This window comes from Rattus norvegicus, chromosome 13, assembly GCF_036323735.1.
Source record: "Rattus norvegicus strain BN/NHsdMcwi chromosome 13, GRCr8, whole genome shotgun sequence".
Taxonomy (NCBI): domain Eukaryota; kingdom Metazoa; phylum Chordata; class Mammalia; order Rodentia; family Muridae; genus Rattus; species Rattus norvegicus.
The window spans coordinates 87,401,593-87,520,121 of record NC_086031.1 but is presented as its reverse complement, the minus strand read 5'-3'; the positions used below and the strand labels follow the sequence as shown (position 1 = coordinate 87,520,121).

The 118,529-nt window shown below is 47.3% G+C and overlaps 3 protein-coding genes and 4 long non-coding RNA genes across 19 annotated transcripts; 2 read left to right on the top strand and 5 right to left on the bottom strand.

Moving 5' to 3' along the window:
• The first annotated feature begins 6,830 nt into the window (after nt 1-6,830).
• LOC134481593 (uncharacterized) lies at nt 6,831-7,478 on the top strand. The gene is made up of 2 exons (XR_010057291.1): nt 6,831-7,110; nt 7,339-7,478. It is a non-coding gene; the product is annotated as an uncharacterized LOC134481593 (long non-coding RNA).
• Nucleotides 7,479-13,793: 6,315 nt separating this feature from the next.
• Tagln2 (transgelin 2) lies at nt 13,794-20,772 on the bottom strand. Of its 4 annotated transcripts, none has more exons than XM_039090801.2 (6): nt 20,680-20,772; nt 17,917-18,023; nt 15,849-16,047; nt 15,283-15,457; nt 14,880-14,982; nt 13,798-14,578 (listed from the first exon to the last, which is right to left on the bottom strand). In XM_039090801.2, exons 3-6 carry the CDS (start codon nt 16,026-16,028, stop codon nt 14,437-14,439), a joined length of 600 nt encoding a protein of 199 aa, XP_038946729.1. In that variant the 5' UTR covers nt 16,029-16,047; nt 17,917-18,023; nt 20,680-20,772; the 3' UTR covers nt 13,798-14,436. The 4 variants fall into 4 exon arrangements, with proteins under 4 accessions (NP_001013145.1, XP_038946729.1, XP_063128445.1 ...); XM_063272375.1 differs by lacking the exon at nt 20,680-20,772 and adding an exon at nt 18,827-18,946; NM_001013127.1 differs by lacking the exon at nt 17,917-18,023 and having other exon boundaries at nt 13,794-14,578; nt 20,680-20,714.
• Nucleotides 20,773-22,147: 1,375 nt separating this feature from the next.
• On the bottom strand, nt 22,148-39,143 carry Igsf9 (immunoglobulin superfamily, member 9). Of its 7 annotated transcripts, none has more exons than NM_001107197.1 (21): nt 38,621-38,733; nt 36,518-36,767; nt 36,097-36,285; nt 31,426-31,578; nt 30,613-30,767; nt 30,288-30,405; nt 29,351-29,492; nt 29,098-29,243; nt 28,854-28,996; nt 27,310-27,450; nt 26,734-26,850; nt 26,393-26,543; nt 26,053-26,176; nt 25,702-25,877; nt 25,161-25,411; nt 24,878-24,962; nt 24,599-24,775; nt 24,324-24,366; nt 23,221-24,081; nt 22,838-22,965; nt 22,148-22,610 (listed from the first exon to the last, which is right to left on the bottom strand). In NM_001107197.1, exons 2-21 carry the CDS (start codon nt 36,573-36,575, stop codon nt 22,429-22,431), a joined length of 3,540 nt encoding a protein of 1,179 aa, NP_001100667.1. In that variant the 5' UTR covers nt 36,576-36,767; nt 38,621-38,733; the 3' UTR covers nt 22,148-22,428. The 7 variants fall into 7 exon arrangements, with proteins under 7 accessions (NP_001100667.1, XP_006250352.1, XP_063128443.1 ...); XM_006250290.5 differs by lacking the exon at nt 38,621-38,733 and adding an exon at nt 38,789-39,143 and having other exon boundaries at nt 22,150-22,610; XM_063272373.1 differs by lacking the exon at nt 38,621-38,733 and adding an exon at nt 38,789-38,924 and having other exon boundaries at nt 22,150-22,610; nt 31,512-31,578.
• A 3,870-nt stretch (nt 39,144-43,013) lies between these two features.
• On the bottom strand, nt 43,014-45,832 carry Slamf9 (SLAM family member 9). 2 transcript variants are annotated; one of them, XM_039090519.2, is made up of 5 exons: nt 45,633-45,832; nt 44,748-45,089; nt 43,984-44,034; nt 43,762-43,823; nt 43,014-43,361 (listed from the first exon to the last, which is right to left on the bottom strand). In XM_039090519.2, the coding sequence occupies exons 1-5, from the start codon at nt 45,673-45,675 to the stop codon at nt 43,287-43,289; spliced, it is 573 nt and encodes a 190-aa protein (XP_038946447.1). In that variant the 5' UTR covers nt 45,676-45,832; the 3' UTR covers nt 43,014-43,286. The 2 variants fall into 2 exon arrangements, with proteins under 2 accessions (XP_038946447.1, NP_001099441.1); NM_001105971.1 differs by having other exon boundaries at nt 43,015-43,361; nt 43,762-44,034; nt 45,633-45,795.
• A 15,906-nt stretch (nt 45,833-61,738) lies between these two features.
• LOC108353436 (uncharacterized) lies at nt 61,739-63,510 on the bottom strand. Its single transcript, XR_005492645.2, has 3 exons — nt 63,434-63,510; nt 63,100-63,154; nt 61,739-62,269 (listed from the first exon to the last, which is right to left on the bottom strand). It is a non-coding gene; the product is annotated as an uncharacterized LOC108353436 (long non-coding RNA).
• Nucleotides 63,511-63,557: 47 nt separating this feature from the next.
• LOC108352575 (uncharacterized) lies at nt 63,558-88,296 on the top strand. 3 transcript variants are annotated; one of them, XR_005492643.2, is made up of 6 exons: nt 63,558-69,099; nt 72,088-72,192; nt 73,149-80,375; nt 81,040-81,169; nt 83,930-84,005; nt 87,192-88,296. It is a non-coding gene; the product is annotated as an uncharacterized LOC108352575 (long non-coding RNA). The 3 variants fall into 3 exon arrangements; XR_005492642.2 differs by lacking the exon at nt 87,192-88,296 and having other exon boundaries at nt 63,558-63,857; nt 83,930-85,899; XR_010057290.1 differs by lacking the exon at nt 87,192-88,296 and having other exon boundaries at nt 83,930-85,899.
• A 25,031-nt stretch (nt 88,297-113,327) lies between these two features.
• On the bottom strand, nt 113,328-116,614 carry LOC103692291 (uncharacterized). Its single transcript, XR_595565.4, has 2 exons — nt 116,392-116,614; nt 113,328-115,430 (listed from the first exon to the last, which is right to left on the bottom strand). It is a non-coding gene; the product is annotated as an uncharacterized LOC103692291 (long non-coding RNA).
• Between the last annotated feature and the right edge of the window lie 1,915 nt (nt 116,615-118,529).

Genomic DNA, 118,529 nt, shown 5'->3' with positions numbered 1-118,529 from the left:
GTACAACCATTCTGGAAATCAGTCTGGAGGTTCCTCAGAAAATTGGACATTGAACTGCCTGAGGATCCAACTATACCTCTCTTGGGCATATACCCAAAAGATGCCCCAACATATAAAAAAGACACGTGCTCCACTATGTTCATCGCAGCCTTATTTATAATAGCCAGAAGCTGGAAAGAACCCAGATGCCCTTCAACAGAGGAATGGATACAGAAAATGTGGTACACTTACACAATGGAATATTACTCAGCTATCAAAAACAATGACTTTATGAAATTCATAGGCAAATGGTCGGAACTGGAAAATATCATCCTGAGTGAGGTAACCCAATCACAGAAAAACACACATGGTATGCACTCATTGATAAGTGGCTATTAGCCCAAATGCTTGAATTACCCTAGATGCCTAGAACAAATGAAACTCAAGACAGATGATCAAAATGTGAATGCTTCACTCCTTCTTTAAAAGGGGAACAAGAATACCCTTTGCAGGGAATAGAGAGGCAAAGATTAAAACACACAGAAGGAACACCCATTCAGAGCCTGCCCCACATGTGGCCCATACATATACAGCCACCCAATTAGACAAGATGGATGAAGCAAAGAAGTGCAGGCCGACAGGAGCCGGATGTAGATCTCTCCCGAGAGACACAGCCAGAATACAGCAAACACAGAGGCGTATGCCAGCAGCAAACCACTGAATTGAGAACAGGACCCCCGTTGAAGGAATCAGAGAAAGAACTGGAAGAGCTTGAAGGGACTCGAGACCCCATAGGTACAACAATGCCAAGCAACCAGAGCTTCCAGGGACTAAACCACTACCTAAAGACTAAACATGGACTGACCCTGGACTCTGACCTCATAGGTAGCAATAAATATCCTAGTAAGAGCACCAGTGGAAGGGGAAGCCCTGGGTCCTGCTAAGACTGAACCCCCAGTGAACTAGATTGTTGGGGGGAGGGCGGCAAGGGGGGGAGGAGGGGGAGGGGAATGCCCATAAAGAAGGGGAGGGGGGAGGGGGATGTTTGTCCTGAAACCGGGAAAGGAAATAACACTCGAAATGTATATAAGAAATACTCAAGTTAATAAATAAATATATATATATATATATATATATAAAGAAAAAAAAGAAAAAAAAAAAAGAAATCACTCCCCAGTGTTCTGCCTGAAGGTGTCTCAGTTAGCAGTGCCGTGCTCCAGGCCTGCCGTTTGGTGTGAGCCACTCTAAGGCTCATAGCAAAGCCCTGAGCAATACGTCTGCTTACTCATGTATTTGTGCAATGTAAGTTGATTTAAAGAAACATTTATTCTGAATTTAGTGACACATGCTGGTGTGGTTTCCATCACTTGCATGTACAGTTAAGACTCTCCCAGGATAGGAAAACTTCCTGAAACGCTCCCTTCACCGGGCTACTAAGTCAACTCGTTGGACATCCAGGCCACAACTTATCAGCCATACTCTCCACATAGCTGTGCTGTGACGCCTGCTGCCTGGAAATGGAAAGGAAACGTGGTTGGGAAACAAAGCCAGAAGCCAGTCCATGAAAAAAATATTCCTCCAACCACTGATGCTGTAAAGTTCTAAGTGGGCTTGGGGAGCTGGCTCATCAGGTAAAATGCTTGCCACACAAGCCCGAAGACCAGAGTTCAGATCCCACAAACCCACATAAATGCCTGATGGGTATGGCAGGTATGACAGTCCCTCCCATAAGCCCTAGAAACAGAAACAGTCCCAGAGCAGTGTGGCTTCCTACATAACCAGAATCAGCAAGCTCTGGGTTCAGGTGAGAGATCTTGCTTCAACGTAAAAGGTGGAAAACAATTGAAAAGGACACCCAGCACCAACCTCCATTCTCCACATGCACACTCATGCAATGAACATATATGTAAGTACACATATACACACATGCATGCACACTCATGCAGTGAACACATATGTAAGCACACATATACACACATGCATGCACACCATGAAGTGAACACATATACATGCATGCATTCACACTCATGCAGTGAACACATATGTAGGCACACATAAACACCATGCATGCACATCATACATACACATACAAATAAGAATAGAAAACAAAATATTAAGTGGGGATTCCATTTATATTAATGCTTAGTAAAGCCTGAAGTTTTCTGTGTCCAGAGACACAGCAATTCAACACACATAGTTTTTCTACATGTCAGACCTCCTATCAGAGAACAACTGGGCACCCAAACCGGTTGACCACTTGTATTCCTCCTTTGCTTTCTCTTTGAATCTCTATGTCACCCGAATTTTCCCAAACATGATGAGGCAGTCTTCTCATTTTAAAACTATTTAAGTCCTGTGCATTAGCTTTCCAGTGCTGCTATGACAAACCACCATGGATGTAGTAGCTTAAATAAAAACAAATTTATTCAAATTTTATTTAGAGTTTGATGCGTTTCACTGAGCTAACATTGAAGCATCGACAAGGCTGCATTCTCCCTAGAGCTTTCTGTTGCTTTGAAGGCTGCCCCTTTTCCTTGGCTCACGACCCCTTCCCCTGTCCCCAAAGCCCATCAACTCCACCTGAACAGTCACAATCATCTCCCACCTCAGGCTCCCTAAGTTAATCATTTCTCTAAAACCTCTCTTGCCATGTAAGGAAAGTATTCACAAGTTCTGGGGAGGAAGAGGCAGACATTTGACAAGTACATCAGGACAGTGGGCTACAAATACACTGTGAAGCATAACAAGAATATTTTAACATTTTTGAACGCTTTTCTTACAATTTTTATGTGGATGAGTATGAAGACTGAATGTTTGTACACCATGTGTCTGCAGTACCACTGGTGGCCAGAAGGTGGCATTGGATCACCTGAAACTGGAATCCCAGATGGTTATGATCTGCCATGTGGGTGCTGAACCTTGGTCCTCTGGAAGAGCAGTCAGTGCTTTTAACCACAGATCCATCTCTCCATACCCTGTAATGTATTTCCAAAGATTTGAAAAAATGAAATAAAAAAGTATTTAAAATGATGAAACAATTGAATACGCTGCTTTAAATCCGTTTTGTTTTATTTATGTTATTTATGTTTTTATTTATGTTTTTATTTCCCCTCCCTCATCTCCATCCAGATTATCCCCACTTCCCCACCCTTCCAACTTCAGACCTTCCTCCTCTCTCCCTTTAGAAAGCAAACAGGGAAACATTTTAAAGGGAGAAAGAAAATGCATGATAAACATCTTCAGAGAGATACACACCAAAATGTAAGCTCATAAAAACACAAAATTCAGAAAACATAATATACAAGCAAAAGACCAAAAAAGTCCACGCAAAGCAATATAATACAAAAATAGCATTGAGTTCATCTTGTATTGGGCATCTCCTGCTGGGAATGGGACCTGCCCTTACCTGTGATCTGTACACCCAGCGAGACTCCATTAGAGAGACCAGCTTTTCCTTTGTGAGACATTGCCAGCTGGAGAGAGCTTCTCAGTTAGGGATAGGGGTTCATGTTCACTCCCCCCATTTGGCTTGGACCTGTACAGGCCCTGTGTTTACTGCCACATCTTCATGAGTTTGAATGTGTGTCCACCCTATTGTGTCTGGAAGATACTGTTTCCCTGGTGTGAGCTCACAAGTGCATCAGCCCTGTCGCGTCTGGAAGACACTTGTTTCTTTGGCGTCTTCCATCCATTGGCTCTTGCAATATTTTACCTCATTTTCTGCATAGGTCTCTGTACCCTGAGGGGAGGGAGTTGATGAGGTTATTCTATTTTATTTTTATTTATTTATATATCTGTGGCATTCGCTCGCACTCACATGCACACACGCGCGCGCGCACACACACACACACACACACACACACACACACAGGCAGGGATGAGGTGGGGTAGCATGATTCTCCTGTCTCTACCTTCCATCCCCACATAAGAGTGCCATGCAGACAGATGCAAGCTACCAGGTAAATACAGATGTGGGCTACCACATCCAGGCATCAGGCTCGGGTCAGTCACGCTTTTGCAGCAAGCACTTTTGCAATCTCCTTAAACCGAGGGTCGAATTCGGGGCCTTAGGCACTGACTCTACCACGGAGCTAAATCAGAGGATGAATTTAAAAGATTTCTGATTCGGACACGGATGGACATTCTTCTTCTGACGTCTTTAACGTGTGTATGTATTAACGCGCCTTAGATGAGCTTAAGACGGATAGCTCATGGAGTGGAAACAGCAAAAGCGTGCCACGAACTCGGTGGGAATTACTCTGAAATTGAGAGGCAAATTAAATCAATTTTTAAATTATACCACAGAGAAAGGCAATTCCGGAAGAGGAGCAGATGAGATCTGAAGGAGTAAGATGGAGTTTCTGTTGCACAGTGATCCACTTAACAAGAAGGGAGTGACGCGAACATCTGGGAGAAGACCACTGAAGTCCTTGTTGATTTAACAGAAAGCGTTGGCCTTGATAGAGAATCCATGAAACCCATACTAGCCGGGCAAGAGCTGGACCAGCGACAAGCTAATTACTGAGTGCCCTCAATTCAAAAGACACATAAGATTAATTACTGAACGATGCTCCGAAATCCTACAGCTCCTATAAGAAAGAAATGAAATACAATTTCCCCCAAATTTGACAAGAACAATAAAAACTGACGTGATTTTTCTCCCCACAGCAGCTGAGAAGAGAAACATCCTAATCTATCAATAATAACAAGAGTGTCGTTCAGTCCACATCCCGGGAAAGACTGGGTTGTTATACAAGTTATAAAATCATTATTATTCAAAGAGACTGAGAGGCGGGGGTGGAATTACCGCCATTCACAAAGCATATTATTCCTCCTGGGGTGGCAATCTTGGTGACATATAAGAGTGCTTACAGCTTGTAATTATTCTGGCTTTATTATTCCAAGTGTTTGTCTCTGTATTTAATTTTGCATTAATAATTTCATATTGCCTTTCTCAAGTGGAGCTTCCAAAACTACATAAGATTCAGGCCTCCCATAACCAGGTCCCAGCACTGATACAGAGCTTTCTCAGCAAAATATGGCTCAAAAGTACAGCAATATCCCTACCCAAACTTCAAGCAGTTACCTCTAGCCGTCCTACCATGGCATCGCTCCCAGAAATGCCCAGAATAAGGCCTAGATTGCTACCCAAGGGTCAGGATCCAGGAGAGGAGTAGAGGGGGCCAAACATCAGTAGCCCACCCTGTCCATTCTGGTTTGGACTTGACCCTGAAACGGCCTTTTCATCCCAATCGCCCTGCTGGCCCTAGAGATGCCGTCACAGTAGCTGAGGCAGGAGACATAGGAAGCTTGACTCTATGATGAAGAAGCCTACTTGGCAGGAGGAGCCTGGGAGACATGGTTCAGCAGAGCTGTTAAAATAAAGTCTGGCTTCTCACTTAAGCATGTCTCCTAAGAGCAATGCAGAGGGACACTAGTTCTCTACCACTCCCTGTCCTCCCCTTCCCCCGCCCCTCTGAAGTGCATGGAGGAACCCAGCCACCCAGCACTAGGGGGAAAGACACATTCCGTGGGTAGGTGAGGAAAGAAGCAGGATGACGTGGCTGGGCCTGGACAGAGAACGGGATGAGATCTACATTCCTGTGGAGGAATTTGTGTTGCTCCAATGTGGCAACGCTTCTTCCTCAGGATCTCTCTGAACCTCTATACTCGTCCTCAGAGTTCCTGAGGCAAGGAGTCACCTCCTTCTCCTCAGCCTTCCATAGCCTCTGCTTCCATTTTCGGGGTATCCATTTTGATCCTCAGTAAAGCTGCTTCTGCTGCGTCTGGTTCCTAGCCAAAATCCCATCTTGGAGGGCTGGGAGGAAGCTCTCCCATGCTGTGTTCCCTGGAGGAACAGAACGGAAAAGGACAGCTATGATTTATAAGTCTCCCAAGGCTTGACCCTGGCCTGAGCCTGGTTTCCTCCTGGGAGGGGATAATAGCCCCCATCCCTGGGGGACGGAAGGGAATGAAGATAAGACCTCACCTGAGAATCAGTTTGCTGTGTTTTCTTCCCCTCAGCCATGCAGGGGTCTTGTCCTTAGTGTAGTGCAAACATCAGGACTCAGGAATGGGTCTTTTTCTTTTGTTTCTAAATTGCATGAAGCTTGAGAGTTGCATCACCCCGCTGCCTTTCCTGGAACACTTAAATTCTCCAAACCACCCTAAATTCTTCTCAAATCAAAGGCCCAAAACATAAATAAATACTTAAATGCACGAATTACTTTACTTACACTGCTAGCAGCATTCCATCTGTCTTCAAAACCCCATTCCCCTTTCCTGCTCTTAATGACTGCCCACGAGACTGAGCTGCAGCAGGGAGAGCCCAAAACACAGAAAGTAATCTTGACCCGAGCAGAAAGAGCAGACATGCATAGAACTTTGGAAGCAGGGTTGTTGGTGTTGGGGTAGGGACCACTGGGGGATCCTGGGGCTGGAGAGTAGGTCTGGAGAAGAACATTCGTTCAGGTGATGCCGGGATCCGGCTGTGAAAAGAACTGAGCGATAAGGCAGAGAGAGCCCCTAGTTAGCCATAATTCTCCAACATCCTCATTTGGCAGGTACCTCCCAAGCCATAGAGAAAGACATTAACGAACTCATGGCCCTGCCCACTCTCCTGGACTTCTTGAATTTCGCAGCACCACCCTCTGGCCCTTCCAATACTTGGGCAGTGTTCCCTTGGTGTCCTCGACACGCCTGGCACCAGCTTCCCCTCTACGTGACCAGCACGCAGCCCTGGACTGGGTGGCGGATGCCGAGATAAGGCCAACGAGGGGGAAAAACGCCAAAGCCAGGAAGTTGCACAGCCCGGTTCCCCTGGCAACCCCACCACAGTCACCAAACAGAGCTAGGGTTGAGGGGGTAGGGACAACTGTTCCTGGCTCAGGCCAGGGCCCTTCCAAGACCTCAGTTTTCTTGCTAAAGAAACGTTTTTCCAGTCTTCTGGGACATACTGCCTAAAGATTAAGGAAGAGTCAGCTTGAGGTGCAATCCCGGCCAGGATCTGTGTCTACAGATCTATTAAGTCTCCTGGAATCTGCATTTCTCACTCTCATGCTGGAGTCCCATGCTGAAGGATATCACTTAGAGAACAGCCGTGTTTAGCACGTTGGAACTTCTGGTGGTCAGGTTAGGAGAATTTACCATCCTGTGCTCCCTGAGGTCTAAAGCCAGCCCCATGCCCAAGGGCACCTGACTTTCAATATTGACTGATTGGTGACCCGAGTCTAGAAACCTGGGTTTTAGTTCATGCAGAGCCAGTTCAAACTCCTGAGTTCTGAGCTCCTGGCTGTACCACGTTTGGTTCTGAGAGCCAGAGCCAACGGGAAATATGTCATGCATGTTTTCTGTTCCCAGGAACCCGAGGACTCCAGGCAAATCACACGTATGCCCTATGGTTCGGTCTTTCTGTTCTCTCCAAAGGATATGACATACTAAAGCCTTACCAGGAGGTTACAAGCCTCTCCGGGATCAATAAATGTCCAAGTGTCTTGAAAGCACATCTCTCGGGTATTGCCTTGGTGGTCATAGTAGCTTCTGTTGCTGGAGGTAAAAATGGGGCTATCTGAGAGAGGTCTGAGAAGGTCAGGCTGCTTTGAGCACAGAAACCTGCAGAAGCAGGATCCAGGGGCAGTGCCTCAGGCTCTCTGTCAGCTCCCATCCAGAGCAGCCAGATCTCCATTTAACTAGAGTTCTGCTACAGAGATGAATTTCCTGTACCTCTTGCCAAGCCTGACCTCTCCCTTCCTCCACAGCGGCCCTGGCCTCCACTCACAGGAAAACCGCAGCCCAAGTCAGCTGCAGGCTGAACCCCTTCCTCGGGGCCAGTCACTTCACAGGGGAACCCCAAAATAGGATGAGTGGTAGTTCAGACTCATGCCATCTAGAGATTAGATTTCAGTCGCTCCGTTATTCTGGCTGGGCTAGGTTACTGTTACTGTACAGTTTTCAGTCTCCTCCTCTGCAAAATGGGAAGCATTCGTATTTTGGGCGAGTGCCCTCTCTGTTGATTTCTCATCCTGGCAATAGCTAACGTGTGAGTTACTGAAGCTAGACCTTTCCTAATCCCTTTCTCTCTCCTTCATGTTCTGCTAGCAACAAGAGAGTCACAAACAATTCGGAACTCCCGCTCTCCTTTCAGTCCTTTGTGCCCTCCCCTTAACCCTGACTTCTGTCACTTCAGCCTGAAAGACTGGCAATCCTGACCCAATTTCAGGCCATTTACCTGGAAGCCTCACGGAGCTTTCGAACAAAACACAGTCTGCAACTGTGTTGTCTGGCTTAGAATCATTCAGTCATCATCACCATGGCAAGCCCCTGTAATCCCAGCATGCCATAGGCAGAGGTAGGAAGGCTGCCACAAGTCCAAGGTCAACCACACAAGACCCTGTCTTTATTTCCCTTTGGGAATTTCTCACGGTATTTATTTCTCTTTGAAGCTCCTTTGACAATCTGATCCTTACCTCTGTTCTCAGTCATGTTCCTGAGCGTCATCCCAAAATTCAAAGATCTACAACCCGGTTCTGCATAACCTCATCTCGCAAAGGCACTTAGCGCATCCTGCCTGGGAAACTGCACCATCCCTGGCCTCCTTTTATGCCTCTAGTCATCCTTGAATCCCCAGATGTCATCCTCTTCCACACACCTTAGAAGGTGTATGGCAGAATCCAATTTTTAAAATTCACTTTTTCTAGTAGGGAAATATGGCTCAGTATATGGTAGAAGTATGAAGATGATGATGGTGAAGATGGTGATGGTGATGGTGGTAGTGATGATGATGATGGAGATGGTGGTGGTGATGATGGTGATGGTGATGATGGTGATGGTGATGATGGTGATGGTGATGGTGATGATGGTGGTGGTGATGGTGGTAGTGATGATGATGATGATGGCAATGATGATGGTGGTGATGATGGTGATGATGGTGATGGTGATGATGGTGATGATGATGGTGGTGGTGATGGTGATGATGGTGATGGTGATGATGGTGATGATGATGGTGGTGGTGATGGTGATGATGGTAATGGTGATGGTGATGATGATGGTGATGATGGTGATGATGATGATGTGTGATGGTGATGATGATGATGATGATGATGGTAATGGTGATGGTGATGATGATGGTGGTGGTGGTGGTGGTGGTGATGATGACAATGGTGGTGATGATGATGGGTCATGGCATTCATCCTAGAGATCGCCCTAAGACCTAGACCTTCTTATTATACCACAAGTCATGCTGTTTTAAAATTGGCTCCTCACTCTTACATGAAAAGTGGAAGAAAGCAGAGATTGCCTGTCTGGATAATTGCAGGCACCACACCCCCACACCCCAAAAGACCCAGCAGGTTCCTCACCTGTTCAAGGGTCACTTTTTGAAATAATGAAAGAACAAATCCAAAACGTGCAGTCCCCAGCATAGCATGAAGCAAAACCTGAGAGTGAATAGCAAGCACCGCCATCTGGCTTCTATCACACACTGAGCCACATTTCCCTTCTAGAAAACCACCTAAAACGTCATATTCTACCAAAGATTGGGGGTAAAGCAGAGAGACAGCCCCGGGGTCTGACAGAATGCTTCTGTCATCTCTCCACACACACTTCAGGTTCTAGCCATGTGACCTGTATGCCCTTGCCGATCGATCCTAGTTCTCACCCTTACTCACAACTCTTTGATCGTGTCCACCCAGAAAAGACTACCCTCTCTCTACCCACAGACACTTGGCCTCTGACCACAAAGCCAGTGACTGCTCCTTAACCCAAAACTCTCCCTGGCAGGCCCTCATAATCCCTTGGGCAGATGGAGACCAGATCATCCCTGATGTAGGTGATCTCTGATCCCTACGGTCTTCTAGAAGTCACCAGGGTACTGAGGAGTTGACGAGAGAGTCCTTCCACAGAGCCCTGCCTGTCTTCGTCACAGCAGGCAGGCGGTGTCTCACTGGCTTCAAGAGTCATCACTGCGCACATCCATGTTAGTTCCCTTCAGGACCACAGAGTCTTTGAGCAGAGGTCATGTATCAATCACTCACCCTGTAGGGTCTGGCATCGAACCCTGGTAAGTGTTGAAAGGGTGGAAAGGGGTGTATGTGGGCATTTCCAGGCAGAACTTCCTCCATTAGGAAATGACATCTGTCCTATTTACTGAAGACATTCCTTCTGACCCCTGAGAGAGATTCCAGAGGTTAATAACCTTTAGGGGCAAGAGGATCATTTTTCCTTGTCTAACCAAAATTTCTCTAGATGCAACTTCAGGGCATTTTCCTGGAACCCCTGGCTACTGGGACAGAAACCTACTTCTTTGAGAAGAGACGGTTAGTTACTAATTCATTCTTTCAGCCTTTTCTCCTACAAATCTAATCCCAGACCCTTTGTTGTTTCCCTCACCCAGCCCTCTCCAGCTTCCACTGTGCCTTGGGCCCTTTGCCAGGTTCTCAAACAGCTATGGGGGCAGGAATGGTGTCTATTGTTCTCCTGGGCAAACACACAGAGGTCTACATACACAGAACCTACACCTCTACCCTCCCATTATCCTGTCTCCACCCTGAGCAGACAGACACTCGAGGGCAGTCTCTTCACAGACTCATCTCTCCCACCAGGGGCCCCAGAGCCTTCCTCCAGTCAGTCCTCAAACACCAGGTAAACACTCCTCACACAGACCTCCGCTTTTTCTCACAGGTAAGCTAAACTGGGCGGAGCTTCTGAACTCCTCTCCTTCCTCCTGGCTCCAGCCCTTCTCTAACTCTATCTTCTATTGGCCACCATAGGCCACGACTTCTTTCTCACCCCTCCACATGGTTCACTTCAGGGCCGAGGGCAAATTAAATGAACCAAAGTTGACTTTGTCCTCCTCCTCCTGGGCTCGCCACCCCCCCTTGCCCTCCCCCTCCCCCATCTCAAATCGTCAGTCGTCTTTCTCTTCTCCCAGAGCATGCATCCACTACCTTCTGTCTACTTTGCAGCTCAGGGCTTTTGCTTTGTGAAAATTAACACGCAGAAAGTGTGGGCGCTGCCAAAAGAGCTTCTTTCCGTCTCAGATGGGATGACAAGGCTGAGTTGCTGTGACTCTGGTCAGGCTGGACACTATCTTACTAGGCCAGGGGATTTGAGAGCAAGTACGTGGTTCGCTCCATTCAACAAATATTTACCCAGCATCTGTAGCACCACTCTCCAGGAGCAAAACCAACAAACCCCTGCTTCTGTGTGGTGTAGATTCTATGGGCGGAGACAGAACCTAAGTCAAACATTGGCTCTAGGGCCGCGCATAAATGGCACCAGGGAAGGACGGGTGGGATGCAGGCTGAAGTGGTGGTGTGTGGTTTGAAGGAGGATGGTCAGGGAAGGTGATATTTGGACAAAGCTTTGAGGAGATGAAACAGCAAACCAGGGAGAGGCCTCGAAGGAGATTGTTTTCGGTAGCTCCAGGATCGGCTACAAAATACATACAGAGAATGGGACCAGAGCGATGATAAGCAAAGGGGACATTGTACAAAGGAGCTGGCCTCGGGGTCGCGACCCAGCTGGGTTCCAGGGGTCGAAAAGTTAGAAGAGTCAAATCCGGACTGAAATGGACCTCGGCAGCGACCAAGAGCTAAAAAGCAAGAAACAGAAAACTATCTAAAACCTAAGATGCCAGGCCCCAGAGCGGTTTTGTCGTCGTTTTCTCTGTTGATGTGACATCAGGACCAAAAAGCAACTTGACGAGAAAAGGATTTATTTGCCTTACACATCCTAAGCCCCGGTCCACTGAGGGGAGTCAAGGCAGGGGGCCAGGAGGCAGCGACTGAAGCCAAAGCCGTGAGGGGAACACGACTCACTAGCTTCATGGCTTGCTCAGCCTGCTTCCTTACGTCACCAGGACCATTTGCCTAGGGGTGGCACTGCCCACCGTGGGCTGGGCCCTCCCACATCAATTATTAATCAAGAAAATGCCCTATTAACAGACTTGCCTCCAGGCCAATCTGAGGGAGGCGTTTTCTCCATAGATTCCTCTTCCCAGATGACTTCAGTTTGTGTCAAGTTGACAAAAACAAACTAACTAACTAACTAGGACAGAGTTGAACACCTACTGAAATGGATTAAGAAACTGAGACTCCTAAGCTCGGCACTTGGAGATCATAGCCGGAAGGAAAATGAGCATCTTTTGGACCCCACTGATGTCTTTGAAATGTCCCTCTAGAGTAGGATAGGGGCAGCTGGAGCTTCTTTGATCATATTCAGCTGTGCAGGGGTGGAGGGGTGTAGCCCTGATGGACAGCAGCAATCTCCCAGGGGCACATAAAGCCTACCTTCTATCCCCTCACTTCCGTTTCTTGGGCCCTATGAGCATGCGCCATGGCAGCCCTTTCCGCTCTGGGCTTACCCGGTTGCCCCAGGAGCCTTTGAAGCAATCGTTCTCTGTAGCTTACAGAACGGGGGACAGCATTACATCCCCCAGTCTCTCCACATCCTGACTTGTGGCTGTAACAGCACGGGATGGACTAGACCATCAGCCAGGCTGACTTAGGGCTCAAATACAAGCTCCTTCATGTAATCCCTAGGTGGCTGACTTTCTTGCCATTTGGGAGAGCCAGTGAATAGAATGTGGGCAATAGTGAGGTATATCAGCCTCCTGAACTTCTGTAAAAATTGTCTGGGACCAGGCAGTGACAGTAATGAGGCACATCACATCTCAGAAGATGGCAGTGTGTTGACAATAGTGGTAACTCGAAATAGTTAAATCAGGAAAAGGATGTTTAAAAAAAAAATCTGTGAATTCAGTGCTTTCTCTGCAATGACATCACTCTCTCACACTGGCAGTCCACAAAGCCTTCCTGAAGGAGAGATAAAGGACTGACGGCTAACCCCCTGGAGATTTATACAGAGGCTTGCAGCCTGTCTTATCTGTGCCACAGCCCCTGGGAGTACAGCAAGAAAATGCTATCTCCTCCATAGAGTGGCACCAGGATTAGGCTGAAAGCCACGGGGCTGATAGCTATGAACTACAGCCTGGTGCCTGGCACACAGTAGGTGTTCTAGGAAGAGAATGCCACGGTGAGGTAGGGAGGGATGGGAGACAAGAGCTCTTGGGTCACAAACTGCTGTATCATGAATCTCGGGCACAGTATTGTGGGGGAGAGGAACATTGGAGATCATGGCTGGTTTGAGAGGGCAGGGGTGGGACGCTAGCTGACCTAGAGTTGCCCAAGTCTCCATGGGAAGACATGGAGACAGCATAGGACAGGTCACCGTCCTCAGCCCAACCCATGAATGAATGCTTGCAGCCTGGAGGTCTCCCGAGTTGATTATCTTGTCTAAGGCCAAAACCTAGGGGAAAACTGCTGGGAGGCTCTCCCTGGAATGCAGCCCACAGGTGCCTGGGATCTGTGGACAAGGCGTCTCCATAGCCACCGACTCATTCTTGCTCATTTCCCAGCTTTTGGCTCCAGCCAGCCACTGTGACCCCCCCACCCACACCCCCTTCAGCAACCCAAGTTGGAATAGCCTGCTTCAACAAGGGGGCCATCTTGCCCCAACTCCCTTAATGCTCTCCTGTTAGACCAGGCTTCTCCTTGTCAGGCTGGGAACAGCAGGTCACCTGCCCAAACTGAGAAGGAAAGCTCTCCCATCCTGCAGACACAGGCCACACAATCTGCATAAAGGATCCTACCTCACAACAGCTGCGAGGTCCTGTCCCATGTCAAATCCACCCTGTCCTCCCCTAAACCAACTGACAGAGAAAGGACCAGAAGGAAAACGAAGACAGGGCTTAGCCTTCCACTGTGCCTTCTCTTCCTTCCCTCGAAATGGGTGCAAGAAACAGCCAGAATCCATCCAAAAGAGAATGAGATTTTTTATTACTTAAAATCAGCAAACTCATGTTCCTCAAGCCCCAGACCACGGTGGGCAGCTCTTTTACCTCTGTCTCCTCCACTCCACCCCTTAGCCACAAGTGAGAGGAATGGAAAGTAAGAAGCCAAAGGGCCTCTGCTAGGAGAAGCTGCCCGGATGTGTGGTAAGTATGGTCCAGCTGTGGCTGGAGTGACAGCCACAGGCCCCTCCCTATAAATGAAGTGCCTGCAGCCACAGCTGAGGGAGAGGCCTACTTGTAGAAGGAAGGGTCAGTTCAGCACCGGGCCACAGGGCAGGATCTCTGACTCCTAGCCAAGGAATGGACTAAAAACAGAGGTCAGGAAGGCAGAAACATGCTGGAAGAAGGAGGCTTTGGTCCCAGGGTTTTTGTTGGTCCAGTTTTGATGGTTGTGGGGGAAGGAATGCATTAGTAAGCCCAGAGAGAGAGAGAGAGAGACAGAGAGAGAGAGGCAATTATCAGGCACTGCCAGAGGTAACAAGATAGGTTGGACCCACCCTGGCAGAGGGGAGCTTAGCAAGCCAGGGGCTCTCAGGGAATGTCTGCTAAAACATATATATACATATATATTAACCATTCATAGAGGGCAGGGGAAGAGGAGGGTCTGATCAGAGGATCTGCCTGGGCATCCCATAGCCAGTCATGCCAGCCTGAGAGGCTCCACGGTTGGTGCCCATCTGTAACCCAATCACATTCTTGCCCTCTTGCAACTGGTTGTCCGAGAAGTTCCGAGGGTTCTCCTTGGATTTCCTGAGTAGAAGGGGGAGTACAAGTTAGGAGGTGGTCGGAGGCTAGCTACCCCAGTAAATTCTTCCCTGGAGTGTGTACAGTGACACCCACTCTGCCTTTGAGACTCCTGGGTGCCCAGAAGCACTTCTTTGTCTCTCCATAAGGACAGTCATTGCTACCACCACCACCACCACCACCACCACCACCTGCCACCTTCTGGAATTGTAAAGGTGCTTTGTAATGACTGGTTCTACTATCTGCAGGCAGGAAAGGCAGGAGTGCTGTACCAGCAAGGCCCTATGGCTATCCCACAGATACTTACTTAGGAAACCAGTTGGGGTCCCCAGAGAAGAGCCCATCGTCCCTGGCTACTGCCAGCCCACCCAGGTTCATTAGTGTCCGCTGCACACAAGCCATGTTCTTTCCTGGAAGAAAACAGTGACATCATCTCAGCAGAAGTACTGGATGCCAGCATCCTACCTGCTACTAGGTCTGCAAGCCTGATATCTAAACTTTTAATTCATTGTTTGAAACTCAACCTGCAGTTTGGCTCATCCTTGATCAAATATACATGCATGTGCGCGCACACACACACACACACACACACACACACACACACACACACACTTGTCCCCAGGAAAACCATCAGCTATCCTTTTTCTTTGGTAAAGATTGCCTGGCCCAGCTCCTGCTCTCCTGGGTAAGAGCCCTGGCCCCTGGCTCACCTTCCCAGAGATCCACAGTCTGGAAGATGTCCGTGGTGTTAATGCCATAACGCTCGGCTGCTTGCAGGAACTGAGAGATCTGCTCCATCTGCTTGAAGGCCATCGTAGAGGCCTGGATCTTCTTTACTGGGGCCTGCCCCTCAGGATATAGTGAATTAATGAGCTCGCACAGCACCTGGAAGAGGCAGTGGGCAGAGGTGAGGATGGGACAACTGAAGAACAGAGAACCAGAGAGAGACGCCTTTCCTGTGGCGACCTCAAGGTGCCTACTGCCTCTGAACCCAGATAGAGGGCCAGTCTTGAGTCTTTCTTCACTACTCCAGAACCACTGCCTGGGGCTCACCTTCTCACCCTCTTTCCAAAGAGCTACTCTACCAGCACCTACCAGGTCCTGATGCAACAGGCACATCTACCTGACCTTTCCTCCTCGGAAACAGAAGACATGGAAACTCTTTCAGCCCCAGGAAGAAGCTCAGGCTGACAAGCTTGCATTTGCATGCTCTTTTTCTTCTTTTCTTTGTGTAAAACAGTCCCTGCTCGCCCTGCTCTCCCCGCCCAGCCCTCACCGTGCCATCCTTGAGCCAGTTCTGGAAGTTCTCCCGCCCTGGCTGGGGCTGGCTCACACCCTTCCGGCACTGAGTGGTAATCCACTGGATCAGGATCTGCTCCAGATCTGGGTCGTACTGCTTCTCAATCTTCTGCTGCACCTCTCGGCTCAGGCCATACGAAGGTCCCCTGTTGGCCATTCTGAACAGTGGTGAAGAACTGTGGAGAGGACAGAACCAGGCCCACTGTCAGCATTCTACAGTACAAGGCACTGGGGGGCCCCTGAAGACCAGGGAGGGAACTGGCCAGGAGCTAGCACTGCCAGGGCTCTGAACTCTGGCTGGTAAGGAAGCCACACAGATACTAAAATTCCATTTGAATGAATGGCTCTATGTATAGAATGAAGCCTGGGACCCACTGGAATGCAGTTTGAGGGAATGATTTCTGTTCAGCTCCTCATCTGGAGTAATGAAGCTTGACAGAGGCCAATCGATCAGTCTAGCCCCCAACCCTACTCTTTGAAGCCTTAAAAATGATTCGGGAAACAAGAGTACAGAATCCAAGATCTGTACTAGGGGCTGCAGAAGAGAATGAAGTCTTTAGTTCTCCACTATCCATAGTGTTATCAAGAGGATGCACGGAGTAGTGGTGACAGTGGGAACAGTGCACACCACAAATATTAAGCAGCACCATTCAGATCATCTTACAGGAATTAATAGGAGGAGAGGGACAGAAGCAGTCTGGGTGGGCTTGCTGGGAAAGGTAGGCCCACACATCAGCAGGCAGAGGGAATTTCCAGAGAGAAACCTAGCAGACAAAACAAATTCCTTCCTTTCCCTTCTAGGAACGGTGATTAGCAGACCAACCCCTCTTGCCTACTCTCCCACCGAAGGCGACCCTATTGTAATTCCCAAAACTGGGAGATACATCATCTTACATAGTTGTAAAGGTAGGGTGTGCCTTTGCAGATGGCGTGATTAGCCTGTCTCAGCCAGGTGGGCCCAGTTCTCTTTCTCAGTAAGTGAAAGGGGAAGGCAGCAAGGGAGAAGTGAAGGCAGGGAGGGTGTCAGGCAGGGTCATGAACCAAGTAATACCCCGAGGCCAGAAAGAAAAGGAAATGGATCCTCCCCTAGCTCCTCAGCCCCAGTGAGTTTGGCCCGGCCAGCACCTCCCACTGAGTTTCTAGAACTATCTATCAGAGCATCCAGTGTGTGGCTAGGTTCATAGCTTGTTACAGCAGAAAGGGGAAACTAATCCAGAGCCTTGGGTGTGATTATCAAGGAAACCTGGGAAGAGAAAGAAGAGTGGCAAACTGCATAGCTGGGTTTAATGTTCCTAGAGGACCCTGGTTAGGAAGGACTGACGGCTTCTGACCACAGCCTGAATTGGCCGGCATTTCACTGTGGGCTGCCTGCCACACCCACCACTTTACTGACAGGTGCCACACCCAGGAACCTGGAGAGAAAGTACTGCTACTGAACAGGGGAGCCGGGGACAGAGGAGGGACACTGTCCTTCATTTGCTAATCCCAAGCCATTGCTTAGGGGTCCTTCTCTCTATTCAGAAATAGAGCCAGCTGTTTCCGACTGCTCACAAAATGGTATCCACAGGACAAGCGCCTCCATTCAGAGAGAGGAAGGGAGCCCACATCTGGCTCCAAGCCAGGTCAGTCTTAAGGGATGAAGTCATTCTGGCTCCCTCTCTCATGCACCCCAGGTTAAACACTCCCACCACCCCCTCAAAGGGCTCTGGTGCTCTGCCAAAGAAACCAGGCTGTCTGTCGCTAATAATGTCATATGTCTGGGCAGAGGTTGTGTGTCGGGTCAGTCTCCTCCCCCACCCTGCAACATGGCTGCTCCTTTCTACACTGGGTTATCCAGCTGCACATTTCTGGCAGGATCCTTCCCACGATTCAGTTATTTTTAAACTTCACTAGGAGACTTCCCCCTGCCAGACCAGATAAATGTCAGACTGGGTCCTGACCTGGGCCACACCACAGGCCACACACACACACACACACACACACACACACACACACACACACACTTAGCTTGATGAACGCAGGTAGTCAAGTGGAGTGGCTGAGACCTGGGCCGAAGGAGGAGCCTGCGTCCTTGCCCTCACTTGTCCAGCCGCAGCTACTCAGCTCTCGGGCTAAGGCGGGGGTGTTGTAACCTCCGACTACAATGGAATGGCTAGAAACCAGGATAAGAAAAGGAAGGGGCTAGAGGCTACTATCACACGCAAGCCTCTTTTCCCTGCACAGTATCTAGACCTCTCTTCTGGAAACAACTTTCCTCTTGTTGCTTGGGGCTATTTCCAAGGAGCTGGTGTGCCTGGAGCCCAGGCACAGGTAAAGAAAGGGCAAGAGAATGATTAACCAGAGACCAGGGTTGAGTGGAAGAAGAGAGTCCTGAGACAGACCCTTCCAGTAGCTCCCTACCCAGCTCTGCAGCCTGGACGCAGCTGGCTGGGCTGTTAAGTCTCCAGCTGCAGTGTCTCCGTTCCACTCTGAGGCCATGACCCTAGAACCCCAAAGTGGCAGAGCCACGGGGCGGGATTCTCAGACCAGCCTCTCCCAGATGGCCCTGCCTGGCCAGCAGCTGTCTCTCTCCCAATCCCCGCAGGCAGGCAGGCAGGCAGGCAACTGATGGGTGTCGGCTGCTGCAGCTGGAGAGACCCACCCTAGTTCCACCCAGGAGACCCACCCCAGCCCTCCCTCAGAGAAGGAGAAAATGGCCAAGTCTCTTTCTAGTGTGGGCTACAGAGATCCTTCCAGCTGGAACACAGGTGTGGGAGACGCCTACAACTGGGTATCCTAAGTGAAGACAACTGGGTAGCTTGCATGGTGGGCTGGCAGTGACAACACTAAAGCTGACTGGAGCCCTGGGAACCATCCTCAGCCAGACCCACAAGGTTACAGTAACTGGGATAGGAGGAGGAGCCATAAAAGGCCTTCCAACCGGGTGCTCCACCCAAACCATGGCTGGCAGTTTACCTCATCCCATCAACGTCAACGCTGAAGGCAAGGGAGACAAGTAGGAGGATTCTTCACTATGTATTGGGAAGACAATGGGATTCTCCTCTCACCGAGTGAGTGGAATGTAGGGAACTTCCCAACTTCTACAACAGAAATGCCGTATGGGTAGGCTGAAGGCCAGTAGGGGCACTGTGGTTAAAGGGATGACTTAGGGAAGACCCTCCCCCACCAGGGGGCAGTCCCCTAACCACCTAGAGTCCTGAGCAGAAGAGAAAGCTAAACTCCACAAACAGGAAGCCACAGGGCTGCGCAAGGAGGAGAGGAGGGGTGGAGGCCGTTGCTATGGCTTCTGTGTACCAAACATAGGAATGGAGGCAGGGTGGGGCCCCCCCCCGGGGCAGGAACACCCACTCCACACGGACCTGGGTGGAGGCTCTAGGCGAAGGGGCATAGAGTACAACCGGAATGGGGGCGGCGGGGAATGGAGGGGCAACTCTGGAGGGCCTGGAGGGCATATGCATTTTGTGGGTAGAAAAACAGAAAAGACATATCCAGAATAGGAAAGACATTTTCTGAGCTAAAAAGCCCACACCTGACAATGTGGAGGGGCAAAACCATGGGGTGAACACAGACTAGGGGCCAATACCCTGGGGACCAGCATAGACAGCAAAGTCATGAGTGTGCAAGGGGATCGCAAGGACAAAGATTATTTGCCGCTATGGAACGTTAGCACCTTGCTCACCCCTCCCAACCTTGGACCGCAGTCTGAGACGTATCCTGAGCTTCAGGAAGGAGAAACTGGAAGGAGCTTAGAGATGAGCTATCCTGACTACTTGCTCTAGAGAACAAGGGGACCCGTCCAGCCACAGGTCTTCTACCCAGCACCTCCACTTTTCCATCACCGCTGCTTTTGCTCCACAAATACCACATCTCCCTTAACCTCTCGGATGCAAACACAGGTAGGCCTGCAGAGCCCGATACTTCCGGTCTGCAGGTCCAGCCCCTTCAGCCGCCGCCACCCCCACGGCCACACCCTGGGCCGTTACTGTGGATGAGTCACCCACCGCCCTCCCGCCACTGGGGTGACGCAGGTCTGGGCAGCCCGCCCGCCCGCCCGCGGCCACCACCGGCTTTCCCAGCAGCAGGGGGCACGGGAGGGGGCAGCGGGTCTCAGGCTAGGGTAAGGGAGCTTGGACAGCAGCCAAGCCCTACAGACAGGACATATCCGAGTGCAGTCAGGGCTGCAGCCTCGAAATATCCGAGGTCAAAGGCATTCCAGAAGAAGGGGGTTTCACAGAAGACGAGGCTACTGTGCAAATAACTCACCGAGAGCCGTGACCCCAGCTGGTGACCCCGAGTACCCAGACAACGAACTAGCAGGAGGGGACCAAAAGGGCGGTCTCGGGGTCACAGAAGGCAGGCAGTGCCCACACGTGCTCCTGGACCAGGAAGTGAATGGGTCGCGCGGTAAGTTCAGGGACCGCGGAGACGCACCGGGGCGCGCGCCAGAACCCAGTTCTTGCGGCCACTCAGCAGCCTGCGGACGTCCGACGCCCTCGTTCCTTCTCCTTTAAGGAGAACTCGACGCTGGAGCGAACTGCTGGGGCTTTGAACCCGACCTTTTTGGGTCGGGATGGACGCCCCGTCTGTGCGCCCGTAAAGCTTGCCTTACTTAATTGTTGAACAATGCAAAGATGTCCTGGGAACCGGACCTGACAGCACGGGGCGGGGCACCCAGTTCGGACCCTTGTGATCTTCAACCCCCAGGCTCCCTAAAGCAAGTCTCAAGTGTTCGCTTCTTGCTTTCTACAGACCACACACATACCCTCCCAACCCCACCCCGCTGCCTCGATCCCCCAAGTTCTGCTCACCGTCCAAGCCGGCTAGATGAGAGCGCACACACGGCAGGGGCTGCAGTGGCGAGTGGGGCTCAAGACCCGGCCGAGCTTGGAGTTTTCTGGAGGGTCCCGCCTCAGACGGGGCGGACCGGGGGCGGGGCAAGGGCCAAGAAGGTTTAAAGGCGCAGCCGCGTGGAATGCTGGAGCGCTTAAGATAGATGGTCAGTAGGCGGGAATGAGCCCTATAGGACCTACTGAGTCCCTGGCACCGCTGCAAAAGATCTCCATCCCGGAGCTCCTCAACCTCCACTCAACAGCCATAGACTTGTTTCCTAGTAGGAAACTTTCTGCCTAGATTAGCTCACGATCTCAGACCTGTTTCTGCGAGGAGCCTACTGTTACAAAAAGGTTGGCCTTTTGTAAATGGAGGTACAGGAAGAGCCCTAAGGATCGAGGAAAGGGCTCGATCAGGACTGGGGCTTGCAGGTTGGGACAGCATCCCCGTGTGGTTCTGCTTGCCATTTAACTTCAAGTCCGGGCAAAAAAAAAAAAAAAGAAAAATAACGAACAGTGAGGTCATTCCTTGCCCAGGGCCTTAAGGGTGTGGTAGGTCTTGGGACCTGGGGTTCAGTTTCTCTCTCCATTCCATCTCCCATTTAATAAGTTGACATTTCTTCATAGATCTTGGAGGGCTGTGGGGGGCTTAGTGGAGGAAGTTGGCAGGCACTTTTCTGCCCCTTAAGAGTGGGTAGCAATAAGGTAGGCATGTCCAGAACACCATTTACTTTTTCAGGCTTCAATTAGTGGAGTTCCCCACTTAAAAGCCACCAGTGTTTTTCTCTCTTCGAATTATGGTGGAGTCCCCTGTTGAGCCTGATATTACCAAAACAACAGCCAGTTCTACCCTGACCTAGCATTCTCTATTCCCCAAAAGTCCTGCTCAGACCCACAGAAGGTCAAGTTTCAGTCCTCTGCACCTTTAGGGTGTTGCTCTGCCTGTAAGCTGGGGTTTTCCTTCGTTGCCATGTCACCTGCTTGTGTGGTTTTCTGGTCAATTTCAGCTTTAGTTGCTGTGCTCAGACTCCCAAAATAAACTCCACTCGGTGGAGACTTAGACGGCACAGGGAAAGAACTGAGCGGTATTTGGCACACAGGGAGTGTTGTCAATCTCCCTGAGTGTCCCAGGAATCCCCACATGTTGTAAGTATTTACTAAATACTGACTCAAACTGAACTCTCTGTGCCAATGTGATAACCAGCTAACAGCTTTATCACAGAAGGTAGTCGACCTCACCGACTAGAAAGAACTTCCCAAGGACAAAGGCATTATCTCGGTGACTTCTCTCTTTTCTCAGGCTTCCAGCCCAACAGCACAGCAGATCTCCACCAGGCACTCCACCACTATTTTCTTGAATGATTGCTGAATGTGTCCCATTCAAAACCCTCTGTACATATCAAGGGACTTCCTCAACTCTCTTAAACACAAAGAGAAGTAACAGAGAAACATTTTTGCAGACTTTTATTCACCTGTTTTTAAAAAAAAAAAAACCTGCACCCACACCATAAACCACACACACACACACACACACACACACACACACACAGACTCAATTAAAGAGTCAGTATATCCTCTCTATACCAAGCTCACACAAGCCTACCACCAGGCCACCATCAGGGTCTATCACTGGACACAAAGAGGTAGGGGCAGTGCCCCAGCTTGGAGCCCAGGTCTTGGCCTCCTTGGCAGATCCATATGCCTTTCTTAGTTTCACACTAAGTGTGCTCATAGCAGAGTAGCCTGTTCAGGGTAAGAGATGGACTGCTGACAGACTGGTAACCGGGCCCTGGTAGCGTCCCTGCGTCGTCGGAAAGCCAGGAATTCCTCCCGAAGAGCAGCACAGCGGGCCTCGGGGCCGGGAGCGTGGGTGGTGTTCAGGAGACAGCTCTTCTCTGGAGTCTTGACACCTTCAAAGGGAAGACAGGACAGTGTATGAAGAGATACTGTGACTCACTGGCTGAAGGGCTTGGGCCTGAGGCTCCAAAGGGCCCTTGCGCAGAGTGGGCCTAGGGAGCAAGAGACATTCCAGGGCAGGGAGCCTGAGACTCAGGAATTGCCTGGGAAACAGACAGGGCAGCTCACAGCACAGGAGGGTGGGTGTGGGAGAGTGCAGCCTGCTTAGAGGGTCACATACCTAACTCTGGCTCAAGCTCAGGGTGGGCCCGAGAACTGGCCAAGCCTGGGTGCCAAGTCTCCAGCAGCTCCATGTCCCCCGGGAATTCCGAGTCCCATTCATAGTTCTCATCCACAGAGGTGTTCCTCCTGTTAGGAAGGACAGGAGGGAAAGTGTGGGCGGAGGAGTAGAGGGTAACCAGAAAAGGATGGACCTAGGGTCCTCTACAGGAAGGATTGCGCTTCCTGGACCTCAGCAGAGCTTCCAAGATAAGGGGTCTTCTGGTCTCAGGGTGGGAGTGGACCGTGGAAGGTGACGACTATGGGGGATTGGGGGTGGAGTCGATCTAAAATGACAGGACAGGGTGGAGAGCCTGGGCAAGAATGAGAAGTTACTGACTTTACCTTTTGCTGACTGTCACCACGTGCTCCCTTCGGGGCCACCTTTCAGGGCCACTGGCCCAGCTGCTTGTGTCTCCTGGAGCTGGACTGAGGTAGCTTCCCCCTGCAGAGGGGGCTGTGGAGGGAGGGCGCAGGAAGGAAGCACTGCCCCGCCCACTGCTCTGGCTGGTGAGGCTGCCACGAGGGGCAGCAGAGAGAAGGCCTGGCAACACCCGCTCCCTCAGTGTCCAGTCAGCCAAAGCTGTGTAAGGGGGCTCTGAGGAGACCCCGACCCCCATCAGTGTCCCAGGAAGCACTGCCCTGAGGTTTGTAGGAGGTGAGTCGGGTGGAGGAAGGAAAGATGAGGTGGGGCAGGGATGACTACCCATGAAATCTGGAGGTGAGGCAGGTGTGGGCTCCTCAAGAGGTGGCCAGTCCCCATCCACATTCATCTCTCGGAAGAAAGGCAGGCTCAGGTACTGGAGCAGCGGTCCCGGACCTGGTAGGGGGCTAGGCATGGCTGCAGGAGGCTGCCCCACAGGGCTGATGTCTGTGATGCAGAGGGGCTGTGGGACCCCACTGGGGCTGCTACTGCTACAGTCAAGGGATTGGGCCAAGCGTTTAGCTGAGGTCCGAGGTTCTGACCGCTCCAGGCATAACTTTTCTTGTGGGGGTGCCACAGTGGGTCCCATCACAAAGCGCCCATCTGGGCCCCTGCAAATGGGCTCTAATGGTAAAGGTCCCCGACCAAGTGGAGAATCCGGGTGAGGGCTAGGTGGTCGGGCAGGCTCCCCCCAAAGCAGACTCTGGCGTAGGCTGGGGACTGGGGAGCCTTGAAGCTTGAACTTGGTCACGCTGTCAGGGCTGTCTGAGCCAGGAGCAGAGCTAAGGAAGGACAGAAGACTGGGGTCTGGCCTTGCCAGGTTTGTTGCACAACAGAGCAGAGCTAGGGAGAGCAAGCAAGGGCAGGGCCAGGCGGTGGGAGTGGAAGATGAACGATGTAGAACTAGTCTCCGAGCTGGGGCCAACACACGCCTATTCTCACTTCCCTTAAATTTCCTATTCCTTCTGAAAGTAACAACATAGGAAGCAGTGGGAAGGCAGGAGGAAGCCAAAAAAGGACTTACTGTGGGCCTGACCTCCCACGTGGAGAGAAGATCAGAGGTGGATCTGTGAGGACGGGAGAGCAGCAAGTGATTCTCCCGAGTCCCGGGGACTGAAACCCTCAGCCCCATTCCATCCGACTGGGGAAAGGGTATGCAGAGCCAGGTACCAGAATGCTGCCCCAGGGCCATGCAAAGGGGACGGGCATCCTTTCAAGTGGCCTATGAGTACTTCAGGACCCCAGTGATGAGAGTGGGGGAGAAAGAGCAGCCTAGGGGAGGCGAGTGATGGCACCCACCCTGGCGTAGACGTTTCCTGTGGCGGCGAGCAGCCCTTCGCCGATTCATGAGGCAGGCAGCCAGGATGCTCACAAGGACGGCCACGCCCAAGAAGCAGACTCCACCCACAACACCAGCCAATACAGGCTGGGGCAGGAGACCCGGTAGCTGTGTGCGGGATGGGTACACCTCCAGGCCTGGGCAAAGAACAAGAGAGAGGATCAGTGAGCAGAGAAGCTCCATATAACCTCCAGCAACTTTCACCACCACACCCTCACCCCCACACACCGGGTTCTCACCGGAAGTGGAGATGTTGGCTATGTTACTGGGGTCACTGACGTAGCTATCAGCAAAGGCCACGAGGCGAAACTCATAGAGAACGTCCTGGGGAATTAGAGGTGGAGGGCCATGGAGCAGGTCGGGACCAGTACTGCCCTCCATAGTCCCCTTTGTGAAGACTGCAGTTAGGAGGTAAGAATGAGGTAGGACAGGAGGTGAAAATGGCCAAGTCAAGATGAGAAGGCGGAATTAGGAAAGAAGAGGACATTGACCCTTCCCTGATATGTTGCCTCCAGCACACACCTTGATGAGGCCAGGGACCAGCAGCTGAATTTCCGTGCCAGCCACACCTTGGTCCAGGATCTCCCAGCCTTGGGAGCCTTGCCGTCCCTCCAGGATGTAGCCATCCAGTCTCTCAGGGATGAGTTCTGGGGGATCCCAATGCAAAAGGACCCCCCGGGGTGTCCTCACTGCCACCAAACCTCTAGGAGGGGACAGGGGAGGTGGCATCTCTGTCGGAGGAAGCCTAGGGACAGCCGGTGTGGTAGGAAGCCCTAAATAGAACAGGCAGACAGACAAGTGAGGGATAGGAGGGTTAGGAGTTTCAGAGTCCTTCATCCTGTCCCTCCACCCTGCCCTTCCCCAACCCCAAATGCCCACATAGTCTGCTTTAGCATTTCTGTTACCCCCACACTGCTCAGTGTCTGCCCCATCTCCACCCCAGGTCTTCCTATCCACACTGCCCTCCCCACCCACCATATCCACACTGCCCTTCCCTACCCACCCCACCAATCCTGCCTTTCCCCATCCTCTTCTGTGTAGTATAGAGCTGGGGAACTCTTACCCTCAGGTATAGACAGGACGATCTCGCTGAAAGGCCCACTGCCCAGCTTGTTCTGAGCAAGGACACTGAACTGATACTGCGTGTAGGCCTGCAGCCCTGGCACTAGGAGGTGTGTAGCCCCCATAGGCACAGCCAGAGATACCCAGTCATGGTGAGCTCGGTCAGGACGCTTGGCTCTGGGGGGGTATAGGAAGATCTCATCAGCAACCACCAAAGCCTCAGAACCTCAGCCCTGACTGTTATGAACATGAGACAGCAGAGCCAGCATGTGGCTAGGCAAAGAGAGGGATGGGCAGTGAAAGGGCAGAGGGCCAGATAGGGCCAGGGTGAAGCCAGGAACGGGTCACTCACAGTGGGGTATACCAGACACTGAATCTCTGGAGATAGCCACCGTCAAAGCCAGGCTCCCAAGAGACATTGGCACCCTTGGGTAAAGGTACCACAGACACATTGGTGACGACATGGGGACTGGTGCCTGGGTAGGGGGAAATGGAAGGAAGGGAGGGAGATCAGGACCCTGAAGTAGGGTAAAGGAAGAGTAAGTCGGAGATTCTACTCTCCACCCCATTACCTCGGGGGAATCCCATACACGCAAACCCCGTCTATACACCTCCCTAAAACAATACTCCCATCTCCTGCTTCACGTGGCTCTCCCCCCCACCCCGCCCCAGTTCACTCCTGGGCCACTAACCTAGCACGTATACGTTGGTAGAAATGGTCACGTGGGCTACAGCATTTCTGGCGCTGCATTCCCATCGTCCATGGGCCTCCTTGGTCAGGGGTCGAAGGATGAGGCTGTTGTTGCTGTCCACCTGGGCCTGGCCCTGCAGCCCCCGTCCCACCTACAGAACCACTGGTCAGCCCTGAAGACACACGCAGCCACCCCTCACCAAGGGGGCCGCTCATTTCTCCAAGCAACCTGTGCCCTCCCGGTGTTGCCTCTGGCAGCCTAAACCTCCTTTCCGAGAGCACAGCCAGGGAAACAGTGGGCATGGACCCAGGTAGAGCTGAGTCAGGAGTGGGGAGCCTTACCTTGGCCCAAGAGACAATAGGAGGAGGGTCTCCCCGGGCGGAGCAAGGGATGAGTAGGTCCCGCCCTACTTCTTGGAAATACTCTTCCTTGGGCTGGTCTATAAAAGCCGGGGGAGCCTGCAGGCCAGATCTGTATTGGGAGGGGCCTCTTTCACAGCCTCTCTTCCACCTCTAAGCTTTGGTGTCCCCCATTCCCAGGTCCCTGTCATACTGTCCCGTTCTCCATCTCTCAGACCTGTGTCTTTGCTCCCAGCAGGTAGGACTGCGTGGGTAATGGGCCGGGGCAGGACTCTGAGATAGACGAATCTCTACAGGTCACCCCCTCTCTCCCCTTTGCTCTATTCCCTATGGGATTAAAACCAGACAGATACCTCATTTCGTGAATGCGTACGTGACCGACGTCCTACTGCCCGGTATCTTTTCTGTGTAGTCTGATGGCTGTTGCTATGACCACCATACGAAACAGACGTAGGAGCCCCTCCCACCGCTCTCTGACTTACTCCACCCTGCCGACATGGTTCAGAACACACATCCAGCCACCTGGCCTTACCACAGCAGGTTTGCTGCAAGCCTCACCTTGAGCAGCACTCGGGTCACAGGGGAGGATCCAGCCGTACCAAGACTGTTGTAGGGCGTGCAGGAGTATTCTCCCAAGGCATCCTCATTTCCCAGGGCAATGACGAGGGAGCCTTCTGGACCCAGGGACCAGCCAGGGAACTAGAGGGCAGAGAAAATGACAAATCGAGAAAGAAACTCAACAGAGGCAAAGCTGGGGTGAGGAGGGACAACTCAAGAGAGGAGACGACAGAGCAAACTGTTCAGGAGATAAACTCATCAGCTCTGGGTCTGAGCCTGACCCTCTCTCTGCACTCTGGTCCTCCACTTCTGTCTGTGCTGTCAAGGGGTGCAAGACCGTGACAACACAGCTTGGCACCAGTCACAGAGAATATAGCATGAATGGCATCCCTCTGGTTGAGACACTTGGGTTGTCTGCCTGCCCCACCCAGCACTCTCCATTACTAAATTCTTCATCTCCCAATCCATTTCTCTAAGAAAGTCTCCCATTCTCCTGGATGAAGTGTGGTCCCCTGATCTCTGCACCTAACTTCTTGTCTGTCATTCTGGGCTGAGCAGGAGAGCTTTTGTTTCGCTCTGTCTTGTTTTCAGGCCCTTGCTGGTTCAGACTGAGTAACCCCTCACCTGAACTGTCTCCGCTGCTTCGAAGCCTTCGGGATCTGCTCCTAAAAACTCCAAACCACAGCCCTGACACAACAACACCACTGCCAAAATTCACTGCTGCTGGAGAGATGGCTCAGCAGTTACGAGCACTGACTGCTCTTCCGGAGGTCCTGAGTTCAAATCCCAGCAACCACATGGTGGCTCATAACCATCTGTAATGGGATCTGATGCCCTCTTCTGGTGTGTCTGAAGACTGTGACCGTGTACTTATATATAAAATAAATATCTTTTAAAAAAAAAGAGTTTTGGAAACTTCCAACGAAAATTTACCAAATGCTACAACTGTAAAAGACACTCGGTTGGAAAGACGTGATGCCTCAAGGAATTTACAGTCTCCTCAGACAAACAAAAGATTCCAATCAGCTCCGAATGAGGTCATATTAAGCTGGCATGCAGTTCTTCCTCTCAGACCCAACCTGTCATTCCAGCCTTTTCTACACCTCTCAAGTCCTTACAGGTGCTCCCTGTAGCTCCCCCTCACTGCCCGGTTTATCATTCCATCAGCACACTGTACTGTATGCCCTGCCTCGGCCAAGGGGTTTCTGCATGGAATGACTGCCCACTCTTCAAGGCCTATTACCTCACCGAAGGCCCAGAATCTGTTACAGGTCTATCCTCCACCAGACCTAAAAACAAAAGCCGTGGCCTTTCCCTGGCCTGACAAGAGTCTCTGTGGCAGTTCTGCCCTCAAGGCAACGTTCCAGGGATGGATACTTCTTCGCCTCCCCTCCACAGCCACAGCCTGACATTGGCATCTGGTAAGAAACACGTTTCCCAGCCACGGTGCTGAATTAAACTCAGCTACCTGCTGGGCTGCAGCTGGCCCTCTGACAAGAATAAAACCTAGCCAAGACCTTCCTTCCCCCATCACAAGCCTGTACCTTGTCCAGCTGTAAGGCCTGTCCGTCTTTGGTCCAGGTGACAAACAGTAGTGGGGGATTAGCACGAACCGGACACCGTATCACCCCACGCATGCCAATGGGCAGGGGTGTCTCGGGAGGCATGACTGTCACCTGGGCTGGGTCTGGAGGAATGCAGAGACCAGTTAAGAGAATAAGGTCATTGGTCTGTCTCAGGGGGAGGAGCAGGCTGTGGAAGGAGTATAGGGTTGGGGCTCAGACTTACAGAGCACAGTGAGATAGGCAGAAGCTGAGGGTGGATGCGGAAAGCCATTGCTGGGAACACAGGTATAGTGGCCGGCGTCATCAGGCTGAGTGGCCTGTAGCCACAGGCTTCCATCTACCAGGATCCGCACTCGAGACTGTAAGCGGCTGCAATGTGGCACGTGTGAAGAGGAACCTAGTCCTCAGACTAGGAGCCCCTCAGAGACTACTCATCAATCCCCTGCCTCCACTACCCAAGAGATAGGCTCCCCTACCTGATGTGGAAGACATTGATACGATCCTGGAACCAGCTATAGGTGAGGTTTGCAGGGTATGCCTCAGCCCGGCAAGCCAAAGAGACATCCTGGGAGGCATTGACTGTGTTGTTGTTGGGGGGCACCACAATGACAGGGGGTCCTGTGGGAAGTACAAAAAGGCAGGAAAGTGTCCTCAGCCCATGACCTTCCCAGAACCCTCGGGGCCCTTCTACACCTCTTCCTGGTTCTGCCCTTTGTACTAACGGGCCAAGTTGCTACAGGGCCTTGAGGACTCAAATCGGAATGTGTGATAAAAAACCCGTCCTATTCCAGAGGCGACTCCCTTTCCCAAGTCCGCCTTGTTTCACGAGGAACGACAAGTGAAACAGCCTGTTTCCTTCTGCTTAGAAACTGTATGTGGAGGAGGGTCCAGGGAGGCCAGAAAGAAAGGCAAGGTTTCCTGGCGGGCCTTCCTCATAACTATATCACCCAGTGCTTCTCTTCTCAAGTACCAAGGAGACGGATACTCCAGCAGATCATACATTAATCGGTTCTCCCCACAGTGCTAACATGGATACCTCACATGCCCCATTTGCCTTTCCTTCCAAATGAGCACAGCATACATGGGCTATATGTCACTTCCTGTGATTGTCAAAGTCCTGTGAGAACCTCTTTTTTCTTTCTTTCTTTTTTTTTTTTTTTTTTTTTTTTTTGTTGAGATCTGTGAGGACTCAGGAGGGTCCCACGATTCATGACCTAACACCAACACCCATATCCTTTCCACTGCAATGCACTGTTGGGCACTAAACTGACTGTTTCTTTACCCTTTCTCTCACCCTACAGGGCCCCTTGCTCAAACATGAGCGTCCTCCCAATCTTCCATGTGCTTCCCCGGTATAGGTCATGTTTTCTACTCTAAGTGGCCCGGTTGCCCTGCCCTTCCACCAAAGAGCACCTAGCACCAGCAGCTGAGTAGTGTGGGTGACGCTGCCCTCAGTGCTGGAGGCTTGGCAGGTGTAGTCTCCAGCGCTGCCTCGCTCCACCCGACGGATCCACAGTGTTCCATTCCGCACCTAGGTAAGGAGTCTTTAAGGAAAAGCCCTTCCTGTTTGGTCAGCCTTACACCCTGCGCTTCCAGAACTGGCCAGCAGAGGGAGGCAGCACCTCAACCTCAGGGAAGCCGATGGCATGCCCCTCCTCCGACCCATCTCCGGGCTTGGCTTCGGTCCCACTCCTGCCTTCCCGTTTTTTGTCCTCGCAGTCCAGCTGACCCCACTCACTTGCACCTGACCCTGGCCTTTGCCAAGGTCTTGTCCTCGGAATTTCCAAGTCACATAAGGCTGAGGGCTGCCAAGGGCCACACAGCGCAAGGTAACAGCCTCCAGTTCCTTCACTTCCAACACTAAGGGAGGCGTCTCCTGGAACTGAGGGGGCGCTGTAAGAGAAAGAGGCATCAGGGGCTGCCAGAAAGGCTATCATCCCACAAAGCAGAGTTCAAAAGCCAGCGAGAACTCTCAGAGCTGGAGCCTGCCCGCAGTACACGGGAATACTAGCCCAGGGTCACCTGCCTGTTGGGACCATCCTAACAAGACACACGCTGAACACAGGCTGCATGCCCGGAACTAGGGGGAGAGCCAAGTGCCCAGGGAAGTCTGGAAATCAGGAGGGGCGGGAATCAAGCTGCCTCTATCTGATTCTCCACCTCAGTATCGCCTATGAAATGTGGTTACTACTGCTTCCCCTTTGGTGGAGAGGGAGAAACAAAGGCCCTAAATAATAAAAAAAAAAAAAAAAAAAAAAAATACTATGCAAGGTGAACTGAATCATTCAGGGCCCGATAGACCTTATCCATGACCTTGGCCAAGTAGTGAAAGTTCCTGACTCAGAGTCTATGGGCTGATTGGATTTTATCTGAAGAACTGAGGGCGTGAGGGAGGGCCGAGGTAAGTGGCAAGCCTTAAATGAGCAAGTATGGTGAACAATGCCAGGATGGGTAGGGCATCGGTACTGCACCGAACTCTCTCATGCCCCTTACTACCAGGGTCCCCAACATTCTCCTCCCTCCCGTCACCACGGGCTTCCCCGCTTCATACAATTGACTGTCAGGTGCACCCAGGAGCCATTGGCAAAATCCTGCTCAGGGCTGTGTTGGTCCAGGAAGAGCACGCGGCACTCGTACCAACCCTGGTCTTCCACCCGGAGCCCCTCAATCTGGAGAGATGCTCCTGTCTGCAGACGGACTCGTCCTGTGAGGAGGGAAGTCCTGAATCAAGGGCGCTGAATGAGGGGATTCTGCCAAAGCCTCCCAGTTCTGGTCACACTGGCCGTTCCCAGAGGGTGAGAATAGCCTAGGTCTGTCATCCACGAGTGAGGGTCACCAGAGGAACAGAAGAGATTGAGGTCATTGAGGGCACACTGCTACGTTCGATCCTTCTGACTGCTCCTGCCTCTCAAGAGCCGAGACCCAAACCAGACCAGAAAAGCTCAAGGCTTTGAGTGGACCGAATGTTGTGCTGAAATACACTGGACTTCCCAAACTATTAGAGGAAGGCGTCTCCTACAGGATTCACCATCCCTGAGGGACTTTATAAGACCAAGACATAAGTTCTCTGGGAATACTCCCGCTTTTGCAGGACTCTGCCCCTGAAATCTCTAGCAGTGTTTGGGGCCCTCCCAGGGACCCAAACCTCATCCACCAAAGCCTGTAATCCCTCAGAGCTATTATCAGCGGCCTAAGCGCCTTAGAGTGGCCAGAGTCCAACCCAGGCGGGCAGCAGCGTCAGCAGCCTCCAGAGCCCAGCCAGCCCCTCTACGCCCCAGCTGACTGACCACACGCAGCCCCACAAAACCACACACCACAGCACAAAAAAAAAAGACCCTTGGTTCCCACCAACTCAGCACCCACAGCACACCACTAGGCTGAGACGTGCTCGCCTGGTCCCCTCAGGACCCTCCTCTGAGGGAACCCGGCACCCTGATGGCCTGAAATATCTCTAGCAATGCAGTCTCCCTGAGAAAGGCATATGCTTGGCAGCCCCGAGTACCCAGGCACACGTCCAGTTCGGCCCCACTCTCCTTTGCAAGTTACTCCACCTGTCCATTTCAGTTTCCTCAGTCAGAATGAGAGAGGGAGAAACCGGAATACGGGCGGAAGGCAAGAGATGATGCAGGGGAAGTGCATAGCGTCTGCCATTACTGGAGGCTCCCAAAAAGGCCGTTACACGAGTAAGTGAAGATGCATCTTTGAAATCAGAAGCCTGCACTCAACCTGGGCCCCACCCCTCATCTGATAACGTGGCACCTCTGTTTCTTCTTCTACATCAGCGAACTGTACCAACCGCCATGCACCAGGCTGCCCTACGTGGAGCCTGGCACAACCCGGATTCCTATCGCTGTCTGCCATTTACTTACTTATTCCATCGTTCAAATCCTACCTCCTAAATGTTAGTATTTCCCTCACTGTCATCTTCCACCCTGAAGGCCCGCAGTGTCTCTCACCTACGTCATTCAGGGGCTCTGTACCCCCTACTCTTAGCAGTCGCCCATCCTCACTTTGACCTCTGGTGCGAACGAATGGTATTTTCTAAAATGCACAGGACAGACAAATGGAGCTCCCAGATGACACCCTGCCTATCCCAGTCCTCCCTGGTAGTGGCGGTCGCACTCCTAAAGCTGCCGGAGTGCCACCCACTCCTCCAAGCTGTTTCCACTCCACTTCTAGGGTGGCCTATCTGAAGGAGAAACTCAGCCCGCGTGCTCCTTGATGGCCCTGGAAAGATGAGAGTGGGAGAGAGATCTAGGGCAGCTACTGATCTTAGTGGCCCTTTTTAATTCTTAACCGTTGGTCCCTGTGGCTTCTTCAGAATGGGTGGGCCTGCTTATAGGTCTAGGTGTATAACCCCCCACCCGGGAGATAAAACCACTTACCATGCAGGTAAATATTTAACGTAATACCCTTCCTCAAACCTGCAGGATTCCTCGTTCACCCTGCTCTGCCAGGCCACTGAGCCAAGCAGACCCCAGACGGCAGCCTCCTCAAGCCCCACAAGATGGAAGCTTTCATCATGGTGATGTGTGAGCTCCAGAGTGAAGACAGAAAGGCTGAGCCCTGAATATGAGCTTATGTAATATTAGACACTGTCGCCCTACCTAATCCTCCCAAAACATCCATCACCGATGAAGGACCTAATGCTAAACTTCCTTCCAAACTTTCATAGCTATTAGGAGACCTAGCCGGGTCTACCAAGTCAGAGCGCTTTCTGCTGACCGCTGTCATTAGAATAGAGTGGTGTTCAGGGCACTGCGCACAATCTGATTTCACTCAAGAAACGTCGCCAGCTGATGCCTCACACTGCTCACGTCTGGTAACCAGAACATTCGGAGCAGCGTGTTGTACAAACTAACTTCCCTAGGAGGTCCAGAGAGGCTGCAGTGTTTCAAAACAAGGTGACCGGAGTGGCACTTCCTGTGTCCCGACCACACCTCCCACAAACCCGCCCTCCCCCCCCCCGTGGGACCAAACCTAAGGGACTTCAGATCTGCCTACACGCATCGTCTGAAAAGGAAAGAGTCTGCTCTCTTGGGCTCTGAAAAGGCAAGAAGCCCACACTAAATTTAACCATGAACACAGACAAGTGAGCATTCACACAGAAGTTCAAATCATGACTGTGACAGTGCCCACGTACTGCACGATGAAGCCAGGGGCACGAGGAGGCATTTTGGGACGATGTAGGGAGGCAGACAGCTCGGAAGGATCAAAGGCAGAAAGGTGAGATTATTAGGTGCTCTGGACGGACAATCGGAATTGATTCATCAAGCAACTAAGCGACTTAGGTCAGTCACAAAGCACAAGTCCAGCTGCTCTGTTGAGGCATCTCTGAAACTCCCAAGAAATCCAGCACAAAAGTCAAGGGCCAAGAGCCAGCCTCACAAATTCAAACACCGCCCTTCCCCCTTTCACAACACCCAGGTGCTGCTATGTTTAAATACTTTAAACACAGTAGTTTACTTAATCGATTAGTCCTAGACCATTTTCTATTGCTTTTTGCCACTCCTGTACTGGTTTACACATCTAGGATCCTGTACCCCACAGCTTCTAGAACCCCTAAAACCAGCTTTCCTTTCAGTGTGGTCCCCAGAGCTACTCTCACTCATGATTCTAGGCCACCAGCCTCATGGCGGTCCCAGGCCATCTCCTCCCTCACTTGCCCACAGGGTTTATGACAGAACAGCATTGTCCTCAGCAACCTCCACCTCCTGTTGCTTAGCAACTGCAATTGTGAGTCCCCTGAACAAAGGCGGAGAGGCCCCTCCTGAACCGTGAAGCAGTAAAGGGTTAATGGGCTCAGAGGCCTCCCTCTGGGGTCTTCACCAGAGCAGGACCCAAGTGGCTGAACTCAGGGGCAAGAGTGGGGACAAAGGCTAGAAGTAGGGGGTAAAACACAAAGACTTGCAGGCTGGAGAAAATCCACAGGTAGACGGGGGAGCTCTAGCCATCTCTTGGCTCATCTGCCCAGAGCCCAAGAGAAAAGCCCAAGACGGATGCTGGGGCAAAGGCAGAGTCCCACATCCCCCAGGTGGAGTCTGAAGGAAGGAAGCTCTTCCCACCTCCCCACCACCACCCCCTGCCTTGCCTCAGCCTGGCAATCATTTGAATTTGTCCGTCCTTAGCCCCCGAAACCAAAGACCCCTGGGCACAGGCAGGCACAGACAGGAAGGCCGCTCTGCCTGTACCATTTCTCTCCACTCGCGCTAATTGGGGCCCACTTTCATCAAGTCCCCAGGGCTTGTATAGACAGACACGCACACTCCCAACTAGGCTGTTTGCCAATAACTGCCCCCAGTTTGAAAATAAACTCTCTCCTGCCGGCACCTGCCAGCACCACCACCTCCCTCAGTTCACCAGCCTGTGACAAGGGCCCAGCCAATCCCAGGATTTCCCTCAGGATTCAAACCAAAGGCAGACAAGGCACCCCAACAACATCTTCCCAGGCAACCTTTCCCTCCTGAAAACAGAGTACCAAGGCTCTTTCTTACCCAGCAGTCCAAATCTACCCTTAGGGCCTCCCTCAGGCCCTCTGAGGCCTTATAGTAAGCCACTCAGATTAGGGCTCCATCCAGGATGCAAGCTAGGGTGCTGTAGAAGACTCCAGGGAGACCTATACCGTATGCCTCTACTGTAGCCTCTAGAAGCACAGACCCAGCCAATCCCATCTATGCCCAGACCTTTGGGGGAAACTGATCGGGGAGCCTCCTCCAGTAACCCGTCTGCGTCCATGCTCTCTGCAACTGACAATCAGACTGTGCACCTCATACCCAAAGAGCCCACATCCGTACCCACTCTGCTGTCCCTTTACCCCACTCCCTAAAAGCTTGGACCCTCCAAACTGGCATTCTGAACGGCAGGGAAGGGGATGACACAGAGCAGCAGATAGAAGACCCAGAGACCCAGAGATAAAGCGGGGATCAAGACGAGTCTGGAAGGTTGCATGAGATGAGAACAATTAGCAAGTCAGGATGGATCCTCGGGATACAGCATCTCCCATGCAACACGCCATCCACAGCGAAGACAGCAACGCTCTAATGTGTGCATGCATCGCGTGCAGATAAATGAATCCCTCGACGGAGGAGCACAACTGGGGAGGAGCAGGGCCATGCTGGCTAAGCGGTCGGAGCAGGGGAGCAGGAGATGAGATTGGAGAGAGCGAGGAGCAGCCTACCTTTTGCTGGTGACACTCCCCCTCCCGCCTAAGGACAACTCTTACCCACGTAATCAGGGTCAATTCGGGGAGAGTAGAGGCCGAACTGGATGAAGATGGGAAGCAGGAATCCAAAGCGCAGCCACTCGATGACATGCAGAGGGGGGCGGCCAGCTGGAGGCAGCAAGTCACAGCCCAGCACTGCACTCTCCCCAGCCCGGCCCACCACAGAGACCACCTCAGGCTTCCTTCGACCTATGAGGTGGGTAGCATGGGGAACAGCAAGGGATCAAAATGAGATGCGGGAGGGGGAGGCTTCGTCAACAGCTCTCAAGTTGCCTTAAGATTGCGTGATTGGGGGGGAACCCCAACCTCTCCAAACCAGCCCTAGCCCTCTCCTACTCTCCAATTCTCACAGATAACCCCTTACTGAACAGTCACATCCCAGGGTGACACGGAGCTGTTGGTTCCCTGGGGTCTGGCTCACCGTCAGCCCCTTGGCTGAGGATCAGGCTGAGGATGGTCAGACGGAGACACCAAATCATAGCCCAGCTGGCCTGCTCGCCCGGCCCCTCCTATCCACAGGAGCCCAGATGGAGGGGCCGGAGGAATGTCCACTGCCCGGCAATCCCAGAGAGCACCAGTCACGTTCTGATCCGCCTCAGGCAACCAGTTTCAGCTCTCACTCTTCCAGTTGGTGCCTAGCTCACTCAACACCCGAGGGAGAACCACCAGACCTAAATGCAAAATATAAGGCAACATACAGAGTCGGTCAGAGGAGGAGTACAGAGGAAAGCCCTGTCAGAACAAGGCACAGGGAAGAAAAGAGCTATAGAGGTAAGGAAGGGACCTGCACAGAGACAGGAAGGACCCTTGGGTTGCTCTGCTGGGGTTTCATTACCGCCAGACTCTACCACAACCAAGCTCCTAGCTCCTAAAGCAGAGATCTTAATCCCTGAGATTGAGCTAGGATGGGAACGCTAGGGTACTTGAGGATGCTGTCTGGTGGAGGCTGCACAGGTAAGGAAACGGATCCAGGAAAAAGCAAAGGAATTTTGGGAATGCCTGGCAATTGATACAATATTCTTAGCAAAGTGAGCAAAGAAAACTAGGGGGTTCTCATACAAAAGGAAAGGATTTATCAGGAAAGCCCTGGAGATGAAGACCATTGTGGAGTAGCTAGCTCCCCAAGCACCCCCACTCTTCTTTCCTTCCTCCTGATGTCAACAAGGCAACAGATAACATTCATTCATATTCTCTCCTCCCTCTCTCTCTCTCTCTCTCTCTCTCTCTCTCTTTCTCTCTCCTGGTCTGATCAATAAGGATCCTAAGGATCTTGCTCAGAAACAGATAGCTAGTCTAGAGCAAATTTAAGATAATCTAGCCCCTTACTCAATAGCAAGCACCCACACCCAATTCTTCACCCTATTCCCCATGCTCTGTGGGGAGCCCTGGAGCCTAGAGACAGTCTCCACTCCATCCACACTGCTTTTGGCAGTGAGTGAGTCAGGGGCTTGAGAGAGGAGGAGCTGGGGGTGGGAGAGGGAGGCAGCATCCTCCAGGTCTGGACAGATCCAGGGCTGGCAGCTGTAGCCACTTTCTTCGTGATGTTGCCAGAGAACCCTCCCTCTGCCAGACACCCTGACTTAGTGCTTCACCCTAATTACTCCTACACACTCCTCTCTAGTATCCTGGGGGTGCCAGGATTTGCCAGGCCCTTCCTTCCCCCTAACCCTAAAGGCATGATCTGGAAGAAACAAAAAATGCTTTTAAGTCCCTATGATACACAAAAAGAACCCTAGAGCATGGGAGGTAGGCACCCCTGCCAGCACCACCCTCTCAGCCTCTAAGGCAGTCACCAAGAAGCAAAGGGCCCTGACCTGGGCCTGGCAAACCCAAGTGGACTCTGCTCTGTGGCCTCCACCCTCTTCTTGGCCTCCCACAATTCAGCACTGTCAGCAAAATACCCTTCCCAGGGCAGTATCGTCCCTGCCTCTCTGCATAATGTCCCTGTATGCCTGACTCCTGATAATCCCCTGGCCTTCTGTTGCACAGCCAGCTCTCCTGGATTTCCCCAGAAAACCTTCAAATTGTAGCACATAGAAGCCATTCTCTTCCAGCTCCACCAAGAATCTTGGTGATTCTACCAAGAATGCCTGATGACCAAAGCATCCCCAGAATTTACCCCAACTCCTACTCCCCATCCGTCTTCGGTCCTTTCGGTCTTTCCATCCAACACTCCTCCTTTCTTCCAGGACTCCCATCCCAGCCACACACTTTTCAGTGTCTGCAAAATTCCAGCGTCTCACACCTAATCTCCAGTTGCAGCAGGTCTCCCCTCAAAAGCACTCCTGGCTGGCCTCCTTCTGAATTCCCATTTGCCCTCCCCCCCACCCCACCCCACCCCCGCTTTCCCGGGAATCCCCCACCTCCCCAATTCTCCCCGGCTCAGCCCACAATACACTTCTGATAGTCTACCACAACAATTCTCTTTTCCCTCGCATTCTCTGGCTCCTGGAACGCCTTTCTTTTGGAACCCGCCAAGAACTCCCCTACATTACCTCTAAGACTCTTCCAGATCTCGGGGAACCTATCAGTAATTCCACTTCGCTTCCAAAACTACCCTAGTTCTGCTCCCCCAGATAATTTCACTTCTCTCTAGAGCCCTCCCGCTTCCCTCTGTCCCCCACAACTACACGCTGTTCCCCTTGTCCCCGCTGGCACCCCATTTCTACCCCCAGGACACCCCCACCCTCACCTGCTCTGCACCGCACAGCTCTGCTCTCGCAGCCACACAATAGGGGGCGGACCCGCCTCCCCGCCTTAGATGCCCCGAGCGCCTCCCGTCGCCCTGGAGACCGCCAATCCCCCTCCCGCGGCGGCCAATTGGAGCCAACAGAGGCCGAACAAGGCGGGCGGGACCCCCGAGCCGCCTGGGAGTTGTAGTTTAGAGAGAGAAGGACGCGGTCGCACGTGGGCTCTGGTCGCCCCCTCGTGGAGCTCTGTACAACTAAGCGAGGGAAGGCTGATCGCCGCTTCCCGCCTCGAGTCAGAGGGGCTACTAGGTCAAACAGATCGGTGCACCTAGGACCGCAAGAGCCTACCCACTTTGCAGGCTGCTTGCAGGCCCTCCTTCCCTTATAACCTACCTGTGGCCTCCCTCCCCCCCACCCCGCCCCTTTCTGAACAAGCGTGCTACAAAGGAGGCATCGGAGGTTGAAATCTGAGCTAGGGGCAAGAGCACTAGGAGGAAAGCACGACTCCCCGCCCCCTCCCTGGGGATCCACCCAAGTCTGGGGCCCATCTGATCTCTTCTATCTTTATCCCCACCCCCACCCATTTCCTCTCGCTGGACTGGAAATACCTGTCTGTCTTGGCGAGCTCCCAGCTTTTACCCAGGCCCCTCCCTTGTGCTGAGCTCTTAGATTGGGACTGCTAGAGCTTTTAGCACCACCAACCTAGAGAAATAAGCCCCGGAGGAGGAAATGACAGGCACCCAGACAGCCTGCCACTGAAAGAGAATGGATGAAGTACCTGATCACGCACTGAACCCTTGCAGGGTGCCAGACCCTGGGATAGGCACGGTTTACTTTATTGCTCGTGTAATCTGCGCTGAAACTCCGCAGAGTGAGCGCAGCTCTCTGTATTAGTGAGAAAACAGCGGCCAGACCAGATGAAGGACCTTGCCCAAGATTTCCCACCTAGACACATACAGGGTCCGAATTCAGATCCAGCAGAAGTCACTGTTAGAAAAGAGGTGCGCCCTAAGCCCTCCTCAGCTCCAGCAACCACGTCATCACCTCTTGGACATTTTATCCACAGGCAGAACTAAAGCTGCCCTCAGAAACCTGTACTAGTCTTGGCTCTCCTGTGCGGGTGTGTGCCATTTGCTTTCCCACCAGGCTCAAGCCACATTGTCCAGATATGTCCCAGTGAGCTCCTTCAGAAGACCTCCATGGTAGCAACTTACTGTCCTCCCCACAGTCTGGCTCTGGTAAAACATTGAAATCATGGTCGGGAACCCTTAGGGAAGATTTTAAGCACACCTATGCCACTGTCTCACCACCCCCTATAGTGGCCATCCAGATCAGATCTCATTGCTGTGGTTGGCCTTCCATCTCTAGTAAGGCCTGAGAGTGGAACATTCTTCTAGGTATAAGTGCCTGGGTGCTTTGAGCCACGGTAAGAACTTGGACTGGGGGAAGGAGGTGGGAGCACAAGCACACACAGTCTTTTCAGTGCTGTGAAGAGGTGCCATGATCACAGCAACTCTTGGGGCTGGCTAACTGTTCAAAGGTTTAGTCCATTGTCATCATGGTGGGAAGCATGGTGGCAGTTGGCATTAACCTATTTCAAATGGCAAGTAAGAGTGTCCTACCACATACTGCCACATTACTATCCCAGCTTCCAGAGGTACACTCGCTTCCAGGTTTCAGCCTGTTTTTCCAGGCTGTTTTGGGCTTTCTCTCTTCAGAGACTGGCTATGAGAAGAAGGGATTCTGCCAACTGCAGGGAGATCCCTGGACCAACCACAAAGGGACTATTTGTTTCTCTATGTATGCCAGCTCCTAAAAGACATGAGATATGGGCCATCCCTGTCTGGGAAAAAAAAAATGAGCACCAGCTGTTTTTCCCAGGCAGACCCTCACCTTGCAGTGGCACCAGTTATGACGGAAGTTGAAGCTATAGACCTTTGTTTAAGACAGAACTGTTCGACCTAATGGAGGCCCAGATGACCAGCCTCAGGCCAAGAACTGCTTTCTAGAGTCCTAGCTCTTAGAATATCAGTTTACAGTTTTAGGGGTGAATTGGGAGCTAGTTTTTCAACCTCCACACATTCTACCTAAGCTCTAAGATAGCCCATCTCCTTCACAGAAACTCAGGGAAGGTGTTCTCTGTGCACATGGACTTGGCTTCTGAATCTGTCCCCCACTCCTCGAAGAGCCTCTTCCTAGTTTGCCCTAGTAGTCAGATCATGTGCCCTGCTTTTCTTGGTCTCCATGGTCCCCCGATGCATCTTCCTATACCGTAGACTTCATATTCTTATTCTTGGAAGACACTTTCGAAATCAGCGTCCTCCGCAAAGACAGGAAAGGCGTCACACCACATGGCTCTTTTCCTACCCTTCAGGTTCCTCTTCCAAGGCTCTGCAGGGATCCCAGCCCATACCAACTTGGTGGGAACATAAGGACTCCAAGAAGCTACACCTATGACTTCCTTTCAATTATGCGTTCTTTGTGGAACTGAACTGTGGCTCAATGGATGTTGGATAAACACAGTATCCCAGACCAGGGGAAAGGGACAGAGCAAAACCAAAATCTCCCGAGATCTCACCCAGTTCCCTCCTTGGTGTATCTTAGATCAGTCACCTCCACTGATTTATTACTCACCCTGTCCTACTGACTGAGTAGCTTCTCTTATACCTGCTCCTCCCCCAAACCCTGGCAGCTGCCTAAGTAAAATACACAAGATCTGATTTGGGGAAAATTATATGATAAGCATGTCAGACCTAGAGCTATGGAAAAAGCAAAAGCAAAGAGTTCCACACTGATACAGAAGGCCCATCAACTTAGACAGGGTTTCTCCATGTAGCCCCCTGACTATCCTGGAATTCAATTTGTAGGCCAGGCTGGCCTTGAACTCAGAGATCTGCCTGTATCGGCCTCCCAAATGCCGAGATTAAAGGTGTGCACCACCACCACACCCACCTGAACAGTATCAATCTTAAGTGAAAGTCAAGAACGCAAGATCTTGGCAGTTGATCCAGCAAGTTGTCACTTCTACCAGGTGAGCAGCAGGGCTCAGAGCAGCTGGCATCAGGAAGATAACAGAGGTCACCAAGCTCAACTATAAACCAGAGAGGTCCTTCTGCAGGGGCCCCTCCCACCTTCTTGTGGGACAGGTTCTATGTAGACTTGGTATACTGGGTAGGAGGTAAAGTTGCAGCCAGAATAAAGACAGAGCAGGAAAGCAAAGAGTCTTAGACATAACACTTACTCAGAATTCTAAATGAACTGCCATCATTTACAACTCACAAGTTCAATTAGCTGAGAAAGCCTCTCGGTGTAGTTTAAAGTATATAAGACTTAGGATGGTGGAGAACAGGATGCATATAGCAAAAACAAATATTTCACTCTAATGGGGTCTTTGGACTAATTTTCCCATGCAGAGGCAAGTCTGAAAGGGGGCATGGATTTCAATAAAGATGCCCAGACAGGTAGTTGAAAGAATAAAGATTTTAAACTATGCCCCACTGACCCTGCTGTGAGGACAAGTGCACCTCACAGCAAAGAATAACATAACATGTTTTGGGGATGTAGCCTGGCTATAGCCACCACAAACCATCTGGCCTCGATAAGGCCTGACTCAACAGTCCTGAGAAAAACGAAAATTAGGGTCAGCTTGCCCCAGAAGCAGGGTGGCCTAGAGTTGAACTGAGCCCAAGTTACAAACCAATGAAATTGCTTTGTGTGGGGCTGGAGAGATGGCTCAGCGGTTAAGAGCACCCGACTACTCTTCCAGAGGTCCTGAGTTCAATTCCCAGCAACCACATGGTGGCTCACAACCATCTGTAAAGAGATCCCACGCCCTCTTCTGGTGTATCTGAAGACAGCTACAGTGTACCTATATATAATGAATATATAATGAATAAATCTTAAAAAAAAGAAAAAGAAATTGCTTTGTGTGACTGTTGCCAACTACCTATGTAATTTTCCCTATAAATACCTTCCCCTAATTGGGCTCGGGGTCGACTCCTCTATCTCCTGTGTGAGATACGTGTCGTCCCCAGAGCTCTGGTTCCTCAAATACACCTCTTGTTTATTACATCAAGATCGGTTTCTCATGAGTTCTTGGGGGTTGCGTCGTCTCGAGATTTGAGTGGGGGTCTTCCCCACCCCGGTGGTCTTTCAGTAGTGAGAGTGGGAAACAGATTTTTCCTGGACTTTCCAGTGCAAACAGAAGCACCAGGCACAGCTCCCCCATACTGGTAGAGACTTGATTTTATTGCTAGATGGTGTCTCTTAGGAAATATGGCCCTTTTCGGTGTTCAGCTCTGATCTCTCCCACCTATTCCCCAGATAATTTCTCTAAAGACTGAAACGAAACTCAGAAGAGGACCTCAAAGGCCAATCAGACTGGAGTAGAGCTAGACTTCCCCTTCTTCCTCAGTGTAATTCGGTTTCTCTCGAGCTTCCTCTCCCTTGGCCTCTCAGAGTCTTTCCAGGCTTGGGAGATGCAGACTCCCACAACTAGAATTACCAAGAGTAAGAGAAGGACCAAGCTCTTGACCAGGAAGCAGAACGTCGAAGGCTTCTCCGGATATCCAGGATCTGGGATAGGGAGAAAAGAAAGTAGTTCAGTAGAAGACTGGTAATTTTAGTGGGCAGACATCTATCTAGGGTTTCTCAGAAAGGCTCTTGGGTTAATAATCAGCTCACATCTTGTGGCAAATCTCTCTAGAAATACCTATTCTGTGCACACAAGTTCAGGGACTAAAATCTAGCTATCAATCTCAAGTCACGTGCAGAAGACTCCTCTGGAAATCCAGAGCAATTGACAAATTGGAGCCACTCCCCGATCCGGTGGCAAGCACCTGCAGGAGAGGGTTATGTTCTAGAGTCCTGATATGTGCCTTAAAAAAGAGTCACAGGCAGGGTGGGGGAAAGAGGCAGCATCCCAAGGCACAGAATTTGCATTCAGGCTCAGGAATAGTGTCTTGGGCTCTGGTACCTGCACAGAAGGACCCGACAGAGATGGGACGGGAACTGATGTTGCTGACGGGGTTGCTGACCCTGCAAGTATAGGAAAGGGCTTTGTCGACAGGCCTCCAGGATGTACTGAGAACAGAACCTTCATGGGATGTGTTAGCGCTGTCCTGTGATGAAAGCCAGATGTAGGTCACGTCCCTGCCTGCTCTCTCTGTGGAGCACGTCAGAGATATGTTGCAAGTACCTTCCTCTGAGATGTTAGAGTTCACAGTGATGTGGGGCTTTGACAGCCGCCCTAAAAGAGAAGAAAACAGACCCAGTGAACATTCTGGAGTTGGCTCTGTTTTCCAAGTTTCTCAAGCCTTGGGCATTCCTGCTGTCTGGAGAGGCCCTTTACTCAAACAATAACTAAGCAAAAACCAAATAAAACAACTGGATAACTGTGGTTACAGGGTCCCAGAGGATATGCTGAAACAGATGCCCAGCCCCCTGTACCTTCTAACATCACTCTCTTAGTTTTATACCCTCTTACCTCCAAATCCTCTTCTACCTCATTGATTGCACAGAATAGTATCACCCCTCCCCCTCCTAAAGACATTTACATTGTAATCATCTCTCCAAGTCCCAAAGTAGATTCAATGTGGCAGGTGGAGAAGAAATTGTGTTTCAAGTGGGGGAACAAATGTTTATTAATCCTCAAACCACTCGGGGGGATAAAGGCCTCGAGAGCTGTTTATCTAGAGCAATTTCCTTGGTGAGAAAGGGCTCTTGGATGCTCTATACTCGGTCTTTATCTTTCTCACTGCTTTGGGCACCTCCATGGAAACAGCCGCAGTGCCCAGTGCCTCCTTGTTCCTATTCATTCTCCCTGTGACTAAAGCTCAGGCACTGGAACAGACCACACCACAGGCGGTCTGCCTTCCAGTTTCAGCCTCTTATAGCTTACCACAGCTCCCAAGTTTCCACGACAAGCCCAGGAAAGCCAGAATAAAGAGGTTCTAAACTCACGGTAGACATGGAGAGAGTAAGACTTCGTGATAAGGAGCTGGGACGTCTTCAGGTTGACTTGGGCTTGGTAAAGCCCTGAGTCCTCCCAGGTCAGATTGCTAATACACAGGGAGTAGCTGGACTCTGGGATGCTCACTCTGCCCTGGTATCGAGGATCCACTGACATGAGGATGACTCGCTGCCCCTCTTTGCCTGGCATCACGGTGGCAAGGTTTTTTTGAGAGAACCAGATAATGTTGTCAATTTCTTCATTGGATGGTATTTCCAGAGAGAGGTTGACAGACTCTTGAAGGACAGCAACCACTTCCTCAGGGTCCTCATCATCTCCAGAAAACCCTTTGGCTGAAAAAGAGATGCTCTCAGCCTGGCTGATATCCCTTGGCGGCTGCAACTAGTTAACAGGGTGGCTATGATTCACCCTCATCTGAGCACCTTCTGTAGCTCCATGTATTGTACGACTCTCTAGCCACCTCTTGTAGTTCTGGATTTCCACAGCACCTGAGTTGATTGGGGATGGTCCCCATGTATCTCTAAACCATTTTCCTTCTTTCTTGTCCTTCTGGAACTGCAACCCAATGCATGTCTCCCAGATATCCTCTCTCGTCCTCTCATTCCTTGGAGATCAGAGTACAAGCTCCCCCAAACTAGCCTAAGATCCAGGTATATCACTCATAGGTACGGCGTACTCAGCACGATCCATATCAACATACAACAGTAATACATGCGCACCCACGTTTATTGCAGAGCGAGTCACAATCAACTTTGGTGCCCATCAACAGAAGGGCTGACACATTCATCCCCAAAGGAAGGGTCTTGGTAGCCTAAGGCCAAGTAGAACAGTGGGGGTATAAAGACAGTCTTATATAGGAGCAGGTAGCCACTCACCTTCATGAAGCAGCAGCAGGAGTGACCACAGAAGGGCCCCCATATCTGCAGCTCCTACCTGGGAAGAGTGACTTGGTCAGCTCCCTAGAAAACACAAGCTGGTGAGGAGTCCATAGAAGCAGACTGACTGTCTCTGTCAGAAAGCAGAGAGAAAAATAGTTCTCGCTCCAACTTCCTCTGTACACATTAAGCTCCTCCCTGGCCCTCATGGAAAACCATCTCTCTTCAGTCTAACAGTCAGATGATGTATCCACTGTCTCAGATGGCCCATCCCCCAAACTCAACCCAAATCTCACTTCCTAATACAGACTTTGACTTTCTAGTTCCCGCCATCTGCATGCCCAGACCCCATAGAAATCACATATGCATGCGCTAGCCAGCTGTCGGCCCTCAAAACACTCTCTCCAACCCCTCAGGATTTTCTATGCTGTTGTGATCTTTATCTCCCCTGAGAGAATCAATCTTTTATTTCCTCTGTATGTTTCACTGTTCCTGGATGCTGCTAGACCCGTCTTCATAACATTAGAAAAGATGAGTGCGGGAAGTATTTCTGTTTAAAGCTAGGTGTATTTCCATTTGTGATGCATTTGAGAATGGGGGATTGATCTCTTAAAAAAACAAACAAACAAACAAACAAACGAGCCTGTCTTCCACCTATCTTTCTGCTTTGCCCAATGTCTGCAGAACAGCTTCGCCTGCTCAGTGGCAGTGCCATCTGATTCAGTGGCCTGGGCAATGAATGGAGCAGACTAGGCCCCAGGAATGTCTGAACACTGAGTCTTCACTAGGAACTGCTGGTTGGCCACAGAAGACACCTGCAAACCTACAGACTAGGCTGCCACCTCCACCAGGGAGCAGTGAACTCAGAAGCAGGTAAAGTGCTTTCACCCTGACCGGTCTTAGTCACAGACTTTTTGGCTACTCTTGTTTTCCCTTCTCCATCTCTTCAGGCTCCCTTTAGGAGTAGAGATTAGGCATGACCAGGTGAGAACCATGGGTGTTCCCCAGAGGTGGTGTCGCATGTGTGCTGAACTTCCCAAGCCAGCATTCATCCCATCAAGTAGGATTCAGTGGGCGATTACCCTTGTTGCATGGAATGGCGATTTCAACAATACAGAGGAGAATCTATGTCACACAGAGCAATGGTAGGCAGGTTGACATAAGTCACCTTTGTGAGAGGCTGGGGGGTCAGCTCTGGGATTGGTGACCAGCAGAAGCCATCACTCCCAGAAGTCCTCTTAGACCTGAGTAATGAAAGTCCACTGTCTCCAGAGGCAGCTGCAAATGTCAGCACAGCTAACTGGCCCGGGGAAGTCCTAGAGGAGACGAGGTTCTCGATGCCCCGCCTCACATTTTTTATGTAAATATCACCACTTTGAAGATGTACTGCTCCATCTGGAAGACAAGGTTGGTGCCTTGGGTTCCTACTGCAAGGAATTTGAGGACTTCCCCCCTTCTCCACTGGCAGGATATTAAGGACTGGCAGGATATTAACACTTGTGAGTTTCTTTTTAAATTGTGGTGTGAGTTGAGAAGGGACATCATAGAGACCCCTCACTGGGCAGCAAGAAAAGGCCATTCTCACTTAAAATACTGTTTCAGGTCAAGAATAGTGGCACACACCTTTTAATACCAACACTCAGAAGGCAGAGGCAGGAGGATTGCTCTGAGTTCCAGGCCAAACAGGGCTACCTAGTGAGGCTCTGTCTCAAAAAGGAAACAACAATAATAACAACGACAATAATTTAAAGAGTTTAAGTTAGAGTTGTTAATATCACGGAAAGATTTTTAAATCATTCAGAGTATCAATGTTGATCAATGATCTAGAGAAAATCAGATTTGAGAAGAGATTATATAGAATTAAGGTAAATAAAACATTCCCCAGAAAAGGAGCCCTTAACTTATGTACACTCTCGGTAGTGTGATGATAGTTAGCTTTGTATGCCTACTTGATACACTGCAGAATCACTTAGAAAAGAATCTCAGTGAGGAATGGTCTAGACTGAGTTAGCTTGTGGGTATGTCTCTGAGGTTGATTGACATATGAAAATCCAGCCCACTGTAGGCGGCACCATTCCCTAGGCAGAGGTCCGGAACTGTATAAGAAGAAAGCACAGGCAAAGAAGCAAGCATGCATGGACATTTCTCTCTGCTCTTGACTGTATGTCTGATATGACTAGCCTTCTACGTACTCATTTCTCTATGTTCTTGTTAGTCTGATGTGGCCTTCTCAGGCTCCTGATACTGTGTTCCCTGCTTTGATAGACTATAACCTGGAATTGTGAGCCAAAATAAACTGTGTCTCCAATAACTTGCTTTTTTGTTCAGATATTTTATCACAACAACAGAAATAAAACTAGAAGTAGAACTGAAACTAGTGGGGATGTAAACTAATTTGAGTCACTAGGGAAATCAGTATGGTGGTTCTTTCAAAAAAAAACTAAAAATAGAACTATCATATGGTCTAGCTATACCATTCCTGAGCAGTAAGAATCTAAGTCACAAAACTACAGTCACTCTGCACAATCAAGTTTACTGCAACTGTATTCACAGTAGCTGTTCTCCGTGAGCGCCTAACAAGTAAATGGATAAAGCAGATATGATGTATATTCACTATAAATTTTATTCTGCCATAAACAATGAAGTTATGTCATTGTTAGGGACAGAGCTAATCCCGTCAAACAAAATAACCCATTTTTTTCTCATATGCAGAGTCTAGATTTTGGAAAACAAGCAAGTTAAAGGAAGAGTACATAAGAATAGAAAAGAGAGACTGGGGGCGGAGACAAGAAAAGATGATAGAGAGTAAATACAGCGTTATGTGTCACAAAACCCAGTATTTCGTAGAACATATATTAATTTTAAAAAAGTTTAAAAAGAGAAGGGACCTTGGGTAGGAGAGATGGCTCAGTGTTTAAGAGCACATACTGTTCTTGCAGAGAACCCAAATGTGATTCCTAGAACCCACATCGGGCAGCTTCCAACAGCCTGTAACTCCAGCTTTAGGTGATATGATATCCCTCCAACCTTCTGCTTGTGTACACGCACGCACACGCATGCACAAGTGCACAAGCACACACGCACACACACAAGCACACATGCACACATAGTAACTGAAAATTTAAAAGAAAGTGGTAAGAAAGGGAAAAAAGGAAGGAAGGAAGGGAGGGAGGGAGGAAGGAAGGCAAGGGAAAAAACCCTAAGCTTTGTCTGTAAGGATGCAATGGATTGTAGTAAATAGTTTTCATCCCCTGTATTCAAGCTAAGACTGGACAGACATTGGTTTGAATGTTCTATAGAATTTACGATACCAGATGGATCCTCAAACTGGATAGTCTTTTTTTTTTTTCAGATTTATTTATTTATTTTATGTATATGTATACACTGTAGCTGTCATCAGACACACCAGAAGAGGGCATCAGATCCCATTACAGATGGTTGTGAGCCACCATGTGGTTGCTGGGAATTGAACTCATGACCTCTGGAAGAGCAGTCAGTGCTCTTAACCACTGAGCCATCTCTCCACCTCCCTGGATCATCTTTAAGTTTCTATAAATGTTCCATTCAACAATTCCTATGCTGTATCAAGGAAGCAAGAATGGTATTTTATAACCAAAAAAGAAAGAAAGAAAAAGAAAATAAAAGAGCCTCCAACCAACAAAGTTGAAGGCAGGAGGAATGAGGAAAACTCTCAAAGAAAGAAGACATTGAGGCTAAATCCTCAAGGGTGAGAGAAGTCCACTGAGGTAAGAAGAGAAAGTGATGCTCCTTCCACTTCAAATTTTGAGTACTAAGCCTCTTTGACTGGGATTTTCTATAAATATAGGTCAGGTTTTGACTTGAACGTGAAAGTTTTAAAAAATTGGTCTCCCTGTCTGTGTGAGAAGAAATTAAATCCAGCAACTCCGTCACTTCATCCGCATCCAAAGGAAATGAAACCAATATGTTGAAGCTCTGCCGAGGTCCCCTGTGTAATAGAGCATTAGTCATGATCACCACGAGACAGAAACAACCCGAGATCCATCGGTGGATGGATGGATGAAGCAAATGTGGGACATAGACCCGATGGACTATTTGACCTCGATAATAAAAAGAAACCCATTTGCAGGAACAGAGATGGACCTGGATGTATTATGCTAACTAGAACAAATCAGACACAGAAAGTCAAATGCCACAGGATGCAGGACCTTTAAAAACAGGACCTGTGGGGTTGGGGATTTAGCTCAGTGGTAGAGCGCTTGCCTAGCAAGCACAAGGCCCTGGGTTCGGTCCCCAGCTCCAAAAAAAAGAAAAAAAAAGAAAAAGAAAAAAAAAAAAAACAGGACCTGTGGAAGTGGACAGTAGAGTGGTTGCTTCCAGAAGTTGGGGATGGGGTCCGATGGGGAGATGGTGGTCATAGGACACAAAGTTTAGTTGGACAGAAGGAACAAATTCAACAGATCTACTGTACAATATGGTGATTATAGTTAATGACAACATTGAGTATTCTCGGAAAGTGCCGATAATAGATTTTAAGTGTTTGTAGCACAAAAACAAAATGATTTTTGAGGCAGTTAATACACGTGTTAATTTAACTTAATTTAGTTATTCCACTACATACACACAAATACACATACCTCTTTTCTTTTAAAAAATGGTATTTATTTTTATTTTATGTGCATTGGTGTCCTGCCTGCATGTATAAACGTGTCGAATCCCCTGGAACAGGAGTTACAGACAGTTGTGAGCCGCCATGTGGGTGTTAGGAATTGAACCTGGTTCCTCTGGAAGAGCAGCCAGTGCCCTTAACAGCTGAACTATCTCCTCAGACCCCATATACACACATTTCAGTGCAACATGCTGCCCATGAAAAGCGTATACAAAATTTTAACCAGCTTCTGAAAATTAACTACCCAAAATTACAAATAAAATTAAAGCAAGACTAGAAAGTAAACAAGGTCATGTGTGCAATGTTTAGGGCTTAAAGAATGCAAATGTTGATGGCTTCCTGGGGCAAAAGATCCCCACGAGGTAACAGAGAAGAAAGAAAGCAGGACCAAGTTAGAGTGCGGTACCATGACATAGGTGTCTCAGTTGACTAGCTAACAGGAGCTGGCAGTGGAGTGCCCAGTAAAGGACCCTCTGTTAGGCAGGATGGCCCAAGAGCTAGGTCTTCTGCAAGAGTGGCCAAAGCCACAATGTGTGCAACTGTTGGCTGGAGCCGCCCTAGAAGTGGTGAATCACGGAGGGATGCAGCTAGAGGCTGTCAGCTCATCCTTGCAGATGAAGAAAGTTATCTCCTAAAGGGATAGAGAGCAAGAGGCTGCCTCCATTGCTGCTACGGTGAGTGTGCTGACGGCCAGAGATGTCTGGGCTCACATTGATCGAGCCTGTCCCCATAAAGATAAACAGTCAGTTACATCTTCAGAAAGAGAAAAAAATAATTGCTGCCCCCATTCCTCACTGAGCTCTTCCGGTCCAGTGTGGAGAAGAGTTACCCATCAATGTGATTTTCAAAGAATGGTCGCTTTGGTTCGTGGACTGTGATCCGAACCCAGCTCCCTTTCTCTCTCTCACTGCCCCTTTAATCTTGTTCCCATCGGCAGCCTGCTACTGCCCTGGGTGAGAAAGTTGTCCTTGGTCTCTGGCCTCATCTCAGAAATGAGAGGTTCTTATCTCATGTGAAAATTAAAACTCCACACCTGACTTACAAAGAAATATTCTCTCCCCACTAGCATGGGTACCGAATGGGACAGGGAGGTCTCCGTACCACTCGTCCCTCAGCTCGCCACCATCCCTGACTTTTCCTCTTTGCTGCTCCCAGCAATGTCTCTCCCACAGCTCATACTTGCCGCTCCAGAAAGACGGGGGAGTGTGTGTGTGTGTGTGTGTGTGTGTGTGTGTGTGTGTGTGTGTGTGACAAATTGTTCTTATCTGGCTGAGTGACTTTGTATTCTGTGTCCTGGGAGATGGCTAAAAGGAACTATTTTCTGTTGAGGTTTGTGGGTTAAGGCGTCTCTATTCTGGATGGTTCTTTACAATTCCTTCCTCCGTTCCTAGACATCTGGAACATACCTCCTTCACAAATAGAGAAAACAGAGAACACACACACACACACACACACACACCTTCACGTGCCCCTATTATCGTGGTCTCTGGGTAACCAAGCAGGTCATGTCTAATTGATTGGCTACTGTCAATGTCACCTCCCTGACAGATTCGAGGATCTACAGCACAACTTCCTGCTCTTGGCTCTCTAGGTGGGACTCAGACCTTAGTCCATAATCAACTGTAACTTCCCTGAGCCTGTCTTAGGTTGCTGTCCCCTCAGACTGTCTTCTGCACGGCAAACTTCCAAAGTGATGGTTATATCCAATTTTTCTCAATTGCCCTCTCAGCCCTCTGTCCACGGATGAGGGATTCTAAGAGCAATGACGCAGGTTCTTAATTTCCACTGCAAGGGGCGATCTGATCTCCGTCACGCTGACTTTGATCGTCTGGCATCTGTCACATGGTCAGCTCCGCCTAGCCAAGAGATCCATTCCAACATCTTGTTTATACCATGTACTTAAGGCTTTCTGCGGTGTGCCCGTTTGACACTGGTTTCTATCCTAGACAGTGTTTATGATTACGTCATCATCCTCACTGTCTTACTTGCTTAAGTTCTCATCGTAGATGTGTTTTAATTTTCTATTGCTTTGATCTTACTGCAGCAAAGAGAAACTAACTCAGCCCAAGCACAGGTACAGCTTAGGAGCAGGGGTTGGGTATAAGTCAGTCAGGGGAGTGAGGGTAGATGAGTGGGTGAGTGGGTAAATGCCTCAGTCTCGACCTTCCATGAGAGAATTCTGAGGCACCTTCCCTGTGATTCTTAAAAGTGATGGAACCCTAGCTATCCACGCCAACACTCTCTCGACTATCTAGGTCTTTAAAAGAAAAGTGAGACAATGAGAAATGAATCTCTTCATTCTAATTATTGTATACGGCCTAGGGAAGAGGGAGTAATGAAAAGTTCCTCAGATCTAGAAAGTTCTCTTTAGATCTGGAAAGATGAGGAACAGCACGGCAGAGCGGGTCCTGACCATGCTATTAGCAAGTAAATTCTAAGTCTTCCTCCTCGGAAAGAGGAAAAGATGTTGGCTTGCAAGCATCCTCCCATTGTGGGGTGGGCCTGTGCATTTCATAAATGCTTTCCTTTTTTTCCCCATTCCCCTTTAAATGTCCGTGTTAAAGGGGTGATTATCCGATTGAACCATGAAGGTGGCTGGAGCGAAACAAAATGATCTTCCAGTTGTTGAAGGGCACCCTAAGGGGCGATTGGGGATTAGGATGTGACATCATCGAAGTGGGGGAGAGGTCAGAGCACACTGGGGCACAGAGAGAGTCTAGAGCAGGAGAACCAAGAACTGCAGACAGGAAAGAGGTTAAGATGAGGCTAAGGGTACAGAAACAGCTCCACACGGGGCCTGAGGGATGCTCTTAATCCTTAGAGACTCCATTGGCCGCTGTATTAGGGTTCTGTAGAGTTACAAAACTCATGGAATGTCTCTATATATTAAGGGAAATTATTGGAATGACTTACAGCCAGCACAACTAACCCAACAATAGGCAGCTGTGAATGGGAAGTCCGAGAACCAAAGAGTTGCCCAGTCCCATGAGGCTGGGTGTTTCAGCCGGTCTTCTGTAGAAGCCGGAATCCTGAAGAAGTAGGTTCCAACAGCTATGCTGGCAAGAAAGTGCAAGCAGGCATAGAAGAAGGAAACCTTCTTTCTCCCATTTTCCTTATATAGGCCTCCAGCAGAAGGTGTGACTCAGATTAAAGTGACCACCTGCCTGGAACTAAGCTGCTCTTTACTTGGAACTTGCTCTGTCCCAGGCTGGCCTTGAACTCAGAGATGGGCTTGCTTCTGTCTCCTGGGATTAAAGGTATGTACCAGCTAGCCTGGGCCTAAGCTTTTCATGGCCACTATGCCTCAAGATCCAGATCAAAAGCCTCAAGATCTGGATCACAGGTGTGCCCTCCCTTTCTGCATGGTAGTTCACTCCAGATGTAGTCAAGCTGACAACTGGGAATAGTCAGTGTCACAGTCACTCTGACACTGGAAAGAATTTCAGGGGGAGGCAGCGTGGTAAAACAGAGTTGGCAATGGTAGTAAAGATATTGTGATATAGTGGTACAGCCTTAGTCGTGAAGGTTAAGAGGAAGAGAGAGGCTAAAAAAAGGAAGACAAAGGACGAGAAAGAATATGGGCATGTGTTTTCTCATGCAGAGTGACAAGAAGCTTGTGCACACAAGGGTATGGGCTTCTGCTAGAGACCTTTCTCAGATATGACCGAGATATTGTGAGCTTACCCTTGGCGAGGAAAAGAAACGAGAGATGAGAAGAGGGGAGGCAGAGCATATCAGGAAAGCTTATTAGGGGTGACGAGAGAAAGGTGACTGTGTACACATCTCGGGGAAAGGAACCGATAGGGGGAGACAGCAAAAATAGAGATGAGAAATGATGTTAAGGCTTCTCCCTCACCCACTCCTCACCCAGAGGTTGTATGCTGATAATGTCCAGAGCATATGGAGTAAACGGGAGATTGTCCTCCCTTAAAATCAGAAAGAATAAGGGGTTGGGGATTTAGCTCAGTGGTAGAGCGCTTGCCTAGCAAGCGCAAGGCCCTGGGTTCGGTCCCCAGCTCCGAAAAAAAAAAAAAATCAGAAAGAATAGGCAGATGTGTGGAAAGATTTACATGTGTCAAGAAAGAATGGCTTGTCCTTGGCTTCCATGGGCAACAAATTGCTCTGGGACAGACAATAGGGAAAGCCACAGAACTGAAACTAGGCTGGCTCTTCCACTTAGAGAACAAGTCTCTCTCTCTCTCTCTCTCTCTCTCTCTCTCTCTCTCTCTCTCTCTCTCTCTCTCTCTCTCTCTCTCTCTCCCTCCTCCCCGCCCTCGCGCATGCGCTTTAGGGGTGAAAACCAAGAGGCCTTAATACCCAGAAAGCACTTAGCATAGAGCGGCCCATGCCGAGGTCTCAATGAATGTGAGCTGTGCTGGTTACTGAAGGCACGGCATGGAGGCCAAGGGCCGCTCATTCATCAACAGGTGTCTGTGTCTGTGTTGAAAAGAAGACGGCAAAAATCGCTAACACAAGGAAGATAAGCCAAAAGCACCCATCAGCCTGAAGAGCATTGACGCTGGGATACAGAGCCGAGCTCCTTGTTTCCCTTGTCAGCAGCAACCTGTGCAGCGCACTGACCTTTAAGCTTATAGCGATGTCACACCTAAGGTGTCCCCCAACTACACCTCTGAACGACTAAGTCCTCATCTCACTGGCATCACATATCCCAGAATCCCAAAGTGGCCTCCCCGACTTATCTATGTCCTCCGTCCTCCTACGCAGACTTGGGGCTGGGGATTTAGCTCAGTGGTAGAGCGCTTACCTAGGAAGCGCAAGGCCCTGGGTTCGGTCCCCAGCTCCGAAAAAAAGAACCAAAAAAAAAAAAAAAAAAAAAAAGCGCAGACTTTGTCCCACCTGCTTTAGAGTCACACAGAACGATGGTTAAAATGCTGGTGCCATTGGCCCCACTTCCTACCCACTGAATTAGGATGGCGGTGTGGAGGACGGAGCTGAGGAACACCCTGCTCATGATACAAGATCTCCAAGTGATTCTGTGTCAACTGGGAAGCTGCAGCCTGCTCTTCAGTTCTGTGAGCTCTCAGAGGAAGCTCCCTAGCCAAGCGATATCTTTTGTCTTCAGTCACAAAAGGTTTGTTTCCCCAGGGCAAAGCCATGAAATGACACTGTCTGTTTTCTTCTCCGACTGAGCTCCGGGGAACAGGAGAGGGGCTCTACCAGCTTTTAACCTGTCCTCCTGGGCTTTGCACAGACTGGACTCAAACTACAGCAGGGTGACAGGTATCAGTCCTGAGAGCTTCCTCCTGACAGTCTTGCTTTTATCTCTTCAGACCGGAGGTTGGGAGGATTGGGGGTTGGGTTGGGATCGGGGGAGAGGTTCAGAGGCATGGCTTCTCTGAAAGTAGGTTGTTTCAGAGAATATTAAAAAAATAGAATCTTCTGAGCTCATCCAACCACTTGTCTTACAAATTAAAAACACAAAAATCCACAGGTCCAGGATGTAGAACAACTTCAAAACCCGCAAAATTTAATGCAAAGTTGGGTTGGGTTTTTGTTTTTTTTTGGGGGGGGGTTGATTTTTTGGGGGGGTTGTTTTCAGTTTTTTAGTGTTACTTGTTTTGTTTTATTGGTGTTTGGTGAGCATACAGAGTAATGGCTCCCATCATGGTGTCTTAAATGTACCTGAGCCATCTTACTTTGCTTTCAGTCATTCCCCTCCCACATGGCCCTCCCTCCCCCTCCGGTTTCCCCCGCTTTGCTTTCCAACTACATATATCATTACTCTGTTTCCCACCTCACTTAAAGTCTTCCTCCCCTCTCATGGCACCCTTTCCAGTTCTGTAGCATGTACACACACACACACACACACACACACACACACACACACAGAGAGAGAGAGAGAGAGAGAGAGAAGAGAGAGAGAGAGAGAGAGAGAGAGAGAGAGAGAGAGGAGAGAGAGAGAAAGAGAGTTCTAAATTTAGATTGTACATATAAGAAAAAAAAGAATTTTTATCTTTCTGAATCTGGCTTATTTTGCTTAACGATTTCCAACTTTTGTCCATTTTCCTGCAAATGTCATGATTTCAGTTGTATAAAATCCCACTCTGTATACAAACCACACTCTCTTTCTGCTCATCTGTTGATGAACTGCTAGGCTGCTCCCGCTTCCTGACTGGCCATTGTGAATAGTGTGACAACAAATGCATACAGGCAAGCATTTCTGAGATGTGCTGGCTTCGGTTCCTTTGAATACACACACAAGAATGCTAGTACAGTAGTCCCATGTTTGGTTTTTTGAGGAACCACCATACTGATTTCCATAGGCCATAGGCGCTGGAATGGTTTACGTTCCTGTCAGCAGAAAGAGTGCCGCCTCTTCTCCCACATCTTCCCCAGCATCTGTTGTTATTTGTTTTCTTGATGATAGCCAATCATTCTGATTCAGGTGATATGGAATGTCTTCTGGAATCTTGGTGGCGGGGTATTACTTGATTAATGGTTTTGCAGCATAGTAGCACCAAATCTGGAGATGTTCTCCCACATAGAAAGTACTTAGTGACTGTCATTGCTATAGTTGGTGTCTTTATTATAGTTTGTAGTCATTTGTTGTTACTGATGTATACTTGAGACTGGAGGTGTTCTCAGCGAGCACTAGGAAACAGAAAGGAATGCCTAGGAGAGCCGGCTGGCAGCTTGGCCTGTCTTGGCATTTTTCTTAGTTAATTCAGTACTGTTCAGGCTCCAAGTCTTTGCAGTAAACTCTGTCAATATCCCAGAATGGATCAGAACCTGTGATCATTCTTCCTTTCATCAGAATGGTCATCAACTGACATGAGATCGACTACTCGTCCTACAAACATTTATTAACCTTCTGCTAAATGCGAGGCCCCATTCCAGATGTGGGATACAGGGAATGGCAAGGGAAACATGGGCCTCTCATGGTCATTATGGTAGAGGTCGTGGAAAGATGAGTTATACTCATTAAATATCTGTCATCAAGTCATGGGGTACTGTGCGGGAAAATGAAGCAAAATTAAGGGGCAGAAGCACAAGACAAGAAACGCCCTTTGGTTGGTGTTCAGGTCAGGTTACCAGCTGGGGTCACCTACCATGACATTTTCTCCCTGCAGGGTCGGCATGGGGAGTTATCAACAGAAGCCCATCTAGGAGCAAAGTGCTGTCAGAGGAAAGGAAATGAGCTTTCTTTTTCTTTTTTTGTGGGGTAGAAAATCCCCAAGGCATCCTCTACTTCTTAAATATTTCCATCGATTGGGAGAAAGAAGGGCAACCTCTGAGATCCAGGTTCTCTGAGATCCTGTCTCATGATCTCACAGTGGTTGGTCTAGACCGGGTTTGCTACTCAACAACCCAGCAATAGTCTTTCACACTCATCTCCGTAATGTGGCTTCCCCTTGAATACCACGGTCTGCCTAATGGGGTGTGTCTGTCCTTCTGTGGCTCTCATGCCTCAGTATGTCCACTGCTCCTGTTCTTCATTTTTTTAATAAACCTTTATTATTCACTTATTTACAGGTAATTTCTATGTCTCATCTTGGATGACCTAGGTCTGGACTTCATACTTTGGTCCGGGAGGGCAACCTCATTTATTCCCCTTCTAGGGGCACCCTCTCCCATTCCCTTCGTGCATAAAGGCTGCCCTTGTTTCTCCCAATCGATGGAAATATTTAAGAAGCAGGTAATACCTTGAATACCTTGGGGATTCTCCGCCCCTATAAAAAAGAAAAAAAATCCTATTAAAAGAGGGAATATAAGGGCCAAAAGATAAAGTGGCAGATTCAGTAAGCGGGACAAGGGGGGAGGAGAATTTTCTTGAGATCGGTGATTCCTGCGGTCACTGGGAATGACTGTATTGGGGGAGGGGAGGGGCAGGTACCTCATCCCAACCACTGCCATTTTTCAGAAGATCACATATATGTAAGCAAAGCACCCATACACACGGAACATAATAAAAAAAATCTTAAAACAACAAATAACAAAAAAAAACAAACATGCAGGCTTCCTTCAATGGAAATATTACAGGAACCCCAATACAATTTCAGTATGTCAATTAAACCCCAGGCAATTCCTCAGCCCTAAGGGCCTTATGAACTCCCTCTGCTCCAGAGTCAGCAGGTGGGGCTCCCAGACTTCTGCAGAGGGCGATGAATTACCTTTAATAAAACCCTGCCCAACTCCACTAAGAATCCTTTAAAACTGTGTTTATCACCCCTGTCTATGACTTGGCCCCACAAGAATGCTATCCACCCTTACAGTAATCATGACCTGCTTTGGCAGACTCCTTAGAGTGGGGAGTTGGAAGGAGGGCCCCCACTGTGAATCATTAACCTGGGAATGCTGGGTACTAAGCATGATGAAACCTAAACCCTATCAACCGGACTGGGCTGACTTGCCTACTAAGAGGCTTCACTACAAACCCATAGCTTGTAGGAGAGAGTGTGATAACGTCAGAATGTTCATTGGAGTCATGGATCGCTTCTCGGCCTTTTGGCTAAGATCAAGTGTGGAGTCATGGAAAAGATGAGACTAAAACGCTATTACCGTCAAGTGTACTCTTTGGGCGGTGGAGGGTCTCCCACTGGAGAGAAAAGCACTTCTCCCAGCATTCCTGTGCTTTCAGTATAGAACTCAGACTCTCTCACAGTCAACACTTTGTCCCCAACCACCTCAGGCTGGAACAGAGGACTAATGGACGCAGCATAGATTCTGACTACGTTCCTTCCCGAGACTGATTTTCCTACCTTGCTTTCTTCAAACCTAGCCAGTCGGTATTTTATCTTGTTACATTTCGTAGACTCTGAACAGCTTGTGAGACTGTATACTGTCAGAGTGAATACAGTTCTCGAAAAGACTGCCCTCTCTCTAAAACCAGCTGCCAAGTTTGAGGGATTCCAAAATCTACCCACTGCTGTAGGAATTTGCTAGGAGGACTTCCTGAGCACACTTGAAACGCGTATACTCCTCACTATGATTTAGTGTAGGGAGAGGATACAGAGTAAAGAGTAGAGTTCTTCTGAAGAAGAAGTACCTAGGAGTTCAGAGAAATGTGAAACATGACATTTCTGGTTAGTTGGGACAGTGTTTTCCCCATGTTTTATGAACATTGCCCAAGCCTTGGAATTTTTACTAGAGCTAGACCATGTGTTTGCCACATTGCTAACCTTGAGCTCCTAGCCTGTCCAAAGGTTGGACTGATACCTTTAATCTATAGTTCTTTGGAAAAGGTAGATATCACATTTGGCTCTTAGCCTCCATAGTAAATTGCTTTGTTGAACTGTCTGGTAACCAACACCCCAGGGCAAACAGACATTCCTCTCATACTTGGCATGGAAGCTTTTAAAATTAAATCCCAGTAGCTCAGAGTAAAAGATAGAACACTCTTTAGGGAAGAGTAATTTCTTACAATATCAGGTATAAAATTCATCCCGGTAAGAGAAAGCTGGAACAGATAACCAACCAAATCAAGTTCATAAATGTCTGACCAGACTACGGATCTTCACTGATTACAGGATCAAGTCCCCTGAGAAAAAGCAATGGACTCCAGAAGGGACTCTATGACCAAAGCCAATGACCACCTTGTAAACTGGTTTTACTGCCTGGGACACCCTAGTATAAAGATGGGAATGGGAATGCCCTTCACTCTGAGTAAGATGAGGAGGGCTGTCCTTCAGTGATCTCTGGGACCAAAGAGAGCACAGATGCTCAGACTGTCTCAGGCTATCTCATTGCCTCATTTATTTGGATTAGGATGGACCCACATGTGGTAGAAGGTGGGATTCCTAGCAGATGTTCAGGACCATTTGAGAAAGCCATTGACTTGAGAAGATTGCTGTTCCTCAGACTTCAGAGCCCAAGACCCATTCTAAAGAAACAAACCTTCAGTAGTGTCTGGGTAAAACAGCTCCTGTCCCTTCTCTGACATTGTGAAAATCTTGTGGTTCCCAACAAGCACAAACACACATGCATACATACATGTATGCACATACACACACACACACACCACACATATACACACACACGCTCACACAGATACATATATACATGAACACAGTAACACACACATACACACACACTGACAATACATACACACATACACATACACTCAAACCACATATACATAATACATACATGCATTTATATACATATACACATGTGTGTACACACTCACTCATGAGCATGTGTACACACACACACCTGTCTCTGAGGCTGTCAGCTGTCTATGGAGCATAGCATATACACTCCTGTCAGCCCACTGCTCTTCCAGAGGTCCTGAGTTCAATTCCCAGCAACCACATGGTGGCTCACAACCATCTATAATCAAGTCTGGTGCCCTCTTCTGGTGTATCTGAAGACAGCTGCAGTGTACTTATATATAATAAATGAATAAATTAATCTTTACACTCCTGTCAGTGGCTCATCCAATCAGGAAAACCAGAAATGTCAGCTCTGGAAGACATCTACTAACCGTGGACATTGATGGATGTTTGTAAGCCTCCTGAACTCAATGCTGCACAAGACTCCTACACCTCTGAGTCTCTCTATTCATGTGCTACGTGCCTGTCTCCCTCACATAGCCTGGCAGATGCCTACGTTACAGGCCAAGATATGCAGGGCCTACCATTGATGAGATCTCAGGAAATCAGTTCTCTGGGGGTAAAAAAAAAAAAAAAAAAGAAAGAAAGAAAGAAATCACAGCTTCTGTGGTTACATGAAATTGTGACTTCTCTCCCCTCACATGTCTGCCCCCTCCAAACTCTCCACATTCCACGAGACTGCTAAGGTTGGAGGATATTTGGTAATCCCAGGTCCAAAGCCAAGGTTCTACATGGGAAACAAGATATACCACCAAGGAAAATCTCTTTCAGGAGATGATACACTCACCTCCTGGGTGAGGGGTGCTCCTCTGAACCCCACACTGACTTCACTCAGGAAGAAACTCTGCCAGGAGGAGCCAGGAAGTCCCCCAAGGTCACCCCATCAAGATAGAGCATAGTAAACGGAAGAGCTCTACTGTTTCCTACAACAGGACGAGCAGCCCCTTGTCACGGAGGGAGAAAAGGACAAGACTCAGACACTGACTGACAGAAAGTAAGAAGGACAGTCTTGTTTTTCAGGTTGAGGAACTCCATGGGATACCCTCCCCTACCCCAAGGGAGTCCTGAGCCCTGATGTCTAGATACCCCCTTTCCCACTTACCCTATAGTCTGATATAAAGGCATGGACCAGTTCCTGAACTCAGCCATCCTCAGGGCCCACCTCACATCAGTAGAGCTCAGGGTCTCCCTCCTTGATTTCTTGGATGCAGAGTTCTGGGTGGTGACCAGTTTTTGCAAAGTGTGTCTGTCTTGTAGGTGGAAAAGAGTACCCACAAAGCTAACCTCTTGTCCCCGCCAGCGGGGACCCAGTTATTCAGGGTTCCGAAGAGGCTTTCTACATGTGGGCCAAATGAGGGTGAAGAGAAGAAGGAGACCAAGCAAGATTCTGTTGTCAAGGTCTCGTTTATTGAGAGAAATGTACAGCATTTAAAGCTCTGAGGCAGGAATAGAAGCGGGAACTGAAGCTTAGGGTGGGGGAGTTTGGGAAGTGCCCAGGATATAAGGTGAATCACTACACTGCAAGATATCCTCCTATAACAAAGAGGCAACAGTCTTCCGGGGATATGTTCTTTGAAAAGGTTGAACCCTTCTCAGGAATCTGCTCAGGGACATCCGGTGTTTTGCTCAGGCTGAAACATCCTGTCATTGCTCCCAGGGTCTTCCTGGGAGAGGCTTTAGTTCAACAATCTCATGTCTGTATGGCAGTCATTTCAAGGTTGAACCTCTGTGGCCATGCAGCCCAGAGTCACGTAGCCACCTTGAGCTATGCAGTCACAAAGTGGCCAGGCCCAAATCCAATATGGCTCATTACAACCTCTAGGGGTTCAGCTTCATCTGATACCCCAGAGTCACCCAGTTGCTCTCTTGAAGTTCTAAAGATGGGATGGGACTCATCACAGGAGCCTGGAGCAGCTCTGGGGAGACACAAGCCTGGGACTCAGGAAGAGTCCAAAAGAATGAAGCCTACAAGGTTGAGGACTGAAGCTCATAGATTGCAGTTATGAAACCCAGAGCCTGTCTTGTCCATCCTTATCCAGCACTCTAAAACAACTTCTTCAGAGCTTGGCCCCTCTGGCATTCCCAGAGTGATATCCAGAAAGCCTTAATGGTCATCCCATCCTCAGAAGAGAAGTGGTAGGGTTTGTCCAGGGATCTTCCTAACCCCCAAATTAAGAAGCCTGATATAGATAGCTTCTCAACCTCCAGTTCCTCACTCAGAGGTTCTCCCAGGTTCAAACTCCATCAATGGCACACACCAGTACATATTCCCACCGGGTCCCTTACTCTCCACCCAGACATGCAGTTGGCTTGCTAGGCTCTGATCCCTCACAAACGAAACTCGATATATACAAGGTATCCTTAAGAGCCACAATCCACAGCTGGTACTCATGCCTGAATATCATGATGAAGAACTGTAGAAATAAGATGCACCAAGGGGTTCCCATGCCATCCCTTTATGAGGAAGAGGAATACAAGTGTACTCAGCCTCCCAGAGAAAGACCTCTTTGTTACATCAGGGCGTCGCTCGGGACGAGAACCAACTGCATGTCTGGGTGGGGGTAAGGGACCCAGTGGGGATATGTACAGGGTACATTGCATCACTCCTAAGACATGGGAGTTCTGTAGGGTTATGAACGCACTTCCCATTTTCCTAGCCTGGTCTCTCAATCAGTCCTAGCCACAGAGCACTTGAGTTTCCAAGTGTCTGCACTTTCTTACACAAGAAGTGACATTCATAACTCACCGGAAGTCTGTGGTACTCATGTATCTGTCACAGTCTCTCGTTTTTGACTGATTTACTGAAAGGCAGAGAAACAGGGTTTGTTTATTATTAATTCATTGACTTATTCATCCATCAAACATTTATTAAATACACTCTACAGGCCATACACTGAGGAAATGCGCTAATTCAAGTCTGATAAGCAAGAAAAGAGACAAAGTTTAAGTATATATATATATATATATATATATATATATATATATATACACACACATATATATACATATATATATATTATATAAAGCAATTATCCAGTCTACTGGAACAATTCTGATCGGAAAGATCATCACGACCTCACCTTGAAGCATAAGCAAGTGTTCCGTATGATGGAGAAATCAGGAGATTCCATTTCAAGATGGAGGCACGAGAGGAAAGGGTGGGAGGGAGGGAGAATTCTTGGAATCTGGGAAATGTGGCGGGGCTGAAAAGGCAGGCCGTAGGGAGAACGGTATTGGAGGAGTGAGTCTGGAGAGCTGGTGATCAGTGCTGTTCACACAATGCCGGAACAGTGGGAAGAATTGAGGGCTTGGAATACACAATTAGATTTATACTTGAGTTCCTACAGATTGTGTGAAGAGGGCGAATAAGTTGAAATAGCGAGGCTTCTGCAATTGCTCAGGCGAGGGAGGAGGGCATCGGCCGAGAGACTGGCAACGGCGGAAATAAAGCGGTGAATATGCGAGGCACTGAAGGGTAGACTATCCATCCAGCACAGGAAGAAGGTACGGAGCCAGGGGGCTGCGGATCATAGGAGACTGAGAAAGAGCTGGGTTATGAGGAAGTTATACATTGAAACGTGCCCGTCTTACGGCGAGGTGCTTTTGACATTGCTTGGTGGGGCTAGCCATTAGTTTAGAGCCTGTTTAAATTAAATGTCTGTCCTGGGCTGGAAGCTAGATTTGAAAGTCGTTAAGATGTGGTGGTATAAGGCAATATAGTGTGGGGAGAATGCTTTCATTCTCAAGCACAGAGGGTTAGTATGTTTACCTTACACCCACTCCTTTGTTCTTATGTAAACATGTACATGTCTTAGGTTTCTATTGCCAAATGCACCTTGGGAAGGAAGGGGTTTATTTTATCCTACAGCTGGCAGTACATCATCCAGGGAAGTAAAGGTTTGTGAGGAACTGAAGCGGAGACCATGGAGGGGTGCTGCTTACTGGCTTGCTCCCCATGGCTTGCCCAGCCTGCTTTCTTTTACAACCAAGGACCAAGGGTCCAGGAGTGGCACCACCCACAATGGGCTTGGGCCCTCCCACACAATCGCTAATGAAGAAAATGCCTCGTAGGCTTATCAACCAGGTTAATCTGGTTGAAGGCATTTTCTCAGTTGAGGTTCTTTCTTTTCAGATAACTCCAGCGTGTGCCAAATTGACAACTAATCAGGACTGTATAATAAATATAATATAATAAACATAATATAGTAGCAAAATAGTTTTTAGTTTATAATAGCAAAAGGTTAAAAACAGCAAAAAATATTTACTTAAGGGGTTAATTAAATAAATTATAATGGGGCTGGAGAGATGGCTCAGTAGTTAAGAGCATTGACTGTTCTTCCAGAGGTCCTGAGTTCAAATCCCAGCAACCGCATGGTGGCTCACAACCATCTGTAATGAGAGCTGATGCCATCTTCTGGTGTGTCTGAAGACACCTACGGTGTACTCATATAAATAAATCAATAAATCTTAGAAAAATGAGAAAATAAATTATAGTGTAGCTATATAATAGAACTTGATAGAGCCAATAGAAAAAAAGGCATAAATCCTTAAATATGTATACAGAATGAATGAGTCCTAAGATAGGAATTACTGGGGTGTGGTAAAAGCAGAACGTGAAGTTATGTGTATAACCGTATCTCTACTTATAAATAAAAAGAACTACTCGTGTTCAAAAGTTCCAGAACATCAGGACAGACTGGACAAACATATACAAAATTCTGAGCTTAAAAGAAGGGAGCCAGTCTTTCTGACTGATCTAAAGTCAGGGCCTGTGGAACCCTTTGCCAGACAGCTGTCCTCTCTGACAACGTGGGTGGTCGGAATGGAACAGGAAAACAGGAACAGTACACAGAGGCGCGCAGGAACATGAAATTAAAGGCCACTGAACGCTCCATCACAGGAGCCCGTAATGGAGAAAAGTGAGGGGATTAGATTAAGATAACAGGGGCTTCCCGACAGAAGGAATAGTTAAGGATTGTGAATAGTGCACAGAGGAGGGAGGAGATCCATGCTCCTTTCTTATATTTTCAGTGCAAAAGTGGGGGGGGGGGGGAGCCAGTCCCCGTGGCTCCTCCGCCCTGCCCAGTCTCAGTTCCTACTATGCTCCCTGGAAGCATTTCTGCATGGCCTCTGATCACCTGAGCTGTAAGATCTCTAACCCCAGCTGCCTTTTTCTCCTTCCCTCCACTACTGCCTCAGGAGAAACAACCAGCAGAGGCCAGGTGGTAATTGCGTCACAGTTACCACATCCTCTAAGACGCGAAGGAGGAAAAGACGCAGGGGTGGACACCGAGATAGGTGGGAAACCTTGTAAGAGAACTGGGTTTTTGTGCTAACTACTGGGGGAGGTGTAGATTTGGACATAGGGCACCAGATCTGCCATGGTAGGTCTCGGGCAATTGGGAAGAAGTGCTTCTCTCTCTGAGGTCTGCTGTAGCTTGAAGGAGGCACAGAATAGGCTAGGGTGGTTTCCAGACAGGTTAGCAACTGAGGCAGTGCAGATAAAGATGCATAGCCCACATCTTATAAGACAGACTCCTAGGACCTACCTACATCCCTTCTAGCTATACCCTAGTCTGTTATGAACATGTATCTAAGGTTTTCGGCCTCTCTAAGCTTTGTGTTAAAGGGATAGAAGCAAAGAGCCTCTATATACATTAGATCTGCATACATTAGTAAGAGTGATTACATAGGGGCCCCTAGGGGCAGTAAACCTCAAACAGAGAGAGCCTCAGGTCTCTGTCTCTAACTGCTCCGCTCCACCAGGAGTCCCTTGTTAGGGTCTGTGGTAGTTTGAATAAAATGTCCCTCCCTGAGTTCGGTCCCCAGCTCCGAAAAAAAGAAAAAGAAAAAAAAAATAAAAAATAAAATGTCCCCCCTAGTGATCTCCAGTTGGTAACACTGGGGAGGGCTGGGAGATATGGCTTTGTTGAAAGAACTTGTTCACGAAGGAGGGCTTTGAGAGGTTAAAGGAGCCTCAGGCAGTTTCCAACATGAGCCCTCAGCTTCCTGCTCTTGCTGCCATATCTCCATGACACAAGACTCTAGGGCGGGTAAATAGCTCAGCTGGTTAAGCATTCCCATGAAAGTGCGATGGTCTGTGTTTGGACTCCGGGCAACCAATATAAAAAGCCAGGCCTAGCCCTGAGGAAGCGAAGACAATAGGGTCCCTGAAGCTCACTGGCTAGCTACTCTTGCTGAATCAAAGAATAGAATACCAGGTTCATCTTCTGTCCTAAATACACATACTCGCAGAGGCCATGCTGTTACACTGCAGATCCAACCAACCTTCATCAAAAATATTTTTTGGTGGATTACACCCTCAGGAGGCAGAGACAGGCAGATCTCTATGAGTTCAAAGTCAGCCTGGTTTATGTAGAGAGTCCTAGGACAGCCAAGGCTAGTAAGACCCTGTGCTGTCTAATTTTATGGCAACTTGACACAGGTTAGAACCATTATTTGGGAAACCAGAATCTCAACTGAGAAAATGACCCGACCAGATTGATCTGCAGGCAAGCCTGCGGGCATTTTCTTAATTAGCGATTGATGTGGGAGGGCCCAGCCCATCGTGGGGGTGAAGAGGGGTCTTACAAAAAAAGCAGTCTGAGAAGGCATGGGGAGCAAGCTAGTAAGCAGCATTCCTCTGTGGCCCTCTGCCCTGTTTGAGTTCCAGCCTTGACTTCCCTCAGTGATGAACTGGTGTGGCAGTATACACTCAATTAAAACTTCCATTCCCAAGTTGCTTTTAAGCTACAGTGTTTTATCACAGCCTCAGAAAGCACTTTGTATTGTAAGGCTTGAAGTGAGTCTTATCAACCTGGGAGACCCCTCAAGTGATACACGAGAATGGAGTTCGATGCAAATGGAAGAGGTTTAATTTCTGGCACGTCAGGGTTGAACTTCAGCCCCTCATGGCAAGGGACTAGAAGGCGACCCCAAATGGCTATAACAAGCAGTTTTTATACGTTTTAGGGGTACAGGTTACATCAGCAAGGTTACAGTTTAAGCTTATTGGCTAAGCATATTGACCTTTGAATCTATTGGCTAGCAAGCATATGACATGCATTCGAACTCTATCTGGGACCAGAGGGTCAGGTGACTATGTCAGTACATTCTGCAGATTTTCAAGAATGTCCCTGCTCCTCTGGAGAACTGTGGGTGGAGAATGGAACTTGGTTTAGCCTTGACCCATTTTGGGAAGCTGGTACTTGGCCTAATCTTGACCTGAGGCGGTGGGTGTAAAGCTGGCGAAAGACCCTAGGGTCCTTCACAGGAACCCCATAACCTACCTACTTTCTACCAGGCCAAGCCTCTTAATAGCTCTTACTCTTCAGTAAGAACTAGGGTCCTTCAGTATCCCCACCAAATCATTCAGAAGCTTTTCTTTTTTGACAGAACAGAGTGTGTACAGAGTTTTTCTTGCCATTCCCTAAACACAGTACAACAACCACATCCATAGCACTGGTTATTGTAAGTAATCTAGAGACTACTTAAAGTTTATAGGCGGATGTGTCATGTGTATGGACTATATGCAAATACTTGTATGCAAATCTGAGCTTCTGAGATACACATTACAGCTCTCCCTTGCTGCAAGCCCTTCTTGAAGAAGGGTTTCTCCCAGTCCCTAGCATCTTCCCCACCCAGAGCTGACCACAGAAGTATTCATCTGACTGTGTGAAAACACAGGCTTTGCTTTTGGTTAGGAGGGTTAGGGAAACTAGGTTTATTTTCCAAGAGGCAGGCTGTCAGTCTTATGCGCAATGCGGGGCAACAGGATGAGCCTCAGGTCTGCGGTCAGTCTGGTTGCTCTTTTGTGTCTCTTTTGCCGTGTTCATTCCTTCGACCTTGTGATCCATTCACTTTGCAAACGTGGCTCGAGCGGAGCGAAGTCCTAATACTGGCTACAAACCAGAAGGCACAGGGTACCTGGGTTCAAGCACGAGGCTCTGAGTTCAATTTCCACCACTGGGAGAGAAAAAAAAAATAATCAAGCCCCTCCCAGTTATGTTCTTCCAAGAGCCACCCTTCCTCTGCACTAAGTTCCTGTGATTTTTCTTGGTTGCTCCTACTTTCCTCCACCCACCCCCACGCCCATCCTTCTTTAAATATGCAAATATTGCTAGGAAGCTAAGCAGAAGCCACACCACATCTCCGTTTAGAAACCGTTCTAGATGTTTATAAATGTTCAGGGGGGGAAATGTAAATCTCCTCGATGAATCTGTGAGTTCATTTTTGTAAAACTTGCAAGCATAAACACTGGGGCCAAAGCACTTTGAGTCAACCCGAGCTTCAAAAGGCAGACACTTAACTGTCAGTGCCCAGGAAGGGGCTTTGTTACTGTTTTCTCGATTTCTGAAAGGAATCTTACTATCAACGACCTGGGGGGAAAATTAGCACAAAGCGATTCCTTTTAACTCAACGATGTTTTTTTTTTTTTTTTTTTTTTTTGATTCTTTTTTTCCGGAGCTGGGGACCGAACCCAGGGCCTTGCGCTTCCTAGGTAAGCGCTCTACCACTGAGCTAAATCCCCAGCCCCTACTCAACGATGTTTTGTTTGTTTGTTTGTTTTTGTTTTTGTTTTGTCTTTTCATAATGCTACACGAGGTTGTATGAAACGGCTGTGAGCCACGAAAGGATAATCAGATATAAAGGCCCACAGCGAAGGGTCTGCATCAAAGACACGTGTCCCACCTACCTGGCGTTTCTAGAATGGCTCAAGAAGGATTAGAAGGCTGCTGTGAGGGATGTAAGTCATACTTGAAAGAACTGGCATGGTCAAGGTGCGAGGATTGGGGGGGGGGGTGTCACGTGGTGTTTTAGAAACCATGATTATGTCTAGATGGAGCACGGAATAAAGGTAGGGGTGACAGAAAATGAGAAGGGGCGACGATTGTCCCCGGGATGGAGATGAAGTTCAGGGACAGCCATGTAACCACTCTTTTCAACTTCCTCCAATAACTGGAAGATCTCCCTGACCACCTGAGTGTTCCCAGGGACACTCTTCAGCAGGACCTCTGGACCACACAAGCTTCTCCACCATGAACAGAATCCATAGTTCATACTCAGAACTGTTCTCACCACATCTGGCTCTGTCTTCCTTGTCTTACCACTCTTCCCAGGCTGTTTCCCCTTTCCACATATCCCTGGCTCCCTCTGCCAGTCTCTGAACATCGTAACCCCTTGTCTCTTCACCTCACAGCTACCTTGGATGTCTCTCAGAGATGACAGGTGCCCAGTGTCAGAAACAGGAAATACAGGCAAAGGCCACCACAGCCACCACAGCCACCACAGTCTAGCACTATTCCATGTGTGAGGGGGCACATGTTGATTACCTACTTTTATAGGTTTCAGAAATTCACATGGTTGAAGCTCTGGTCCCTGGTACTTTACAACGTGAGTCTATTTGGAGTCTTTAAAGGGGTAACAAGTGAAGTGAGATTAGAATGAGCTCTGGCCAGTTCTATGTCAACTTGACAGAAGCCAGAGTCATCAGAGAGGATGGGATCCCAATTAAGAAAATACCTTCATGGGAGCTGGAGAGATGGCTCAGCAGTTAAGAGCACTGACTGCTCTTCCAGAGGTCCTGAGTTCAAATCCCAGCAACCACACGGTGGCTCACAACCACCTGTAATGGGGTCTGATGCCCTCTTCTGGTGTGTCTGAAGACAGCGACAGTGTACTCACATATATAAAACAAAAAAAAAATTTTTTTTAAAAAAGAAAGAAAATACCTCCATAATATAGAGCTATAAGCAAACCTATAGGGCATTTTTAAAATGGGTGATTGATTGGGAAGGTACGAGCCGATTCTGGTGATCCCAGGTTCTATAGGAAGGCAGGCTGAGAAGGCCAAGGAGCTAAGTGATTAGCATCTCCCATGGCCTCTGTATCAGCTCCAGTTTCCAGGTTCCTGCCCTGTTTGAGTTTCTGCCCTGACTTCAGTGATGGAATATGATGTGGAAGGGTAAGATAAATAAACTGTTTCCTTCCCAACTTGCTTTTGGTCATGGCGTTTCATCACAATAGTGATAAACCTAATTAAGACAGGCCCTAATCTAATCTGGGACTCCTATTCTCATAAAGGAAGAACACTTGGATGCAGACACACAGGGAGACCACGTGGATCTCTGGGAGAAGAGAGTACGTCAGCTGCAGCTGGCCTCAGAAGAAATAGACGTGCTAACATCTTGATTTCAGACTTCTAGGCCCTACCCAGAACTATTTGAAAATAAAATCCCAATTCTTTTCCTCCTCCTCCTCCTCTTCCTCTCCTTCCTCCTCCTCCTCATCTTTCTCCTCCTCCCCCCTCCTCTTCCTCTTCTCATACACCCTTGACTAGCCTCAAACTTCCTACATAACCAGAGATTACCTTTAGCATCGGATCTGATTTTCCTGCCCCCATCTCCCAAGTGCTGGGATTACAGGCATAAACCACTCTTGGGTTATGCAGTGCCAAGAATCAAAATCGAGCTTTCATGAAATAGCGAATCAACTGAGCTACGTCCTCACCCCTCCAATGTGCGGTTCTTAAGCCCCTATGCCTATGATATATTTTTATAGTTGGCCCAGCAAACTGATTGAGCCTCTTGCTGAATTATGGATGGACCAAAGAGACATTCACAATAGCCTTAGAGCCTGCCAAATCCATGTGCCTCTTCTGAAAAAAACCTGTTTTGTGTCGATACTGGCAAAAGTGGCCAGATCCTGAGTTTTATGGTCCAGCTACCCTAGATATCACTGAATGGACCCAGGGGTCACAGGCCTGGCTAGCACAGTGGTTTCAGAGGAGAGCTCTGTTTTGTTAGAGAACTTAGAACAGCAGCTAGGAATCCAAAAAGGAATGAAAGCAGACAGCAAAGCTGAGGAGGAGACAAACTATAACTACAGCCCCTTCTGCAGGGAGAGCAGGCCTTCTGTACAGCCAAAGTGCCTGCCATTTCCAAGAGGTCATGGAGTGGTCCCCACTCTTCCATGAGGCCAGGCCAGGCCAGGTGACTATTCATATAGAAGAACCCATACTTCTCAGTGCTTACTTGAGCTCTTCCAAACCTGAGCCCTGATTAGTACTCTGAGACACTAGGCTGCCCATCTGGGCCGCTACCCTGCCGCAGCAGCCATGCTGTCCTCCAGGCCCAGTGTTTAATTATCTTCTCGAGAATGATACTGATGTCCCCACCTAGCTGCAACTCCATCACCAGGAACTACCCAACATAGCAAATCTGCGTACACCAATATCGGAAGAACTTGTCCCAGCGGGAACAAGTTATAAATCTACCCATTTGATACGAAAGCATCTGTGCTTAAGAACAAATCTACATCCTTTGTGTATGTATATAAAATAAGGAACACACATAGGTGATAGGGGAACAGAGGAGAGGGTTGGGGTGTAGCTCAGTGTAGCTCGGAGTACTTGTCTAGTATGTATGAAGCCCTGAGTTTGACCCCAAACAGTGGGTAAGCTGAGTGTTCTGGTACGAACCTATAACACCAGCCCTTGGGAGGCAGAGGCAGACTATCACAAGATCACAAGACTACCCTGAAATACATATACATGGCGACAACCTAACACACACGTGCACACACACACACACACACACACACACACACACTTAGCATTCAGTAATGAAGGAGAAAGTTGAAAATAGTAAGTCTGAAAGTTTCTTTTTGTAATATTTATTTATTTAATGTATATGAGTCTACTGTAGCTGTCTTAGGGTATCTGATCCCATTACAGATGGATTTGAACTCAGGACCTCCGGAAGAGCAGTCAGTGCTCGTAACCACTGAGCCATCTCTCCAGCCGTGAAAGAGAGTTTCTTATCAATCAGTCCTGGCACTGGTAAGCAGAGAATGGAAGATGATAAATAACTGACCCTCAGGAAGGAGAAAAGGGTAAATTTGATCACTGTAACCCAGGTAAAGGTGAAAAGGAAATGACTCCACACACAGAGTTGTCCTCTGACTTTCATAGGCATGCTATGGCGTGCACACACCATCACTGTTGTGAGACCCCCAAAGTGGTCTTAGCTCAGGAGCGCGACCCACAGAACACAATATGATGACGGACCGATGCAACGGCAAGAGGTTTATTGGTCCATGCGCATGGGGCTGCTCATCCACTTAGGGAGAGGCAACCCTGAACGCAAAAAGCACACATCTTTTATACTTTACAGAGGGCAGGTCTCAGCATCAGGGCTAGCTGGCTTACTCTGATTGGTGGAACACAGGACAAAGGAGCTCTTCAAACATTGGTTGGTTTGCTCAAGGGACTGTTTTTGGCTTAATTAGCCAATTTCCTCATCCCGCTCTGCACCTGGCCTCAGAAAGTTCCTGGGAAGGGAGGGGGGTGGTCAGGTGAGGCTGATGTAGGGGGTCTTTTTCCAAGAACAGCTTTGTTTGTTTTGGCTGGTCTCAACTAAAGCCTGGTCACTCTGACCACCAAAACCTTGTTTCTATAGTCCCAGAACCTTGTTCTTACAGCTTTGTTTCTTGTATCTATAAAACTTATTTCTTCACCACCACCACCACCACCATCAAACAAAACCAGAATCTGGACAGCAGGAAAGTCCTGGGGACTAAGACACTGAAAGACCTTGACAGAATGACATTCTTCTCAACACAAATGAGATAGATCACTACTGTGTGCTAAACTCTTCTCCCTCCAAGACCATATGCAGATATCCTTCAGTCAGTCAACAAGTGACTGCATTTAAATACAGGGCCTGTAAAGAAATCATTAACCAGATACAAGATCATTAGATGGGACATAATCCGTTCTGGTGGATGTCCTTCTAGGTAAAGGACATGTAGCCCCAGGGATATGCATGCAAAGATCAGATGAGCACACAGGGAGAAGATGGCCATCTGTGAGCCAAAGAGAGAGCTCAGAAGACGCCAACCCTGCCCTGCTGACCCCTCAACTCTCAGACTTCCGGTCTTCAAACCATGAGGAGGTAAGAACCTGTATTCAAGTCCCCACCTGAGGTATTTTTGAACTGAGCCTGCGGTTCCGAAAAAGAACGAAAGAGGAAATCCTGGCCTGACTGAAAAAGGGAAGCAGGCCACAATCAGATGAACAGGAGAAGCAGCTGAAGCCCACAGAAGGGGCGAGCAGAAAACGGCTTCGGTATGTCTGAAAGGGGTGCTTCAGAACAAGGGCTGCAGATGAAGGGAACCCCCATCCACACGGCCCTATCATCCATACCGGGGCTGCTGTGGCTCCCTGTGCTAAACTGGGACTCTGACGTCTCCTGCAGCACTCTGATGTGAGGAGCTCAGCTGGATGAACGCCCCGCCCCACCGTACTTTTGCACTGTCTGAGGCTTACCCAGAGTCTACGGTGCTCCCAGCTGTTTCTTTCTAGTCAATTATTAAGCGCAGCTGGGTACTCGAGAAATACTATTTTCGGTGTGACCAGGAATTTCTCCAGGACAAAGTTCCTCTTCCGGGACACCCCCACCCTGAACCAGCCTAAGACTTTCTCAACCTGCTTCTCCAGTCAGCCCTCTTTCCCTACCCAATCTCTCTAGGTGTCTTATCTACACTGTTACCTGAAGCCTCTCTTTGCTCAGCCCTGTGCGGGCCTCATAGGGGCACACCCGGGGAAACACCCAGAGGGCTAATTTTTTTTTTTTTTTACTCGCTGCTCCTTCTGACTGATCGGGCTGCCCTAGTCTCCTTTCTTAATCCCTTCTCCACACCATCCACAGTTCGTCTAAAATCCAAATTTTATCTTGTTATATTCTGCTTTCAAGTTATCTGGACATTTACAAGATACAATTAAAACAAACCCATAAGCCTGTGCTCAGCTGTCTGCTCTCCCGTCTCTGATTCCTACCCACTTCTGTTAGTCATATGGGATGTTCTGTACTCTTATAAACCCAAGTGCTACTTTATATCAGGGCTTTTGGCTGAAGATCTCTTCATGGAACATCCTTCCCCATTCTCTGATCCTTCCATGAGTGTGCATGCACACACACACACACGTGTGTGTACACACACACACACACACACTTCATCCTTGAGCACACCACAGCCTCCTAACAAAACAGCAGGGACTAGGAGCCAGAACCACATTTTCCCCTCATAGTTCCGGAAGCTGGAGGGCGGAGATAGAGGTGTTTCCTTTGGAGTCCTTGCTTTTTGCGTTGTAATAGGTTGTCTTGTTCACCTGCCCTTTCCTCTGTCCCTGTATCCCTGAAGTCTTCCAATCTACTCTTCTTAAAAAGTCACATCATATTAGATTAGGACCAACTCTAAAGACCTGTCTTAAGTGCCCTTAAGAGACCCTATATACATTTATATTCACATTCTAAGGTGTAAGCAGACACGCCCACCCAAAGGACACGCCCACCCAAACAAAATCATTTCCCATTGTTCTATTTTGTACTCAACACTGACACCTAACACATCCCCCCCCCCCCAAACTTCCCAGCTCTTTTTTCTCTAAGGGAAACCTTTAGAGATAAAATCATTTCTGTATTCTTAACTTTAGTACAGTTCACATACATAGTAGATGCTCAAACTCTGTGGGATGGGACATGTACCTACATGTGTTATTTAGTGCACACACGTGTCAGTAAAACATAACATTAAAGTTTCTAGCTTATATTCCAATAATTTCTTAGCCCTTTGTGCCCTGCCAAGCTTCTCTTGTAGCACTTCACCTCATGCCCAGCTTCCTTTTTTCTGTGATTCTTCAACCTGTTGATGGAGAAAGACACATTGGACTCTTATAGGTGTTTGAAGAAGCCTGGCCTTGAGCCTCACATCAACGCCCCAGTGGTCTGAAGGGAACAAAGTTCCCCTTTCTAAAGAAGGGATCCTTAAGGTACCAAAAAAAAAAAAAAAGGGTCTCCCAAGAAAAGGTTCTATGAGCGCTCTTTTTTTGGTGTTAAGTTAGTCCAAGTTTATTCCCATTATTAACAATTAGAAGACTTTAATGAGCTAACTTGAAAGATGATTATTAGCAATGAACTGATTTGACTGCGAGAGCAAGCTTGGGTTGAAGGTCACTGTTGGCCAGGACACTGGAGAGCACAGTGAATTTGAAAAGCAGGGCAGGGATGGAGTGCTGGGTCAAAAGGCCTCTTAGGTGCCTCTCCATGAGGTCATAGATACCTCTTCTGGTCAATGGTTCTAGCCATTCACCTCCATCTTCTCACCCAACATTAAAAGCAGAGGGAAGAACAAAAGGCGAGGGCTGGAGAGATGGCTCAGTGGTTAGGAGCACTGACTGCTCTTCCAGAGGTCCTGAGTTCAAATCCCAACAACCACATGGTGGCTCACAACCATCTGTGATGGGATCTGATGCCCTCTTCTGGTGGGTCTGAAGACAGCTACAGTGTACTTATATATAAATAAGTAAATCTTTATCTGAAGGGGAAAAGGTGTCATTCAGTTCCCTAAACAAATGCATGGGGCAATAAGCGATGGATAAAGCGGATACACGTGGCAGTGAGAGACCTGGGATGGGAGGATGAGTGAGACAAGGAGACAGGAACAAAGAGATGAAAGACTGCATCTCTACAAAACCAGCAGTGCTCCAGATGGGCTGGGATGGAGGAAACCCTGGAAGAGCAGGGTAAGCTGAGGTCACTGAATCTGGCTCACAGCTCTCTATATATGATTAAGTCACTTCTACTTCAGTTGAATCATGGCCCCCAAAGATGGCTACATCCTAATCCCCAGAAAGTATAAGTGCTATATTCAAGGGTAAGAAAGACTTTGCAGATGTAACTAAACCAAAGATCTTGAGATGGGGAGATTATCCTGGGTTACCCACACAAGAGTCATGTAGTCATGGGAGTGCTGGAAGAGGCAAACATGGCAGCCAGGTGAGGCTCAAATAGCAGGAAGCACCCAGGGATGAAAGATGCTTCTTAAACATGGGGAAACAGAATGGAAGACTGTTAAATCAGTGTTCCCGTGGAAATGAAATTATTTGATATGTCCAATAAATGTCCACTATTATAGCTATTCCCACCCCACCCCCCTTTAAACCTGGAGATGGAACTCAGGGTATGGTATGCGCTAGGCAAGAACTCTACTAGTGAGCTACGTCTCCAGCCCTATTCTTGGATCTCCAAAAGTTGATTCTCCAGTGTGGTGACTACAAGCCACAGATGACTATTAGATACTTGAAATGTGGCTTTTCTGATGGAAGGTGTGTTATTAATGTAAAATAAAGTTTTAAAAGCTTATTATAATGGTTAATCTTAGTTATCAACCTGACATATTTCCAGATGTGTCTGTGAGAGTATTTCCAGAGAAGATTGACCTGAGGGTCAGAGAAGCAAGAGATTAATGTTTTCTTTGACTGTGGATGACACCATCTAATAGACTGAGAGGGCTGGATAAAACAAAAAGTGGAAGGAGGAAGAATCTTTCTCTTTTCTCATCACTGATGAAATGTCTTCAAAAAGCAACTTACAGGAGGAAGGGTTTCCTTTGGCTCAGGGTTTGAAAGGGTACAGTCCATCGTGGCAATGGAAATCCTGGTGGCAGAACCAGCTCCCATCAGGAGTTGAGGTAAAACAACCTGAGGGTGCTTGCTCACATCTCAGCTGAAATAGTCAGTTGGAAGCGGGGCCCAGCTATATGCTGAAGGCCCCTCCCCAGGCCATCCTTTCTCCAGTTGCTAAAGGTTCCACAAGCTCATATAAACAGCACCAACAGTCAAACCACAGCATATGCATGCCCACCGCATTAGCTACCCTTCTCATTGTTGTGGCAAATGACTGGCAAAGGCCGCTTAAGGAAGGAAGGGTTTATTTTGGCTTGCAGTTCGAGGGAACACAATCCAGCATGGAGGAGAAAGTCAGTATGGCAGCAGAATCCTGAAGTAGCTAATCACATTAAAGTAGAGAGATGAAGTCTTGCTTCATCTTCTTGCATGGGCCTAGGACAATTTGGATGGGTCATCCAATTCAATCCCCCATAGACATTCCTAGGGGTTGGTTTTCATAGCAATTCTAATCCTGTCAAATTAACAAGACTAACAGTCACGCCCCGAAGTTCTCTACTTTTGAGGAGGTGCCTGTTTGCTCTTGCCGCTGCCCATGATGACTCAGGCGGTGCCTGGAGAGGCTTGGAGGGAGGAAAGAGAACATGATGTAATTATATTTTAATTTTTACAAATTAAAGCTAATTTATAAACGCCCTCATAATTTCATACATATCATATTGATTCTGTTCCTCTGGAGAACCCCAACTAGTGCACTTAGTGAAAACTAAGGAAGCCTGTAGTAGCTCTGTGGTTTTAATATTTATTGTATGCTGAAATGATACTTTGGCAGAGTGGATTAGTGTATTATTGATTTCATCTATTTCCTTTTACCATTAATAAAGTATGTACTCCTAAATGTTATAATTTTTTCTTTCTTTTCTCTTTTTGAGACAGGATCTCATGCATCCCCGGATAGCCCCAAACTCGTAGCAAAGGATGGCCTTGACTTTCTGATCCTCCTGCCTCCACTCCCCAAGTTCTGGAATTACAGGTGTGCTCTGCCATCTCCCGTTTATGGGGTGCACAGATTGAACCTCGGCTTTGGGCATGCCACACAGCACTTTGCCACCTAAGCTCCAGCTCCAGCATAAAAATCGATTTTTACAGCATTTATAAAAAGAGCCAGGTCATAGCCAAACAGGTTCCCAGTCTGAAGAGAAGCATTCCTTACTGCTGACCTCCCCTGGGGAAACCCTCCAGACCTCCTCAGCTCCTCTGGACCAAGTTCCTTCAGGCTTCATTCAAGTGTTGCCTTGCCTCTCCTTGGAGCCTGGTGGTCACCCGGAAAATACATACTGCTTCCCCTTGGGTCTGTAGGCCTTGGCACAAGAAGCCACAATGACAGGATGCTGGCAACATCTGACCAACTGCACACTTGACACCAGAGACTCCTTAGTAAACAAGCTGATTTATTTATTTAGGTTTTTGTGTCTTGTGTTGTTTGCTTGTTTGTTTCAAAACAGGGTTTCTCAGTGTACCACTCGCTGTCCTGGAACGTACTTTGTAGGTCAGACTGGCCTCTTAACTCAGAGATCTGCCTGCCTCTGCCTCCTAAATGCTGGGAGGATTAAAGGGGTGTGCCGTCACACCCGGATTGATAAGTTATGTGTTTACTACCAGCTTCTAACTGCGGAAATTCTCACTGGGTAGCTGAGAACTCAGACGAAGTTGGTAAAATCCAGCTCTACCATTAGACCAGAGTAGATGATCATACCCAGGGCTTCCTCCTGAGCCATAGTTCAGCGTCCTGACCTAAAGAAAGCAGCTCGGAAGGCTGGTGGGTCATTAACACAGCTCCCTAGCTTGGGGTGGGTCAAGCACTCAGCTCAGCATGCGTCTCCACCCGCAGCTTCTTCCTGGTTAGTTTCTGCCAGGAGGGATCAGTGCTAGAGAAAGGCTAGAAGGCAGCAGGAAGAACCTCCCTTTCTCTGGGCTGGCTGCTCCTGGTCATTCTACCAGTAGGCTGGTCTCTGAAGTGTCCCCAGAAGGAGCTGCATGTCACCAACTGGGGTGTCTACAATAGGCAGGCAGCATCTATGCTTAGAAATCTGCGCTCTGCCAGGCTCCCCCTTCCATGGAACTAGTCAGGAAGAGGGACTTAGCTAGGTGGGTAAGGACTTTTTACCTCTGTTGTAGCACATAATAATTCCGACTACAGCCTTGCTCCCAGCCACTAAAAGTTAAGTGTCCCCCACCACCCTTGATTCAATAACTAATTTCCCACATTGAACATGTTCCGTTTGCATGCATGTGAGGCCGCTGTTTTCCTATGGGTAAGCACTATTATAAGGGCTTCCTCTCTGTGGATTCTGGAACCTTCCTTCCCCTTAAGTGGGGGAAAGCACCCATGATCTAAGCCTAAAGCACAGAGTGTAGCAAAGGGACTTCATATATGCAGTTGAGGTCTCTAAACAGTTGGGTTTGCATTCACAAGCCGGAAGATGACCTGGGATGGGCCTGATGGATCAGATGAAAAAATACCCTGTAAAAGAAGAATCAGGCCCTCCCTGAGGTCAGAGAGACCCTCAACCATAAAGAACCAGGGATAAGTGTCTAGAACCTGAGACCTACCTCCAGCTGGCACCAAGCGACACACTAAGATCATGCACTCTCAAGAAAACAGATTTGGTCAACAAGCTTCCTGAGGTGGGCAGAGGATCCCCTGCAGTGGAACTTCTAGATGCAAGGAAACAAATCCCAGTAATAATTCTGACAGAAGCCTTGGGAGTCCTGCATGGAGTACTAATAAGCCAAGCCAAGGCACTGACAGGAACTGTGGGCCAGTATGCACTTCCTTTTAAGCTGCTGGACATGTGGCAAGTTTCTTACACAGCAACAGAAAATGAATGCAACCCCTAAAAGGTCTAATTTGCCCACGAGGCAACTTAACCGTAATGTTTAAACTATCCAGGAAACCCCCGGGGAAGCTGACACTGATGCCCAGCACAGACAGGCTTTTCCTTCTAGATTAGAGCACACCCGCACCAGCGGAAGCAGGCAGCTTCTCTCAGGGACCACACGGTTCAAAATTACATGCATTTTGAAACATTAGACTCGCATTCATCGTATCAAGCTATCACACAAGAAAACTGGTATTTATGAAGAAGGAAGCTGGTGTCTCCCTCGCGCCACAGTCCACAGCTCTCACTCAGCGGAAGAGCAAGGAATAGCCTATGTAGTTACAGCGTGCTTCTGCGAAAATATACAACGGCCTTTACTGAAGTCGGACACTTCATTATTCGAGCTCTTGAGTTTGCATTTTTCTTTTAAATTAACGAGACAATTGTGCGAAGCATTGGAGAAGCTTCTCTTTGTTTTTACTTTAAGAGGCTTAGTTTGTCAAAGAGTGTAGGAACCTGCCCATCGCCCATTGATTTAAAGAAAAGAAAAGCAAGCTCTCGGAAGGAAGCTGTTCAGATCTGAGTACTTTCTTCCACCCCTTCTGTAAAAGATGGCAACTGAGGCACTGGAGACCATCCCGACACTTTCAGCTCACACACGGGAAAATAACAATGGTAAGGAATGAAATCAGACTAAATGTGTCATAAGGGAGGGCCCACCTTCTACGGGTAAGCTACTTAGCATGCCATAGAACAGCTTTATAACTGGGATCTTCTTAGCCAACAAAGTCAAAACAAAGAGCCACACCTTTTCCTTAGTCCTTTGGGACAGGCTCTCACTATGTAGCACAGGTTGGCCTCATGATCACTATGTAGCTGAGGCTGGCCTCCAACTTGCAGTTCTCTTACCTCTGCTGAAAGGACAGATCTACACCACCATGCCAGGCTTAAACCAACATTTCTGTATTAGGGCGAAGAACTATATGGGATATATTTAATTTTTTCAGATGTTCCTTAAATCAGTTCTAACAAGTTCCTGCATTGAGGACTTAAATGAGGGCTGGGGAGATGGCTCAGTGGTTAAGAGCACAGAGGTTCTGAGTTCAAATCCCAGCAACCACATGGTGGCCCCACGACCATCTTTAATAAGATCTTATGGCCTCTTCTGGTCTGTCTGAAGACAGCTAATAAATAAATAAATAAATAAATAAATAAATAAATAAATAAATAAATAATTTTTTTATAAAAGGACTTAGGGACTTAATTGAACAAAAACTGAATTTCAATGTGATCTAGTTTTTTACTGCATATTTCTACATTTTTGAAAATTATGTTTCAGCCAACGGCCAAAGCAGAATGCTCGCCACATGTCAGAAGCACCAGCCCTATCTCTAGATGGTATCCAGACTGAAGAAAGACCTTGTGATGATTATTACCTCCGATCCTCAAGACTTTCTCATCCTTAAAAGGTGTGACTTCTACCTTCAATCAGCTCTGAGAGGTGAAAAGCTCAGACATCCCTAGTTAAGGAAACAAGGCCCAGGGGCGAAAGCTGATCGTGAGGCAATCTGGAAAGGGTTCAGATGGAGTCTGTTTAGACACGGCAGGCACAGAAGGCTTCGTGAGAATCAGGACAAAGGGCCCAGGGTGGGAGTGCGAGTCACAAACAAAAGACAACCGCAGCACCCACAGAGGACTGTGCTCCAAGGAAGGTGACTCACTAGAGTCCTACACACTGTATCAATGAGAATGGGTTGGGACTAGTCTGGGCCGGTCCCTCCCTCTACTTAGCAATAAGTTTTAAGTAGTAGTGAATTCGTATTCGCAGGTTTCTGTATTTTCTAAGTAGAAGAGTTTTCCAAACTCAACTCCAGCTTTCCTGTCTCAGCAGGATCTTTTGTCACTCAGTTCTGACAGACTGCCTGGAGTTGCCATTGGACTTCCACAGGACTCAGTTCCCTTCAGGGACTCATCCCAGGAGTTAGATCGCCAGATTGTCTACATCTGGGCTCAGTAGTTTGCTAGAATGGATGCCTGGTAATGGCGCCTGGTTCTGAAGAAGCTACTTTGTTTCTGGTTCCCTGTCTACAATAAAGGACTCAAAATGAACAGCTAATGGGAAGGGTTCATAGTGTAAGGTTCAGGAGGGTCTTGAGCACGGTGGTTTCTGCTCCCCCATAGAACTGGGACATGCCACCATCCTGCACATGGATGTGTTTGCCATCCAAGACGCTCTTGCAGCCCATTGTTTAGGGGCTTTTGAGAGACGTTCCCATCAGCAGGTGTAATTAATGAAATCAATGGCCATTGCCGTGGGGTTAGGACTGAAAGTTGTAAGGCTTGGTCTCTGGTGACTTGTCCCCATCTTGAATCAATCCAGGGACTTCTACTGTGAGTCACCTCCTTAGAAAAACTATAGGCACAATTGAAAGATACTTAGGGACAGGAAGCAAAAACTACCTAAAACAAAACAAAACAAAACTGCATCTCACTAACAGATCCAGATAATTCCACCAGAAAGTCCAACATAGCTGTGACAACGTATCTAAATAACCATATTTATCTTCTTTCTTAAAGATTTATTATATTTGAGCACACTGTAGCTGTCTTCAGACACACCAGAAGAGGGCACCAGATCCCATTATAGATGGCTATGAACCACCATGTGGTTGCTGGGATTTGAACTCAGGACCTCTGGAAGAGCAGTCAGTGCTTTTTTTTTTTTTTAAGATTTATTCATTTATTATATATAAGTACACTGTAGCTGTCTTCAGATACACCAGAAGAGGGCATTGGATCTCCTTACAGATGGTTATGAGCCACCATGTGGTTGCTGGGAATTGAACTCAGGACCTCTGGAAGAGTAGTCGGGTGCTCTTAACCGCTGAGCCATCTCTCCAGCCCCAGTCAGTGCTTTTAAGCACCGAGCAATCTCTCCAGCCTATGACAAAGATTCTTATAGCTGATCCAACTATACATTGTTCAGCGGCAACGTTTAAAAGAGAGAAAAAAAAAAAAACCTGGGGCTGCTGCATGGTTGGTATATGTGTTGACTTCTTTTTATTGATGTGTTATGCTAACAGAGACAACTGAAATAAGGAAGGGATCATTTTGTTCATGGCTTCAAAACCCACTGACAGGCATGGTACATCAAAGGAAAAAAAAATCCAAGGAGCAAAGAGACTGGGTCCATTAATTGGCATTGGTCTGCCTTCTCTTTTGTCACTTGTCATTCAGTCTGGGCCCTTAGAGTGGGATGGTAGCATTTACATTCTTGGAGGATCTCCCTCAGTTGCTATTCTAGTTTGTTTTCTGTTGCCCTGATAAACACTATGGGGTAGAACGGGTTTGTTTCAGCTTACATTTTCACGTCATAGTCCACTGTTGAGAAAAATCAGGGCAAGAACTGAAGCAGAACCCATGGAGGAATGAACCGTACTCATTTACTCACTGGCTCATACTCAGCAGTTTTCTTAAACAATGAAGGCCCACTAGCCTAGGGTGTGGTGCCTCCCATAGTGGGCCTGACTCTCCAGCATCAATCATTATTCAAGACAATCCCTCACAGACATGGCCATAAGTCAATGTGTTTGAGGCAATTCTTCAGTTGAGTTTCCCTCTTCCCAGGTGACTAGGTTGTAGTAGGTGGATAGTAAAAGCTATCCTACATGTCAATCTCTATAAATACCCTCTGAGAAGCACATTCTAGACATTCCTCATCATAACCATCATAATTCCATTCCTTTGTCAAAAAGACACCCAGATTCATCTCATTATGTCCTGATTAATTTCTAAACATAGTAACAAGGTCATAATTCCACCTACTATGATTTAACTACCTAGCATACAACTGAAAATGCACTGATTCCTTCCCCAGGCTCTGTGGCTGAGTCTTCTTAGTACGTACTTACCTTTTGCCTGATATCCAAACACACCACCTCAAACGACGACATTCTGTCCCCAGTGTGATGACCAGCATTGGCTGCCATCTGGTTGGGATCTGAAATCACCTAAGAGATGAGACTCTGGCCACACCTTGAAGAGATCTATACCGAGGTTAGCCTATGAGAATGTCTGTGAGCAAGGGTCTTGATTCGGTTAATATATTTGGGAAGACCCATCTTAGCTCTGGGTAGGACCATCCCCCATGTGAAGATCCTGGACCGTAGAAAATTGAGAAAGCCAGCTGCAGGCACTAACATTCAAAACTCTATGATTCCTGATTGTAGATGTGATGTTGCCCGATGATTCAAACTCCTGCTGTCTTACTCCCCAACCAAGATGGACTGTACTGTGGACTGTGAGGTAAAATAAACCCTTCCTTCCTTCCTTAAGGTACTTCTGTCAGTAACAGAATAGCAGCAATGCCGTCCAGCACATCTCATAACTCACAATGCATTCGGGCCATGTCTTAACCTCCTGTTGAAAAGTCTTTTTTAAAATAACACTAATCTCCAGAACAAACATACCTTGTCCTTGTCCTTGTCCGTGGTTTTCAGCTTGCTCTGTTTCAGGCCAGACTACATACTTTCTCAGTTCTGCTTTGCATTTTGTTCCTGATCCTCACCATAAACTTGGCTAAAAACAGTCTGCACTAATCCATGCTTCATTCTGGGTACTGCACCGTCTTGAGCTATCCTCTTTCAAATTAATTCGTTTAGCACATTTAAACTCAGCTTCTGATGATGTTAGCAACTTGAAAGTGTTCAATCAAAGCTGGGCAGTTGTGGCAAATGACTTTAATCCCAGTACTCAGGAGGCAGACACAGGCAGACCTCTGTGAGTTTGAAGCCAGCCTGGTCGACAGAGCAAGTTCTAGGACAGTTGGGAATACACAGAGGGAAAAAATTTTAAAAAAATATGTATATATATATATATGTATATATATAAACACATACATATATGTATATATACATATAGGAGAAAAGAAAGTGTTCAAAATAGTCATTAGCATTTATTGAGCATTTACTATGTTTCAGACACTGTGCCTTTAAGCACTTGCACAAATAGTTTCTCAATAACTTGGCCTCAGCTACCTGAACCATTTTTACTGCATTATTAAAGAAAAAGACTGAAAACATAGGAATATAACTCAAGAAGTTAAAAAGAAGGTCTGGGAAGAGGAGTCTGTCAGTAAGTGCTTGCTGTACAAACATGAAGGCCTGAGTTCAGACCCACAGCACCCAGGTAAAAAACCAGGTGTGACAGCACACACCTATAATCCCAGAGCCAGGAAGCCTGAGATGGGAGGACCCCTAGCACTTGCTGACCAGCCAGTCTAAACAAATTCATGAGTGCCCAGATTAGTGAGAGACCCTGCCTTAAAAACTAGGGTAGAAGACTGGGAGATGGCTCAGTGAGTCCATTGCTTGCAGAATAAGCGTGTGGACCTGAGTTTGGAGTCCCAGCACTTGGTGTTGGGTATCAGATGTGGATACCCTATTCTGTAAACCCCAGCACTAGGGCGCTGAGATAGCCAGACATTCTGATACCAACGAATGTCCTCAACATACACCCTCATGGGGGAATGAACAGATACACTACATACATGCTTATATCACACATGTTCCCAAAGATACATGATAAATGATAGATAGTAGATAGATAGATAGATAGATAGATAGATAGATAGATAGATAGATAGATAGATAGATGGATGGATCTGGATAAATGAACCTCAATTGGGAAAATGACTATCACAAGGCCTATCGGCAAGTATGTAGGAGTATTGCCTCAATAAATGGTCAATGTGGGTGGACCCAGCCCAAAGTGGGTGGTGCCTCCCCTAGGCATGTGGTCTGGGTGCTATCAAGAAAGCAGGTTTAAAAAGTAGTTTCTAAGGAAAAATACCGAAGCTGATCTCTAGCCTCTAATTGCACAGACACATCCACACTTGCACATATTTGAATATACACACATTAATTTTACATATGACAGCACATTTTAAACTTTAACGGTACTAACCTGAGTGCACACTTATAATTCCAACACATCAGAGGTTGAAGCAGAAACACCGTGAGTTCCAGGCCCCTCAGGAATAGAGCAGGAGACCCTATGCCGGGAAAACAAGGAAGAAAGGGCAGGGGGTGGAGGAAAGAAGAGGGTAAGGGACATGGAGGAGGGACAAGAAATTAGGGAGAAAGAGGGGAGAGAAGGGAAGGGGAGAAGTGAGAGGGAAGAGGAAGGGAAAAGGTTGTGGGGAGGGGGAAGGTGGAGAGGAGGGGAGGGAAGAAGGGAAGGATGAGAGGCGGGGAGCTGAGATCTGATATAAATGTTTTCTATAAATGAAAGTGAAATGCAGATCAATTGGGGGTAGCAGGGAAGCAGGTTTGAGCAAGCCACAGTGAGCATGTCATGGGGGAGCAAGCCAGTAAGCAGCTCTTTGCCACACCCTCTAGTTCAGTTCCTGCCACCAGGATCTTGGCCTGCTTGAGGTCCCGCCTTGGTTTCCCTCAAGGATGGACACATAAGACAAATAAGCCCTTTCCTTCCCAGGCTTCCTTTTAGTCATGATGTCTTATCACAGCTACAGAAGGTAAACTAACAGAGACAGAGAACCATGAGAGCAATTGAGGAAGACACCTAAGATTGTCCTCTGGCCTTCCAGGACATGCGCACACACATGTGCAAACAAGCGCGCGCGCGCACACACACACACACACACACACACACACACACACACACACACACAGACACACACACACACAGAGGAAATAAGTTTAGGCTCAAAAAAAGCAAGACCTGACAACCCAGGCTCATTAACCCACCATGTGGTTGCTGGGATTTGAACTCAGGACCTCTAGAAGAACAGTCAGTGCTCTTAACCACTGAGCCATCTCTCCAGCCCCTAAATGAACTTTTTTTTTTTGAGACAGGATTTCTGTGTGTAATCTTGGAACTCACTTTGTAGACCATGTTAGCCTCAAGAGATCTGTCTGCTTCTGCCTCCTGAGTACCAGGATTAAAGACGTGTGCCACCACCACCCCCTGGCTTAATCCAGTGAATCTTAAATAGAAGAATATATTAGCAAGATAAAACTAGCTGAAAGCTATTAAAGAGAATAAATGACACTCGAGCCCCAGATGATGCAATGATAGGTGTTCCACCCCTCCTGTGTGCACAGAGCATCACTGGTTCACCTTTCAAAATTCTAGTGTCAGAGGCTGCATTCCTTGTCAACAGCTTCCTCAGGTCTGTGGGAGGCTCTTCTGCCTCCACCTAAGAATTAATTCCCTCACACGCTACCTACTCCACCTTCACATTTAGTCACCCTAAACCACTGACCTTAGGGAGTGTGTATAAATAACTTCACCGTCATTCCCTGTGGGAGACCCCCCAGTACTGCAGGCATCCATATCTCAGATACTCCCAGGACCCTAGAGCTCATGGTGCTAGCTGCCTCTCCCACCTGCACAGCCCCTCTCCACTCCCCTCCAACATCCTCCAGCACAAACCAAATACACTACCAAAATTGAATTCTTATCTCATAGGAAAATCCAAGCTGCACATTGAATTTTTTAAAGTCCATACACCAAGTCTGCAAGATGTCTCAGTAAGTAAAGCTATTTGCTGCCAAGTCTTTTTTTTTTTTTTTCTTTTTTTTTTTCCAGGGCTGGGGACCGAACCCAGGACCTTGTGGTTGCTAGGCAAGCGCTCTACCACTGAGCTAAATCCCCAACCCTTGCTGCCAAGTCTTATGACCTGTGCTCTCTCCTCAGGACCCACGTGATTAAATAGAAATCAAACTCCACAACTGGAGAGATGGCTCAGTGGTTAAGAGCACTGACAGCTCTTCCAGAGGTCCTGAGTTCAAATCCCAGCAACCACAGGGTGGCTCACAACCACCTGTAATGAGATATGGCATGTCTGAAGACAGCTACAGTGCACTCATGTATATAAAATAAATAAATAAATCTTCAAAAATAAAACCTGACTCCCTCAGTGTCTTCTCTGACCTCCACATGAGGTCACAAACACAGAAAAACTACTGTGAAAAAGCTACGCCTATAGAAAGGGAGAGATGAAAATGAACAAACCAAGACGTTCTTTTGTTCGCAAAGATGCTGCTTGGCCACAGATCAGAGCCATGGCTCATAAGCACACATGGGAGGATAGGTTCATCTTTTTTAATATTTCCATGTAAATTTCTATGTCAGTGTACTTGAAAATCTTTATAAGAAGCAGAGGTGTGGGAAAATAGAAGTAATCAAAATTGGGTTATGAGAAGGCAAAGGTTCTGAAAAACTAACCGAGTGGGACAGACTGGGACAACATTGCCAGACAGCTTCGTCCCCGGAGGATGGTGGGTCTGCAGAGAGTTCCTAACGTGAGTGAAGTATGTGTACACTTCAAACACACAGCCAGTTGTTAAAACTAGCGGAAAGGAGAGTCGATAATATTAATAGCAGACAGAATAGATTTCCCAGTCATAAATGGGACTAAAATAGCACCAGAGAGAGAAAATTGCAGACCAACCTGACTTATGAATATAGATACAGAAATCCTGAATAAAATATTAGCCAATTAAATGCAGCAGGGTGATAAAAGAATAATGTACCATGATCAAGGAGGTTTTATTTTTATAAGACTACAAGTAAGGACCCAAATTAGAATTTCTATTAATATGATATTATCCATGAGAATAAAAAGATTAACTCAAAAGACACCCAAAACTTATTTTGATGCAATAAAGAAAAAGGAAGGAAAACTAAATAATCTGGCGATGAAAATACACTTATTTAATAAAAGAGAAATATCTACTTCAAACCGATAGGTAACATTGCATTTAAAGGGAGGTAGTTTTAGAGAATTTCCCCAGTAAAGTTACTAGTAAGATCAAAATGGTGGTTAATGCCACCAGCATAGCACATGGCTGTGGTCAGTTCGGTGCTTGGCCACAAGACATGTCCTGCTACCAAAAATACACATGGACAGCCATACTGCCAGAAACACGGTAAACATGGCTTTCTGAAAGAATGCTTTAACTATAGTCAACGTACCCGTCTACCTTAAAAGCCAAAAATCCTGTAAAAGCAAACAGAGATCACCCAGATAACCAGAAACCATCTGTCTTAGGGTTTCTACTGCTGTGATGAGACATTATGACCAAGGCAACTCTTGTAAAGGAAAAGATTTAATTGGGGCTGGCTTACAGTTTCAGAGGCTCAGTCCTTACCATCATGGTGGGAAGCAAAGTGAACTGCAGGCAGCAGCAGGAGACCACGTGCCACACTGAGCGCCTCTTGAGTACATACGAGACCTCAAAGCCCCACCCCCACAGCAATACATTTCCTCCAGTTAGGCCACACCTTCCTAAAACTGCCCTTTTTATGGGCCAAGCATTCACACACACACACACACACACACACACACACACACACACACACACACACACACACACACGAATCTATGGGGGCCATTCCTATTTAAGCCACACCACCATCTACTCTGGGCTTGCTACCAGCAGGGAGAGGAGCGGTCATCACTTGCATCTGGAAGATTCTGAGGCAGGTGAAGAATAACGGAAGCTTCATAGTTGGTGGGAGTGTTTGTGTTCTCTGCCAGGGGTTTGTTCACCACCTCCAACCCAGCTGCCCTCAACTTGGTATGTTAAAACCTTACTCTTAATGTCGGTGGTGTTTGAAGGTTGAAGCAATCAGACCCTGACTATAGAGCGGTCATAAATGGAACTAGAACCTTTGATGGAAGCTGGGGGTTGCAGGGGAGGGGGCGGTGGAGGGTGGGCAGGCTCTTTCACGGTCCTCATCGAAAGGCAGTGGTGCCACACCCTGCCCCCAGGTTTCCTGCCTCTGGACCTTTGAGAAATACATTTGTATATCACATATAAACCACAGAGAGCAGCTCGAACTAAGACGGATAAATTGCTTATGGGGAAGCTGGAGGCGGGCTAACGGAAGTACCTCCGAGACTGCCTCGGGACTGTATTTCACTTCCCTGGTTGGTCCTGACTTGGAAACAGAGATCACACCTTGGAGGAACGCTATTTTTAACAGAGTCCTGGCTTTCTTGTGCCCAGGAATACAGCAAAGCTGGTTTGACTCTTCGGTTGCTTGCTGCAAAGGTGGTAGGTAGGTCGATGGTCTGTGGTAATATACAGTCCAGCCATGAGCTGTTTTTATACATGGCTCTCTTAACAACAACCAGATAATAAAATACACAGTTACAACCTAGATTTTTGCCTTTGAGCTACTCAGCCTTCTGGGATTTTTCTTGATTTTTTTTTTTAAATTATTGTTAGGTTTTGTTTTGGGGGTGTGTGTGTGTGTGCACGCGCGCGCGTGTGTTTGTATTCTTACCTTTTTTGAGTCAGGGTGTCACTATACAACTCAAGCTGGCTTTGAACTCCCACCTGTCCTGCCTCGATCCTGACTGCTGGGATATTGGCATGTGCCCCACCCCATGCCTATCTCTGTCAGCCTGCTTTGACTACTGTTCTCTTTAACTCTGAGAATGCCTAACCCCACCCCTACCCCGACCCCACGCAGCACACTCAGGGTCCTCCTCATTGATTCTGATTCTCTGGCGACTTTTATATTTCCTCTGCTTAGTTCTTGCTATAACTTCTGTCACTGAATTCTCAGTCTTTATGCTCCGATGGCTTCTCATAACAATTTTATTCTTTCTCTGTAGTGAGTGGATGCTGGGCCTGTGACTTCACTCACCAAAGCAGCAATTTTCAAGAGGGTTCTGCTCCTCTACTCATGGGGCTGTGTTCTAAAACTACCCCCCAGGAGATAGAAGTCCGAGGCCAGAGATTGCACTGTACATACCTATGATTCATTTCTAAATTAGGACCAGTAAGAGGTCGGCAATTAATAGTGAAATACAATGATTAATATATTATCACATATACTCTGTGAATGTGGTCCCTAGAAAATATCTCATCGTCTGTTCACCGTCTCTCATAAAGGATGCCTGTGATTCTGCTCTTCGTCACATCTGAATTGCCAGCATCATTGCTCTTATGTTTTGGACCACTGTTCAGGAAGACGAAGCTAAGCACCGTGATACCCTCAGTTGACCTTTAAACCAGACGGCTGAGTGGCTGACAGGCATGCAGTGCATACTGTGTGGATACCCGGGACAAAGAGGTAAGTCTACCTGGGAAGGATGAAGCGAGGCAGTGTGAGGTTTCATCACGCTCCTCGAAGTATGCAGATCAAAACATGAGAGTTATTTATTTCAATGGGTATTTCCATTGGACGTTTGACCCCAGATAATTGAAACCATGGGGGAGGGGGCCGGGGGAACCATTGATAATAGAGGCCTGCAATACAGAGCAGGCTAGCCTAGTCCCAGGACAACTGGGACGATAAATACACTTACCACAGAAGTAGGCAGCAATGCCCAGCACACTTAGAATACAACAGTCATCCAGTCCCCATCAGGTTTTGTGAGACCAAATACAAGGCTGTGTCATTCTTGAACAAAAAGCTCCATTAATGCATTTGCTTAATGAATTGAGGAAGAAAGAAAGAAAGAAAGAAAGAAAGAAAGAAAGAAGAAAAGAAAAAGGAAGGAAGGACATGCCTTCTAGGTATGGTGAGGTAGAAGAAAGTTTATTGTGAATAAGGGAGAGAGAATCGCCAGAGGCAGAAACATCTGGAAGAGTTCAGTGTAAACAGATCCTGAACTGAGCCAGGTGAGGATAAGAGGAAAGAGAGGGGAGAACTAGGAGACCAGGAGGCCAGGAGGCCAAAAATAGAACCAGCATAGCCAAAGTGGCTAGACTACATAGGAATGGTAGCCCAGCCCCTGGGCTGGAGAAGTGTAGGGTAGGGTGGGTTACACTGGCCACACCCTATAATAGGTAGGGACTGAAGGATTCCAGGAGAACTTGGCAGCTAGATCCATTTTGATATATTAAATAAACACATGATTTTTTTTAATTTTACAGAGATAAAAAGGTTTAGAAATGTTAACATTGCCACTGTTGGTAATCTGGACTGAAATCCACACTGTAGAAAGAGCAGTAGACTTGTTATGCCTTTGAGTCACAGTAAAAGCTTGGGACCCAAAAATGATCAGGGTTAAAGGCTTCTGGGAGTTTATCTCCTGTCCAAGTCTGGGCAAGGTAAACTGCCTTTCTCAGCCCTAGTAGCTCTCAGAAAGCGAGGCGTGAAGCCAGATTTTTACTACTGAAAAGAAGGCCGCTGTAGCCTCTGGGGAGGAACTGGTGTGCCTGATGCTGTTAATGATATCATCAGAGATCTGAGAAGGATTCATAGTAGCAGACATCATGCAAATGGCATACATCAATCGAAATAATAACAGACTAACCCACTACCTAGACAGTTGTCCTAGGTTCCCATGGTCTCCATGGCTTTCTTAGGGACAGTGGTCAGTCTTCAGCTGCCAGGCCCAGGTCTGAGAGATTTCCCTAGGAATAAGGAACTTGGGGGACTGACTTTGACCAGGCACAGTAGGGCAATCAACCCAAAAGTGTCCACAGTTTGGGCAGAGCCCTGGAGGCAGGTGAGGCATGGGGCAGCGGTTTTCCCACTGTGGTTAGTGTTACCACCATTCAGGTATCCTGCCCCACCAGTCTTCTTTGGAGACCTTAGAATTGCCTGTAGAGTCTGCCATGTCTGCCTATTATGGAAGCTTTTTTTTAAAAAAAGATTTGTTTATTTTATGAGGGCATCGGATCTTATTACAGATGGTTGGGAGTCACCATGTGGTTGCTGGGATTTGAACTCAGGACCCCTGAAAGAGCAGTCAGCGCTCTTAACTGCTGAGCCATCTCTCCAGCCAGGAAGCTTTTTTTTTTTTTTAATTAAACATGTAAAATGCCATCAGCAACAGATTTCTGACGACTTTGAGGAGCATCTATTAAATATACTTGAGTTAGTTACTTGCTTTAGGCTCAACCTTGAAAACACACACAGGAGGCTAAATAAAGCTTACATTATATAACAGTTTACAAGCTAGTAGCTTTTATAAGATTAGGATTTTACAGTCTTATCCACGTTAAGTTTGAGACTTCAGATTTTTAAGACTTAAAATTTAAAATTTGAGGAGTTAATCGCAGATTCTTTAGCATCAAAATAAAACTTTAAGTCACAAAAAAATAGAGACCAGGAACTTTCGTGTTCCCTTTATAGAATCATTATAGAATATCAGGGTTTTTTTTTTTTTTAATGTGACTTGGTTTATCCAAACAGCTAAAGCTTAACAAAGCAAGCAAAGATAAAAAGGCTAGACTTCCGGTGACCCTGAGTAGAGGTTTATAGGAGTTTATAAACCTTACTTATCAAATATAACGCACACACATACATACATATATATATATATATGTATATCTTGTTTTTTATTTTAGAATTTCTAGAAGACTTGTGTTTAGCAGAGTTGACAAAGACACGAATAGTTAGCCATACATTTTTAAGTCAGGTTTTGGTAACCTGAGCCTTTACAACCTTAGGTATTTGTCAGCATATAAAAATCCTAATCCAACATATTTTGGAATCCCAATGTTCCTTTTTTAGTTTAAAAGGAGACTCAATGATAAACCGAGGGCTGGGTAGGACTAAGAAGTTCTCAGAAAGTGCTGCCTTATAGGTGCTACCCCAGTTGCTTTATAACATGTGGCCATCTTCAGATGGCAGTGAAGTCAAATGGCACGACCCTCTTTTACCTTAGGAAAGGTGGCTGCCAGCCACGTGACTGCTATTTTTCTTTTCTTTCTTTTTTTTTCTTTTCTTTTTTATGACTGCTATTTTAAAACATCCACTTTTTGGTAAATTATTTTTAAAATAACCTATTTTTAAACAAGAGCCGAATCTAAGTTACATATACAGTATATTCTAAACAAGACTCAAATCACATATATAATAAGTTATAGCCAATTAAGATATCCCATGTATGGATTTTTAATTATAAGCCTTTTGTTATGAATTTTAAGCCAATTTTTCTGCTACGGATTTTATAGATTTTTTAACTACACCCAATGAACCTACAAATCTTGAGGCAGAGTTTACAGCAGAGTCTTAAAAGATTTTTCTGAGAGCGGAGTGCAGAGAAATCTCAGAGATAAAGAGACTTTTGAAAGTGTAGAACAAAACCAGACCAGATAGAAGAGACTTGGAGATCCTGTTTGTGCAGTGGCACAGGTTGTCACCATAGGAGAGAATTTAAAAAATCAAATGTGCCAGTCTTTGGCCATTGACCTGTTCTGAGGCCAAGCAGTTCGTAGTCCGAGGAGGAGAGAGAATGGGTAGAAAAATGGAACTCCAAGGGAAGGAATTTCTATAAGCTCCAAGTGGGAGCTAAGAGAGAGAGCATTGTGGCCTAGTTGTCTCCAGCTTAGAGAAGCTGGGGGTGTGAGAAAGTAGAGGCCTAGGAGAGCTTACGAAAAACAGAGCAGACAAGAGAGAGAGCAAGGGCAAGGAAGACAGTAAGTGTCTTTAGTAGCGAGACCCATACTAATCAGGCAAACTGAGAGGTCCTAGACAAGTGCCCAGGCAGGCGTCTTGGGAGGGTGCATGTCTTAGTCAGGGTTTCTATTGCTATGACAAATACCATGACCAAAAAGCAAGTTGGGGAGAAGGTTTATTCAGCTTACACTTCATAATCCACCATCGGAGGAAATCGGGACAGGAGCTCAGGCAGGACTGGAACCTGGAGGCAGGAGCTGATGCAGAGGCCAGGGACATGGAGGGGTAACACTTACTGGCTTTGCTTCCCCTGGCTTGCTCACCCTGCTCTCTTATAGAACCCAGGACTACCTGCCCAGGGATGGCACCACCCACACTATACTGTGCCCTCCCCCATCAATCACTAACTGAGAAAATTCCTTACAGCTGGATCTCATGGAGGCATTTCCTCAACTGAGGCTCCTAACTGACCCCTCGTCACCTTGACTCACAAACACATCACCGTTAAGTTACAACCCTTCATCTCTTATTCATGTCCGAGATCTCACATTAAGAACATAAGTAACTTTGAAAATCCCGCAGTCTTTACAAATTCAAATACGTGAAAATTTCAGTCACTCTAAGATAGCCAATCTCTTTTAAAAATCCGATGTCTTTTAAAAATTTAAAGTCTCTCAAGCGTGGGCTCTAGTGAAATAAAATATAAGCCAAATACTTTCCTACTTCAAGAGGGGAAAACCAGGGCACAGTCGCAAACAAATCAAATCAAAATCAAACTCCAATTGTCCAATATATGGGATCCGATAACGATCTTCTGGAATCCTCCAAAGGGCTTGGGTTACTTCTTCAGCTCTGCCCTCTAGAACACAGCTTGTCTTCTAGGCTCCAGCCAATTCCTCTCCACTGCTGCCACTGTTCTTGGTGATCATCTCTTGGTATGGGCATCTCCAATACACTGAGGTCGGCTGCAACTGGGCTGCACTTTTCCCAGTAGCCTTTCTTCATGGTGCCAAGCCTTAACTTTGTTGCATGACCCCTTCAGTCCTGGCCCTTCAACTGCCACCGAGGGTGCACCTTCTTCACCCATGGCCTCTCCCGGCCTCTCACAGTGCCAAGCCTCAGCTGTTACTCTCCATGACCCCTTGACGCCTTCAAAATCAGTTCTACCTGGGAGGATCTTACACATTACCAAGTCCAGCTGCAGCACGAGGTACAACCTTGGCTATCTCTGATACACAGCTTCTCGGTGCTCCCAGAAAACATTTCCCCAGGGTTGGAGAGATGGTTCAGTGGTTCAGAGCACAGGCTGCTCTTCCACAGGTCCTGAGTTTAATTCCCAGCAACCACATGGCAGCTCACGAATGTCTGCAACTCCAGCTCCAGGGAATCTGACACCCTCAAACAGTAATGCACACAAAATAAGAGTAAATAAATATTTTTTAAAGAAAGAAAACATTTCCCAGATTTCACTTTCACATCACTTTCAGTGATGCTGGTCTCCTCTTAATTTCTTAGCTCCATCATTAACTGTCCCAGTAATGCCAAGGTTTCACTTCAGTAGTTCTGGTCTCTTGTTAGTCACAGCTGATTCTTCAGCCCCAGCTGACCAGAACCACAGAATCTTAAATCAAAATAGCAAATGGTCCCAATAGAGGTCTTAATCTTCCCTCTGAAATCCCACTCCCTCTTCTGCATTGCTCTCAACATTCTTCCAAGCTCCTACAGAACATTCCACAGAGCTCTTAACATCCAAAGGCTTTTCTAGCCCAAACTTCCAAAGAACTTCCACAATCTTCCTGAAAAATGTGGTGAGGTCTATCACAGCATTAGCCTGCTATGCTGGTACTAACTTGTCTTAGTCAAGATTTCTATTGCTGGGATGAAATACCGTGACCAAAAAGCAAGTTGGGGAGAAAAAGGGTTATTCAGCTTACACATCATAGTCCATCACCGGAGGAAGTCTGCACAGGTTGTCTCTCTCCTTGTCTATGCTTAAGTATCGCACCAACTCCCAGAGCCTTCTACACTGTACTGGCTGGTTTCGTGTGTTTCTGCACTAAGAAAGAAAAAAGAAAAAAGAAAAAAGGACATGACTGCTCCAAGGTTTGGTGCAAGAGAAGGTTTATTGTAGTTATGATGGAGAGCGTGTAGCCTGAGGCAGAGACATCTGGAGAGAGTCTAAGGTGAACATGACCTTGAGCTGAGCCTTGTGAGAAGGGAGAGCAGGAAGACTGAGAGGCCTGGAGGCCAAATGAGGACCTGCATAGCAAAATGGCTGGATCTTAAAGGGAAGGGCAGCTGGGAGAAGGGCAGCCCAGCCCCTAGGCTGGGGTTCAGGGTAGGGGTATGATATGCCAACCATATCCTGTAATAGGGACTGAGGGATGCTGGGAGTACCTGACAGCCAGGTCTACTTTGATATGTTAATGGAATCTCAGTTGTTTGTCCTGGCTTAGAGGCCTACCACTTAAGACAGGATCCTGAACTCAGGACTTGGAACATTTCCCCAGGAAGCTGTTTGACTTTTGTTTTTTGCTCTTTTGTTTGTTTTAGATGCTCTCTACATGATACAAAGTCAAAAAAAAAAAAAAAGTCAAAAAGTCAATTGTATCTTAGTAGCCAAAATTTGCAGGATAAATTCCACTTGTAATATAAATAATACAATAGCAACAAAAAAGATACCTAATAGTAAACATTAAAGAGTGTATAAAATTGATACAAAGAAAAAATGCAAACCTGTTTAGGAAATACAAAAACTCTGAGAGACACACCATATTTGTGGATGGCAAAACTCAACTTGTAAAGAATGAGAAGAGGAAGAAGGGAAGGTAGGCGTCAGTGTTTCTATATTCTCTCATAAAATTAATGTGATCTTAATGAAATCTCAAAGAGCCCCGTTTGCAAGCTAGCATGATTAATATAAAGTCTACCAAATACAACAGATAAGAATCCAAAAAAGTGATAAAGAAGAGCAATATTGGGCTGGAGAGATGGCTCAGTGGTTAAGAGCACTGTTTGCTCTTCCAGAGGTCCTGAGTTCAATTCCCAGCAACCACATGGTAGCTCGAAACCATCTGTTGTGAGATCTGGTGCTCTCTTCTGGCCTGAAGGCATATATGCAGGCAGAATGCTGGATGCATAAATAAATCTTTAAAAATTAGAAGAGCAATATTGTTGTGTTTAAATATGAAATGTCCCCCATAGACTCAGGTATTTGAACACTTGGTCCCCAGCTTTCTGTTTAGGGAAACTGTGGGAAGTAGAAACTTATGGAGACCCACTGGGCCTTGAGGTTTTAAACCCTGGCCCCTCTTCCTGTATTTTTTCTGCTTCCTTTTCTAGGATTTGTGGGAGGCCTTTGATGTGCTCTCCTGTCACCACAGAGACCTGCCACCCTCCCTTCCCCTCACTGTGTCCCTAAACAGTAAGCCAAGATAACCCCTCCCCTCTGAAGGTTGCTTCTGCAGGCATTTTGTTACAGAAGTGAGAGAAGACACTAACACAGAGAACTACATTGCTACATGGTTACATATTAAATTATGCCACTATGTTAAAAATCTATTTACACAGCCTTGTTACAGAAAGCTCCATCCCTTAAGATTAAGTTTCACTCCACTAGCCAATAAAAAAAATAATGTAATAGTGATTTAAATAAGAAAAACAAGAGACAAATATAGGCTTATTAATATGTATGTCTCATGTAGACATAAGCAAAACCTCAGGAAAAAAATATTAGATCTCACACTGGTCAAGTAGGTTAGCTGCGGTTCTTCACCTCTTCCTCCAGACCACCTGCTGTACACCCCGTCTGTTCCCCTCTCCATCCATCACAAAGACCTCCTCCTCCAACCTTCCTCCCCACTCACACTGTTATCCCAGCCCCAAACTCCAGCAGGCATCCCCTAGAACCACCAGCCACACCTTGAGAGAAACAAGTAGACCAGCTAATCAGGAAGATGAGTGTCAGCTCTTCACTCTTCTCCATATCCAAACCCTGAGTCTCATCCCCAGCTCTGTAACAGACTACCTGCTATGGCCTCTCCTCACTCTCTACCCCAGTTCCCAGAGGACTGAGCAAATCCTGGTGGAGCACTGCTTTCCTCCCACCTGTGGACCCCGTCAGACTCCCCCAACACCAATGGTCTCAAGTCCCCAGTAATAAGACAGACCAACAGAATGGATGCAAACACAGAATCCATCCTACTGCATCCAGGAAACACACTCTAACGCCGAGGATAAACATCACCTCGGGGTAAAAGGATGGAAAGAGATATTCCAAGCAGGGGCTGGGGATTTGGCTCAGTGGTAGAGCGCTTGCCTAGCAAGCACAAGGCCCTGGGTTCGGTCCCCAGCTCCGAAAAAAGGAAAAAGAAAAAAAAAAAAGATATTCCAAGCAAACGGACCTAAGAAACAAGCTGGGGTAGCCATTTTAATATCTGACAAAATAGACTGCCAACCAAAACTAATCACAAGAGATGGGAGAGGACACTACAGTACTCACCAAAGGAAAAATCCACCAAGAGGACATTTAATTATGAACATCTAGGCACCAAACACAAGGGTAGCCAAGTTGGTAAAAGAAACACCACTATAGGTTAAATCACACATTGACCCTCACTCACTGATAGTGGGAAACTTCAATACCCCACACTCACCAATGGACAGGTCATTCAGACAAACTAAACAGAAGTGCTGGCGCTAACTTCAGAATAAACCGAATGGATTTAATAGATAGTTCCAGAACACCTCGGCCAAGCACAAAAGAACATGCCTTCTCGGCATCACATGGAACTTTCTCCAAAATTAACCACACACTCGAACACAATACAAGAAGACTGAAGTAACAGCCTGCTTCCTGTTGGAGGTTGGTTCTAATGCTTTGATTCAGTCAGGAGTCTGAGTGTCCAAACACTAAGGGTTCTTGTCCCCGTTTGGTTTTTGATGCCAGTGGCTGCTAATGGTTGGACAAAGGGAGACCGGCAGGACCCTTAGAGTTGCGTGGGCTAGGATGCAGGCGGGGAGGAGAAGGAGAAATCACCATGAAGGGTGGGATGTGATGGACGTAGGAGCTGCAGGAGATAAAGCCAACCAGCCATGTGAGAGTTCGGGTAAGTGGTCCACTGGCTGCTTCCATAATTGAGCCCAGGGTAGCAGGCGGAGAAAGATGTGCCCAGCCATTGAGCAAAACAGCGTATTAAAAACAAGCTAGTGTGTGTGTGTGTGTGTGTGTGTGTGTGTGTGTGTGTGTGTGTGTGTGTGTGTCTTTTACTAGCAAATCCAAAGATTCCCTGGGTGATTGACTGGAAGCTCAACCCACCAGGAGCATAAAATAGAGTAGCAAAAACTCACGCTATAGTATCCTATCGGACTACAGCTGGATATCAACAGCAATAGAAACAACAGAAAGCTTACAAACGCATAGAAATCTAACTCACTACCAAATGAAAAATGAGTCAAGACAGAAATTAAGAAGAAACACTTTCTAGAATTGAGTGAAAATTAGAGGGCTCTAATAGGGCCAAGCACGACCAGCACAGCCAGCACGACACCAGCAGGTCTTGTTCTCCCTTCTTCCCTCTCCCTTGCTAATCTAATTCCCTTATTTAGGCACTTCCACATTCCTAAAGCCAGCCACCCAGCTGCTCTGTTCCCTTATTTGGCTACTTCCTCATGCCTGACTCATTCCTAAGGCTGATCACCCAGGCCCAAATGTCAAAATAGGAAGGTCTTGTAATCACAAATCCCTCCTTGGCTACCCTGACTAGCATGCCCAATCAGAGCTTACCAGCTCATCCTCGCTTACTCTAACACAGACTTCCCCTTTTCCCTTTGAAATCACTCCTACAAAGCTATTTGCTGCTATGTCTGCCTGATTCAGACACAGCCACCTTACCTCTTCACCTTGCTTAGTAAACAGTCTCGTGTTTAGGTACGATCTGTGCCTAATCCCGGGTCTAGAGGGGAACAACCCATGATGTGTGGGTCCCTCCAAAAATTGATATACAACATAAACACCCAAACTTATGGGACACAATGAAAGTGGTTCTTTAAAACAAAAAAAGATTTATTTATTTTATGTATATGAGTGCTCTATGTACACTTGCCTGCCAGAAGAGGGCATCAGATCCCATGACAGATGGTTGTGAGCCACCATGTGGTTGCTGGGAATTGAACTCACAAGCTCTGAAAGAGCAGTCAGTGCTCTTAACCACTGAGCCATTTCTCCAGGAAAATGGTTCTAAGAGGCAAGTTCACAACACTGTCTACATAAACAAAACAAAAACCAAACCAAACAAAAAACTAAAGGGATCTCATACTAGTAATTTAACAGCATATCTGAAACCTCTAGAGAGAAAGAAGGAAGGAAGGAAGGAAGGAGGGAGGGAGGGAAGGAGGGAGGGAGGGAAGGAAGGAAGGAAGGAAGGAAGGAAGGAAAGAAAGAAAGAAAGAAAGAAAGAAAGAAAGAAAGAAAGAAAGAGAAAGCAAGCAAGCATATGCCAAAGGGGCAAATGGCAAGAAATAATCAAACTCAAGGCTGAAATCAATAAAATAGAAACAAGCAAACAACAACAAAAATACAAAAAAAAAAATCAATGAAACAAAGATTTCGGAAAATCAGTAAGAGTGACAAACCTATATTCAAATTAACAAAATTAGAAATGAAAAGGGAAACACAGGAACAAGGGGAAATCCAGAGAATCATATGGACACCCTTAAAAAACCTGTATTCCACCAAATTGGAAAATCTAAAAGAAATGGATCATTTTCTTGATAAATACCACTTACCAAAGTTAATTCAAGATCAGATAAACAACAGACATAGACCTGTAATCCTTAGTGAAATAGAAGCATTGAAAATCTTCCAAACGGTCTGGAGAGATGGCTCAGCGGTTAAGAGTACTGACTGCTCTTCCAGAGGCCCTGAGTTCAAGTCCCAGCAACCACATGGTGGCTCACAACCATCTGTAGTGAGATCTGATGCCCTCTTCTGGTGTGTCTGAAGACAGGACCAGTGTATTCGCATACATAAAATAAATAAATAATTCTTTAAAAAAAAAAGTCTTCCAAACAACAACAACAAAACCCTAGATGGTTTTAGCACAAAATTCTACCAGTCTTTCAAAGAAGAGTTAATGTCAATAGTTCTCAAATTATCCCACAAAATAGAAACAGAAGGAATATTGTGCAGTTTGTTTTATGAGGCCACGGTTACCCTGATGAAACCACTTAATGACCCAACAATGAAAGAGAATTACGGACTCATTTTCCTTATAAACGAAGATGTAAAATTTCTAAATAAGATACTTACAAAGGGAATCCAAGAAGAGATCAAAAGATCATCCACCGTGATCATCCCAGAAATACAAGGATGATTCAGCATGTATAAACGGATAAATGCAACCTTCCATATAAACACAATGAAAGGCGAAACCACACAATTATCTCACTGGGTGCAGAGAAGGTCTTTGACAAATTCCAAAACTCTTGCATGATAAATTTCCTGGTGAGATTAGAGGCAAAAAGGACATTCCTCTACATAATAAAGGCAGTTTACAGCAAGCCCATAGCCAACATCAATTTAGATGGAAAGAAACTAAAGTCAGGAACAAGACAAGGCTGTCTACTTTCTCCATATCTATTCAATACAGTACTTGAAGTCTTAGTCGAAGCAATAAGACAACTAAAGAAGATCAAGAAGACACAAACTGGACAAAGAGAAATTAAAGTAGTTTTATTTGCAGATGATATGATAGTATATACATAAGTGACCCTAAAAATTCCACCAAGAAAGTACTACAGCTGATAAACACTTTCCAAAAAAAAAAAAAAAGAAAAAGTAGCTGGTTATAATGTTAACTGATGAATAGATAAAGAAACCAGGGAAGAAACACCTTTCACAATTGCCTCAAGTAATACAAAATGTCTTCGAGTAACTGACCAAGCAAGTGAAAGACTTGTATGATAAAGATTTTGAGACATTGAAGAAAGAAATTGGGGAAGATTGGGGAAGATATCGGAAGATGAAAAGCTCCCCATGCTCATGGATCCATAGGGTTAGCAGAGCAAAAATGGCCATGCTACCAAACGCAATCTACAGATTCAATGTAATCCCCACTGAAACCCAACATAATTCTTTATAGATCTTGAAAGGACAACTTTCAGATTCATATGGAAATACAAAAAAACCCAGCATAGCTAAAACAATCTTGAATAATAAAAGAACTATTAGATGTATCATCATCCTCAACCTCCAGTTGTACTACAGAACTATCCATAGCAATAAAAACAACACAGTATTGGCACAAAAACAGACGGGTTGATCAATGGAATCAAAATGAAGACCCAAACGTATGAATGCAGTCTGAATGAAATTTCCAAATAATGGGGAGACAGAGTCCCAACAAAATGAAGCTTGCAGTACTGGGAATGGGTTTCATCCAACGAATTGTTGATCAAAGGGGTCCAATGGGAGTCCCCAAACAACCCATAAACTGATGGCTCAGCCCTGTTGCTGAAGGCAACACAGCTCATTGAAGGCAAAATAGCTGAGCTGAAGCCTGTGGCAAGCCACCTGCATTTTAGCCTCTCTGATAGGAGAAGGTGTCCTTTAGGCTATCACAAGAGAAACGAACACCAACTCAGTCCCAAACCCTTTGACCTACAATGGCGTTCTGCCTACAACATATGCTGGGAGCATAGGGGCACAAAACTTGTGGGAGTAACTAAGCAATAACTGGTTAGATCCCACTCCACAAGATAGAATGAATAGCCAACACTGCTTGGGTAGCCAAGAACCTGAGAGCAGACAGCTCAGGGACCTGGGGAAAAACCAACAACTATCATTCTACTAAAAGAGAACTCCGCTCTGCTCATAGACCAATGCCTGGTTCAGCCATCATCAGAGAAGCTTCCTCCTGCAGCAGATGGGGACAAACACAGAGACCCCCCCCCCTAGACAGACAATACACAGAGTAAGAGACCTTAAAATACTCAGCCCTAAAAGGGTCATCATCTCCACCAAATCCCTCCCCTTAGGGCTCAGGGAACCCTTCAGAAGAGGAGGCAGAGAGAGTTTAAGAGCCAGAGGGGAAGGAGGACACTAGGAAACGCAGCCCTCTAAATCAGTACGATTGATTCACATACAAACTCACAGAAACTGATGCAGCGTGCTCAGGGTCTGCGCAGGTCTGCACCAGATAGGGTCCTATTGCTAAACCGAGAAGTGGACACACCCCAACCCCTAACACAGAATATCTCCAGCTGATAACCACTTGCATATGAAGATTTAATCTTCTTCAAGGGGGTCCCACTGGACAATAAGCCACTCTTTTCTTGGGACTCCGTCTCCCCATTATTTGGAAATTTCATTTTTAGATTTATTTATTTATTTTATGTATATGTGTACGCTGTCGCTGTCTACAGACACACCAGAGGAGGGCATATGGTCCCATTACAGATGGTTGTGAGCCACCATGTGGTTGCTGGGATTTGAACTCAGGACCTCTGGAAGAGCAGTCAGTGCTCTTAACTGCTGAGCCATCTCTCCAGCCCAAAACAAACCACTCATAAGGGTGGGCTGCGGGCCCAGCAGTAGATGCCAAGAGAAAATGAGCTTGATAGCATCTTCGGAAGGTCCTTTTCTCATAATGCCATGCCAAGGCTTTAAAAGAAAAATCTTGTTTTTTCATTTTTTTTTAATTATTTCTCTCTCTGTTTATTCTACATGACCTTTGGGTATACATCATGGCTTCCACTTTAGTGGTTTTATGAGAAGCCTGAGTTGATTAAAAAGTTGAGTCTCTGTGTCTCTGTTCCTTTTACCTTTTCTTAGGTTCTTTTCCTTGTTTATTTTGTCCTATTTTGAAGTGTTCGTTTTATTATCATTCCTTTAAAAAATCTATTATTTATGTTTTGGGATTTTTTTTCAAGACAGGGTTTCTCTGTGTAACCCTGGCTGTCCTGGAACTCACTCTGTAAACTAGGCTGGCCTTGAACTCACAGATCTGCCTGTCTCTGCCTCCTGAGTGCTGGAATGAATTTAAAGGTTTATGCTACCATGGCCAATTTATTCATTCTCTCTCTCTCTCTCTCTCTCTCTCTCTCTCTCTCTCTCTCTCTCTCCCCCCCCCCCCTCCAAAAAGGTTTGTTTATACGTGGTTGTGAGCCACCATGTGGTTGACTGGGAATCAAAACCTCTGGTAGAGGTCTTAACCACTGGGCCATCTCTCCTGCTCTCTGCTCTTTTGTTTCCTAATGAGAGACAGGAAAAGGGCAGAAACGAATGGGAATGGAAGCTGGGAGGAACTGGGAGGGGAAACCATAATCAGTATATATTATGTGAGGGACAAAATCTATTTCCAATAAGAGGAAAAAATAAATCTCTAGAGTACATCTCAAAAATAAAAAAGTAATTAAGGGGCCAACAAGATGGCTCCACACGTAAAAGCACTCCCCACGCAAGCCTGAGGGCTGAGTTTGGTCCCAGAAGCCACATAAAGATAGAGAGAGCCAACTCCACGAAGTTGTCCTCTGACCTCCGCCCTCCGCCGCACCTATGCCTTGACATACACGGGCCTGCACTCACATACACGGCGACAAATAAAAATAACTAATAAAAATCGCGGGAGGGATTGAACTCGTTTCCACGCCCACCGACTGAGCTGTCTCTCCAACGCTGTCTTGAATGTCTCTAACAGCTCTGCTTATTCAAGCAAGAGTGCAGGAAACATAAGACTGGGTGTCATGGCTGTGTGCAAGGCTGTATTGTGATATGAAGATAAACCGTTGATGTTTGTTTGTTTGTTTGTTTGTTTGTTTAGCTAAATAGGAAAGTTGACCATAAAACTATGTGTTCACAGAACATTCTAGATCGTTCCTAATATCTGCTCACGGCTTCTACTCATTTCTTCTGTCTTCTTCTGTCTCCACTGCACTTCATCCTGTGCCTCCATTAAGCTGGACCCAAGGGTGTTATTACAGCAAACTCTTTCTTCCTGAAGGGCTGCAAGTGTAAGTACAGCACGCAGCCGCAGGAGACTACTTTGCTCTACACAGCTGACAGTGCAGCCACAGGAAGCTCCCCACAGGTCACGCTTCTCCAGAGACTCCTCCCTCTCAGGCTGTCTTCCCCTCACCTTCCCCAGGGTTGGGGTTTGAATCTGAAATCCCCCCCCCCATGCCTTGAGCGCTTTTCCCTTGGCTGACAGTGCTGATTCAGGAGATGGGGCCTCGCGGGTGGGAAGGAGGTGACTTGAAATGGCTTTTGACTCGACACTGACAGAGTCCTGAATTGTCCCACTGACCTTGTCACAGAGAAGTGCCACCCTCTGAAACAATGAGCCAAAAAACCAAACCAAACCAAACCAAACCAAAAATCCTTTTTGTCATTGAGCTGTTTCCGTCGTGCACTTTGTTTACTATGAAGCGGAAGAAATTGGTACACACAATCTCTCCCTTTTAAAAATAGTTCTATTTTTTAACTAAGTATTTATTGTGTGTGGGGGGGTATATACACATAAATTCAAGTGCCCATAGAGGATCCTTTTGAAGAGAGCTGGAGGGGCTGGAGAGATGGCTCAGCCATTAAGAGCAAAGACTGTTCTTCCAGAGGTCCTGAGTTCAATTCCCAACAACCACATGGTGGCTCACAACCATCTGTAATGGGATCTGATGCCCTCTTCTGGTGTGTCTGAAGACAGCTATAGTGTACTCATATATATAAAATAAATAATTCTGAGGGGGGGGCAGAGACAGAGAGAGAGACACACACACACACACACACACACACACAGAGAGAGAGAGAGAGAGAGAGAGAGAGAGAGAGAGAGAGAGAGAGAACACGCTGGAGTTACTAGCAGTTACAAGCTGCCTGGTATGGGTGCTGAGAATTGAACTCAGGACCTCAGGAAGAGCAGTATGAGCTCTTAACCACTGAGTCATTTCCCCAGCCCCACACAGTCTCTTGAGCTGCCAGCAGATCACTGAATATCTGGCTTGCTCTTCTGTGAAGATGAGTTATAAATTCTGAGGCTCTCCTCTTCCTCCCACGGCCTGGTATTGGAGTGATAAGTGTTCACTGCTCAACTTCTTGAGGCTGCTAGGAACATCTCTAAATAAAAGTCTCCCTTGAGACGATGGCATCTTTAAAAGGCAGAAGGACCTTCAATGCTCACGGCACACATGTGCAAATACAGGTCTTTTTCTTCGCACCTCGTATTTCCACATACATATGGCAAAGAAAAGGAAAAGACTGGGTAAACATTCTAATCCACCATACTAACAACGATTATTCTGGTTTGGGGGATTACAATAACAATTTCTTTTCACTTTTGTGCCTTCGTGCTTTTCCTGAATCTTCCAAAATAAGTTTCTATTAATTTTATGAAAAATTGTGTTTTTTAAGCCATAGGATGTTGAGAACAACAAACAAAACCATTCTTTTTGTTACCAAAAAAAAATTATTTTTTACTATTCACATGCAAATCCCTTCACTTCCTTGAAGCTTCTTTCTCCTCCAAGTTCTCCATGGTTGACTTAGGAGAAAAAACAGGTTGGTAAACAGCTAAAATTAACAGACAGAAATGAAATAGGAAGCCACTGCCCACTAATGGGCAATCGATTCTTAGGTCCAAAATGCGGGTGACGTCTGCCCTGGATTTATACCGTGTATCTCCTGGATTTATACCGTGTGTATCTGTTCAGTAGTATTCAATCAAATGGGCTGACATTCGGCCAGATTCATGGCCCATGAATTTTAACGGGAGATAAAATTTGATAAAATCTATCAATCTCAATGCTTAGTTTTCCAAAAATATTTATGTCAGCCATTTATCTACATAAAATATTTAAGGGACCATGGACTCGGCCTGAGATCAAATATGTAGGAGACGCACGCAGTGCGTCAGAAGAGCGTCCCAGGCTGAACAGCGTCTTACAAAGTTTATGCTACAAGGAACCTCGGAATGGGTCCTTGTCTGGAAACTGGGTTTTTGCAAATATGTCTTTAACTTAGAAAAGAATCGATTGATAAAGTGAGATGCGATTATTGGGAGGAGAGACAAGAATAAAAATCCACAGGCAAGACGGGGTTCTGTCCAGCGGGGCTGGAGGAGGGTTAAACTTCTGCTAATAGTATCAACAGGAGGGGTTTTCACTTAGGCCTAGATCCGGGAGCCATTTAGTTCACAAGCTATAACTTTCTCTTCTCATGAGAATTCATATACCTTCAGCGGTACTGGGAACTGGATAGGAACTACTGAGGCCTTCAGGATGGAGACCGATACGAAACTGAACACAAGAAGGGGACAAGAAGGGGTCTGCAAGGTGCGTCAGTGGGGTAGGAGGTAGTGGTGGAAAGTGGAGGGTGGGGTGTTGACATGGGAAGAAACATGGCAGTCACCACTTCAGGACCAGTGAAGCACCAACACTGATGCCAACAATGCATGGATCTCACCTCTGTACTTAACTCTCACGGGGTCGCGGGGGAGACCCCATGAATAACTTAGAGGCAGACACTACCTTTATAGTCAAGACATACTGCATGGTAAGTATTCAATTCATAGCCCACGGCACAGTGAAACCTGCCCAGCTCCAAGGAGGCAGAGCCAGTGGCCCCACAGCGAGACAAATAAGGGCGACGAACCGTGCTGAGATGTTCCAGGCTCCTGCCAAGGTTCAAATCTAAGTTATCAAGTCAGTGAAGTGACCTGACTTACAGTGAAATCTTGATCATTCCCGTGGAGGGCTATTTGATAGTTGTGAGTTGCTTGGTTTGCTTGTGGGGTTTTTTTTTTTTTTTCAGTCCAAGTAGATCTCTCCATCATCTAGGCAGAATATTTGTGAAATGATAGCATATAGTCAAGGACCCAAGTAATCTAGTAGTAAGAGAAATGTAGCCAACAAGGAAAAAAACAAAACAAAATGAGAAAAAACAACAACAAAAACAACCCCCTGCCCCCACCCATGAGCATTTTGCCAGCATCATGCTATTTCCAAAGCTCTGAGGAGGATGAGGAAAAGTTCAGAGTCCAGGCTGGGAGCTCCTGGGCACCATTTGCTGGTGACAGACAGCAGAAGAAGCAATAATCTTGATGTCCCATGAGGGCACATGGAGGAAAGTGGCGGGAACTGGGACTAACCCATGTTTGAAGCTTGAATTGCACAAGAGGGAATTAATGTTTACTGAGCATCTGCCTGTCATGGACTCCACGCTGGCTGCCGTCCCCCTTATTACCTCAGTGACTCCTCTCCTCTGGCCTGTCTAGTACTGGGCTATACAATCTTAAAGCACGTTCTCACATTGAGCTCACTACCATACATGGGGCACACTGCCATTTCACAGAAGAAAACTCTAGAAAGATCAAGTTCCCTTCCCAAGGTCACCCACCTGAGTGATAAATGAACCAGGAAGGGAAGAGTTCCATTTCTGGGGAAAAGGTCCATCCTCCATCCCAGGCTGGCTACCTATCCCTTTAGACCAACCTGCCAGTCTGCTGGAGAGTTCTGAGGCTTGCTCTTACAGCAAGTACAAGCTTGGTGGCGCGGTGACAGGTGGCACTTGGCACAAACTTGGCACAGGCAGGAAGAGACCATGAGTTGGAAGACAGCCTGAGCTACACAGAAAAACTGTGCCAATCAACAGAAGAGTAATATGTATAGATTCTTGTTGGGTAGCCCAGGCTACCCTCTTCACTCTTTGCCTCACCCTAAGCCTCTCCCAGACTGAATCTCTGTGAACACCTCTGCTGTTGGTCTGGAATGACTTCTCTCTCTCAAACCTCTTTGGTTTTCCCACCCTTACACTATCTGATTTTTTTTTTTTTTGGTTCTTTTTTTTTCGGAGCTGGGGACCGAACCCAGGGCCTTGCACTTCCTAGGCAAGCTCTCTACCACTGAGCTAAATCCCCAACCCTTACACTATCTGGTTTATAAGTGCCCTGGGCCCTGCGTTCATCACACACACACACACACACACACACACACACGCAATGGCTTCAACCATAGCCAACAGGATAGGATACCATCCGGCTTGCTCACCTCCCTGAGGCTAGAAAGACAAATTGGGAAGTCCTTTCCATCCCTGAGACCTCACTCATTCCCCTGTGACCAGGAGCTCCAAGTCTGTGCATCCCAGGCACCAGCCTGACAGATGCTGTCAAGCCGGCAGGGGCGCTTCCTAGAGCTCTAGCCTTTTGCTATATATCGTAATGTTAAATACTGCTCCCCGCCCCCACCAAGGACTGACTGGTTGCCCCCAGGGATGAGAGAACCGGCACCTACACACACTAATACTGTGTGACCTTGCTCCCTAATTTAAAACTATTGGTTGAATAACGATGCCTGATGCTGGGCAGGAGAGAATTAGGAGGAGTTTTGGTGCCCAGGCTTGATGTCAGAGGCAAGGACCATGAGGAGGAGAGGAGAGACGGTGAAGAGAGGAGAGACGCCATTGGGCAGTGAGTCATGAAAACATGGCCATGAGGGCTAGCCAATTGGACTTAAGAGCTGCCCAGGTGGAACACGGCCAGTTACAGCCCGCAGTTATTGGCAGGGGAGTAGACATAATAGAACAGTGGGTAGATATCTGCCCAGCTCTAGTGCATTAAAGGCTTATTATAAATATAAAAGTGTGTGTCTTTTATCTGGGAACTGAATGACCAAAGGCAAGGTAGAAACTGGATTTGAGATTAAATAGATACTACAAAAGAGGCTCCAGTATCTTCTATGTTAGGGGTGTGTGTAGGGGGGGTGTCCTCACACACACATATGTACATGTATGTTTGTGTATGTGTGTATGTCTATACATGTGAGCAAGCCAAAGGTCAACAAAGGATGTCTTCCTCCATTACTTTCCATAGTATTGTTTGAGACACTGAACCCAGAGGTTCCTATTCATCTAACTGGCTCCCCAGGGAGCCCCAAGGGATCCCCCAGTCTCTGCCTTCACCTCCCCAACAGTGGAATTACAAACCCATGCCACCACTTGTGTGTTTTTGTAAATCCTGGAGATCTGAACTTACGCTTGGGAGGCAAGCACTTTACCTCAGAAGCCAGTTTCCCTGTCCTTATCAGTGTCACTTCCTGCTGTCCTTTAGCAGAGGTGCCTGTTACTGGCTCCCAACTCCTCTCCTCCCTGATGAAATCACTGTGTTATTCATATCCTATTGTATGTGTCTCTCTCAGGGTGAGGAAATCTCATAATGCCCCAGTCCTTCAGTGGAGAAAGTCAGACTCTTTGGCATAACCAGCCTTGCCTTTCTGTGTTCTTACTTCTCTCCGTTCCTGGTCTAATGCACGTCCTACTTTGCTTCACAGAGTTGGCTGTGATCAAACTCTGACCAAATGCAACCTTGGGGAGGAAATGGTTTATTTGTCCTACAGGTTCATTATTGGTCCATCATTGAGGGGGAAACAAGATAGAAACTCAGGACAGGATCTTGGAGGCAGGAACTGAAGCAGAGGCCCTGGGAGAATGCTGCTTACTGCTCTACTTCCCGCGGCTTTCTCTGCCTCTTTTATGTATAACCCAGTGTTGGTATTCTGTCTAAGCTCCACCCCCACAGCTACCTGGCAACAGCCAGGTATGCCCCGCCCCACAGTTACCTGGCAACGGCCAGCTGTGCCTGACACTATATAAGGGGCTGCTTGCCCCCTCCTCACTCTCTTTCCTCTTTGTTCTTCGATGCTCTTTTGCCCTCTTCCCCTTGGTCCCTTCTCTCCCCATCCCCCTCCCCCTTCCCCCCACGTGCTCATGGCCGGCTTTTATTCCTCTCCTCTTCTACTCTTCTTCTCTCATTAAACCTTTCCACGTGGAACCACGTCGGTTTGGTGTGTTCTGTCTGGACGCAAGCCAAGATTTAATCCCCAACACCCAGAACCACCTGTCCAGGGGTGGCACTACCCATCATGGGCTGGGCCCTCACACGACAACCAGCTGTCAAGAAAATGCCTCATGGCCCTGTCTGATGGAGTCAACCTTTTTTCGGGAGACTCTAGTTTGTGTCAAGTTGTGACAAACGCTGACCTGTTCCCACCTGCTGCAACCGCTGCCTGCAGCCCCAAGCACTTGCTTTTATGGCAGTGGAACTTTAATGTCCTCCTCTGACGTCTGCTTGGCTAACTCCCACATGCCCTTCAAGACTTCTCTTCCCTGGAGTGCAAACCCTGTCCTAGAACCAGTCATAGCTGCCACCACCTTTCTGGGCACACCTCCTGCCCCAGCAGTGGCCACTGTGTGCCAACAGCCTGTTTGCCTTCTGCCTCTCTCACCAGACTCTGAGCTCCTTGAGGGCAGTCGCTCTGTATTACTCATTTCTGTCCCCAGGCCTGGCTCCACCAAAGATAAAAGATACAGCCATAAATGGCCACAGGAATGGTGTTATAAGGGTTCTTCTCCCTGTGGCCTACCAGGGCCAACCTAGTGAAAGGACCAGGGTGTCTTTGGTGCTACAAGGATGGGGCAGTAGTTAAGCAGTTAGAGTTATCACTTAGTCCTAGGAGCATCACGTAATGGATGAAGCTTAGTTTGCAAGGGGTAGTGGGAGCGGCGTCTCTGGGAGTGAGTGAGCTCACCTACATCCTGTTTAAACCTCACTCCACAGATATATCTCACACCTGTTTCCCCCTGATAGGTTTCTTACGCTGGAAAGCACTAAAGAACTGAAGTCCAGCTCTCTTCCCCCCTCCTGTCTTAAGTTGCTATCACGCTATGCCCATCTGAAACTGGGTAGACAAAAGTTAGACATGAGGAGCTGGAAAACTGCAAGTGGGCCCTGGGTAGCCATTCCCTAGACAATCAGAATACAGCTTTGTTGTTAAACACCCTCGAAGGTACACCTAGGCTGCTTCTGCAATATCAGAGACTAAGGCGCTCCAGTCATTCTCCCACACATGCACGCTAACCAAGGACCCAAATATTTAACAGCCTCATAACATTACTTACATTGCGGTTTTTATACCACATGGGAAGAGGGTCATGGGAATAAATAACCGAAAAGGACCACCATGATTTTGGAAAGGCAATGTGCCACCTAACCCTACCCATACACCACCCCCACCCCTCCTAAATACTCGTTCAAAAACTTCTAAAGGTCACAATCAGAACCCGCCAGGTGGTTTCCCATCTTGGGGTTGTCCACTGCAAATTCTCTGGAGTGTTTGTTTTGCTTTAACTTTGCTAAATAAACTGAAGAAACTGCATATGTCTCTTGACTGAATTCTCTTCTTCAAGAAGACAAGAAGCGGGCTGGATAGATGGCTCAGCCATTAAAGGCTAGGCTAACAACCAAATATATAAGAAGACAAGAAGCGGGGTTGAGAATTTAGCTCAGTGGTAGAGCACTTGCCTAGCAAGCGCAAGGCCCTGGGTTCAGTCCCCAGCTCCGAAAAAAAATAAAAAATAAAAAAAAGAAGAAGAAGAAGAAGAAGAAGAAGACAAGAAGCAACAGACCGGGAAACATCTCCACAGCCAACATTTCCCCATCCCCAGCCTTTGTTCTGTCTCCGTCTGTCAGGATGACTCTTCATCTTCTGCCTATTCTTGCCCTGCTGCAAAGAGACCCCTCTCTTTGGGGTCAGATGGAAGGACAAACTCTTGAAGGTACAGACTTCAGGACACACATCACTGCCACGTTGTAGCTCTCGATGCACTAGGCCTCTGGCTGGTCGCCTCGCGCCACCTGGTGGTCAAAATCTCCACACCTCTCCCCTCCAATCAGGCTTCCCAGTTTTTCCTGCTGTCCCCCAGCCCCACTTGCACCCTCCCATTCACCTACCCCCCCAACCCACCCCCACTTAGGAAAGGAAACCTTTGAAGACCCTAGACTCTGGATCCACAGCCCAGGGATCACAGGTACTCCCCGCAGGCAACCAGAGTAGGGTTTGGGGTATTGAAACACAGTGCCCTTGTTGAGCAGCCGAGGTCTGGAACCTTCTCCATTCGTCCTCAGCCAACCAGCAAGGCCTGCCTGCCTCTCACGCAGAAGGTGGGTCTGTTGTCCATTCTTGTGTTCTTCAGAGATATTTCGGAGACCTCCGGAATAACATCCCGAGGAGGGGAAAATTGACTCACCATAGTTTGACTCAACTAGGGTTTGGCTGAAGTAGGGTTGCCCAAAGCCTGGCTGGGAAGGAGGCGTCCAGTTTCCTGACCTACATTGTCTAACCTGGACTTGTTTTGTTTTAGAGCCTGCTTCTGCTTCAGGAAGGAGGTGAGAGATGAAGAGTTAGATAGCCTTAAGGTCAGAAAGATCTTTATTTGGCCCATCAGTTTGGGCTAAACAATTTAAAACAATGTGGATCGTCCAGGCCCCTCCTTATAGCTGTCCAGAGCCCAGGTTTAGAGAAGAGTGTCTGGTCTCTGGAGAAGGCAGGAATTCCTCCCCCCCTTCCCGCATTCTCTGCATCCCCTACCTTTTACAGTGAATTTAGAACTCTGAGTATGGAGGTGTGACTTGGAATTCGTTATGCTGTTCATGGACCTGAGACCCTTCGGTATTGGTAGTTCCCTTCCTCCTTTAACAAAAACTATTATTCTAATTCAGTTACGTGTTAGTACAAAACCAAATTAATCTAGGCTGGATTCGTGTTTGCACATTTGTTATTATACTTCTTTTACTTAAAATTATTTCAAACGTCTTCATGAAAGTCTTTGATTCCTAGACCACAAGTTAATGTGTGTGCCCCTTGTATCCTGAAAGGAAACACTTGCTGCGCCCCCTGCCGGTAGAAGAAGCAATAGCGGTCTCTAGGACCTCAGGGAAGTCACTTTGTCAAAAGTTTTGGGGCCGGTGATTCTTATGATAGCCTCTCTCTATGGAAACCTTCAAAATAGCCAGAACATCTGAGATCCAATCAACCAATCATCCCTTGGGTTGTTGTCTCCAGAATCTAGAGATTTTCCTGTGATTAGAGCTCATGGAATTGGGGTGGGATTCCATCACTGTAAAATTGCATGTCATAGCCACATTATACCTGTAATCCCAGCCCTTGAGAGGCTGAGGCAGGAGAATCACGAATTCAAAATCAGCAAGGGTTGCATATCTACATGGTAAGCCTTTTCTTTGTAATCAGTAGAGAGATAAAACTAAATGAGGGTGGACCCACAAAACTGAGCGACCCGTCTAATAATGAAAGCAGACAGTACCATAAGGCCTCATCCCACACAATGCTACTTCTTGGAAGCCTGTCCTTGGTAGCCTGCTCAGCTATTCAGTAAACGGGAACTTCTCTAACCAAAATATTTTTCTAATCATCAAATCAGGTAAATTGGCTCCCTGACTGGAAAGTTCTGCCAACATCTGTATTTACTGATTAAACTGCTTCAACCACACTAATAGAATCCTTGCATACAGTACATCACGGCGAAATTTAACAAATTTGTTCTGGATTACTTTTATAGATAGAACAAACAAATACGACATTTAAAACTAAAGGGAACTGTTCTGTACAATAAGCGATTAAAAAAAGGATTGTTTTGCATTACATGAGTTTCTTAAACTCAAAGAAGAAATATCAAGTTCCCCCTAAGTGGGGGGAGCAAGGTGCACCTGTAAAAGATTAGGAGTGGAGTGTCTGGTTTCACATAAATAATTGTATTGTATTGTGAAATTGTGAAACTTGATTTGAGAACCCAATCACACAGCCTCTGAAGTCCCCAGTTCCTTTTTTTTTTAGAAAAACTTAAACTGGTCAGTGTTTTTCAAATGTTTCTAACTGAGCAAGAAAGAATGATAGTTAATGGTGACCGCTAATCTTTGTTTTCACCCCTTGTCTCTTTCTCGTCTTCACAGCAGGGCATGATGGGTGTTATTATTCAAAGCCCGAGGAGGTTAAATGATGAGTCCAGGATATCACAGCTAAGCAACGTCCTCTGGATCTCAAGTTCGTTCTTCCATTCCTCAGAGTCCCATCTGTGATGCAGTGCAAGGCTTTGCTGAACAGAATGAAGGTGAGGGCCACACGGAGCAGCAAAACTCTGCTGCTACCTGGGCAGCTTAGCACAAAATCACCCTCCTTTTCCCCGGTTAAAAACGGATTTCAACTAAGTTTTGTGTTTATTACTAGTCATATAACTTTAAATTTTCTACCACTGTTATAGTATGATTTTTAAATTTTTTTTCACTTTTCTCTTGGATTCTCCCCAAATATTTGCAGGAATTCTAAGGAGTCTGCAGAATGCCCAAATGAGGAAATTTCAAGTAAAAGTCAGACATAGAATATTGTAGCCTGTAGCGTCATCTGCTGGCACATTTGTAGTATTGCAGCCATCTTAGGTTGGACCGAAAAGGAACAGGTTGGTGTTAAATAATGCAGTCTCCCGAGTAACAAATTCTTTTCCTGAAGAGAAAGCAAAAAAGTAACTTTGGTATCTCCTAGCTCTCCTATCTATGAATTTTTTGAATAAGGTTCATTTCATAAAGAATTCTACAACGTTTCAATAAATCCCATCTATGTATATGTGTGTGTGTGTGTGTGTGTGTGTGTGTGTGTGTGTGTGTAATTTCTGTTCTATAGATATGACCAACCCATATCAACATTTACTGCACCTACAACTTTTTAAGGCTCCACACTAAATCTTTATGAGCTATAAAAACAGGAGTCCCAGAGAAGAGCTTAGATATTGGTTGTAGAATAAAGCAAGTACATCATCTACTCGTCCTTTAACAATCTTGTCCATCAATTGGGGGACTTTCCTCCCATGAGATCATATCTCTGATTTTATAACAAAAGTCAATGGGAGAGAGAGAAAGAGATCTTTTTATAGTCCATCTAGCTGGAGGGCATCTTTGCTATAAAACTGGTGTTTCAGGGGTCTCTGGGGGAGAACTCGTGACAGAGCTGAGCGCCGAGGCCATCGCTGTGTAGCAGTGTTTCTTCTCATGGGAACTGAATGCGATTAAGAGATTTGTGGGCATCATCTATTGTGTTAAGCAAAGTATATAAGAGTCAGGTGTCTCAACACAGGGATCCTTTATCACCAAGGGTGTACGTATAAAACATCAGCAAATCCCCCACCATAATTCAGTTTCTCTTAGAGACCAACTTGTTTGATTTTCTTTTAAAAAAATATGTCTACTGAAGATTGGGAAGGAATTTATTCTTCAAATGTCCAAATAAGACAAAAAGCATATCCCAGCTAATTACTATGAATCACTTTCACTGGTCCTGAGGTTTTCCTAACAACTACAGCTCATTTAATCCTCACAGAAAGTGCCCTATTTCGTCCCCTTGTTCCAGAAGAGAAAACTGAGGCACGCTTATTAAATAAACCATAAAATTATAGTTAGCCGATGCAGACCTTCTCTCCCAGGATAATCTTGAAGAGAGATAGAACATCTCCACTCTCTTGCTGTGGATGGCTTTCTGAATCCAGCCGCAGACTCCCTGGCCATTCAGACAAACCAAAGAATCTTCTTCCTTCCTAGGAATGACACCGGAACAACTTGACTACTGCCTAGCCTGGTTTGCAAGAAAACAGAAATAGAGTCAGTCACCATCTTGTCACATCTCTGTCTGCCCATTGTGCCCTGTTACAACCAAAGGGAATGGTATACTTTGCAACTTCACCAATCAGTTTGTCTTCTTTCTCAGGTTGGGCCCACTTGGATGGTGTTAGAAAGAAAGGCAGTTGCCACATTCTATCAGCCACAAAGAACCAGAGTGATGTTATCTCTCCCCTTTCTTCCCTAGACACATAGTTCTAGAAATACCACATATGTGGTTTCCAGGTCCTGGCTGAAAATAAAGTTTTCTTTTCAAATATCTGATTAATCTAAGAGCACAGCACCTTCACGACCCCACCCTTCCTCTGTCTCCAATCAAGGAGAAAGACCTGTACTCCAAGGACACAGATAATTCTCAACAGGAGAGGGAGTGTCCTAACTTTTCAATTATCTTCTCAGAAATGGGGCCAGTAGGTTGGTTCTCCCGGTCAGAATTCACTGGCATCACAGATCCATGGAAGGACAGGTCTGCTCTGATGGATACATTATGTAGCAAGCAAAACAATGAGCCCTTCTCAGAGGAATTACATAATCACCATGTCCTTTCTTCCCTTCTTGTAATATGTATGATTTGTCTTCTCTCGGAAAGGTACCTGTAAATTTTAATGCAATTTACTTGAGAACAATAGCAAAATCACAATTTCCTAATCGCTTTTGTTTCCCAAGAGGAGGGGAGAAAATTTTAACTGCATGCTCAATGACTGTTATAGGCCCACAGAGGAGAATTGAACCAGAGATCGCCCAAAAGGAATGCCATCCCTAATTTGTCAGACCCTTCAAGCTAATAAAAAAATTGTGTGTGCAGTGATGAGACAACCCCACCATTTAAACTCTGACTACGAATCCTTAGGTGACATTGAAACAGGAACAGCTCAGGACTCCAGGACTGGGAAAAAATACACACACACACACACACACACACACACACACACACACACACACGCCCCAAGCAGCCAAAGAAAACACTGGTCACAAGATTTCTGGAAAGGAAGAATCTTAAGGACATTGTCTAGTCTCCCATCTGATGTATTTCTTTTTCCTTTCTACAAGATGTTTGGCAAATGATTGGCCTCCCTGCCGGTCGTATAGAGACTATGAGGAAGAGACTGTCTTATTCAACAGCGCAAACAAGAGTTTGTCCCTCGGGCGACTATAAATCTTGGGTAGTGTTCAGTTTCCCTGCCAACCTGTTAAATAAGCTGAGGGTTTTCTCAAGGTATAGACTGGAGAACAGACGCTGCCCATCATTCTCCATCCACTCTGGCCTCCTACCTGGCTCCGGGAGGCAGCGTGCCACACAAGAGGCCCACTTTTCAATTTGGAGATCAATACAAGCTAAATAGGTGGTGTTTCCAGCCCACGGGGGCAAGCCAAGCCAATACATTTAATGCTTTTCCCTTGGGGATTCTCTGACAAACCGACCTACAGTGTAGAAGAGAACAAACACATCTCTGTGTGACCGAGTCCAGAGATGAGTGAGAATCTCAAGGCCAAAAAGTCAAACACCGCCACCACCTTCAGATGGGATGTGGGGCTGGAGTGCTCGCTCGGGGAGGGCCAGGCAACCCCAGGCTGCTCAAGGCTTGTTGGAGCTAGCACTGAGAAAAGAATGGAGATTTACTTCCAGGCAACGTGGCCATGGCCACGTGAGAGCAATAGCAGATAGTTGGCCGGGGTGGGGGGGAGGGGGAGGGTAATGGATGAGAAGATGGAGGTGGGGTGGAGGGTGGGGGGGTGGATGGAGGGATGGGAGGCGGGGGCGGGTGGAGGGTGAGGGGTGAGAGGATAGGGGTGGAGTAAGGTGGAGAGTGAGAGGGTGTGAATGGAGGATGAGAGGGTGGAGGTGGGGTGGGGTTGAGGGTGAGAGGGTTGGGGTGAGGGTGGAGGGTAGGCGGGTAGAGACACAGGAGTGTTTCAGCTGCCATGCCAGTCA

Excerpts from the sequence above, each read along its gene's own strand:
- Tagln2 (XM_039090801.2), bottom strand. The coding sequence starts at position 16,028 with ATGGCCAACAGGGGACCTTCGTATGGCCTGAGCCGAGAGGTGCAGCAG. Across the intron at positions 15,458-15,848 it reads ACTGGCTCAAGGATGGCACG|GTGCTGTGCGAGCTCATTAA; the intron begins GTGAGGGCTGGG and ends TGCCTCTTCCAG. Across the intron at positions 14,579-14,879 it reads GACCCCAACTGGTTTCCTAA|GAAATCCAAGGAGAACCCTC; the intron begins GTAAGTATCTGT and ends CCTTCTACTCAG.
- Igsf9 (XM_006250290.5), bottom strand. The coding sequence starts at position 36,575 with ATGATTTGGTGTCTCCGTCTGACCATCCTCAGCCTGATCCTCAGCCAA. Across the intron at positions 24,367-24,598 it reads CAGGAAACGTCTACGCCAGG|ATCCACCTCTGATCTTCTCT; the intron begins GTGGGTGCCATC and ends CCGTCCTCACAG. Across the intron at positions 22,611-22,837 it reads TGAGCTTGAGCCAGAGTTAG|GTGTCAAGACTCCAGAGAAG; the intron begins GTATGTGACCCT and ends TTCCCTTTGAAG.
- Slamf9 (NM_001105971.1), bottom strand. The coding sequence starts at position 45,675 with ATGGGGGCCCTTCTGTGGTCACTCCTGCTGCTGCTTCATGAAG. Across the intron at positions 45,090-45,632 it reads CCTGCTGCTGCTTCATGAAG|CCAAAGGGTTTTCTGGAGAT; the intron begins GTGAGTGGCTAC and ends TCTCTTTTTCAG. Across the intron at positions 43,362-43,761 it reads TGTCGGGTCCTTCTGTGCAG|ATCCTGGATATCCGGAGAAG; the intron begins GTACCAGAGCCC and ends TCCCTATCCCAG.